Genomic DNA, 107,718 nt, shown 5'->3' with positions numbered 1-107,718 from the left:
TCTTCTGTCCTTAGGAACCCATGTCTTTGAGGCCTCTGAAGAGCTTCCTTCCTTCCCCTTTCCTTCTCCTCCTACTTTCAGAACTTGCAAGAAGTCTTAGGGTCATCTAATCCAACTGTTTTGTTTTCTAGAGGCTGACCAAGTTGTAAGCTGGAGACTTGGATGGGGTTCTTCAGGTCATCTGCTCTGACTCCCTCTTTTAACAAAAGAGGACAATCAAGTAAAGACATTTAAGCGATTATGAGTGTATTGTCATCGAAGACAGAAAGTTCTCCGATTCTTTACTCTTTACCCCAACTACCCCAGATGTTACACAGCAAGGAGGTCAAGTTGAGTTTCATATTCAAGTCCCCTCACTCTAAATCTGACATTCCACTCTGCTAAATCACTTCCTCCTATTATTCTTATTCACCCATGTCCTGGTGTTTTCACCCTGTCAATGTGGTTTTCAGTAATAAGTATTTATTAATCATCTAATACAGGCTAAGCATTCTCTCCAGATCTTTTGGGGAAATACAAAGAAAGGCAAAAATTGTCTGACCTCAAGGAGCTCATATTCTAATGGGGGAGGTATTGGGAGAGAATCATTTGCAAATAACTGGATAGACAATGTACATAAAAATTGGTGGAGATCTGATGAAATCCTGTAAAACTTCTCTGAGATTTTGGGTATATCTACATATATATATATATATATATATATGTGTGTGTGTGTGTGTGTGTGTGTGTGTGTGTGTGTGTGTATACATATATATATATTATATAGTCATTTCACACTGTCTGTCTGTTTCCCTCCTCTCTCTCTCTCTCTCCCTCTCTCTCTCTCTCCATACACACACACACACACACACACACACACATATATATATATATATATATATATATATATATACATATGAAGTTTCTTCCTTTCTCCTTATAAGAAAAGATAGAAAATAATATTCACATTCAACCAAAGTGGCAGCCCAAGACCTACTAGAAGGATTAATGTCAAGAAATTTGTGTATGAGCAGGGACAGTTTGTAACAAACTTGGAGGGAAAACTGAGCCAACACATGGTTGGTGACAGTGGAGCAGGAAAAAGAGTCGGCAGTCTTCAGAGATCTGGTATGCAGCACTGCATTGGCTCAAACACCAAGACTGGTTTGATGAAAATCCTGGGGAAATACAGAAATTGCTAAATGAAAAATGAGAATCCCATGGGGTTTATCAGCAGGATAGTTCATTCATTTCTAAGAAGGCAGCATTGAATGAACTCCATCAAAAGTAAAATCCAAGCAAGACTTAGAGAGATGAAGGACTCTTTGGTTCAGTAAGAAGGCAGACAAAATTCAGTTTTATGCAGATAGTAACAAATCAAAGTGCTTTTATGATGCCACGAAGGCTATTTATGGGTCAAAGATCTATGGCAGCTCAACTACTTAAGTGTTGATGGATCCACATTGATGAATGATCAGGACATTATCCTAGAGAGATGAGCTTAACACTTCCATAGTGTTCTTAACAGACCATCATCCATCAATGCAGAAACCATTGATCATTTAGCTCAAGTTAATCAATGCCTAGCTGAAGTTCCACCTGAAAAAGAGATTTTGAATGCCATTAGGCTACTTCCAAATGGCAAAGCACCTAGAGCTGATTCTATGCCAGCTGAGATAAACAAAGGATGTGTCCTTGCTGCCATGCTTTTTAGCATGATGTTTTCAGCCATGTTATCGAACACCTTCACTGAGGATGAAGACAACATCCAGGTTGGCTACTGTACTGATGGCAAATGCTTCAATTTCAAAAGGCTACAAGCCAAAACCAAAGTGGATGGAATGTTGGTGCATGGTCTTCTGTTGGAATATGGTTGTGCATCATTGCAGTCTCTGAAACTGAGATGCAACAAAGTATGTATCGATTCTCTGCTGCTTTTGCTAATTTTGGTCTAACAGCGAACACCAAGAAAACCCAGGTGCTCCATCAGCCAGCACCACACACCATCCATATGTGGAATCATCAATTACAACAAATGGAGAAGTTTTGAGTACTGTGGACAAGCTCACTTACCTTGGCAGTGACCCTTACAAGGAGGAACACATTGACAATCAGGTTGACACTCACATTGCCAGAGCTAGCTCAGTATTTGGGAAACTGTAAGAAAGTGTGGGAGAGAAGAGGTATTAGATTGACTACCAAACTGGAGGTCTACAGAGACATCGTGCTGACCTCATTGCTATATGCCTGTGAAACCTGCACAATCTACCAGTGCTATGTTAGGAAACAGAATGACTTCCATTTAAATTGTCTTAGGAAGATACTGGGGATCACCTGGCAGGAGACCTGAGGTCCTTTCTAAACTGCCTGGCATTTAAATGTTACTATACAAAGAGCAACTACAATGGGCTGGACACATTGTTAGTACACTTGTCAAAGTATGCTTGTCAAAAAGACTAGTTTATGGAGAATTCACACAGGGCAAGAACTCACCAGGAGTTCAGAAGAAACGATACTGTGATTCGCTATAGGTCTCTCTAAAGAACTTTAGAATTGATTGCATAGCATGGGAGACATTGGCACAAGACCATTCAGCTTGGCATGCCTTCATAAGTGAGGGGGCTGCACTCTATGAGAAGGGCAGAATGGAAGCAACTCAAAGAAAACTGATATTCATAAGTTTAGAGTCCCCTCCCAGGTGTTCATACGGACTATTAGTGCCCAACCTGTGGCAGAGCATTCCGAGCTCTTATTGGTCTAATCAGCCACAATCGGATACACTGTAATTGTCTCAAACATAGTGATGTCATTTTGGTCTTCTTCAATAAAGAAGGACAAAAACCATCGATTGTCCAGCATTCAGAAAAGATAAAACTTGGTAATAACCTGCACATACACAAGTCTGGATGAGAGGATTGTCGTGTTCAGGAAAGCAATAAGGAAGTTAGGAAGATGGGAGGATTGGGATATGTTGGATATGAGCTGACTATGGGGCATCCAGTTGGGGATGTCCAAAAGGCATCAAACTTTGAGTTGGAAGGAACCTTAGAGATCACCTAATCTAACTGGAGCAACATAGTGGAATTCAAATCCATCCTCATACACTTACCAGTTGTAAGCAAGTCACTTTGCCCTGTTTGTCTCAGTTTCCCTATCTGTAAAATGAGCCCAAGAAGGAAATGGCAAACCACTCTAGAATTCTACCCAGAATGCACCAAATGGCGTCATGAACAAGCAAACAAGCAAACAACCAAAACAACAACAGCAATTTTTTATAAACGAGGGTAAAAGAATCAGATGGTTCTTGCCCAGAGTCATACAGGCACCAAACTGCAAAGCCAAAATTCGATATCAGCTCTTAGAAATCCAGTACTCTTCCCACTACACCAAAATGCTCAATCTAGAGGTTAGCAGCCCCACATTCACCACCCCAGATGTTGTTCCCTGCTCTCTTGCTATCTGTCCTGAGACAAAGTTTCATAAATCTTTCCTATTTGTTAGATATTTTATAAATATGGAGATTCTTCTCCAAGCAGAGGTCAGATTAGATGGTTGCCAAGTCCTCTCAAGCTCTGAGATTCTTTACAAAACCTGATTTTGACTCAGATGGTCTTGGAGACCTTGCCCCAAGGGGACTGAGATCAGGAATCAGTGTATAACTTTATTTCAGCTGTCAGTCTCTGGTTAGGAGTAAGGAAACAGACTTCTTGAAAGAATTTGACCCCTAAGCAGTTTTGAGGCAAGAGGGGAGCAGGACCTGAAACAGAAACTGTTGGGAAATTTTCTTGAGAGTCCCCAAGTTAGATGACAAACCCAACGCAATGGTTGTTGATCACAATTCTGCTGAATCAAAAGAACTGAGGGCTTGGGGGAAAGTTGGAACATAGACAGGTCATCAGCTTATAAAGGCACCAGAGTTATGTTACCATTACTTTCTGTTATTATCTCTGGGCAAACATCTTTTGAAGAAACTAGCCAGAAATAAGGATTGGGTCTAGTTCATAGGCTGGAGATGGGGGACCAGCCCATGGTGGAGATGAAAGAGCCAGTCAACCCAAATGCTCACTTCAATGAAGTTCACCAACACATCATGCTGAAGCCTCAAGGTGAGTCTATTACATGCTCTCCCTTCACTTCTCCTTTGGGATTCTCTCCTGGGCTCAGCTCATCATGATTACCCTTAGTCCCTGGGCAGCCCAGGCAGGGATAGGGGCTAAGGCAGACAGATAGGGTCTAGCACCTAGTCATAGACTGGGTGTTAAGCCCTGAATATACAAATATGAGAAAAAACAGTGGACTCTACCTTCTAAAAGCTAACATTCTGATAGGAGAAGACAATGCTTAAAAGAGGAGGGAAGAAAAGATTTCCTTATTCAGGGACATGGAGGCAAAGTCCAAAAGAATTCTTCAAGGCCTGGAGATTTCCTCAAAAACAAAGGTTTCCAAAGAAGCTCACCAATGAAGGGAGGGGTCCTCACTTGAGGAGTGGGGGAAGCTGGGAAAATTGTCTTCCTGGTAGTGGAGGCATGGGGGCAAAAGTCTGAAGGACAAATATTTCTTCATTTTTCACCAGAGGTGATGTGATTTAGTATTTAAGGTGCTGTATGTGGAGTCCAGTAGACCAAAGCTCAGATGCCATCACCAACACTTGCCCCATTGCCAACACTTGCTAGCTATGGGTGAGTTATTTCACCTCACTGACAATGAGTCTTTCAGTTCTAAATCTATGCTCCTATGAATGGTCACTAAGGCCAACACTGGTCAACCCATCCCATCCCATCCCTCACTTCTGGAACATATCTTCTACGATGCCTTAAATGACTTCTCTCCCACAGAGCTTAGATGGGGAAGGGGGAAGAAGGAGGAACACTTAGCTTTTTTGGATCTCATGGACAGTCTGTTTTGACCCCTTTTCAGAAGCCAGGAAAAAAATTAATTCATAAAATACATAAGATTTAAAAGGAAAAGGGAACAAGCTTCATGTTGAGTGTTCTACAAATACCATTTCATTTACTCTTCATAAAAAGCACTGTGAGGTATAGGGGGACAAATCTAGTACTCATTATCCTCATTTTAGAGTTGGGGAAACTGAGGCAGGAAAAAGTTAAGTGACATATCCAAGATCACACAGCTATCCAGGATCACACAGCTAGTAAGTGACCTTAACCAAATTTGAATTCAGGACTTCTTGACTCCAGGGTCAATGCTTTGCCTACTAAATCATCCAGGTGCCTCTCTCAAGAAATTGATAGATACTAGAGAAAAGAAACTCCTGATTTAGAGAATAATCCTCCTAAGGATAAGGAGTTGGACCAAGTGATTTCCTGAAGACTCATCAGACACTAGGGCCTTGACACTGGCCCTGGGCCTGTTTTACACCCTGTCCCATAAACACCCCACCCCACCCCAGCCCGTTTCCCTTCTTAGTCAAAGTCAAGCATCAGTAATGGTCAATATAGTAAATGAATATTCTAGTCCCTGACCCACCCTCAGTTCTTCAGAAAGTTCCCCAGTGTATAAAGTTATTTCAGCTGTCAGTTTTTGGTTAGGAGTAAGGGGACAGACTTCTTAAAAGAATTTGAACCCTAAGCAGAGTTTTGAAGCAAAAGGGGAGCAGGACCTGAAACAGAAACTGTTGAGGAATTTTCTTGAGAGTCCCAAGTTAGATGGTGGACCCAACCCAATGGTTGTTGGTCACAGTTCTGCTAAGTCAAAAGAACGGAGGACCTAAGGGTAAGTTGGAACAGGGACCAGGTCATTAGCTTATAAAGGCACTAGAGTTATGTTACCATTACTTCCTGCATCACTGGGGAGTCTGTTTGGTGGAATCAGACTTAGAGCTAGAAGGGACCTGTAAATCCATGGTAACCAGTGTGCTGAGAACTGGTTTTCTTTTTTCCTTTTTTTTGTTCCAATAGTGTTTTTCCAATTACACATAAAGATAATTTTCAACATTCACTTTTGTGGTTCTGAATTCCAAAATTGTCTTCTTCCCTTCCTTCTCTCCTTCACCCCAAGACAGTAAACAATTGGAAACAGTGGGGATTGGTTTTCTAATCCTTGGATAATTATATTTCAACATTCAGTTATCTCTTCCATATCACAGGTGTTGGGGTGTGGTGTCCCCACAATCTTGGAAATCCATGTAAAAATCATTGTTTGTTTCTTTGTACCAGAAAAGAAGATTGAATTATTATGGTATTTAAAGATAAAATATAATATTAGACAATACTATATTTTATGTATAATATATATATGTGTGTGTGTGTTTGGGGGGTTTTTTAAGGGGTTTTTTGCAAGGCAAATGGGGTTAAGTGGCTTGCCCAAGGCCACACAGCTAGGTAATTATCAAGTGTTTGAGACCGGATTTGAACCCAGGTACTACTGACTCCAGGGCCAGTGCTTTATCCACTGTGCCACCGAGCCGCCTGTGTGTGTGTGTGTGTGTGTGTGTGTGTGTGTGTGTGTGTGTGTGTGTTTTAATATATGAAATGTATTTCTGAGTTTCTAAATGTTTCTGTGTTGTCTGTTGGTCTTCATGTGCCACCTGCAGTTTCCACAAAACTCCCCCCAAATTCTCATTTAATGTTTTATGCCAACTCACAAGATATCAAAACTGCATTGGGGCAAGTTGTGATGTAGAAAGGATCACTACAATCTATTTGACTTTCTGCATTTACATTCTCCTACTAAGGGATTCTTCCACTGGCTTCATCAGACTAGTAATGTCTATAGACTCCTCAGAAGAATGACTTTTTTTCTATATTTGTAATAGAAAGAAATGTTAAATTTGAGTTAGGGTTTGGTGAAAATAAAGAAGCATTTTTTCCCATTCAAATTCATGGATCCCCTGTGGATCCTAGGTTAAAAACCCCCGGACTAAGTGATTTCTGAGGTCTTTTACACCTATCCTCATACTAAGGATCTTCAACATACATAAAGATATCCCTGTAATCTCCCCATTCCCCATTTCCCATGACCTACTCCACTTTGCTGCTACAAACAGAGAGGATCAAAGGTAGTATGTAGTGGATGGACAGACCACTCACTTGGCGACAAAAAGACTGGAGTCCAAATCCAACCTCAGGCACCTACTAGCTGTGTGACCCTGGACAAATCACTGAAGTCTTTTCTGTCTCAGGTTTCTTATGTATAAAATGGGCACAATAATAGCACTTGTCTCCCAGGATTTTTATGAGGTCAGAATAAGATAATATTTTAAGCACTTTACAAACCTTAAAAGACTATTAAAATACCCAATACTTTTTTCATCATCACACTGTTAATCTTATACTACTCTATAGTGTACATGAAGCTGCTCTCTCTTGTCATTCTATTACCTATCTGACCAGTTCTCCATCTCCTTTGCTGGGTTTTCAATCCAATTCATGCTCACTATCAAGTATCCCAAAGGATTCTGCCTCTTCCCCCTAGATAAAACTACACTCGCCTCTCATCAGCTCCCATGAATTAAATGATCTTGATGATTCCCAGATCTATTTAGCTAGCCCTCACCTCCCTGCTGACCTCCAGTCTCGGATGTCCAACTGCCTTTCAGACATCTTGAACTAGATGTCCTTATACTCAACATGCCCCAAATTGAACTCAATCTCCCTCCACCCAACCCCCCCCCTTCCCAACTTCCCTATTTTTCTCAAGGGCATCTCATCCTCCCAGGTCCTCAAGGTTAACAGTCTAGGTATTATCATGAACTCATGTTTTCAAGTGTAAAATGGGGATTGTAAGAGCTGTCTCTTATTCTCTGCCTCCAGTTAGTTGCAAGTCTTGTTGAATCTATTCTTGTGACATCTCTTAAATATGCCTCCTCTCATTTGACACTGTCCTCACCCTGGTTCAGACCCTCATCACCTCATGCTGGATTACTTCATTAGCCTGCTAGTGGATCTGCCTGTTTCAAGTCTTTCTCTACTCTAATCCATCCTTCATTCATCCACCAAAATTATTTCTCTAAGGCTCAGGTCCAATCAAATTACCTCCCTCCCTTACTCAACAAACACCCTGGGCTCCCTATTTGCCTCCAAGATCAAATGCACTAGCATTCAAAGTCTTTTATAAGCCTCACCAATCCCTCCCACCCTTATAATGGTCTTACCTCCAACCTTCTTCTATGTACTCTGTGAACCAGTGACATTGTCCTCCTGACTATTCCTCAGAGAAGAAGCCCTGTCACCTGATTCTGAGCATATGTAGTGGGTGAATAGACCACTTACACTTGGATTCAAGAAAACCCAAGTTCAAATCCAACCTCAGGCACTTATTTGCTGCTCCCATGTCTTGAATCTCTCTCTGCTTATCTCTGCCTTCTGGTTTCTTTCTAATCTTAAAATTCTACTTTTTTTAATTTTTGCAAAATAATGGGGTTAAGTGACTTGCCTAAGGTCACACAGCTAATAAAGTTTCACTTTAAAAAAATTCTTTTCCAATTCTCATTGATATCATTATCCCTAACTTATCCTCTCCATAGCTTGTATATAATTGTTTGTATGTTGACTCTCCCATGAATTCTGAGTATCTTGAGAGCAAGTCCTGACTCTAGCCTCTTTCAAATTTCCAGCATTTAGACATTTCCTACCTCACAGTACAGACTCAAGGAATGTTTGTTGATTGATCTTTCCAACTCTAAAGATAAGAGTTTTTTAACTTTATAAATGAGTAGTAATGTGATATAGAAATGAATGTATTCACCCTGGACCCAAGGAAACTTTCTGCCTTCAATACAAACCTGTTCGACTGGGCAAATTATTTAAGACTCTCCAAATCTCATTTCCTTCCTCTGTAAAATCAGGAATAACATGTAGTGTTTCCTTCACAAAGCTATTATGAGTATCAAATTCCAGGGATTATCATCAGGGGCATACTTCACAGTTAAGACTTGTATCTTTTCAAAGAATGATTTACTTTCCTACAACCCCAATGGATAAGAAAACAAGGAAGAGTTCTGGGGAACTGTCCAAGGTCACAGAACAAATGTTTTGCTGAGATATTCTCTCTTTCTCCAGGGCTGCACTCCAAGACCAAGGAGTCCTCATCCCTCAGGATATCAAAGATGGTTTCAGTTATTCTCATCTGTCTGATCATTGCTCTGGTGGCTACTGTTGTCTGTAAGTTGTCTGTAAGTTTGGGCCCTGCTGATCCTTCCTTGGGCACTAGATGGCTCTGCTTAGAAAGTAGAGCGCCTGGCTTGAAGTCAGAAAGACTCATTTTCCTGAGTTCAGATCTGACCTCTGATAGTTACTAGTTGTGTGACCCTGAGCAAGTCACTTAATCCTCTTTGCCTCAGTTTCTTCGTCCATAAAATGAGCTGGAGAAGGAAATGGCAAATCACTCCATTATCCAAGAAAAGTTCAAGGGAATCATGAAGAGTTGGATATATCTGAAATGTCTGAACCACAGCAACAATGACCCTCCCTTTCCCTCTCTCCTGTAAACATCCCACCCACTCCCCAGATGTGGTCTTGCCTAGGCTTCTTCCAGTCTGGGAGAACCCTTCCTCTCTCACAATGGACCATATTGTCCAACACTGAAGGAACTCGCAAAGCAAGTACTTTCCTCATTTCTCATTAAGGTCTGGAGTCCCCGGAGCATTTTAAAGCATGATGCTTCAAAGTGGTTTCAAGAGTCAGGGTCTAGATTATCTAATTTCAAATCCTATCCCATTTACTTACTAGTTGTATGGCCCTACACAAGTTTCCTAACTTTTCTATGCCTCAGTTTCTCCCCATATGTAAAGTGGAGATAATAACAGTATCTACTCCACAAATTGTGGTAAAGTTCAAATGAAATAATATATGAAAGTGCTAAGTAAATGTTAGCTATCTCTATTGGAAGAAATTTCTCTCTCATTCCTCTGTCTAATCTTTGCTAGGATTGGAACAGCTCCTTGACCTTATAATTTTCTCCTTACAATTCTTAGTATAGGCAGAATGGTGTTTCAAATTTACAAAAATAATGGTCCTTGAAGAGTCCTATAACATAGAGGATTCATAGCAAATCAATGACCCAGTGACCCAGTGACCCAGTCTCTAAACCAATAAGGCTAGAACAGAGACAGTCATTAGCCCTCAATGTTCTGCCCCTCCATTTCCTTACATAAAAATGGTGGAATTCATAGTATCTCTGTGCCTCAGTTTCCTTCTCTAAAAATGAAGTTGATTTCATTCTACATCTATGATCCTATGAACCTTCAAAGATTGTCTGTCCTAACCCTCTGCCTTTACTAATACTAACACTGATGCAAATATCCAGAGCTGAAAGGGACCAGATAGGGGACCAAGGAAAAAAAAAATCTTCCTTTCCTTGTCCTCCTTCTCCACTACTGGAGACTATGGTATGTGACCATAATTATCAGTCTAATGACCTGGGGGAAAGAAGAGACTGCTATAAGATCCTGGAGGATGAACTATCTGCTAGGTGGCCCTCAGTCAACCCAAATCCCCAGGATCATTCAGTCACCTGGTCTAAAGCACTGGTTCATTATCCAGTATAATTACAACCTCATGATTTATGAAGTTCATGAAACTGAATATGCTGCCACCAGGTGGCAGTAGTGGCTCTTTAACAGGGCCAATGAACCTGAACTCTTGCCAGGTTGCGCAACACACACACACACACACACACACACACACACACACACACACACACAGACACACACACACACACACACACACACACACACACACACACACACACACACAAACTGTGGGGGTGGGGTGATATTCAGATCCCTCAAATAATCCTAATTCATTCCAACTATCCCCCTTAACTAACCATATTCTTGCCCTCTCCAGATCTCCAAATATTCAGAGGGGAGGCAGATGGCCATTCGCTCAAATATAGTTCTAAGCACATTAGCAACTGGAGTACTGAGTTCCAGATGTTTAAAAACATCCCAGAAAATGCAAGTGCCTTAAATGCCAAGAACCTGGTGCCAGAAGGCAATTTCGATGATGCCAGTATTGATAACCAGATGTTAAAAGAAGGTCTGAAAAATGCCAATATTGAGATACAAGTGACACAAGAAAGCCTGAAGGGCATCAGTACTCAGATCCAGAGATTAAGAAGAGAGATGGAGAAGGTCAGTGCCTTCAATTCACAGACTCAAAGGTTAGATGAGCGTTTGGAAAATGCTAGCACTGAGATCCAGATAATAAAAGAAAATCTAAAGAATGTTGATACCTTAGAATCCCAGACCCAGTTGCTAAGTCATAATCTGGAAAAGGCCAGTGGAGAGATAAACAATTTAAAGAGAGACCTAGAAAATGTAAGTGTTTTATATCCCATAACTCATAAGTTACAGAGTGCTCTAGAACTTTCCAATGCTGAGATCATAATGTTAAAAACTAATTTAGAAAGAAGCAGCACCTTAAGTTCGCAGGTCCAAATGGTACAAGGCAATTTGGAAAAAAACAATGTGGAGTTGCAAAGACTGAAGAAAGATTTGGGAAAGGCCAATACTTTTCAAGCCCAGGCTCAGATATTAGGAGACAGTTTGGAAAGCTCCAATGCTGAGATCCAGGTGTTAAATGAACATTTGGAAAAGACCAATGCTGAGATCCAGGTGTTAAAAATGGGTCTAGGAAATGCTAGTGTTCAAGCACAGGCCACAAATAGTGGTCTGAACAATGTCAGTACTCAGATCCAGATGTTAAAGGGAGATCTTGTGTCTATCGGTACCTTGAAGTCAGAGGTCCAACTACTGAAAAGTCATTTGGAAAGAGCTAACAAAGAGATTCAGACACTGAAAGAAGGTCTGAAGAAGGCCAGCACCTTAGCTTCCCAGACCCAGACTTTAACCAACCAATTAGCAAAAGCAAATGATGAGATCCAGAGGCTAAAGACAGCTGCACAAAGAACAAGTCAGATTCCCGGATTGAGAAGTGACTTGAATGGTATTAATGAAGAGATAGAGAAGTTAAAGGAAAGATTATCTGGTATCAGTACTCCAAATGACGAAATCCAAGAGTTAAAAAGTCAGCTAACGGCAGTCACTCAGCAACAGAAAATGGTGCAAGGTGAGCAATAACCCAGGGGAAACAATCCTTAGTCGAGGGAGAGGAGTCCAGAGGAGACTTGGTCCTACCAAATGAGGGAGGAGAGAGAAGAGAAGGTTCTTGGGAAATTGTCCTTTGCCTGCTCTACCTTTGTCCCAGGATGACCTCACCATTGGGAAAAAGGACAGGTTTTACAGAGGGATATTTCATATTGAGAAGGCAGTAGATGGCTAGATGATCCAAGGAGAGAAAGATTCAAATTCTGAGAGAGGTTCCAAGATGAAACAAGGGACAAGATTTTGAAGTCAAGAATCTGGGAAAGATAAGATCACCCGCTCAGCATCCATCCACAAAAACCCTTCATATGTCCTATTCTTTCCCTAGAGAACCTTCTGCAGCTAATTGTCCAAGGCTGGCGCTTCTTCAAGGGGAAAGCGTATTACTTTTCAATTGATAAAAAGTCTTGGGATGAGGCTGAGAAGTTCTGTGTGTCCCACAATTCTCACCTGACCTCAGTGACCTCAGAAGAAGAGCAGGTAAGTGCCTTAAAAAGGAATTGAGAGGGGGCAGCTAGGTGGCACAGTGGATAGAGAACCGGCCATAGAGTCAGGAGGACCTGAGTTCAAATCTAACCTCAGGCACTTAATAATTACCTAGCTGTGTGACCTTGGGCAAGTCACACTGCCTTGCAAAAACCAAACAAAAAAAATTTAAAAAGGAATTTAGGGATAGCTAGGTGGTGTCGAGGATAAAGCACCAGCCCTGGAATCAGGAGGACCTGAGTTAAAATTCGACCTCAGACACTTAATAATAATCGTCTAGTTGTGTGACTGACCTTGGGCAAGTTACTTAAAAGCTAAAAAAAAGAAAAAATGGCCATCTTAAAATAATGAATTGAAATTTTCTTAGTTATAAAAGGAATTATACTAGATCACTTCTTAGATACTTTTCAACTCTCACGTCTCTGCTTTAAGGTCCTTCTAGTTTTGTCATTCTGTGATGCCTTGAACAGATTTAGTTCTTAGTAGTGTCCCCATGACAAGGGAATCAATTCCTGAAATAAAAAATGCTCTGGACTCTGGCTCTGGACAAAGTCATACAAGGACTGTTGAGAGCGGGAGTTAAGTGTACAGTAGGTAAAGGAAACAGGACTCTCTGTTCCCAAGGTCTAGGGTTTCAAGAAGGGATGTCCCAGACATCTTTTCCCTCAGTTCCTACTACAGTCGGGAAATGGGAAATCACACACACACATACATACACACACACACACACACACACACACACACACACATACATACAGATACATAGCCATGCAGATGCAATCATAGATACACCTTCTCTCATTCCTCCACAATCTCATGTGCGTTGCTACTTCAATCTACCTTCCAAGTCCCTACACATACACACACACACACACACACACATTTTATTTCTATAACAAGCATTTATTATGTTCTAGAGATCATCTTATATGCTGGAGAAACAAAAATAAACCAATCTCAATTTATATTTTATGGGGGGAATCAATATGTACAAAGATATTTCTGTCTCTGTCTCTCTCTTATCTATTCTCTCTCTAAATATATATAGCATATTTATATATCCAAAATAAATGCAGAATAATTGTGTTGGACATAATTCTTTTCTATAGGAGTTTCTGAAAAAGTCAACAAATGGAATTTATCACTGGATAGGCCTGACTGACAAAGGAACGGAAGGTGTCTGGCGCTGGGTAGATGGGACTCCTTATAACAGTATTAGGAGCAAACGGTGAGTCCAAGGTGTCTGCACAGCTCCAAGTCCTTGTTCCAGATATAAAATGGCCAGATCACTCATGGAGGGGATCCATGACACATATGTGTGTGTATGTTTCTCCCAATAATAAAGGAAGTTAGGACAAAGTTTAATTTGGGGGGGTTCAGAGAAAGTCAAAGAATATTTCTGCTTGGTCTGATACCATCTGACTTTCACAGAGATTCCACTGGAACTATATGATTTAGACATGAATTCAGGATATCTGGGTTCAAATTGTTGAAGTGGTATGGCTTTGAACACATCAATTTATGGCTCTGAGTATGTTTATCCATCTTTGAAACAGTGGGAGGGAGGAGCAGTCATAACCTCTATGTGATGGGGGTCATCAGGAGAAACCCCCACCCAATATTACAGACTCAGATACTTTTTTTTAGGTTTTTGCAAGGCAAATGGGTTAAGTGGCTTCCCCAAGGTCACACAGCTAGGTAATTATTAAGTGTCTGAGACTGGATTTGAACCCAGGTACTCCTGACTCCAGGGTCAGTACTTTATCCACTGTGCCACCTAGCCGCCCCACTCAGATACTTTCAATGAAGCTAAGGCTGTATGCTGGTCAGCATTATGTTCAAGCCCCTTGTTTAAGAGCATGGCTCCAGATTGGTCTCCAAGGCCCAGTTGGTTATCTGGGGTTAAATTAGAGATGATTTATAAATCTGGGGTTAAATTAGAGATGATTTGTAATGGGACACAAAGACCTTGTCTATTCAATAAACAGTAAAAGGAGAAATCATTTTTTACTCTCACTGTCACTTCCTCCCTTTTGAGTCCCCTTTGGGACTCCTTAGAACTCTGGCATCTTTTCCTTGGACTTTCTCATAGGAGTAGGGAAGATTTTACTCTCCTAGATGGCAGCGATGGTAGCATTATGCCCATGATAGTGAGGACATAAGCTTGCCTAGATGTGTCTGAGATCAAATTTTCAGTCCTTGGTGAATGTTTTTTCCTTGAACAAAAAAGCAACCCTGAGATGGAGGTTTCTAACCCTGGTGGAAATCTCATGAGCTCTTGGTTACTGATGATCCTTAAGAGATATTTCCTTGAAGGAGATGAACACCCAATCTATCAAAGGAGTCATATCCTAAGGACTTGAGATCCAGTCTTGGACTCACATAGTCAAACAGATGTCCTCACTGTTACCATCGTTGCTACTAAGAAAGGGAAGAGGAAAAAATCTCCATCCTACTAGGAAACTCATGGAAGAGCTGTCATAGTCCCAAGTCATGAATTCAAAAGAGGGCATGGGAGGGTAAGAGCAGATCCTATTTCTCTTTTTAAAGTCTACCAAGTGAGCAGCTCTTCTGGTTTAATAATAAGCACCAATCATCCTTGCCTCAACTCTCATCTGCCTTTCCCCTCTATGTCTATGGGATGATCAGGAGGTTGGACATTTCATATAGTGAAAGGCCAATTCACCCATAGGACTTACCCCTTTGGAACTAGAGTATAACCTCTGCTCCATGGGAAGTGCCAGCGGATTGGAGAACTCCTCTAACTACCCCCTTACATCTCCACTCCCCACATCACTAGGCTGCTGAGAAAAAAATCACGGTAGAACTTCAAGTGTTATGGAAATGTGAGTCATGTTATCAGCCAGTTATAAACTTTTATGGACTACCTACTGTATGCCAACACTGTACTTTGTACTGGGGAGACAAAGAAAGGCGAAAGACTTTACTCTCAAAGTAGCCTAATAGGAGAAACAATGTGCAAGCAACTATGTTCAGAAAACTCTAGATATGGTGGGGGGACCACTAAAAGAGGCAAGAAAATGTGGGGGAGGGATTTATGAAGGTCTCTAAATTCCAAACAGTTGACTTTCTACTTGATCCTAGAGGTTATAGGATGTCACTGGAGCTTACCAAATGGGACGAAAATATGAGGAGTGGTATGGTCAGATCTACTTTTTAAGAAGAAGGATTAAGTAGCTGAGTGGAAGATGGAGTGGGGAGAGACTTGTGGCAGGAATATCAACCAGAATTAGCTCATAATGAGGCAATGCAAGACTGAACCAGGGTAGGCACAATGTAAGAGGAGAGGTGGAGGCTCTATTTGAAAGATATTGTGAAGGTAGGAGATGGTGTTGGGATCTGAGGGTTGGGAGTGAGGAGTATAGGATGATACCTTTATTGGGAGCCTAAGTCACTGAGAGGATGGTGATGCCCTCAGCAGTAATAGCGAAGGGAGGAAGAGAGGAGAATTTTGGTGGAAGATAAATATAGGGACAGCTAGGTGGCACAGTGGATAGAGCACTAGCCCTGCAGTCAACCTCAGACACTTAATAATTGCCTAGTTGTGTGACCTTAGGCAAGTCACTTAACCCCATTACCTTAAAAAGGAAAATTTAAAAAAAGTAAGATGAATATAATTTTGGATGGTGTCAAATTTAAGATGTCCATGGGACATCCGGTTCAGGATGTACAATAGGAATTGAACATGTAAACTGGAGGTCAGGAAATATATTTGGAGCAGGATAAGTTGACCTGAAGATCAACTGCATAGAGATAATTTAATCCAAAGAAGCTGATATGAAAACCAAGTGAAATAGTATGAGAGAAGAAAAAAGAGAGAAGAGAAGAGGAAACAGAAGAGGAGGAGAAAGGAGAGGAGGTCAAAAGAAAAGAGGAGAGAAGGGGAAGAAGGGAGGACAGAGGTTTCTTCCATCAGTCAATCAATAAACATTTTTAAGTGACTATTTTATAGCAGCCTCTGGTGGGGCTCCAAAAGTCCAAACAAATGTCCCTGCCCTAACAGCACTTGCATTGAAACATGGTAAATAATATGTTTATATGTAGGTATGTATAAAACAGATTCAAAATAGAAAAGAGGTTACCTTGTTGTGTAGAGAGGCGCTAAGAGTCAGAGAGACTAGAAAAGTTATTTCTTAAATATCTTCTATGTGTATCCCCAAAGAGTAACACCAACAGTTTCTCACAGAGGAGGTCTTCAGGACAGAGTCACCACCCTATACTCTCATCCACCTTTTCCCCACTTCACCATAATCCAGGACCTTCTATGCTCAGAAATATCAATCAGATGGATCAATTTCTTTTCAATGTAGTTATAAATAAACCCAATTCTTCAACCTCCTCCAAATCAAAGATTTTTCTTTCCAGATTTTGGAACACAAATCAACCAGACAATTGGTACCATGCCAGTGGGAAACATGAAGACTGTGTCCACTCCATGGAGAAGTGGAATGACATGTTATGTAATCATCCTTACCCCTGGATCTGCAAGAAGGAGCTGCAATCAAGAGTTCCAACTTCTTCCCCATCCCCAGCAACCTCCCCAAAACAGAAAGAATTGGGCTTTGGTTTTGACATGTTAGCAGACTATTTTTTTCAAATACAAAGACATACCTAAATGCTAGGGATGTTGAACTTGGAATCATTATGACCTGAGTTTAATGCTGCCTCAGATGTTTGCTGTAGCCCTGATCAAAAGATTTAACTACTTTGTGCCTCAGTTTCTCCATCTGTAAAATGATGACATCTTTCCAGTTCTATGGTCATGATCTTAGATCAAATCAAGCCAATCAAATCAATACCACCACTGCTCACACACTTGCTCTCCCTTTTCCAGGCTCCAGTTGGTGCATACTGGCTTTTAACTGTCTTTTGATACTCACTGTTACAATATTGTACTATTATTTTCTGTTTAAAACATGCCTGTCTCATCCTGCAAGTAAACTATGAGTCCTGGCAAGGCTGACCTCAAGCCTAAGACCATGTCTGAGACTCTAAATTCATATGGTGTCTTGTTTATTCTTCATTTTTCAAAAAGGCCACTACATCAGGGAAGTGATGCCATGACAAGCACACGAATTGGATTTAAGTGAAGGAGTGCTGGGCTAAGAGACCAGTCTCATTTTCTCTTCCAGAGTCATATGGGTCCAGTGGCCAAATATGAATCAGGATGGCTGGAGATGATTCTAGATGCTGGGCAATCAGAGTTAAGTAACTTGCCCAAAGTCATACAGTTAGTATCAGAGACTGGATTCAAACTCCCATCCTCCTGATTCCACCAGTGCTCTATCCCCTGGGCCATGTCTTGTATTCATAGATAGTTAATAAATATTTGCTAATCCATTGAGCAATTGAAAATATTCCCCCAAGGCCTTCCCTCAAACATATCTCTCTTGCCTCCATTTTGGCATACCCTCAACCCTTGGAATTCTCATTTTTCCACTAATTACTTTATCTATATTAATATTTGGTCTTGAGTATAAGAAGTCCCATGTCCTCTCTCCTGATTGGCCTAGAAAGCTTGATCAGTTTCACAAGATTATGTCACAGTCATAGGTACCACCATTCCCAGAAAATCATCTCAATGATTCTGATCTTGCCTCCTAGCATCCATAGTTTATGATTCAATCTCAGCTAATTTGATTGGCTCAGGCTATTCTTGTGGATTGGAGACAATCCCTTGGCCTAGAATAGATGGACTAGCCCAAAACAATCATCAAGTTCAGAGTCATCCCAGGGAATTACTGAAAGTAACCACAAGAGACAATGACCAAACCTCCCAATCACATGGTCCATGTGGTTTTGTGAAAGCATGAACTTCATCATCTTCCCCTCACCCAGATAGTCTTAACTTGGCTTGGCTTCTCTATTGACTGGCTCCAGCATGTAGGTCTTCCCAGCACAGAACTAAGTAAGACCACAAAGTAAATTAGACTCTAGCAGTCCACTCTATTTACACATTGGAGAGTGGCTGCCTTCTTTCTTCTCCAGGGTGAGGTTAATCACCCCCCTTCCTTCCCACCTGCACCTCCCTAAGACACACACACACACACACCACACACACACACACAAACACACACACCAAGCAGGTGAGATCACAAGTTTAAGGAGTGAAGAGGTTAATCAAGATACTGGACATAGAATTCAGAATGTGGCTTGAGCTAAGCATTAGATTTGAAGACCTGAGCCAATGTCACAGATTAACCACTTAGAAGCTTTGTGATCATAAGTCCCTTAACCTCTATCATCAAATGAAAGGATTGAACTAAGTGATCCCCAAAGTCCACCTCTGTTCTAATATTCTATAAAACCACCAAACATTCCTTCTTCATAACTCCCCTATTACTGTTGAGGTCACCAATACCCTCCCAGTCACTCAGGTTTACAGTCTGGGGAGCACCCTCTCATCACTTTTACCCGCTTCCCATTAACAGTCTATTGCTGAGGCCAATTGAGTCTATATTCACAGTGCATGTATATGCCCACTTCTCTCCTCTGACAGGACCACCACAAAGGTGCAGATCAACATCACATGAGGTGCGGACTACTGTCATAATCTTCTGAGTGATAGCTCTACCTCAAGTCAACAAATATTTACAACAAGCTCCTGTTATGTGCCAGACACTAAGCAAGGTGCAAATAAAGGCAAAAACAGTCCCTGCCCTCTGAGAGTTCACATTCTAGTGGGGAAAACAACTTGGAAATTCCTAAGTTCGTACAAGTTATAGGCAGGGTAAGCTGAAGATGCTCAGAAGAAAGGAACTAGAAGCAATGGACTGGGAAAAGACCATTGGGATTTGAGATGAGACATGAGAAACGGGAAGGGAGAGAATGACAAGAATGACAAAGTAAAGAGGGAAAATGTCCTCAGCAGGGAGATGGAGAATCTTGTATAAAGCATAGCAAGAAGGCCAATATTACTGTTATCAAGGAAGAGAATAAATGTAAGATTGGCCTGGTTATGAGAGCCCTCTAGCCTCTCCCTGCCTCAGCACATTCATCCTCAGCTGCCAAAGCTGAATCAACTCCAGTAGTTCCCTATTAGCTCTAGGATCCAATATAAAATTCTTTGGCTTTTAAGACCTTTCCTAATTTGACCCTTCTCTCCTTTTCTAATCTCCTCACTCTCCTGATTACTTGGTGACCTAGAGAGACTGACCTTCTTGCTGCTCTTCCCAGGAGACATTCCATGAGAAGTCTTGCCTCCTAGCATCCTTAGAGAGTGACTCAATCTCAGCTTATTTAAGCTCTGAGCATTTTCCCAGCTGACCCCAGACCTGGAATGTTCTCTCTCCTCATCTCTACCAAGTCTCAGGTCAAAATCTCTTCAAGAAGTCTTCCAGTTCTCTTCAATTTTATTGTTCTTCCTCTGAGGTTGCGTCCAATGTTACACACACACACACACACACACACACACACACACACACAGGTGTCATATATATGATGTGTGTGCATATATATTTATATGGGTTTTATCTATACATAGTTGTTTTTGAGTTGTCTCCCAATTTGTAAGTGAGCTCTTTGAGGGTAGATTTTGCGCTTAGCATATAAAAGATATGCTACTGACTTGACCTCAGAGAAAGAGTCAGCTAGTGGGGATTGGGAGCCCTCAGCTTGTGCTTGGCTTCTTGTCTTACTCTTTTGGCCAGAGGAGGAACTTGGCAGGCCCTAGAGGGTTCAAAGAACATAGACCTCTCATTTTTCCCATCACTATCCTAGCCACATATTCTGTTTAGCTGGCAGTAGCATCTACACTGGGAGTCAAGGGCAGGAAGATACCAGTCCCCCATGCTTAAGGAAAACTTTGTGAGGATCCCAAGAATAGGAGTTTAAAACTTCCAGAATTCTGGAACTGTAATTACTTCTTTACTCTCAGTCCTCTGAAAGTGTGAGTCCACTTTCTCCTGGACTCCGTGTGTTCTTGTGAAAGAGTATGTCATATAATGAATATTCCAGCTAACTCTCCAGTTTCCATCAGTAGCTTGGTTTGGATCCCATGAAACATGTTGCTCCCTTAGTCCACTGGTGGTCCATTTTTCCACCACCATTGAGAGGAAAGCCTTTTGTTTATCCCTAATGCTTAACATGGTGTCTGACACATGGTGCTTAATAGAGGTATATTGAATTGAATTTTGGGAGAGATGTTTTATATCAAACATTCTGACTCAATAGTCACTCAACATTTATTTACTATACACTTCCAAAATCCCAGGCATGGGTGATGATAGGTGTTGTCCTGCATAATCAAAGACAAAAAATGATATCATTATGTTGGAGTCAAGAGTGGCCCAGTAGATAGAGCACTGACCCTAGAATAAGAAGAACCTGAGTTCAAATCTGGTCTCAGATGCTCTGTTACTTTCTATCTGGTTCTTCCTCTGAGGTGAAGTCAATAAGTCAGCTAGTAATTTTTATGTGATTCAGCTACATCTGTGAGGTTAAGGATGCCATAGCCAGCAACCTTCCTTATTTCTGAGCAAGGATCCTTCCATAGATGATCAAAGTCCACTCCTTCTAGCTCTGTAACCATGGACAAGTCACTTAATCCTGATTGCTTCACATTCAGGGCCATCTTCAATAGATCTGATCCCTTATCTGACCCACTGGAAGAGATGGCTCTAGAGGAGAAAGTGAGACTGGTGACTTAGCACAGTACCCCCTCACGCCAATCTGATTCATGCATTTGCCATGGTATCATTTCCCTGATGTCATAGTCTTCTTTGATAATGAAGGACAATGGTACAGTGTGTTTGTCCCACTGTGGTTGCTAGAAACAATGAGTTCAGAAGGTTCTACCACAGCTTGGGCACAAATATTCCATATGAACATTTGCTAAAAATGGTCTGGGTCATATCTTTTGATTTGGGTATGAATTGAATTTAAGTGAGGCATAGTTGTACAAAGTGTTGATCCTCTCTCTCTCCCTGAGTCATGAGTCTAGTGGTAATGTCAATGATTTGGGATACAGTGGATGATCTCAGATTCTTTGTCTAACCAAGTTTTAAGCATTTTCCAGCACCAGTCTCAGCCACTGAAATGAAATGTTCTTCATCCAACCTTTCTGGAGAGAAATTTGGAACTATGCCCAATGGGCAACAAAAATGTGTATACCCTTTGACCCAGCAATACCACTACTGTGTCTATACCATGAAGAGATGATGAAAAAGAGTTAAAAACATCACTAGTACAAAAATATTCATAGCAGCCCTGTTTGTGGTGGCAAAGAATTGGAAATCAAGTAAATGTCCTTCAATTGGGGAATGGCTTAGAAAACTGTGGTATATGTATGTCATGGAACACTATTGTTCTATTAGAAACCAGGAGGCACAGGATTTCAGGGAAGCCTGGAGGGATTTGCATGAACTGATGCTGAGTGAGATGAGCAGGACCAGAAAAACACTGTATATCCTAACAGCAACATGGGGGTGATGCTCAACCTTGAAGGACTAGCTCATTACATCAGTGCAACAATCAAGAACAATTTTGGGCTGTATCCAGATAGAAAACCATGGAGTTTACCTAGCTTGAGCAAGCCACTTAACCCCATTTGCCTTGCAAAAAAAAAAAACTTTTAAAAAAAGCAAGAAAAAGAAATGAAAAAGAGAATCATATTTATGTGCCAAATGTACCCAGTGTGTTTTTCCTAGGACAGAAAATACTAAAGGGAATGGAGGATGCTAACTAAGTTCTTACTGAGCTGCCTCTAATGTGGGCATGACAAAAAAGGCCAGAATCAGCACCAGTAAAGTTGATAGTAGTTTAGCAATTAATTTCTTTCTAAGGAACCTTGTTGGAAATAATGGGATTATTCCATTTCTTGGAGCTCCATTTTGTTGTTACAGTGGTAGATATTTAATACATAATCGTAAATGGGAAATGGATCACAGAACAATAAGATTGGGGGTTTGAGTGATCTTCCTGGGACAAGCCCACCATGCAGGACTACACCACCATTGATGTTTGTCCTTCATTCTTGAAGACGACCCTGACATCAAGGAGGTGATGCCATGACAAGCACAAGAAGTGAATTTGAGCGAGGGGGGCTGTGCTAAGTTCTCAGCTTCACTTTCTCCTCCATCTGGATAATGGCCAGAAATGAATCAAGAAGACTGGAGATGGCCCTGGATGTGAGGCAATCAGGGTTAAGTGATTTGTCCAAGGTTACACAGCAAGTCAAATGTCTGAGACTGGGGTTCAAACTCCTGCCCTCCTAAATCCAAAGCCAGTGCTCTATCTACTGTGCCACCTGGCTGCCCTATAATTATAAGGATTACATCACTTTTGATCATTTAAGTAGGAATCCTGTGGGAACTGCTGGGTTGATTGAATAGCTTGTAGGGCTTATGGTTCAGTACAAATTATGCAGAAACATTTTATTTAGCACAGGCTAGCTCAGGTCAGGGCAGAACCTGTCCTCATTAACACAAATTACTACCTCATTTTATTATTTTCCATATCTATAACCTGCCTATGAAAAGGATCTCTAGAAACTAAATTGTTATAAAATTGATTATAGAATATTCAGCTTCATTGGGTTTACATTGTGCAAGATTGAAGTTATATTTTTCAAAATTTCAAAAATTAGACTAGAAGTACAGGTCTAGTGTGGACATACACTTAGATTTCAGGTGAATATTTAATTTTTTTTCTTTCTTTGTAAAGAAGGTTTAGAGATGTGGTCTTGCCATTAGAAAAAAGCAGTTAGCAGGCTGGGATCAGTTTAGATGGGAATCTATGATGATGCACCCTAGTAATCTATCATTGCCTCTCGACTATATAGCCTGGGATCAGTTGGTTTGGATGAAGGAACAGGTGCTATCCATATCAAATTTGTAGATGACAGAAAAATGAGATGAATAGCTTATGTGCTGGATGCCAGAATCAGGATCTAAGAAATCTTGACAGGTGGCTTCACATGTTTCCCAGGTTTAAAGAGTTTGCCTAACTTCAGTGTCTTCCCTCTGAGATTGTCTATATCCTTCATAGGTGTGTTGGAAGAAAATTACTGATCTGGAACAAGTTAAAGTTCTAGTTCCAAGGTTCAATGGCCAACTCCAGTTGTCTTGATATATGTCTTGCCACTCTGACGACTCTGGAAGAGAGTGAAGCTGTTAAGCCTGAATAGTCTGCCACACTTAAATCCAATTCACTTGCAAGGAAAGCTATTGCCCTCCTGATGTCATCGGTCTACTTTGAAAAGGAAGGACAAATAACAACAAAGGGACCACAACATGCCAACCTAGTTTTCATTATTATATATTCACTCTAAATGGGTCCTTAATTTACACTTTACCCTGAACTGAAGGTAAGACTTTTGCTTTGGGATTGCCCTGCCTCCTCAGCTTGCCATGTTTTGTTTTGCATATCTAACATGAGTATAGCCTCTTCCCCCTAAACATATTGCCTTGAAAATCAGGCAATAAACAGAGCTCCAACTATCTCCCCTATGACTTTGCCTTTGGAAGGAACTTCCATTTGACAAGGAGTCCCATAGGGACAGAGAGTCATCAACTTAACATCTGTCTGCCTCAGTTTCCTGAAATAATAAAATAAGAACAATAGTCACATCTTCCTCAGGATTGTTGTAAGAATAAAATGAAATAACAGGTGTAATCTATGACAATCTGGTCTTCACATTTGATTGGTTATTTGTAGAGGAGTCTTCAAAAAGGCTCTGAGTATTTTCAGGGACTATGGGAAAGAGCAAGGTCCATTCATTACATGAAATATGTCTTAGCTGCCCACTCTACAGAAGGCATTGCTTTCCCTAAGGACAAAGCTCTTGGGGTCTGCAGAGTCCAACATAGGCCCTTGTCTTGAGAATGCACTTGGGCAACAGTTAAATGAATGAAGATGTGGAGATTCTGTCCAACTGAGGGGCAGGAAGTCAAGTCATCATTTGTGGCTTAACCCTGAATTTTAAAAATAGAAGCTCAACTTGTTTGGCTTCTGGTTCAACTTGTACCCGATCAAAAACTTCTTGGCAACACATGGAATAATGATCTAGACCATCTCAGAGGGAAGACAGGCATATATTAAGCACCTACTGTATTTCAGGCAATGCCATAAGCAACAGGAATAGAAAGAAAAGAAATCTCTTGTCTTCAAGGGTTCACAAGAAACTGGGGGGGGAGACGTGCAAACAGTTAAGTAGAAACGAGATGAAAAGAGGGTGACATTGAGGCCATCTGCCCTTCACCTTTGAGGCTGTGGGACTCCATGCTATCTTCTCAGATCAAATCTGCTAAGCAGGGGGCGGAGCCAGAGGTCCTCAGAAAGAGGGAAAGTTGGGACCTTGGCCTTTTCAATCAGCAAGGGGTGGAGAGCCCCACATGGGCTGGGAGTCATAAAAGGGAGCCTGTTATATAAGAGGGCAGAGAACGATGCAGCAGAATTGGGACTGAGGAACCCAGAGAACTGGCAGCCAACACCTGGAGTCTGGAAAGGCAGCAGGTGAGGAGGGTACAGAGAGACACAGAGAGAGAGACAGAGGAACAGAGATGCACAGAGAGATAGAAACAGAGCCAGAGGAGAAAGGAGGAGGGGGGAGGAGAGAGAGATGGGGGAGAGAGAGGGAGAGACAGAGAAAACTGGAGAGACAACAAGAGAAAGAGACTGAGACATAAAGAGGTAGAGACTGAGAGACAAAGAGAAAGGAGTAAGGGAGAATAATTGGGAAGGAGGTAGGATGGAGAGATAGAGGAACAGAGAGGCAGTCATAAACAGAGGAAAGGGGGGTGGAAGTGGGTGAGGTGGGGAGAAGGGAAGGAGAGAAGTATAGAGAGAGAGGAGAAGGGAGGGATGAAAAGAGACACAGATAGTGAGACAGACAGAGACAGAGACAGAAACAGGGTGAGAAAGACAAAGAGAAACAGAGACAGAGACAGAGAGAGAGAGAGAGAGAGAGAGAGAGAGAGAGCAAGCCAGCCCAGAGCCAAGGCATAGCTTCCCTGCTCTACTAATTCCTGATTTGTTAAGCATCTGCATGGCGAGGAAAAGCATTTCATTCCCATTCTGTGGTAGTCTAAGGGGACTTCTGAGCTTCTTTAGCCCTGTCTTCTTCTGTCCCCCCATTTACTTTGGTGAAGTCACTTATTTTAGACTAGCAGAAGACTAGACAAGGAGAGCTCTGTTTAAATCTTTCTTCTGACACAAACGCCTTGGCCCTGGATTAACTACTCTGAACTGTTTCCTTATTTGTCAAATGGAGTTGGTCTAGATGGTCTCTCATTTTGCTGTCCTAAAAAATGAGTGGGCTAGGCAAAACAGTTTCAAAATCCCTTTGAGCACTCAAGCTTCTTCTTTGCTATGCTTTCCCTGCTTCGGTCTCCAGGTAGCTGTTCTCCAGAGTGGCTGGGGCAGATTGGGGTGGGGGGTAGCCTTCCTTGACTCAGGAATGAAGGGAGCCCCAAGGAGATCAGTGTTGCTCTGAGGTGGGAAGGAGGGAATTCTAAAGACTCATTCTGATCTCTTCTGTGGAATTTCCAGGAGACAGAGACAGAAACATCCATGGCTCCCTCCCACATCAGGAGATACCAGGACCAAGACTGGAAGGCCGTAAGGGATATTTTTTCTCAGGGATTGCTAGGAAATATGTCTTCTGAATTCTGGCCTTTTATGAAGAATACAAGATCTTCCCTGATTCTCTTGGGGGTGCCTATTTTGCTGGTCTTAGGCTCTGGCTCCCTCCTCTTGTCTCTCCTGTCTTTTTTTGTCATCTCCACTGGCCAGTGGCTGACTTTTAGGAAATCTGCATTCCAGTATGTAGATCGTGCCTTGCAAACTGACCTGTTGGATATCCAGAAATCCTACCTGAGTACAAGAGACTCCAATTTGTGGGTGGCAGAGTCTGAACACCAGTTAGTGGGCATTGTGGCTGCCCGTCCAGCAGAGAGGCCAAAGAGAGGAGGAAAATATCTGGAACTGCTCCGTTTATCTGTTAAGAGGGAGCATCGAGGCCAAGGGCTGGCCAGGACCTTGGTCCAGACTGTGCTCCAATTTGCCCGTGACCATGGGTATGATGGAGTGATCCTAGAGACGAGTGATTCCAATCATGCAGCTCAAAGACTTTATGAAAGTCTTGGCTTCCACAAATCTCATGAATCATGGCGTTACTTGACCTGGTGGACAAATGTATTAACAAATTGGCATTACCAATGTGATTTTTCCTCTCAGTCATGAATGTCCCTTGCCAACCGCTCTACTCCTCTTAAATCCTTTATGGGTCTGGTTTCAAGGTCCACATCAATGTGCTGTGCATATTAAAGGGTGTTGACTTTCCTGCCACCGTTGATTAGTTATTTCCTTGTTGCAAAAAAAAAAAAACCTACCAAAAATTCATTTTAGATTGAAGAAAAGCTGCAGAGAAAGTGAGTTCTGTATTAAAAAACCACTGTGAGATATCCTGTGCTTTAAATATGCCAAAGAAAATAAGGATTTCCCAGACCTAGATGGTGATTACATTTATGCCCTTTTATACTTTCTTCTATCTGATGTGGGCAGTGAGAGTTGAGAACATGACCATGATCTTTGTTTTGCTCCTGGGTGAATTTGAAGGAAACTTCTTTAGAAGGATTTTGATTTGATGTTTGTCCTTCATCCTCACAGAAGACTATGACATCAGGGAAGTGATGTCATGACAAACATGTGAATTGGATTGAGTAAGGGGATACTGGCTACCTTACCAGCCTCACTTTCTCCTCCAGAGCTACCTGGATCTAGTGGCCAGATATGAATCAGGAAGTTAAATTTCTTGCCCAAGGTCACAGAGCTAGAGGAAGTGGACTTTGACTGTCTATTGAAGGATCCTAACTCAGAAATGAAGAAGGTTGCTGGTTATGGCATCCCTACCATCACAGAAGTGGCTGAAGCTTCATCATTACCTGTTACCCATTCAGCACAATGAAGTGAACTTGAGATAGCAGGGATGTCTTGGGGTGACTCATGACTTTAGGATCAGAGCTTCCTTATCTCTTCAGGATGGCCCATTAAATTCAGAAACTGATTTCTCATCTGGTAAACTATTTACTGCTTCCTCAGACTGCAATGGTAATTGAGATTCCAGGGCATAGTTCAAGATATAGTATTCAAGTTAGTGGAACTCAACTTGGCTGACCAAGCAACTAAAACCACAAACCAAGACAGACTTCAAAAGCAGGGATGTAAACTTGAAAAGACTAAGGGGCCCAACTGGACTTACAGTACTTCCTAAGAATTTATCCCTCCTTATTATGGAACACCTTCATTCAGTCAGTCATTGGACACCTGACCAGCTGGTTGAATTTGTTTGAAAATATTGGTGGGGAAGTTTTCTTTTTTTTAATCTTATAAATATTTTATTTGTTTTCCAATTACATTCCGTGGGAATTGCTACCAATCATTTTTGAGTTTTACAGCTCCCCCCGCTTCCTTCCATCCCCTGCCCCCAACAGAATGCAATCTGATATAGTCTTTCCATTTGCTTCCATGAGAAGCACAGATTAGAATTGAACTTGTGAGAGAAGAATCAGATCCAAAGCAAATGAAGAAAACATTACAGACAGTAAAATGACATATTATAAAGACAACTTTTCAAAATTGAAGATATTAAGTATTGGACTTTGTTTAAACTTCACAGTTCCTTCTCTGAATACAGATGGTATTCTCCATTACAGATCCCATAAAATTTTCCCTGATTATTGCACTGATGGAATGAGCAAGTCCATCATGGTTGATCATCACCTCATATTGTTATTAATTTGTACAATGTTCTTCTGGTTCTGCATCACTCTGCAGCAATTCATGCAAGTCTTTCCAGGCTTTTCTGAAATCCCATCTTTCATGATTTCTTAGAGAACAATTGTGTTCCATCACATACATATAGGTGGGAAAGTTTTCACAGGTCAGCTGTCATTGCCTATGAGATGTGCCCCACCTGCCCCAAATACAAAGCATCCATGTCAGTAAGCCAGTTTGAGGACAGTTTCCTCTTTCAAATGTACCTTGAAACCCTGGAAGACCAACTTCATCCAACTACCATCTGCTCTTGGTAACAAATTTGTTTTGATTATGGTCTGCATGTTTTCCCCGTGGGTAAAGAGAAGCCTCTGAGGTAGAAAAATTCTCTTAGAAAAAAACTATTCCTGGGGGCATCTAAGTGGCACAATGGATAGAGCACCAGCCCTGGAATCAGGAAGACCTGAGTTCAAATACAACCTCAGACAGCTAATAATTACTTAGCTGTGTCACCTTGGGCAAGTCACTTAACCCCATTTCCTTGAAAAAACAAAAAAAATAGAAAAGAAAAAAACTATTCCATTATGGGGAAGGGGGAGGGTTTCCAAAGAAATTCACAGTGACAGCATTGCCCATTCAGAAGAGCTTAGCTAAACTGCAGCATCTATCATCATTGTGTTTATCACTCCCAATCCAAAACAATGATTGAAAGACTTAATGGAATACTTAAGACCTTCCTTGCTAAAATCTCTGAAGAACTAGATATCCCCTGGCCCCAAAGTCTTTCCTTTAGCTTTGTTAGGCCTTAGATTCCAACTCTTTGCTTCTTATAAGCTCAGTCTCTATAAGATAGTAACAGGACTCCCAGTGCTACTGTACCTATAGCTGAGAAGCATAGCAATTAAAGGTTCCCTCCTGCAATACTACATTGAGTTGGCACAGATGATATCAGATTCTTACCAACTTGTCTCATAGTTCCATTCTTTATAAATTCCATCTGAGACTCAGCCCCTGATCCAACTCAGTGACTGGAAAAGATATCTTTGAAAACACTCATTAGGACCATGACGAAAATGTCCGTTTCCAGATCTACTCATCTTCACTGCTGTTAAGCCAGGGAATAGAGTTCTGGATCCATCTGAAGCACCTTAAAAGGGCAATACCACCCATTTGTACTGTGGAACTCACAGGTGATCTGACCTTGAAAATCAAATGGTTCTGAAGCACCTGACATCTGAGATAGACTACGGTTCCCAGGACCCCCAAGCTGAGAAGCAGCCAATGTCTTATGAAGACCATAGACCCAAAAACACCAGACATGGACTGGGATTTATAGTTTCACCATCTATAAACTAAGACTTTTCTTTCTCATTGCTCTTATTCACCTGGTTTTAATGGATCATAGAAGTAGTAGTTTTTATTTCCCTAAATGCCCAAATATATTAAAGCTTTAAGCTGTAGTTAATGATGTTTTCCCTATTTAAGGATAAAATTCTTGGGACTTTAATTTCTTTTGATTATAAGGATGGTTGTCATAAAGCCAATAATAAAGATTGGCATGTGTGACAGTCTGAGAATTGCTAAGGTGAATGTCTGTACTTGGGAAAGGGTTATGAGGGTCATGACCTAGGTAGGATTGTCTTGACTCTATTTCCCTATTATGCTATTTACTTTCTGGAAAAGAAGAATTCCGCACCTGATGAATCTTGAGCCTTTAACATTCTGTGACAACATAATTGATTGTCTGGTAAGACATACCTGGAATCAAATAGAGCTAAGGGAGGTTTTCCCCTGTGATATGTTAGCTCTTTTCCCTCTTATAGCAAATTTGTATTATCTGGAAATTTTGTAAATCTGTGTCAAATGTCTAAAGCAAATGACAAATCAAAATCATCAGCCTAGGAGGGGCTATGCCCTTATTGACCAAAAAGGAGGGAATATTAGGAGTTATCATTTTTATAATGATTGATATAATACATATAATGAATTTGATAAAAGTAATTTAGTTTCTAGAGATCCTTTTCATAGGCAGGTTCTAGGCATGAGTTTCTTGGTTGGTTCTTGTCCTTTGTTATTGAAAAAAGACCAAAATGACATCCCTATGTTTGAGATAAATTGGTGCATCTCACTATGGCGGATCAGACCAATATGAGCTCAAAATGCTCTTCCACAGGTTAGGCACAAATAGTCCATGTGAACACCTAGGGTGGGTACTCTAAGCTTACATATGTGACATTTCTTTTGAGCTGCTTCAATTCTGCCTTCCTCATAGAGTGCAGCACCCTCACTGAGACAGTCCTGTGCCAGTATGTTCTAAGCTGTATAATCAATTTTAAAGTTGTTCAATGAGACCTTCAGGGTGTCTCCACATTGTTTCTTCTGACTCCCTTGTGAGTGCATGTGGGAGAGCTAGGCAAGAAAAAAGTTCAGTATCTAGCATCTTCTCCTGCCAGGTGATCATCAGAATCTTCCTAAGACAATTTAAATGGAAGAGATTCAGTTTCCTGAGATAGCACTGGTAGACTGTCCAGACTCACAGGCAAATAACAATGAGGTCAACACAATGGCTCTGTAGACCTTCAGTCTAATACCTCTTCTCTCCCACACATTCTTTCAGAGTGTCACAAATACTGAGCTAGGCTCTGGCAATTCGAGTGTCAATATCATTGTCAATGTGTACCTCTTCCAAGGACACTGCCAAGATAAGTGAACTTGCCCACAATACTCAAAACTTCTCCATTTGCTGCAATCGATGGTTCCATATATGGATGGCATGGTTCTGGCTGATGGAGCACCTGGGTGTTCTTGGTGTTAATTGTTAGACCAAAATGAGCATAAGCAGCAGAGAATTGATCCATGTTTTGTTGCATCTCAACTTCAAAGGCTTCATTGAGTGCAAAATCATCTGCAAACAGAAGATCATGCACCAACACTCCCTCCACTTTGGTCTTGGCTTGTAGCCTTTTCAAGTTAAAGAATTTGCTACCAGTGCAGTAGCTGACCTTGAGGCCATGTTAATCCTCATTGAAGACATTTGTTAACATGGCTGAAAACATCATATCAAAAAAGTATGAGAGCAAGGACACATCCTTTTTTGACTCCACTGGTGACTGGGAAATCTTGAAAGCATCATCCACTATTCAGAACCCTGGCATGTATGCCCTCATGAAATTGATAAACTTTTCCAGGCAACCAAATTTTGACAAAATTTTCCACAAACCTTCACAACTGATGGTATCAAAGGACTTAAGTCAAGATCTACAAATGTTGTGTACAGACCTCTGCTCTGTGCCTGGCATTTTTCCTGGAGTTGTCAGGCAGCAAACATCATATCCTCTACCCTTTCTGAAGCCACACTGGCTCTCAGGAGAGTGACCAACATCCAGGTGAAGGATCAGCATTGGGAAGGACTATGGCAAGAATCCTACCAGACACAATTAAAAGAGAAATACCCCTGTGATTGTTATAGGATGGTCTATTTCTTTGACCTTTATAGCAATGGATGATGGAGGCATCCTTGAATTCTTGGGGGGGAAACCTCTTCATGTCATATAAGCTTGAAAATTTCAGTTAGATTTTGGATGATCAATGGACTGCCCACCTTGCAGATCTCATCTAGAATAGAATCAACACCAAGTGCTTTGCCACTTGAAAAGAGCCCAATGTCCTTCAAAACCTCTTCTTCAGCTGGAACTTCAGTTAGAGACTGATTGACTTCAACTAGAGGTAAGTGGTAAATGACTTCTGCATTGATGGATGATGGTCTTTTAAGATCATTATGGATGTGTTCAGTCCATGACTCTAGGATCAAGTCCCTAACATCACTCAATGTGGATCCATCAGCAATGAGTAGTTGAGATGCACCATATGTCTTTGGCCCATAAATAGGTTTGTTACTGTCTGCATAAAATTAACTTTCATCTGCCTTCTTACTGAGCCAAGTCTCAGCTTTGCTTGGAATTCACTTTTAATGGAATTAAATGCTGCCTTCGTGGAAATGGATGAACTATCCTGCTGGTAAACCCTGTGGAGATCTCTATTTTCTTTTAGCAGCTTCTGTTTATATCCCCATCATTTTCATCTAACCAGTCTTGGTGTTTGTGAGTGTTCTGGCCCAGATGAACAGATGCAGTGCTGTACACCAGATATCTGAAAGTTGCCCACTCCTTTTCTGCTCCACCATCACTAACTGTGTGTTGGCTCAGTTTTCCCTCCAAATTAGCCACAAGCTGTTCTGGCTACAAGAGACATTCTAATCTCTTGACTTTAATTCTTCTGATATTCATTTTGCCTTGGGGCCCATGAGAGTGATAAAGGCAATATGTGGTGCAGAGTGCTGACTGATCACAGACTCATCCTCTCTAAGTTAAATATTCATATTCAACCAAAGCAGTGGCCAATGTTTGCTATGAGAGTGCATCCAGGAAGTTTTTAGGTAAACATTTAGGTAAACAGAAGACAGTGTTATTGATGAGAAGGTCATGAGGTGCACAAGTCTTTAGTAAAGAGCAATGATTGCTGTTACTATTTTCAACTCCATTCCTCCCAAGGACTCCCTGACATGTCTGGTAATCTGAGCCCACTCTAGCATTAAGTCACCCAGAATTATAAGTTTGTCCTCTTTTGATACATTGACGATAAGATAAAGAAAAAATTAGGAATGGAAAATAGTAAAACAAAGTAGTAATTTGTGTTAAAGATGACAGGTTCTGCCCTGAACCGAGCTAGCCTGTGCTAAATAGTGTACTGAACCATAAGCCCCACAAAGGTAAAATCAATGCAGCAGTTCCCACAGGATTCCTACATGGATGGTCAAAAGTGAAGTAATCATAATTATAGGGCAGCTAGGTGACACAGTAGATATAGCACTGGCCTTGGAGTCAGAAGTTCAGACCCCAGCCTCAGGCACTTGACTTGCTGTCTGACCTTGGGCAAGTCACTTAAGCCTGACTACCTCACATCCAGGACCATCTCCAGTCTTCCTGATTCATCTCTGGCCATTGAATCCAGATGACTCTGGAGGAGAAAGTGAGACTGGTGACTTAGAACAGGACTCCTTCACTCGAATCCAATTCATATGCTTGTCATGGCATCATGTCCCTGATGTCAAGATCCTTTTCAAGAATGAATGACAATGGGTGGCTAGGTGGCTCAGTGGATAAAGCACCAGCCCTGGAGTCAGGAGGACCTGGGTTAAAATCCGATCTCAAACACTTATTAATTACCTAGCTGTGTGCTTGGGCAAGCCACTTAACCCCATTGTCTTGCAAAAAAAAAAAAAAAAACTAAAAAAAAAACTTCCCTGAAAACAGGGAAGAACACCAGGGTGCCTGGCAGGAGAAACAGTTTCCTAACCTGTCACCCCAGGGAACACTAAGCACAATTTGGAAGATCAGCAGCTTCTGCCAGAGCAAACATGAAGCGCAGGCCAACATGGCCCTCCTCAACATGACTGTGACCATCAGTACAGTCTAGATCCCAGAAAATGGAACCAGGTCAGTGGAGTCGCCCAGCAGGAGCCTCCAGGCAGCTGCTCCCAGAGTGTTCAGCCAACAGAAGGTAAGGGAGTGGAGGGAGACTGTCGAGGTCTATCCTCTGTCCCTAGGACAGGACTCTGAACCACATTCAGACCCTGGTCACAGTCTGGTGCCCCAGACCAGGAGAGCAATCAGAGTCTTCCATACTGAGGTCCTTGCAGAGGTGTCCCAAAAGCTCAGAAAGCACTCGAAAATCAGGCACAGGCTGGAGAAATGAGTAAAAAAAAAAAAAAAAAAAAAAAGGAACCTGACCATAGAAACTACTCTGATCCCATGGAGGACCAAAATACACAATTTGAAGATGAGCAAGTCCAAGCTTCTACATATAAAGATTCCAAGAAATATAGAAGTTGGGCTCAGGTTATGATACAACTCAAAAAAAAAGATTTTGAAAATCAAGTATGGGAGGTAGAAGAAAAATTGTGAAAAGAAATGAGACATTTAGGAAAAACATGAAAATGAAGTCAGCAACTTAGTCAAGGAGATCCAAGAAAAATGCTGAAGAAAATAACATATTAAAAACCAGTTTAGGTCAAATGGATTAAAAAAAAAAGAGGAATGCTTTAAAAACCAAAATTGGCCAGATGAAAAAGGAGACAAAAAAGCTCTCTGAGGAAAACAAATCCTTTAGATGTAGAATGGAGCTAAAGGAGGCTGATGACTGCAAGAAATCAAGACACAATAATTCAACACCAAAAGAATGAAAAACTAGAAGAAAATGAGAAATATCTCATTGAAAAAACAACTGAGGGGAGGCTAGGTGGTACAGTGGATAGAGCACCGGCCCTGGAGTCAGGAGTACTTGAGTTCAAATCCTGCCTCAGACACTTAATAATTACCTAGCTATGTGACCTTGGGCAAGCCACTTAACCCTATTTGCCTTGCAAAAACCTGAAAGAGAGAAAGAGAGAGAGAGAGAGAGAGAGAGAGAGAGAGAAACAACTGATCTGGAAAACAACTCTTGGGAAATAAAATGAGTATCTACAGAGAATATATGAAGATATTCCTCAGGAAATTGGACAAATGAGAACAATTCATTCTAGTAGCCATGAAGGTGGCTGAGATAGGTGCTAGAAAGTTCTTAAAACTAGGTTGGACATAGAAACCAAGATCATCCACTGTATCCCAAGTCATTAACTTTTGCAACCAGACTCTTATGACTCAGAAAGAGTGAGGACTAACACTTCACAAAAACTATGCCTCACTTAAATCCAATTTATGTACAAGTCAAAAGACATGACCCAGACCATTTTTAGCAAATGTTCATATGGAACCTTTGTGCCTGAGCTGTCATAGAACCTTCTGAACTCATTGTTTCTGTCAACCACAGTGGGATGGACACACTGTCCCTTGTTCCTCTTTGTCCTTCATTCTAGAAAATCATGACATCAGGGAGGTGATGCCACGACCATCACAAGAATTAGATTGGAGTGAGGTGGGGTGCTGTGCTAAGTCACCAGTCTCACTTTCTCCTCTAGAGTCACATGGGGCCAGTGACCAAATATGGTATCAGAATGACTGGATATGGTCCTGGATGCGAGGTAATCCAGAATTAAGGGATTTGCCCATGGTCACACAGCTAAAAAGTGTCAAAGTGTGTGAGGCTGGATTTGAACTCAGGTCCTCCTGATTCCAGGGTCAGTGTTCTATCCATCATCCATTCTATCCACCCTTAACTTGAACATGATATCATTTTGGTCTTTGAGATGAATGACAACACTATCATCTCCCATGCCTTAGATTTGGGGAGTGTAAAATAAATGCTTGTTGAGTGACTGTCAAGTCAGAATGTTTGATATAAAAACCATCTCCCAAAATTCAGTCCAATTCAATTCAATAAGTCTCTATTAAGCACCCCACTAAGCATTAGGAATATAAAAATATTCCTGCTCTCAGTGGTGGTGGGAGATTGTACCACCAGTGGTCCATAGGAGCATCAGTTTCATGGGCTCCAAACCAAACCAAGCTACTGATGGAGAGTGGAGAGTTAGCTGGAAAATTCAATATATGACCTACTCTTTCACAAGAACACACAGAATGCAGGGGAAAGAGGAGAAAGTGGACTCACACTTTCAGAACACTGAGGATAAAGAAGTATCCACAGTTCCAGGATTCTGGAAGTTTTTAACTCCTATTCATGGAATCCTCAAGAAGTTTCTCTTAAGCATGGGGGACTGGTGTCTCCCTATCCTTGACTCCCAGTGTAGACATCACTGTCAGCTAATCAGAAGATGTGTCTAGGAAATCCTCTAAGGCTTGCCAAATGCCTCCACTCCCCTTCCTCCCTAACTGGCTCTTCCTCAGAGGTCAAATCAGGAAGTCAGCTAGCATTTTTTATGTGCTAAGCACAAAGAAAGGCAAAAATCTACCCTCAAAGAGCTCACTTACAAATAGGGAGACAGCTCAAATACAGCTATGTTTAGATAAAACCCATATGAACACAGATCATATATATGATACCTCTGTGTGTGTGTGTGTGTGTATGTATGTGTGTGTAAAACTGGAGGCAACCTTAGAGGAAAGGCATTAATATTGAAGGGAATTGGGAAAGCCTTCTTGCAGTAACTTTACCTGAGACTTGGCAGAGATGAGGAGGGAGAGCATTCTAAGCTTGGGGGGCAGCTAAGGAAATGCTGAGATCAGTGGATGGTGTGTCTTATGGGAAGGATAGCCGAGAAGACTAGTGGCTCTTTGTCACTAAGTAATCAGAGGAGTGAGGAGATTGGGAAAGGAGGAAGGGATCAAGCTATGAAATACCTTAAAAGTCAAGTAGAGACTTTTATATTGAATTCCAGTGCTAATAAGGAGTCAGTGGAGCTGATTCAACTTTAGAAAGGTCACTGGAACAGGGAGAGGTTGGAGGGTTCTCATAACCCAGTCTTCTTAGACCTTCTTCTCTTTCATGATAACAGTGACATTGGCCTCTTTACTATTCTTCATACAGACTCTTCACCTCCCTACTGTGGACATTTTACTTGATTTTCCACCATGATTGTCATTCTCTTCCTCTCTGTCTCTGCCTCTTGGCTTCCTTGGCTTCTTTCACAGCTCAGCTTAAAGCCCCAGTTGATGGACATTCTCTTAATTTCCAATTTTTAGCCATAACAAAAATATCTGCATTAAGTATTTTTGTATAAATAGGTCCTTTCCTCCTTTTTTATGGTCTCTAAGTTACTGACCTTAACAGTGGATCAAAGGGTGCACAAAGTTTTATTTTCCTTTACAAATTGGATGTTATATCATTGGTCCATATAAGTTACATACTGATATTATTTCATTGTTCATGGTACATTTTAATAAGATGTAGTTTCTTCGTCTATTTTTAATTAAATTAATTTTTGTTTTTGTTTTGTCTGAAATCATGATTCCTTCCTCTCCTCTTTTTTTTTTTTAAATTTCAGCTAAAGGGTAATAGATTCTGCTCCTTTCCCTTACCTTTACTCTGGGTGTATCTCTCTGATTCAAGTGTGTTTCTTGTAAACATCAGATAGTAGGATTTTGGTTTTTAATCCACTTTGCTGACCACTTCTTTTCTTATGGCTGAGTCCATCCCATTCAAACTTATAGTTATGATTACCTACTGTATTTCCCTCCATCTTATTTTTTGCCCTATCCTTCTCTCTCTCTCCCTTTTTGCCCTGTCTTTTCTTACTAGCATTTTTTTCCTGATCTCTGTTTTCTACCATCTCCCCTCCCTTTTATTCTGTTCCCTTCCCTTTCTCCTATTATCCTCCCCTCCTACTTCACTTTTGGGTAAAACATATTTCTATACACAGATCTTGTTTATGTTATTCCTTCTTTGAACTAATTTTGTTCAAGCCATGCCCACCTCACACTTTCCCTTCCCTGGTAATAGGTCTTTTATACCTCTACTTGTACCTCTAATTGTACCTCTGTTTGGACCTCTAATTCACCACATTTTATCTTTCGATTCTCTCTTTTCCCTTCTTCCAGTGCAAACCTCCTTTCACCAAGTAATTTTTTAAATCAGCCCATCAAATTCAACTTATACTTAAATTGTTTGTGTATTCACTTTCTAACTGCCCTAATAGTGGTAAAGTCCTTAAGTGTATCATCTTCCCATGTAGGGGTATAAACAGTTTAATGTTATTGAAACCCTTAAATTTGCTTTTTTCTTGTTTAAATTTTTTGTGCTTCTCTTGAATTTGTTTTTGAAAATCAAATTTTCCCATAGCTCGGACCTTTTCACAAGGAATACATAAAAGTCTTCGGTTTCACTGAAAAAGTCAGAAGGAGGTGATGGCCATCATTTCTAACTCTAACTAGGATTAGTATAGGCAGCACAAGAAATGATATCAGGGCAGTGAGATGTAGCTGAAGTCCCCAAACTGTGAGCCCTTGCCTTAGTTTATTTTCCATGTGAAGAAAAACCCAGATAATATGGAACCCCAAACAATTGTCAATATAGTCAGACTGACAATTGTTCAGAAAGAAAGCCCAGGATAATTAAACAGAAGAAAGAAGAATGGGAAACTAAGTCAGCTTAAAGAGATGGCAAAATTTAATTAAATGCTTGTGACTACTTAGAAAGAACAGTGATCAATAAATATTTTTAAATTATGAAAATTTTAGGGGATCTGTGATGAAGAATACCATCTGTACCCAGAGAAAGAATTGTGGAGTGTAAAACAAAGATCAAAGTTTATTATCTTCAATTTTTAAAAGTTGCCTTATATATTCTGTCATTTTGCTATCTCTTTCTCTTTTTTTTGTAAGGCAAACGGGGTTAAGTGGCTTGCCCAAGGCCACACAGCTAGGTAATTATTAAGTGTCTGAGACCAGATTTGAACCCAGGTACTCCTGACTCCAGGGTCGGTGCTTTATCCACTACGCCACCTAGCTGCCCCTATTTCTTTCTTCCTTTTGTTTCTGATTCTTCTTCCACAAGTTCAATTTTGATCGATGCTTATCATGGAAGCAAATGAAAAGACTATATCATATTGCCTTCCAATGGGGGAGGGGAGGAGAAAACTGTAAAACACAAAATCTCTCCCCAAAAAAATGATTGGTAGAAATTGCTATTGAATGCAACTGAAAAACAAATAAAATATTCATAAGATTAAAAAAAAGAGAAAACTTCCCCACCAATATTTTCAAACCAGCTCTACCAGTTTGTCAGGTGTCCAATAACTGAATGAATGAAGGTGTTCCATCATAAGAAGGGATAAGATCTTAGCTATAAGTCCATTTGGGCTAACCCACACTCGACTTTTGAAGTCATTCTTGGCTTGTAGTTTAAGTGGCTAGGTCAGCCAAGTAAATTCCACCAACATGAATGCTATTTTCTGGACTGTGCCCTGGAATTTCAATTACCATTACAGTCTGAGGAAGCAGTAAATAGTTTACTAGATGAAAAATCTGTTTCTGAATTTAATGGGCCATCCTGAAGCAATAAGGAAGCTCTGATCCCAAAGTCATGAGTCACCCCAATGCATACTTGCTATCTCAAGTTGAACATATTGTGTTGAATGGGAAACAGGTAATGATGAAGCTTCAGCCACATCTGTGATGTTAAGAATGCTATAACCAGCAACCTTCTTCATTTCTGAGGCAGGATCCTTCAATAGACAAAGTCCATTCCTTCTAACTGTGTGACCTTGGGCAAGTCACTTAATCTTGATTGCCTCACATCCAGGATCATCTCCAGTCATCTTGATTCCTATCTGGCCACTGGATCCAGATGACTCTGGAGGAGAAAGTGAGGCTGGAGACTAAGCACAGCTCCCCCTCAATCAAAATCAATTGATGTGCTTGTCATGGCATCACCTCCCTGATGTCATGGTCTTCTTTGAGGATGAAGGAGAAACATCAATTTCTAAAGAAGTTTCCTTTAAGTTCACTCAGGGGGGAAACAAAGATCATAGTCATGATCTAAAGTCTCACTTTCCACATCAGACAGAAGAAAGTATAAAGGGGCATAAATGTAATCACCATCTAGGTCTGGGAAATCCTTATTATTTTCCTTGGAATATTTAAGGCACAGGATATCTCACAGAGGTTTTTTAAACACAGAGCTCCCCTTTTCTGTAACTTTTCCATCAATCCAAAATGATTTTTTGGTAAGGTTTATTTTGCAACAAGGAAATAGCTAATCAAAGGTGGCAGGAAAGTAAACACCCTTTAATATGCACAGCACATTGATGTGGACCTTGAAACCAGACCCATAAAGGATTTAAAAGGAATAGAGGGGTTGGCAAGTGACAGTCATGACTGAGAGGAAAAATCACATTGGTAATGCCAAATTGCTAATGCGGCTGTCCACCAGTTCAAGTAATACCATGATTCATGAGATTTGTGGAAGCCAAGACTTTCATAAAGTCTTTGAGCTGGATGATTGGAGTTGCTTGTCTCTAGGATCACTCCATCATACCCATGGTCACTGGCAAATTGGAGCACAGTCTGGACCAAGGTCCTGGCCAGCCCTTGGCCTCGATGCTCCCTCTTAACAGATAAACGGAGCAGTTCCAGATATTTTCCTCCTCTCTTTGGCCTCTCTGCTGGACGGGCAGCCACGATGCCCACTACCTGGTGCTCAGACTCTGCCACCCACAAATTGGAGCCTCTTGCACTCAGGTAGGATTTCTGGATATCCAACAGGTCAGTTTGCAAGGCATGTTCTATATACTGTAATACAAATTTCCTAAAAGTCAGCAATTGGCCAGTGAAGATGACAAAAAAAGACAGGAGAGATAAGAGGAGAGAGCCAGAGCCTAGGACCAGCACAATAGGCACCCCCAAGAGAATCAGGGAAGATCTTGGCTTCTTCAGCAAAGGCCAGAAGTCAGAAGGCACATTTCCTAGCAATCCCTTAGAAAAAATATCCCTTACGGCCTTCCAATCTTGGTCCTGGTATCTCCTGATGTAGGAGGGAGCCATGGGTGTTTCTGTCTCTGTCTCCTGGAGAAAAAGATCAGAATGAGCCTTTAGAATTCCCCCTTCCCACCTCAGAGTAACACTGATCTCCCTGGGGCTCCCTTCATTCCTAAGTCAAGGAAGGCTACCCCCCCCAATCTGCCCCAGCCACTCTGGAGAACAGCTACCTGGAGACTGAAGGAGGGAAAAGCATAGCAAAGAAGAAGCTTGAATGCTCAAAAGGACTTTGAGACTGTTTTGCTCAATTCACTCATTTTTAGGACAGCAAAATGAAGCAAAGAAGCTCTATAGAGACAACCTAGTCCAACTCCACTTAACAAATGAGGAAACTGAGGTTCAAAGAGGTTAATTGGCTTTTCCAGGGTCTTTGAACCCAGTCCTTCACTCTTTGTCTTGCCTTCTGCTGATCTAGAGGAAATGATTTCACCAAGGTAAATGGGAGCAGAAGAAAACAGGGCTAAAGAAGTCCAGAAGCCTCTTAGACTACCACAGAATGGGAATGATGTGCTTTTCTTCTCCATGCAGATGCTTACAAGCCAGGAGTTAGTAGAGCAGGGAAGCCATGTCCTGGCTATGGGCTGGCTCTCTCTCTCTCTCTCTCTCTCTCTCTCTCTCTCTCTCTCTCTCTCTCTCTCCCTCCCTCCCTTCTCCCTGTCTCCCACCCTCTTTTTCCTTTTCCTTCCTCTGTTTATTTCTATCTCTCTGATCCTCTATCTCTCCCTCCCTTTCCTCCCCACTCTCCCATCTACTCCTTCCCCTCTCCTTCCCCCTTCCTCCCCTGTCCCTCTGTTTCAATCTGTCTGTCTCAGTCTCTCTGTTTCTGTCTGTTTTCTCTCTGTTTCTCTGTCTCTCCATATCTCTATCTCTCTCTATCTCTCTCCCTCCCTCTCTTCCCCATCTCTCTCTCCCACTTCCCCTTTCTCCTCTGTCTGTTTCTATCTTTCTGTCTCAGTCTCTCTGTCTCTGTCTCTGTCTCTCTGTCTCTGTGTGTGTGTGTGTGTGTGTGTGTGTGTGTGTGTGTGTGTGTGTGTGTCCTTCTTCTGCCCCCTCCTCACCTGCTGCCTTTCCAAACTCCAGGCTGCCAGTTCTCTGGGTTCCTCAGTCCCAGTTCTGCTGCATCATTCTCTGCCCTCTTATATAACAGGCTCCCTTTTATGACTCCCAGCCCACGTGAGGCTCTCCACCCCTTGCTGATTGAAAAGGCCAAGGTCCCAACTTTCCCTCTTTCTGAGGACCTCTGGCTCCTCCCCCTGCTTAGCAGATTTGATCTGGGAAGACAGCATGGAATCCCACAGCCTCAAAGGTGAAGGGCAGATGGCCTCAATGTCACCCTCTTTTCATCTCGTTTCTACTTAACTGTTTGCACGTCTCCCCCCCCCCCCCAGTTTCTTGTGAACCCTTGAAGACAAGAGATTTCTTCCCTTTCTGTTCCTGTTGCTTATGGCATTGCCTGAAATACAGTAGGTGCTTAATATATGCCTGTCTTCCCTCTGAGATGGTCTAGATCATTATTCCGTGTGTTGCCAAGAAGTTTTTGATCGGGTACAAGTTGAACCAGAAGCCAAACAAGTTGAGCTTCTCCTTCTAAAGTTCAGGGTTAAGCCACAAATGGTGACTTGACTTCTTGCCCCTCAGTTGGACAGAATCTCCACATCTTCATTCATTTAACTGTTGCCCAAGTGCATTCTCAAGACAGGGGCCTATGTTGGACTCTGCAGACCCTAAGAGCTTTGTCCTTAGGGAAAGCAATGCCTTCAGTAGAGTGGGCAACTAAGACATATTTCATGTAATGAATGGACCTTGCTCTTTCCCATAGTCCCTGAAAATACTCAGAGGTTGTTTGAAAACTCCTCTACAAATAACCAATCAAATGTGAAGACCAGATTGTCATAGATTACACCTGTTATTTCATTTTATTCTTACAACAATCCTGAGGAAGATGCTCTTATTATTCTTATTTTATTATTTGAGGAAACTGAGGCAGACAGGTGTTAAGTTGATGGTTTTTCCACTCTCTGAGTGGCTTCTCTTTCCCTCAGGAAGTTGGTTTGTCAAAATGTCAAATGGAAGTTCCTTCCAAAGGCAAAGTCATAGGGGAGATAGCTGGAACTCTGTTTATTGCCTGTCTGAAGATATTTTCAGTCCCACTAATTTTCAAGGCAACAAGTCTAGGGGGAAGAGGCTATGCTCATTTTAGATAAGCAAAGGAAACATGATAAAATAGAAGAATGGGAATAGGGCAATCCCAAAGCAAAAGACTTACCTTCAATTAAGGGTAAAGTTCAAGTTAAAGAAACATTCAGAATGAATATATGATAAAGAAAACTAGGTGGGCACACTGTGGTCACTATTATTATTTGGCCTTCATTTTCAAAGAGGACCAATGACCTCAGGAGGGCGATAGCTTTCCTGGCAAGTGAATTGGATTTAAGGGTTATTAGGAGTCATCAGTCTCACTCTCTCTTCCAGAGTCATCAGAGAGGCAAGGCACAGTCAAGATGACTGGAGTTGGCCCAGACACTGAATTTTAGAACTAGAAGTTCAAATTTCAACTCAAACCCTATCAGGAATTTTCTTCCAACACACCTATGAAGGATATAAACAATCTCAGAGGGAAGACACTAAAATTAGGCAAACTCTTTGAAACCTGGGAAACACTTGAAGCCACCTGTCAAGATTTCATAGATCCTGATTCTGTCATCCAGCATATAAGCTTTTCATCTCATGTTTTGTTATCCACAAATTTGATACGGATAGCACCTGTACCTTCATCCAAACCAACTGATCCAAGGCTATATAGTCGAGAGGCAATGATAGATTACTAGGGTGCCTCATCATAGATTCCCATAAAAACTGATCACAACCTGCTAACTACTTTTTTTTTAGGTTTGTTTTTTTTTTTTTTTGCAAGGCAAACGGGGTTAAGTGGCTTGCACAAGGCCACACAGCTAGGTAATTATTAAGCGTCTGAGACCAGATTTGAACCCAGGTACTCCTGACTCCAGGGCCGGTGCTTTATCCACTATGCCACCTAGCTGCCCCTGCTAAATACTTCTTTTGGGGTTTGATCAATTTAGCAATTATCATCTAATGGCAAGACCACATATCTATACTTTATCCAAAAAGACAGAAAAAACTTGAATATTTACCTGAAATCTAAGTACATGTCCATTGCATTACTTGCACTTCATCTAATTTTTGAAATTTTGAAAAATATAAGGTCAATCTTACATGATGTAAACCTTATGAAATTCAATATTTATTGGTTACTATTCTCTCTTAAATAGTCACAAACATTACTTTAAATTTTGCTAATTCTTTTAGATGAGTTTTTTTATCTATACTCTATATTTTTCTATTATCCTTCTTTCTTCTAGTTTAATCATCCTCATTTTTTTTGACAAATTGTTAATCTGACTGAATAAGAAAATGAAGTTTTCTTATAAGTAAGTTCTCTCGAGCCTGTATGAGGATGTGCCTTCCTCACAAATTTACCTTCTCCCCCCCCACTCCGGACATTCCATAGGTGATTTGGCCACATTCCAAAGACTCCAGGAGCCAGCCACTCCTTGGAATACACAGGTAGTACTGGGGAGAACTGGCTATTCTCACAGTATTGACCTTATTCAAAGTAAAATCTTCCGGCCCCCTATGGCATTTCCTTGAAGTTTTCAAACTGCTAGACTTATAGGCTTTTCCCATATTACTGTTAAAGGAACTCCCTCCCAACTAAATTAGCATCTAGCCCTCTCTGTTGTCCACTGATAAATACCCTGAGGCTCCAAGCATTGGCGGGAATCTCACCCATGGAGAATTGATTCTGCCTGAGACTTTTCTTTCTCTCTTTCTCTCTCTCTCTCTCTCTCTCTCCCTCTCCTTCTTTCTTTCTTCCTTTCTTTCCCAAACTGGGACTTAACAGAAAGGATGGACAAGAACTTGGGGTCCCCCCAGCCACGGACTGTTCAGAGTTGATGCTCCCCCGAATTGGTGATGTTATCTTTATCTTTTTCTTCTACTTTGATTATAGTATTACTAACCCATTGTCTTTAATGTATTAGTTGCTGTATTGGATGTTATTGTAATCAATCTACTCCTCGTGTTGTGTAATTAAAATACTTTCATTTTTTACGAGTGTCAGTGAGAGTGTCATTTGCAGGAATCCGAACCTCATTTAAAATCACAATACACTGACTATATAGACAATTGTTTCAAACTTCCTGAGCACCTGGATTTTTCTTGACTTAGAATACAAACTAAGGCAAAGGACTCCCAGTTTGGGTACTTCAACTACATGTCACTATCCAACTACAACTCACTATCATTTCTTCTTCTGCCTATACTAAATCCTAGTTAGAGTTCAAAATGATGACTATCAACTTCTCCTTCTGACTTTTCCTCCAATGAAGTCATCCATCAATTAATCACTCAGAAATCGTGTATGGGTAGGCCCATCTGGTAAGGAAGGACTGAACAAATTGTGGTATATGAATATGATAGAACACTATTTTTCTATAAGAAATCATGAGGGACAGGACTTCAGAAAAGTCTGGAAAAATTAGTAAGAACTGATGCTGAAGGAAATGAACATTATACACACACTAACAGCAATATTATGTGATGATCAGTTATGACAGACCTGTTCATTTCAGCAGTACAATAATTTAAAAAAAAATTAAAACCAATTCTAAAAGACTTATCATGGAAAACATCACCCCTATCCAGAGGAAGATCCAGAGTTTGGATTTAGATCAAAACTTACTATCTCCAATTTTTAAAACTTAACTTTTATATTTTTTCCTCTCTATTATTTTTTCTCATTTTGATTTGATTCTTCTCTCACAACCTAACCAACATGGATCTATATACAGTATGATTGTACATGTATGGTCTGTGCTAGATTGCTTTCTGTCAAGGGGGAAGGGAGAGGAAGGGAGAAAGAGAGAAAAATGTAAAACTCAAAACCTTGCAAAAAATAATGATTGTTGAAAACTACCCGCCAAAAAAGTCACATATTGAGGACTTTCTATCTGATTAGGCATTGTGGTATAAAACACTTCTTGGAGGGAGATATAAAGAAAGGCCAAAATATTCCATGCCCATTGAGCTTACATATTAATGAAAGACACAACAGCTTAATAAATACACATATTCCGAGTGGAAGGAAAGTCATCTCAGAAGAGAATGCACTAGGGGGCAGCTAGGTGGCGGCTAGGTGGCGTAGTGGATAAAGTACCCGCCCTGGAGTCAGGAGTGCCTGGGTTCAAATCCGGTCTCAGACACTTAATAATTACCCAGCTGTGTGGCCTTGGGCAAGCCACTTAACCCCGTTTGCCTTGCAAAAAAAAAAAAAGAAGAGAATGCACTAGCAGATGAGGGTCCAGGAAGGAAAGATTTGAACTGAGCCTTGAAGAACGGGAAAATAAAAGGCAAAGTAAGGACAGGATTCCATGTAAAAAAAGTGGGGTTGAAACAACTTTACCCCAACTTTTAAATCACAACTAAATTGTTTACTATTCTACTTACCACAGCAGCCCTTTCAAACTTTTGCATCCCTCTGTGGACCTCCCATGGCTCTTCATCCTGCTGCTTTCTAAACTGAGGATTTTGCCTCATAATTCACTGTGAAAGTGAATTTACAGAAAGTTTCCTCTTCTTTCCTCCTTGACTCATATCATTCAGGTGCCTTTGGATACTATCTCCTCCTTTATCCCTTTTCCTTTTCCTCATATAAGCAAATCCCTATGCATGGACATTTGATCCCATTCACCCCATCACCTCCAGCAGATTACCCTCTCTGTAATCTCCACTCTCTTGGTAATCTCTCCAGGATCACTGCATCTACTACAACCATGCCTTCCATATCCTTAAAATAATGGGTGGGTAGGGGAGCCAAGATGGTGGAATAAATACTGCAAAATACAGTCTGGAATGCTAGAACTAACAACAACAACCCCAAGATGAAGCAGTTTATCCACCCAAGACAACTTAGAAGGTGAGCAGGAAGGACGAACGAAATGCACAGGCCACACAAGTCATCAGTAGGCCAAGTCCCAGCAAGTCAGGGCAGAGGCAAGCAGCCCAGCAGGCTAGCAACTAAGTCTCAGGCCCCCAACACAAGAAGCTTTTATAACTGCAGATAAGTATATTAATAATAATAGAAGGGGCGGCTAGGTGGCGCAGTGGATACAGCACCGGCCCTGGTGTCAGAAGTACCTGACTTCAAATCTGACCTCAGACACTTCATAATGACCTAGCTATGTGACCTTGGGCAAGCCACTTAACCCCATTTGCCTTGCAAAAAACCCTAAAAAAATAGTAGAAAGGGGTGGGGACAGAGAGGTGGCACAGTAGATAGTGTACCAGTCCTATAGTTAGCAATTCAAATTCAGCCTCAGATACTTGACCCTTACTTGTTGTGTGACCTTGGACAATTTACTTAACCCCAATCACCTTGCCATAAAGCTCCCTAGGAGCAGAGCCCAACTTCAAAAATCACAAAATAAGCTGAAAGAAATAAGAAAAAAAAAAACCCAAAAACAAACAAAAAAGAACCTAATCACAGAATGTTACTAAAATAACATAAAGATTAAAACACAAACTCATATGAAGACAAAAATGTCAAAATGACTGCATTCAAAGCCTCAAAGAAATATGTGAATTGGTCTCATGACTAAAAATAACTCCTGGAAAAGTTTTAAAAGGCTTTTAAAAATCAAATTGAGATAGAAGACACATTGAGAAAAAAAAATGAGAGTAATATAAGAGAATCATGAACAAAAAGTCAGCCTGTTGGGAAAGTAAGCAAAATATTAAAAAGATGTACAAAAATTCACTGAAGAAAACGACTCCTTAAAAAGTAGAATTGACCAAAAGGGAAAAGAGTTATAAAATCTCATCAAGGAAAATAATTACTTAAAAATTAGAATTGGGCAGGTGGAAGCTAATGACTCCATGAGACATCAAGAAATAAAAAAACAAAATCAAAAGAATGAAAAAAAATAGAAGAAAATGTGAAACATTTCATTGGAAAAACAACTGGCCTGGAAAATAGATACAGAGACATAATTAGGAATTAATGTACTACTTGAAAACCATGATTTAAAAAAAAAGAGTGGTGACACCATCTTTCAAGAAATTATGAAAGAAAACTGCAAAATTTAGCTACTTCTATATTATAAACTTAAGGTCTTGGAATATGTATTTGAGAGGGGGAAGAGCATGAATTACAACCAAGAATCACCTATGTAGAACTGAACATAACTCTTTTTGGTGGGGGGGGGGGATGGACATTTAATAAAATAGAGAATTTTCAAGGATTCCTGTTGAAAAACTCAGAGCTGAACAAAAAATTTGATTTGAAAATCTAAGACTCAAGAGAAGTACAATAGGGTAAATAAGAAACAAACAAATATGTGTTTCAATAACATTATAACATTAAACTGTTTACACCCCTATATGGGAAAATGATGCTCTTAAGACTTTACCACCATTAGGGCAGTTAAAAGTAAAAATATACTTTTATGGTGGTTTAAGTATAAGTTGAGTTTGATGGGATGATATAAAAAATTACTTTGTAAAAGAGGTTTGCACTCGAAGAAGGGAAAAGAACAAAGGGAAAGATAAAACGGGGTGAATTATTACACGCATAGAGGTACAAAGGACCTATTTACCATGAAGGGAAAGATGGGAGTGTGAAGTGGGCATGGATTGAACAAAATTAGTTCAAAGAAGGAATAACAGAAGGGAGAATTGTGTATAGAAATACATCTTACCCAAAAGGGAAGTAGGAGGGGAGGGTAATAGGAGAAGGGAAAGGGAACAGAATAAAAGGGAGCAGAGATGGTAGAAAACAGAGATCAGGAAAAAAAAACCACTGGTGAGAAGCAACAGGGCAGAGAGAGAGAGAGAGAGAGAGAAGGATAAATAGGGCAAAAAATAAGATGGAGGGAAATACAGTTAGCAATCATAACTGTAAGTTTGAATGGGATGGACTCACCCATAAGAAAAGAAAATCCAAAGTGGATTAAAAATCATAATCCTACTATCTGCTGTTTACAAGAAATACACTTGAAGCAGAGAGATAAACCCAGAGCAAAGGTAAGGGAATGGAGCAGAATCTATTACCCTTTAGCTGAAATTTAAAAAAAAAGAGGAGGGGAAGGAATTATGATCTCAGACAAACCAGAAACTAAAATTGATTTAATTAAAAAACAATAAAGAAACTATATCTTACTAAAAGGTACCATGGAAAATGAAATAATATCAGTATGAAACTTATATGGACTAAATGATATCACATCCAATTTGTAAAGGAAAATGAAACCCTGTGTACCCTTTGATCCACTATTAGAACAGTAATTTAAGGAGATCATAAAAAAAGGAGGAAAGGACCTATTTACACAAAAACATTTATAGCTAATGCTTTTGTTGTGGCTAGAATTGGAAATTGAGAGAATGTCCATCAACTGGGGCTTTGAGCTGAGATGTGAAGGAAGCCAAGGGAGCCAGGAGACAGACAGAGAGGAAGAGAATGACAATCATGGTGGAAAATCAAGGTAAATGTCTACAGTAGGGAAATGAAGAGTCTTGCATGAGGAACAGTAAGAAGGCCAATGTCACTGTTATCATGAAGGAGAACAAGGTCTAAGAAGATTGGGTTGAGAACCCTCCAGCCTCTCCCTGTTCCAGTGCATCTTCCCTCAGCTGCCAAAATGACCTTTCTAAAGCTGAATCAATTCCACTGACTCCCTATTAGCTCCAGAATTCAATATAAAATTCTCTACTTGACTTCAAAGGCATTTCATAGCTTGATCCCTTCCTCCTTTTCCAATCTCCTCACTCCTCTAATTATTTAGAGACAAAGAGCCACCAGCCTTTTTTGCTGCCCACAAGACATACCATCCTCTGCTCTCAGCATTTCCCTAGCTGTCCCCCAGGTCTAGAATGTTCCCCCTCCTCATCTCTTCCAAGTCTCAGGTCAAAGTTACTGTAAGAAATCTTTCCCAATTCACTTTGATATTATTGCCTGCAATTGTACACATATACCTACCAGCCCACATCCGCACACACACATATGCACAAACATATGGGTATCGTATATGTGTTATATGTGTACATATGTGTGTTATATGTGTACATATATATTTAAGTAGGTTTTCTTAATACATAATTGTTTGTTCGAAGTCTCCCCTATTAGTAAGTGAGCTCTTTCAGGGCAGTTTTTGCCTTTTTGTGTGTGCTTAGCACATAATAAATGCTAGTTCACTTGTTGACAACCCCGGGGAACAGTCAAGTAAGGGTGAATAAGAACCCTCAGTTTATGCTTTGGCTTCCTGTCCCTCTCTTTTTTTTATATTTTTAAAATTTTAATCATTTTATTTTTAGTTTATGAAATAAAACAAGAATTTCCATAATATAGTAGAATTTTAAAAAGATAGTTGCACATAAAATTGAAAATAAATTGTTTACAACTTGCTAATTCTTTAAAATATATCATGTAACTCTTCTTACCTTTTTCTTCCCTCCCCCTTTGCCCTAGAGATGGTTGCCATTAGACGCATACATATGATCAGACTCACTTGAGAGCAGCTTAAAATAATCTATTAAATCTTGGCACCGCACCCACCATCACAACACTCCTATGCCTCTGTGCATTAAATGAAGCAAATCAAGAATTGAAGAACCTGTTCCCATCACAGAACTCTGATCCTGCTCTCCACAAGCTCCATGAATTAAATAACCAAATTAAGAACTCTTTCCACTGAACCTAAGAGTATGTGTATTATCTTGCACTTGTGAACTTGCCATGAAAAACCACTCAAACCCTAGGAAAGATTGTAATTCACCTTCCCTCTTCCCACTTGTAATTTTTTTATATAATCTCTGCCTTTACTGACTGGGGGAGCTTTCCTTCTCAGGAGAATTCCAGTTCGCAAACTGCCTTTTTCATTCTGAAACTAATGAAGTTAAACCATTACTTGATTGCTGACATCCCTGTTTTTTTGGTTCCACTCTGTTTCACCTTCAGTCATTTCCAGATCAAAGACCAGTCCATTAAATTCTGTTGACAATAGTATCTCTTTCTTCCTAGGTTCTTTATAGTTAATTTGGATATTTATAATAGTCAAAATGATCTAGTCTCTCAAAGTTGTTCCTAAAACAATATCACTGTTACTGTAGGCAATGTTCTCTTGGTTCCGCTCATTTCACTCATTACTTCATGCAAGATTTTCAATGTTTTTCTAAAATCAGCAGGCTCATCAGTACAACAATATGCCATGATTTGTTTAGTCATTCCCCAATCGACCAATATCTCTACAATTTCTAGTTCCTTGTTCACTTCTTTTTGCCAGAGGAAGCACTTGCAAACCTTGAAGAGTTCTTGATATAGACCTTCCATCTTCCCATATGTGTGCTAATCATATTTTCTGATTAGCTTCCAGAAGTGTCTACACTGGGAGCCAAGGTAAGGCAGACACCAGTCTCCAAACTTAAGGGAAACTTCTTGAGGACTCCATGAATTGGAGGAGAAGTCTTCCAGCCCCCTGGAGCTATGAATTACCCCTTTCACCCTAACTGCTCTGTAAACCTGAGCCCACTTTCTCCTGGATTCTGTGTGTTCTTGTGAGAGAGTATGTCTTACATTTAACTTCCCAGCTAACTCTCCACTCTCCATCTTTGCTTTGCTATTGGTCATCATGATGTCCCAGTAATGGGTAACTTCTAGTGGTTTTCTCTACCCTTGAGAGTGGGGACTTTTTTCCCCCCAGCTCTATCATTTAGTACAATGTCTGGCACATAGTGGATGGTTAATCTATGTTTATTGAATTGGATTGTACTGAATTTTGGAAGACATACTTTAATATCAAATGTTCTGACTGCAAGTCAATAAATAGTCGATAATTATTTTTGTTTATGAATTGAACTGAATTGAATTGAATTTGGGAACAGATGTTTTTATATTAAATGTTCTTACTCAACATTAGGCAATAAGTATTTATCAAACACCTTCTGTGGCGACAATGCTAAGGGCCTATCCTAAGCTTGCACCACTCTTTCCAAAAACAACTTAAGGACAGCTAAATGACTCAACTAAGTATCTTGGAGACGGATGAAGGAGAAGCAGGCTTGGAGAACTGATGATAATGCTGTTTGTCCTTTGTGCTCATAGAAGACCATGACATCAGGGAGATGATGCCATGACAAGCACATGAATTGGATTTGAGTGAGGCAGTGCTGTGCTAAGTCATCAGCCTCACTTTCTCCTCCAAAGCTAGCTAGATCCAATGATTAAACATGAATCAGGATGACTGGAGCTAGCTGATGACATTAGAAAAATCACCCTAAACTCCTCAGACTACCCTAATACCCTAAGAGGGAGATTGAACCAAATTCTAAGTCCCCAACTTGTCAGTAGGAATGGAAGTCAGGATAAAGATCTCCAGAATGTCCAAAGACCATGAACACATGGAGAACAATCAGCACAAAGGCAGAGAGAAGTGTAGATAATCACAAAGAAGTGAATGCTCCTGAGTCATAAATGTGTGGAGAAGTATAAAGAATAAGAAATCTGGAAAGGTAGGAAAGCACTAGGTTATAAGAGCTTTAAAAGTCAAAAAGAGGACTTTTTTATCTCATATACCCATCTCCCCAATCAAACCCTCTCACATTCGGAAGACAACTCTAATCTCCATGCTCTTTGCACAGCCAATGCTCTGCTTCAAAGTTTAATGAGGTTAGACATTGAGAGTCTACATAGATAGGAGTCATTTCCATTCATATTTACAAATTTTTAGAATCTTAGTATCATGAAGCAGAAGGAGGGTCATATACCTGGACAGGAACCCCAGAGTGACAGAAATCCCAGAGTAAGAAAGGATCTCAGAAACCAACTTGTTCTTTGGGTACTCTCTACAATATGCTTGACAAACATAACAGCCTTCCCTTGTAGACCCCCTCTGAGGGAGAACCCATTCCCTCCCAAAATAATTCATCCAACTTTGGGACATTTCTCATCACTAGCTAGTTCTTCCTTTCATGGCTCTTTAAAACTTGATGAGAGGATATGATCTAGGCCTTGGTGTGAAGGTAACCTCTTATGAAGGTAGGCATGAGCTCTGACAACTTACCAAAAGAACACAAAGCATTCCTCTGATTGATGCCAGTGACTGGGCTACTTCCTAGATGAATGATGCCTAAGTCAGGAGGTTCTTTTCTTTTATTGAAATGTTATTTTATTGTTCCAAATGCATGCAAAAGTAGTTTTCAACATTCATCCATTTGCAAATTTATGAGTTCCATATTTTTCTGCCACTTTCTTTTCCCTTCCCCCTTCCCATGGCAGTGAATAGTTTGTTAAAAGTTGTATGGGTACAATTGTTCTTAACATATTATCATATTATTCATATGAAAGACAAATTAGAACTAAGGGGAAAGAAAAAAACATGAGAAAGAAAGGAAAATTATAAAAGAAGTTTTTAAAAAGTAAGCATAGTATGCTTTGCTTTGCATTCATACTTCATAATTTTTTCTCTGGATGTGGATGGCATTGTCAATAGCAGGGCTCCCAGGATTGTCTTTGATCTCCGAGCAGCAGTTCAGAGAGGAGTTGTATCCCTCAGAGTTAATTATCTCAGAATATTCCTGTTAATGTATACAATGCTCTCTTGGTTCTGTTCACTTGGCTCAGCATCAGTTCATATAAGTCTTTTCATGCTTTCTTAAGTCCAAACACTCATGATTTCTTATGGAACAATAGTACCACATAACATTCATATATCATATCTTGTTGAGCCATTCCCAAATTGATGAGCAGCCCCTCCATTTCCAATTCTTTGCCACAACAAAAAGAGGTACCATAACTATTTTTGAACACGTGAGATTTTCCCCAACTTTTATGATTTCTTTGGGATATAGAACTAGGATTGGTATTGCTGAATCAAAGGTTATGAACAGTTTGATTGCCCTATGGACATATTTCCAGAATGCCTGAGTCAGGAGGTTCTTGTCAGAAGTCAAGCCTCAAGATAGATATATGTTTCCCCACCCCCTGTCACCATGGAACCCTTTCTTAAAGATTTCTAATGAAAGAAATGGCTCTGTTAGGAGGGTTTTTTACTTATTATATTTTTCATTTATGGAATAATATTTCTATAACAAAGCACAATAAAAAGATGGTTGTACGTGAAACTGAAAACTTTCTATGCACAAATTCTTTTCAAATATACAATAAAATTATCACATGAATTTACTTTTTCCCTTTTTTCTTCTCTCCCCCCTACACATGGTTATATGAGAAAAAAATATATAAAATGAAAAACATATATAAATGTAAAATTATTATATATATACATATATATACTTCTATTTATCAGTTCTTTCTTTGGATGTTGATAGTATCTTTCTTCATATGTCCTTTAGAATTAATTTGGTTATGTATAATAGTCAAAATAACATTCACTCAAAGTCTTGCTTAAAACAATGTTGCTATTACTATATGCAATATTATCCTGATTCAGCTCATTTCAGCCTTCATTATTTCATAAATCTTTCCATGTTTTTCTAAAATCATTGAACTTATCATTTATTAGAGCATGGTAGTAATCCATCACAATCATATACCACAGATTGTTCAGCTATTACAAATTTCTCTCCAAAATGGATGGATCAGTTCACAATTCCTCCAATAATGAATTAGGGTGACAATTTTTCATATCAACTCCAGTATTTGTCATTTTTCCCCTTTCTATCATTGTTACCAGTCTGGTCAGTGTAAAATGATATTTTGAGGTTGGTTTAATTTGCATTTTTCTAATCAATAAAGATTTAGAGCATTTTTCATATGACTATAAATTATTTTTATTTTTTCACTAGAAAGTTGCCCATTCATATCCTTTAACCATTTATCAACTGATAATATACATTTCCCCTTTAACCTCAATGGACTGAACCTGAAGAGTTGATTGGAATATACTCAGGAATGCAATGAGGATATTTCCTTTCTTTTTGAACTGTTTGTACTTCTAGCAAGTATATTTGGTCCTCCATTTGATATTGGCTTCCATTTTAGACCTACACAACTAGGGAGTCTATTAAGGAAATATAAAGGATTGATTCTCATGCTAAAGATTTCCATGGCGGAATTTCTATCCAGGACCAATCAGTTTTTCTCATACCAGAGTGAGGGGGCAATTTCCAGTGTATTCCAGGTTCCAAATTGCCTACTGAGAGCACTTAATAAGGTCTAAAAACTCCTCTAAAGCTAGCATTTTCTCTGAGAGTAGAAGATGAAATTTTATCCTTTTCCTCTGAATTACATTTTTTACTTTTGTGAGTTGTTTATTTAATTTTAAGTATTTTGTTTTCTTTATTGTTTCTATTTGAATTCAAAAGTTATGAATACTACTAGGCAAGTAACTTGGAATAAAACCTTGAACAATGTCTTTTGTTTTTTGAATTTACATAACTTTACATTTGTGGGGTGGAATGAATAAATAAATAGAAAGAGAGAGAGAGAAAGAGAGAGAGAGAGAGAGAGAGAGAGAGAGAGAGAGAGAGAGAGAGAGAGAAAGGAGGAAGGGAAAGAGGAGAGAATTTGCAAGATTTTAAAATAATAAATTCAATTACTTTTTATCTTTTCCCATTTTTTTTGTTTTTTTAATGAGGCACACAAGCTATGAAACTATTGGCATGATTCCCAGAATGGGGTGGGCCTTAGATTATACCAAAGTTGAACTTCATTTTGAAAGGAAAAAAAACTGTAAGAAGTTAAAATAAGGGTGAAGGAAAATCTCCAGCACTGAATTCAAGCAAGGACTAAGAGGATAAACCTTCTCCCTTTCAAACTGGCAGTTTCCAGGGTAAATTCTACCTGTTGGCACTGAGCCACTTTGTTGGGGGATTGGAGGAGCTAAGTGAGGGGTAAGGAGTAAGTCTCCTAACTGTAGAACAGTGGAAAGAAGACAGTGAGAATAAAGATGGGAGCAGGGATATGGCCATCCACAATACAGAGAAATGTATCATAGACACACGCACCTACAAAGACATTTTATCAGTGCTGAAAAAAATGTTATGTTAGTTTAGATTTGGGATTTTGCCTATACATGTTTAACTACATGTTTGGTAATCTCTTATCATCCTGTAAATGGTAACAAGACTAGGCAAAAAGAATTCAAAAGTTGGACTAAGTGTTTGGGATCTCAAAACCAATAAGAATGCATCCCAAGAATAACAAGCTCCCTCAGTAGGGGAAGGTAGGTGTGTTTCAGTGTGGGGCCTTTATTGGGATGGTAGGTGATCTTTCTAAGCTTTTCAGAGTCCCCTCAGAGATCTGCTGGGGGATAGTAATGGGCCCTGGGGAGCATCTATGCACTGACTCAACCAAAGTATCTGCAAACTTTTGGGCTAGAGTCCAAAATACAGCAAGTAAAGATAAGAATAATTATATTTCCCTAAGAGATCAAATTATAAAGTTTTTGATAAACCAAAATTTGGGGACTGGGGTATTTTAAAACTAGGCTGGGTTTTGGAACCCCCTACTTCTGCCTAGCAACAACCCAGCTCTCCAGTGAAAAGGGGAGGGGTCTGCAGGGCAGGGAGGTTACAAACTTCTCAAGAAGGCTTGCTCCATTGAGAGGCAAAAAAAAAAAGTCAAATTATCAAATTGCATTATAATTTAAAACCCCATTCTATTTGACCATTTTAGGGTATTTTGAGGTCAGGTGATGTTCTAAGGGGAGAATAAGGTATCTTTGCTTGAGTTTTCCAGGTCCAAATTTTCCCAGTGATACAAAAAAGGCCAAAAGAGAAATCATTGGGGGTTGAAGATCCTAGACCCATGCTCTTTGGTCTTTCCCTATTTCCCAGGGGGTTCCAAAATCTGGCCTGGAAAAGGGAAAGTGATAAGGAGAAAAATGATGTGACTTCTGCAGAAGGTGTCCCTTCTGACCAAGTCCCAATTGGTTTGGTCAAGTCCTCCTTGCTACTCATTTCCCTGAAACTGAAAGAACCATCTATGAAAGGTCGGGACTTTCTAGGGGCCCACCACAGAGCAGAGAAATGGGGAACAGGGATGGGAAGGGAAAAATCAGAAGAAAACACTTATCATCTCCCTTTGGTTGAAAAGGATTCGAAGGATTCGCAAAGGGAATTCTATTTAGTTCCTGAGTTTGGGCAGTAAGAAATATTGGGGGAAGAGACCCAGAAAAGTTCTAGGGACCCCACCCTGGTTCATGTATGATTGTGAGAGACTTCATATAGACAGGAACCTGTTTCAGTCAGTCTTTTATTTCATGTAAGCATAAACTTACAGAGTTAAAAGAAAGAGGGGGTATAAGATAATTGGCTCACTCTAGGGAGAAAGGGGAATACTTAAAAAGAAAGATTTGGGATCTTAGCTAGGTACTTCACAGGCTAGGGAATTTTCCATTTGCAAAATTTTTAAGGATGGAGTTTGAGAGGAAGGGAGGGAGCTTGGGGCAGCTAGGTGATGCAGTGGATAGTGCACCAGCTCAGGAGTCAGGAGGACCTGAGTTCAAATCTGACTTCAGACACTTAATAATTACCTAGTTTTCTGTGAACTTGAGCAAGTCACTTATCCCCATTGCCTTGCAAAAACAGAAAGAAAGAAAGAAAGAAAGAAAGAAAGAAAGAAAGAAAGAAAGAAAGAAAGAAAGAAGAAAGAAAGAAAGAAAGAAAGAAAGAAGAAAGAAGAAAGAAAGAAAGAAAGAAAGAAGAAAGAAGAAAGAAAGAAAGAAAGAAAGAAAGAAAGAAGAAAGAAAGAAGAAAGAAAGAAAGAAAGAAAGAAAGAAAGAAAGAAGAAGAAGAAAGAAAGAAAGAAAGAAAGAAAGAAAGAAAGAAAGAAAGAAAGAAAGAAAGAAAAGAGAGGAAGGGAGAGTAAGCAAAGGGACCTTAGAGATAATGATGGAAGATTTTGTTTTGTCTGAGAAGACGGTCATACTGAGGTTTACAAAAATATGCATATGTTAGTACTATCTTTCTATACAAAGCTAGGTGCTTTAATATCACAGCTAATCCTTTCACTTCAAAGAACGAGTTAAGGATTTCAATTAACCCCATCAGTACTAGCCCATCTAATCAAAAAAGGCATTGCTACAATGAGACTGAACAATTAAACCCAAGAATTCTATTCTTTACATAAATAAGGTGGAGGCCTTACTATGGCATTCAGATACCATTATTGAAAATTAAGCTGACATAATGACTCATAGTTCTCAGTTCTGCTTGTTAGGGTTAGTTAGGGTATCATCCAGTTTGCAGCTTTTTGTCACACACCTATGATGTTTGCACCCTTACTTTTTAATCGCCCTGAATCTGATACCTTGGACAGGAGGCGGGCTCCAATAATCCATCCCCTCTTACTGACAAGAACCTATTGGAACTGTCTTTATCTCATTACAAAACTTGTCAATAAAACTGTCACCATCTTGAAGCCTTTGTTTATCTCTATTCACCAGCTTGCTATGGTGACATATTTCTAATAAATTCCTTTTAATTAATTTTTTAACACATAAAAATCTGTCTCTCCTATATTCAGGTTCTAATACCAATGCTGATGAAGGTCCCAGTTTGTTAAACAACTGGCTTACATTGCTTAATAAATCAAAATGCTTTAAAATTCAAACCTTTGCTTCCTCAGTCTTTTTACCTTTCACCCTACACAGTTTTTGGTAAAACCAGGTAGAGTGAGTCTGGACTCTGACCTTGGGGTGGATAGTCTTCCAGAAAACCTCCCTGGAGTACTCTATCTTTCCCCAAGTGATTTTTCAGAGAAGACTGCCAACAAAACTGGACTCTTCTCAATCCCTATTGCTTCTGATCTGCAGGAAGGTTTGAGTTTGAGTTTGGGGTTAAGGTTAAATTTCAGGATTAAGTTTAAATTGGATTTAAATTAGGTTTTTCTAGAAGACGGTTCTCCAGGAGAAGGGAATTTAGAGTTTAGTTTAGGATTTAGTTAAAGTTATATTCAAAATAAGGACTGAGTTCTCTGGGGAATGATTATGGGTTCCAATGCATTTAGCAGATCTCATGGGTAGATTACTGCTTAAGATGATGAATTTATTCAGTCCTGAATTCTCACTATAAACAAACCAGAAATACAGAGAAAGTTATTAATAGCTAATATTGACATAGCACTGACTAAAGTGCCAGACTTTATGTTAAGCTCTTTATAATTACTGTCAGGGGAAGCTAGGTGGCGCAGTGGATAGAGCACCAGCCCTTGGAGTCAGGAGTACCTGAGTTCAAATCCAGCCTCAGATACTTAATAATTACCTAGCTGTGTGGCCTTGGGCAAGCCACTTAACCCCACTGCCTTGCATAAAAAAAAAACACCACATAATTACTGTCTCATTTAATCCTCACAACCTGGGGGAGGAGGGGTGCTATTATTATTACAAGCATTTTGCAGATGAGAAAATCAAGGCAAACCAAGGTTAAGTTACTTTGGCCAAATCATATGACAAGTAAGTAATTGAGGCTGAATTTAAATTCAAGACTCATTCAGGACCAGCCCTCTATCCACTGTACCACCTGGTTTTCCCAAAGTTCTTGTCAAACAGAAGCATGGCTGAAAATAGTCATTGAAGAGTCAAAGAAAGGAATTGGCCAAGTTAGTTTTAGTATACTACAAAGCAATAAAGAATATTAATTATTTTATGGTATATTTGGGCATCTCATATAGTAATGGTAAGCATTAGGGGAAGGGGGAGGGAAAGATGACTATAAATGTAATTATAGTCTATGTAGCAAGAGTGGTTGAAGAGGATGAAGAAGTAGAGAAACTCAATGAAGAATTCAACCAGACCCTTATAATCAAATTAATATTGTAAACTTTATTAATTTTGAACTAAAATAAAACAATAGAAATTTAGGTTATACACAAAGTTTATTCCCTAAAATTTACCAAGAAAACTATGGGTGGCAGCCATTAGGGAAATGTCTCCTCAGAGTGACAGGAGAAAAGAATATTTATAGAAAACACACAAAGAGTCATAAACATTTGGTGGCCAATCAATCAGGTTACACCTTAATGCATAAAGGTGTTATTGATTAATTTATGCTCCTCTTCCCAATCCATGAAATCTAGTCTATGTCAAAACTGACAAAGATCCAATTAGTGCCACCTTTTTGACTTGATATTTTATGATTTATCAATGTTATAGACATTTAAAACATGGGATTTCTCCCTTTTCAAAATGCCATAAGTACAGGAAAATATTTGGGGTTCTTGTTGAGATAACCAGCAGTTAGGTAGTACAGTAGATAGAAGACTAGTCCTGAAGTCAGGAGGACCTGATCTCAAAACTGGCCTCAGATACTTATTAGCTATGTGACCTTGGGCAAATCATTTAAACCTGATTGCCTTCCATCCAGGGCTATCTCCAGTCATCCTGATTCAAATCTGATCACCCAGATGTCTCTGGAGGAGAAAATGAATTTGGTGAGTTTGCACAGCACCCCCTCACTCAAATCCAACTCATGTGTATGTCATGGCATCACCTCCCTAATGTCATGGTCTTCTTCAAAAAAAAAAAAAAGGACAAATATCAAAGATAGCCAGACAAATTTCCTGCCTTTTTAAGATGGGGTCTCTAAAAGTGTTCTCACAACTGGGAAAGACAATTTATAGAAAGAAGGCCTAATTTTATACAGACAGAGTCAACATTCAGATTTATAGCTGACAAGAAGCAGACCTGTAGAAGGACAGAGGTCATTCAGATTTATAAACCTGAATTAGAAGGTTTTGATCAGAAATATGTTTTAAAAACTTAGTAACTTTCAGAATGTGTACTCTGCTATGTAGTGATTTCACTGAAAAGATAAATTAGGTGAGGATGGTCGGAATAAGAGAGTCTAAATATAGTCTAAAGACTCACACCTTTATATAAGGAGCACTTTTTTAAGGTAAGAATTGGTAGGCCTAGGACATGGTGAGAACCAAATAAATCATTAAAAATGAAACTGGTTGTATTTCAACAAATAGGAAAAGACTCAGTATTGGAGTGGAAGTCAATGGCACTGGTTCATTGACAGTCATTTTGGCTTTTATTTAATAGCATTTTATTTTTTCTCCCACTTACATATCAAGAACATTTTTATCAGTTATGTTTATAAGATTTTGAATTCCAACTTTTTTCTCCCTCCCTTCTTCTGAAAATGAAAAGCAATTTGGTATAGTTTATATAGATGCTACCATGTATAGCATCTTTCCATATTAGTCTCAATTGTGGAAGAAGAAACAGATTAAGAGGAGGAAAATCATAAGTAAGAATAAAATGAAAAAAACATTCATCAGTATGCATTCAGAATCTATCAGTTCTTTATTTGGATATGGACAATATTTTCCTTCCTGATTTCTTTGTATTTGTTTTGGTTCATTGTGTTGCTGGAAAAAGCTGGATCATTCATAGTTGATCATCACACAATATTGTTGATACTGTGTACATTGTTTTCCTGGTACTACTTATTTCACTTTGTATCAGTTCATAACAATAATTCATTTTATAGAGGACTCTGCAACAATTTATTTCATTAATTTTCAAAAAATCCTTGCAACAGATGGAGAGAACAAAAAAGTGAAAAATTAGGTCTACCCTGTCAGTGAAACAGAAGTAGGGGAAATTTGGGGGGGAAAGAATTATTCTAATCTTTTTCCTTTATTAAGAGACAAATGCAATCCTTTCCTTTCTCTATATTGTTCCTTACAAGCAAACCCCCTATAAACCAGGAATATACCTAGAAAACAGTTAAAATAATTACCATATAACCATATAGTTACCATATAACCAGGCTTTCCTAGTTATACACCAAAAATTCCTTAAGACTGCCTTGTATTAACAAAGGCCCTAGCTCCCAATCAAGCTGATGCCTTCAGCTAAATTATTATAAAATTTTAGCCTCAATTTAAAATTACTCTATAATTTTATTTCCTCCAGATATCATTCATTAAGCCATTCCTTAATCCTCCCTGATACCTCCCAGTCATTCCCCAATTCCTCCAAATCCTGCCCCTAAGTCCACCTGATTCCTCTTGCAAGGGCTCTTTGACAAAGCTCACCTTTCCCTCTCTATGATGCTGATCTTAGATGACTTTAACTAATCAGCCAGGCTGTTGACATACAGTTGTATTTCTCTCTTCTCTCCTCCCCCTTTCCCATACTCAGCTGGAACTATGTGATCCCATCCCAGCTACCTGTCTCATGACTGTTTCCTTTCACTGTCTCTTTTCCCTTTCTTAATTGTCTTTAATGTTCTTGACGGCCCAGCTTGTAGCTGTTTCTTCTTTGTTTAAACTATCTCCTTAAACCCCACTTTCTTTAGCTTGCCTAAAGAACTCTGTGAATTAACCAGTGAACTTTTTGCAATAATCTGTGAATTAAAATTTATGCCTTTTCTTACCCTCTCTGAATCAGTTTTGTGAATTCCTCACTTAAAAGAACCATAGTTGATTCTAGGATCTCCCCACCCACCTCAGCCAAATCTCAGCTGCATCACCATTATGGAAAGTCACTAAATTATGTATACTCTTTGATCCAGAGATATATACTCCCCAAAGTCACTGAATTATGTATACCCTTTGACCCAGAGATATACTCCACCCTAGGCATATACTCCAAAGAGAGCAAAGAAAAAAAAATGAAAGAATTGTGGAAGTATAAATCAATAAAGTAATCACATGTGGGTAAATGTTTAAGAACCAGCTCCCTAAAGAGAGAAAACAAAAGCATGCATGGCACACATTTAAATTTAATCAGCATATTAACATTTTTGCCACAAATTTATTAAGCTCAGAAAAGCATTTGATGATTTCTTAGATGTAAATGTTCCATTTAAAATTTAACAACTTTCCCTCATGCTGGCTCCCACACATTCCTAAAATAAGGTCTCTTTCTCTTTATGGACATCTTAAGAAACAATATCATTTCATTGTCCTAGTTGCCATATTTAAAAAACTTGAGACAATTAGCTTCTGGGTATTATTACTAATAAAATGAATCAGTGTCACTCTTGAAAGCCAAAAACCCTTTATGTTGTGGTAATCAACTCCAATTGGTTAACAATTAATGAGAGGTGAGGTCTGAACAATATTGAGGAGAAAGTTAATCCTATCTGATGTCATTAGTCTTGTCATTCAGAGGCTGAACCTTGAAAATGAGGACTTTAAAGAGGTAGAACTCTGGATCTCTCCAAATCATTGGTTAGGAAGAATAATTTCTCTCATTGTTTAAAGTATTTGATCCTAGAGAATAAGAAAAACCTTTTCAGTACTTGACCAAATTCCAAGGAAACAATGGGTCATGGAGTCTTTGATTTCATTCTATCGACTCTTATAGTAGAAGAATCATTGAGGATCTGAAAAGAATTATAACTCTCTGTAATTGGTTAGCAAGGTGGTCAGATGAAGAGCAGGAACAGCTATTTGATTATACCAATTAGAAGCATTCACTCTTTCTCTACACTAGAAGGGATTGAATGGTTTCCAGAAAATTACTCTCCAGGATTTAAATACACTGACATCTAAATGTATTGTTCTGCTTGAGCAAATCAAAATTGCTAAAACCAAACTTTCTATTCTTTCTAAAAATACAGAATTTTATCTTTCTTCTTCTTAGGGACTGTTGTGTATGGGAGTGCTGTGAACCTTCATCACCTGGTGTCCTTGAGTACCAGAGGCTTGTTTTACTAAGTGCCATGGGAGTGGGAGTGGACCAGGGACTGGGGAGGATATTTAAGCACTTGTATTTTGGTAAATAAATGGAGATCTTGATGGAGATTTTGGTGTACAGGGAGAACTTGTCTCTCTTGTCTCTCTTGTCTCTCTTGTCTCCTACCCCATCAAGCTCCCCAGGGGAAAGGATAAACAAGTTCGGAAAAGGACTCAACATCTTCTGATCACTCTAAGCATATAAACCACATGGTCTGGTTTAGAGAGAAATCTAGCAAGGAAGATGAATTTCTGACTTTGGTTCATTTGGTTCTCTCTCAGAGCAGCAATGCTCAGATAACAAATCACTTCTGATAGACTTTTTCTAAAAAGAGCAGAATAATCAGTTTTTCTTCCTCATTTAAAAAGTGTCAAAAAGATTGGTATTATATTTTTAAAAAACTTATTCAAAGCCACAGAGGCTATTCCTCTGTGAAAAACATCATTGTAAATGAAATAGAGCTCAAAGCATTTTTAAAAAGCTGAAGGATTTTTTTTCTTCAGAATTTAGCTGACTAATATTGGTAGTTTGTCACATAGATTCAAGGGGCAATTTGGAGGCACAGTGCATAGAGCAACATGTTTGAACTCAGGAAGATGAGTTCAAAACCAGTCTCAGACACTTATTGTGTGACCTGAGCAAGTTATTTAACCCATTTGTCTCAATTTCCTCATTCTATAAAATGAGCTGGAGAAGGAAATGGCAAATCATCTCAGCAATGAAAACTCTAAATTAGATCATAAAGATTCAGATACAATTAAAAAATAATTCAACAACACAAACAACAACATTTAGGCTAATGGCATCTAACAGTGAAGGGAAAGATCAGACCCACTCAGAGATGATTGTGTTCCTTTCTCTTATTATGTCAGTAGCTGCCTTATATACTTGATTTTACAAAGTCCTAAGTTCTATCAGTAAAAGTCACATGGTAAAGTGGTGGATAGAGAGCTGGTCTTGGAATCAGGAGAATGGAAGTTCAAATTCAGCCTCAGACACTTGACTATTACTAGCTGTGTGACCTTGGGCAAGTCACTTAACCCTGATTACCTCAAATCCAGGGCTATCACCAGTCATTCTGATCCATATCTGCCCACTGAACCCAGATGACTCTGAAGGAGAAAGTGAGGCTGGTGACTTAGCACTGCACCCCCTCACTCAAATCCACTTAATGTGCTTGTCATGGCATGCCCTCCTTGATATCATGGTTTTCTTTCATAATAAAGGACAACCATCACATCTATGATGTATTAACTAAACCATCTCTAACCTGAGTATGACAAAGCAGGTTGCAGTACCAGTAAAGCAGATAATGGTTTAGTAATTACTTTATTTTCAAAGAACCCATTTGTAATATCATGTGATACCCATTTGCATATCATGAGATTATTCCATTCCTTGGAGCTCCTTGCTATTGTGGAGCCAGGTATTTTATACATGATCATAAATGGAAAGGTAGATCATAATGAAGCAGGAGAACTCTTTTATAGAAAGAAATATTGTAATCTTTCCCCTTTTACTGAATTGTGACAAATAGTGTAAGAGAGACCTCTATGAGGAGAGACTGTTAAAATAGTTAATCTTGTACTAGTCTTCTGTGTACTCCTAGCTAAACTAATGCCTCCAAGTTATCTCACCAGACTCTCTTAGTTACACATCATAAATCATTTGTGGTTGCCTTTTGTAACCTCAGTCATACTGATGTTTTTCGTTAAGGTTTAATCTTGAGAATTTAAAGTTAATCTAAAACTCTGCATCTTGCAGACATGCACAGAAACACAACCTTATGTCATACATTATAAGCCACTCCTTGGTTCCCTCCTTGGCACCTCTCAGTTTGGCCTCCATCTCTGCCCAGTCCTGCCCGAACTCCTTCCCTAACTCCTCCCCACACAAGAGGTGGGCTACACTTGATATAAGAATTCTACTCACCTTCTCCAAACTGTTGATCTTAACTGACTTTAGCCAATAAGTCTGACTGTTGACTTCCATGAGTATTTCTCTCTTTCTCCCTTCCCTCTTTCCCCATACTTAGCTGTTCTTTATGTTCTCACCACCACAACTTCATTGTTTAAACTTATAAGCTTCTTTGGAAAACTCATTTTCTTTACTTTGCTAAAGAATTCTGAGAAGTCATCCCTGGACTTTCTTGGGATTGGGGGATTAGGCCAGAGTTCCTAGAATCTTGCATCACAAAATGCCAGTGCACGATCTTTGTTCTGTTAAAAACTGTCTCACTAAACAGTGCTAGTTTGGTAAGTTTTCATGAAATAATCTTGTCTTTGTTTTAGAATACGGAATGGAAGCTGAAAATTTTATTCTGATATTAACTGTTTTTCGGTGAGAAACTGCAGAAAGAATAGTTTTTGCTTTGTTTTGTAGAAAAATCAGTCCAGATTTGGTTTCATTAAGAAATGTAATATGATCACCTTTTTAATTAGATAACCAAATATGGGCTGATTTTCTGAGCATTACTAAAATATATTGTATTACTTAGAAGAGGTTTGTTTTTTTTTTACTTTTAAAGTGCATAATTGCGATTATGGTATTTTGAGTGTCCTAAATAATATAAAGAAATACTAGTAAGGGGCAGCTAGGTGGCGCAGTGGATAGAGCACTGACCCTGGAGTCAGGAGTTCCATGAATTCAAATTCAACCTCAGACACTTAATAATTACCTAGCTGTGTGGCCTTAGGCAAGTCCCTTAACCCTATTGCCTTGTAAAAAAAAATCTGAAAGAAGAAAAAAAAAGAAAAGAAAAGAAATACTGGTAAATGTAACAACCAGGATTATTAAAAATAGATTTTTTCATAAACCAAAATTGTTGATTGCAAATAGTTTATCTAGGCCTATTAGTTATCATCCTTGTTGGGCTTTCTCTGACCAGTTTTAATTAACTTGATCTTAAAGGAATTTAAAAACAGTCTAGTATCCTCAGGGTGACCAGAGACCACTACTTGTGAGTAACCTCAGCCACTGTCTTTTGTATTTATTGCAAATGGGGGGAATGAGTGCCCAACTTTGATGAATGAAATCAGGGAGAGGGTTTTTTTTGTGCTGTGACTTTTTTGATCTAAATTTGTTGCCATTCCATGGTATAAGAAAAGTTATATTAATATTTTGAAATTATCATGTTTAAGATAAAATTCCTGAATAATCTCACTTTAATTAATTTTTATCAAAGATATTGTTTTACAATTTCCCCCCCTATCTTGCTTCCCTCCCCCACCCCCACCCCCACACAGACAGATAGCACTCTGTCAGTCTTTACTTTGTTTCCATGTTGTACCTTGATCCAAATTGGGTGTGATGAGAGAGAAATCATATCCTTAAAGAAGAGAAGTCTAAGAGGTGACAAGATCAAATAATAAGATATGTTTTTTTTCTAAATTAAAGGGAATAGTCCTTGAACTTTGTTCAAACTCCATAGCTCCTTATCTGGATACAGATGGCACTCTCCTTTGCAGACCGCCCAAAATTTTTCCTGATGGAATGAGCAAGTCCTTCAAGGTTGAATATCACTCCCATGTTGCTGTTAGGGTGTACAGTGTTTTTCTGGTTCTGCTCATCTCACTCAGCATCAGTTCATGCAAATCCCTCCAGGCTTCCCTGAAATCCAGTCCCTCCTGGTTTCTACTAGAACAATAATGTTCCATGACATACATATATCACAGTTTGCTAAGCCATTCCCCAAATGAAGGACATTTACTTGATTTCCAATTGTTTGCCACCACAAACAGGGCTGCTATAAATATTTTTGTACAAGTAATGTTTTTACCCTTTTTCATCATCTCTTCAGGGTATAGACCCAGTAGTGGTATTGCTGGGTCAAAGGGTATGGACATTTTTGTTGCCTTTTGGGCATAGTTCCAAATAGCTCTCCAGAAAGGTTGGATGAGTACACAGCTCCACCAACAATGTATTAGTGTCCCAGATTTCCCACAACCCTTCCAACAATGATCATTATCCTTCCTGGTCATATTGGCCAATCTGAGAGGTGTGAGGTGGTACCTCAGAGAAGCTTTAACTTGCATTTCTCTAATAATTAATGATTTCTCACTTTCTTTTGAGAGGGATAAACATATTTGAATGAAATAAATTTATAAAACAAAACATGTAAAGTCAAAAGGTTAAAATTAAGAAAACCTCTATGCTGTTTTGACTTCTAAGAAATAAGAATTCAGTATGAAAATATGTTCTGTGAAATACAATAATTCATATTACCCTACTTGGAAATCTGAATGTTTTTATAGCTGTTTTGTTTGACATTATAACACTTGTTGAAATTTTTGAAAATCACCTAAGATGTTCTAATTGTTTAAAAGGATTTTAAAAGCAATGATTTGTATTTGTCTATTTTTAAACATGGCTAATAACTAAACATTCTACTATAAAAAAAACTTTTTTTTTTAATAAAGCCTGTTTCAAGCTTGGGATTATTGTTTTATATCAAGTTTATTTCATTTTTTTAACCACAGTCCTTTGGTGCAACAATAAAATTGAATTGTGAGGTTCTTCTGTAATAATATATTCGATTTTTTTTAAGATTTTTGCAAGGCAATGGGGTTAAGTGGCTTGGCCAAGGCCACACAGCTAGGTAATTATTAAGTGTCTGAGGCCAGATTTGACTCTAGGGCTGGTGCTCTATCCACTGTGCCACCTAGCTGCCCCTGTAATAATATATTATTGTTGCCACTGAAAGATTAAAGTCACCCTGTAGCATATTCTGATCCTTTAGACTATAAAATTTAGATCTAAATCTCTAATTATAAGAAATTGCTATTAAATGAGACTGAAAATTGGCCTTCTGAGTCTGAAATTCAGGTTTAAAGGAAATTTAGGTTAGACCAATGACTGAGGTCAGAATCCTAATGGGGTTCGTGGATATTTGTGACAGGCTCATTGAGAAAGGTTGGGGAGGTGTATTTCAACAAGTTCTGAGATTAGACTTGCCTAACTCATTTCTCAAATATTATATTTGGAAATGTCTCACTTGAGAGATTTAGAATCTGGCTCAAGGCATGTGGTCATCCACTAGTCTTAACTGGAAACATCTAAATGATAAAGAATAGTTGTCCTTTCTAATTTCTTTGGTCCCTGCAGTGAATTCCTATAATCATGTCAGATGATCAGTATAAAGGAGAAAAAAAATGTATATATATGTATAAAAATATGTTATCAGTGGCTTATAATTATACTTAGTCCTGAATGATTATTATGCCTTTTATTAACTTCTTTGCATAGAAGGACCTAGGGAAAGAAGACCCTGAATTACAATAATGTCCAGTCTTATTTGAAGTTGGAAAGGTTTGTTCCTCCCCTTCCTGCCAATCATTGGTCAGGTCTCAATATAATTGATACATTCACCCCTATATGGTTTCCCTGCCCTGGACATTATACTAATGATACAGGGGACTGAACAGTAATATGCACGAAGCTCCTTAAGCAGGCAGTAAGGGCAAGGACACAGGCCCTAGCTCAAAGCCTGACTAGTTGAAGCTAGTTTTTGACCTCCCCCTGGGTAAGGAGCCTTTAAGGATTGGTCAGGTTCATTTCTTTTGTCTTACACTCACATACCTGCATGTAGGCACCAACAGTCACAGGTAGGCCCCAGTCTTTGTAATGTACATTAATAATCCCCCTTATATTCTGTGGGAGCCAAGCACCCTATATTCCTCACATATGTAAAAATATATTATATGTACATACACACACACACACACAGAAAGACACAGACACACACACATATTATACTTATAACTATCTAATTCTAATAACCAGATAGGCTGGCCTTGGCATTTGTTGTCAGTTACATGATGCTATGAGAATTAAAATCCTTTAGTTTTTTCAAAATGTTAAGGGGATATTTAAGTAAGTCAACTAAATACACACAAAGAAGGATGATCTGCGAACTATCTAAAAAATTTTTTTTCCAATTTTGTTATTCTTTTTCTGATTCTTTTCAACATGAATAAAAGATTAAAACTGATTTATAAACCACCTACTTGATACACACTCTTTAAAAACTCTGTTTTAAGGTTCTTATTATTTGAAGTTTAACATCAGCTTGCCCTGCTGAAAGAGAAGAGACCATTCAAAGGAACTTTTAACCTACTCCATTTCTGACCTGGATTCATTTACCCCTCTGTAGCCATCCTGATGGTTCCCCCATTCCATTCCCCATGGCCAGGATAGGAAACACTCATTTTTGTCCTTTATGTGTATCTATAATGAAATTTATTCTGTCAAAACATGTTCAGACTTGAGAAATGAAAACGGTTAATTTTTTCTCATTTATTCCAAAACCAATTTTTCTTAATTACTCTAGAGAAGTTTCCAGCTTAAGAAACCTATTCCGCCAGATAATATTTGTAAAGCACTTAGGCCGACTCTATTATCCTGGACAAGAAAAACAACAGCACTCATCTCCATAGTAGCTGTGAAGATCAAACACGATAATATTTGTAGTGCTTTGCAAATCTTAAAACATTCTGCAAATGGTAGGCATTATTTTTATCATCATTATTATTTTAGAATGAGTGAGACAGAACTTAGAAGGTTGATTATTTCTCCCTTCATTCTCCTACTTCAATTTCTTTTCCTTAAATTTCCAATATTCACAATGTAAGGTTTTCTCTATTAATATGTTGTTGGTGATCAATTCTCAATTTTTCATTGAAGTATTGAGTTTGTGTGAGATAAGAATCCACTTTAAAAAAAAAAGACTCCTCTGAGCAAAAAGGAAAGTTTATTTTGCCTTTTCTCCAGACAAGGGCCCACTCCAAGTCTCACAAAGGTAGTGAAGACCAAGGAGCTACCCCCCGAGGTGACAGTGAAGCAAGATTATATGGCCTAGTGCCATTTCCCCCTCCCTAACCTCTCTCTTCCAACCTGATTGGTTAAGGTTTTCAGAATTACAATCTTTAAGGGAAAAATCTACCCAACAACAAAGAGAATAATAAAAGGTTTTCATAAAATGTTACCTCACCATCCAGATGGTGAGGGGATCAGAAGAAGAGTTCTAATGACCTTCTGTTAAATGAACGTCTGAGTATGCAAGGTGTTCTTAGTTTAGCACTTATCAAACAAAAGAAGGCAGATTACTGTTCTCACAGTCTATTATCAAATAGGCTGCTAACTAAGACTGCAAGGTCCTGGAAATATTCCAGTATTTCCCTAACAGAATCAATGCAAGGTCTTTCTGGATACAGTTCATTGTTTCACTCTCTAGCAGAATCAGGAGGGTGTCTGACTGGGAATGCAAGGCCTCTCTCCCTCTTCTAAGAATAGTCTGTCTTTGTTTTAATGATTTTTAACCCTGAGAGGACTTCACTAAGAATATTAACTCTTAAGAGGGAATATTCCACATCAAAATGACTTTGATAAAAAGCCCTCTTTGCCTAGGACCCAGATTCTTTTAGGACAAGTTGGTTGCTTATTTTTTTTGCTCAAAGAAATCTTGAAATGCTTCTTGTGACTGATCCTCTAATTCACTAGTACTCACAAGGAGCCAAATTCCAAGCACAGTTGCCTTTTATTTTTAAATAGAAAACTGCTTTCTGCTTAATGTCACAGTTGGAAACAAAAATGTTCCTAATAGACTAAATACATCATTACAGATGTCTCTTTACCAAAAATGGTTTGAATTTCCTGTCTATTCTCAAATCACCTGCTGTTTTTCTCAGCACCTTTGATCTTTCATTGAATACTTGAGACCTTCCAATATGACCTTTAGGTTCCTACATTCCTAGAAGCATGCCGAGACAATTTCTCCCTTAATTGGATAATTCAGTTTCTTGCTTTCCTATAGACTTCATGGAGACTGCCATGTCATCATAATGACCAACTCAGTCAAATTGGCCTCAGCACCAGTTCATTTCTATTCATGACAGAGAGTCTTTGTCTTTATCTTGGTTCCTCAGTGTTTGGGACACTCGCTCCCTCTGGCAAAGACAGAAATTCAGCAACATCTGGGGTCTGTCAAACTATACCTTCCTCCTTCCTTCTCCTTTCCCCACATTTCTTCCAACTCCAACCCTTCTCTCACCCTGCCCTTTGCTCTAGGCAAATCCAGCTCTTTCTACTTAAAAAAAAGAAGCATCCTATTTTTCTTTAAAATATTTTGCTGGAACCAGAAAGACATTGTACACCCAACAGCAATATGGGAGTGATGACCAACTCTGATGGATTTGCTCATTCCATCAGTGCAACAATCAGGGACAATTTGGGGGTACCTGCGACAGAGAATACCATCTATATCCAGGGAAAGAATTGTGGAGTTCAAACAAAGACCAAAGACTATTACCTTCAACTTAGGAAAAAACCCACAAAACCAGTTATCTTATGATATTCTGCTATCTCTTAGACTATATTTTTCCTCCTTAAGGATATGATTTCTCTCTCATCACATTCAACTTAGATCAATATACACCATGGAAACATTGTAAATACTAACAGACTGCCTTCTGGAGGGGGAAGGAAGATTGGGGGGAAAGTTGTAAAACTCAAAATCTTAAAAAAAAATAACTCTACTCTTCTCACTGGTAGATCTAAATTATTCTTAAAAATTACTCAATTATTGCCATTATAGTTTGAATATTATCAGCAAAAATTTTTGTTTTCCCTCTTGCTATTTTGCTTCTTGGCATACAACATCTAAAAATATTTACTATCTGTAACTTTAAACAAAAAATTTGCATATCCCTGCTCTATCATATGTCCATTTGGAGTTTATCTTAGAATACAGTGTGAGATGTTTTACTATAATATCTAGCTTTTTCCCAGTTTCCTCAACAGTATTTGTCAAAACATGAGTTCTTCCAGGAGAACATTGTTCATACTAACAGCAACCATGATGCATGCAACCCCTTTCAGCAGTCCAGTAACTGAACACAATCCCAAGAGACTTGTTAAGGAAAATACCATCCACATCCAGAGAAAAAGACATGGATTCTACATGCTTAGTGAAGTATAGTGTGCTCACTTTTTAAATAAACAAACAAATAAATGAATGAAGTCATTCTATGCAAAAAAAAAAATATTTTTCTTGATTTTTCTTCTTAATTTCTTTGAGACAACTCCTTTCCTCCAAGCTATTTCTTAAGGCTTAAACAGATAAGACTATTTCTCTAAGATGAAGAGAAGGCAGGAAGAAGTTGAGATAAAAGAGGAAGAAATGGGAGTGCTATGGCAGGAAACTGAAATCGCTTCTGTTTAAATTATCTTAGGAAGATCTATAAGATTACCGGGCAGGATAAGAAACCAGACTGAGGTCCTTTCTCAAGTTAAACTGCCAAGCTTTCAAATGTTACTACAGAGAGCACAACTACAAAGGTCTAGCCATATTGTTCTAATACCAAAAAGTCTATTATATGGAAAACTGTCAAACTTAATTATTTGAGGCTAAAAATGAAACAACAAAAAGTTAGGTTAAGGGGACAGCTAGGTGGCATAGTGGATAAAGCACCGGCCTTGGAGTCAGGAGTACCTGGGTTCAAATCTGGTCTCACACATTTAATTACCTAGCTGTGTGACCTTGAGCAAGCCACTTAACCCCATTTGCCTTGCAAAAACCTAAAAAAAAAAAAAAGTTAGGTTAAACATTTAGTTTTATTCTCTAAGATTTACCTAGATGCCTATACATGGAAGATATCATTAAAGCTTAACTACCAAGAGTTCAAATAAAAGAAAAATATTTATAGAAATCACATAAAAAGTTATAAAATTTTGGGGCAGCTAGGTGGCACAGTGGATAAGAGCACTGGGCCTGGAGTCTGGAGTACCTGGGTTCAAATCCAACCTCAGACATTTAATAATTACCTAGCTGTGTGGCCTTGGGCAAGCCACTTAACCCCATTTGCCTTGTAAAAACTTTTTTAAAAAAAGTTATGAAATTTTAACAGATTACATGTTAGTACATAAAAGTGTCTGATTATTTTATGATTCTCCTACACCTCCATAAGGTCTGTTCTATGTCAAAACTGACAAAGACCCAAATATTACAGGACTAGTGTCTCCTTTCTGACTTGATATTTTGTTAACAGATATGTTGACATATAAAACATTGGAATTTCTCCCTTTCCAAAATATAAGCCTAACAATTTATTTAGCTCTCTTAGAGAAATAACCATACCAGTTTTCTTCTTTCTCATGATGGTCTTTATCTAATTGTTGCCACAACTGTGAAAGCTAAATTTGTAGATGCAATTAGAAGAGACCTAGGTCAGTTCACACACACAGAACCTGTCTTTAGATTAATAGCTAGAGAGATCTTGAGAAGGGCAGAGGCTAACATTCAGACTTATAAACCTTAATTATCAGCTGAAGAACTAACTTTTGATCAGAAATATAAGATTTTAGAAATTTCACTGTCACAGAACTCACACGGGGCAAGCAAGGGGTTCAGAACAAATGAGACAGGGATACTCTGAAAGTCTTAAGAATTCTGGAACTGATTGTTCAGCATGGGAGACATTGGCACAGCACCACCCAGTCAGAGAGGTGTGCTGTGCTGTATGCGCAAGGCAGAAATGCAGCTCAAAGGAAAGATGAGATGCTCAAGTTTGGAGAATCCACTGCAGAATGTTCAAATAGACTATTTGTGCCCTATCTGTGCTAGAGTATTAGTCTGATAAGCCACAGGGGGCACTGTCTAACATAGCAATGTATTTTGGTGCTCTTGGATCGGGAAGAATAAGAATCAACTTTACTCCGTGTTTCCTATCTGATAAGGAGATAACTTCTTTTTCCTTTTCCTCAAGATGAGGGGGGTCTTGTCTAGATCTACTTTGGGTCCTTTGTTTCCCCTCCTTTACTGATTACAGGCAGAGACAGTTTTCAACATTCATCTTTGCAGACTTTGGAATTCTGCTTTTTTCCATCACCGGCCCTTCCACCCCGCCTCCCGGACTACAACTATGGGTTAAACGCCACGAGAAAGAAAGAAAAAAGACAAAAGGCATTCTTTAAAGTAATCATGGCCCGCTTTGTCGTTCACTGGGGGCCCACGGTTGCTCCTCCTTAGCAGGTCCTCGGGGTTGCCCTTATCACGGCCGCCGAGCCGCGGGGACACCTCGCGGGCTGCTTGGCCCAGGATGGAGTCATTCAGGGCTTCCAGGCTTCTCTGCCCACTCGTGGTTTCTTCCACAGCAGCGGCTCTCCATCCCGCTCACATACTGCGCCTCGTTCGGCCGTTCCCCGGAGGCCGCCCCTCGACTCTGCCTCGAGGACAGGGGACGCGCAGCGCGGCACTTGGCCGGCCCTTGAGGATCGCTTCCGGCTCCAGCCCTCGCGGCGGCGCCGCGGGGTCAGAGGGCACGCGCCGCGGGATTGCCCTTTGGTCGTAGCCCCCGGGAGCCGCCCGCGCGCCGCGGAGGCGTCTGGGAAACGGAGGCCTCTGCGAACGGAGGATTCTGGGCATTGTAGTTCGCGAGCCGGTCTGCGCACGCGCGCTTCCTTGGAGAGATGGCGCGCCGGGTGCCTTGGCTGGCTCAAAGCCGGCCGCCCTCGCCGGGAAGGTGAGTCCGGCCCCGCGGCGGGCGGGGAGCCTTGGGGCAGATGTGCTCGGGCCTGGGTGCGGGGGCTGCGAGCCGCGCGTCTCTCCGGGTGTGAGCGCGCTTCTTCTGGGGGCGTGCCGGGAGCTAGGCGCGCGCACGGACGGGGGGCCGGAGCGGGGCCGCGCCCGGGGAGGCGGGGCCGAGGGCCGAGGGGGCGCATGCGCAGCTCCGGCGGGCGTGTGCCGCCGTCCTCTCTTCCCCCGCGCAGCCAGAGCCCGTCGCCCCGGGGTTCCGCGCGCGGAGCGGCCTGTGAGACCGGAACCAGCGGGCTGACCTCATCGCCTGCTTCCTCCGCAGGGGGCGGGGCTCGGCTACAATGTCTCCTCGGATACAATGTGTCCACCTTGTTCCAGCCTGTTGCGCCCCCAGCTAGCTCCCGGCCTGCTCGGGATACTTTTACAGAAATTCTTAATAAAACTCCCACCCTGCCACGACTTTAACCTTCTTCGGCATTTCGCCCCTGCCCTCTGCTATGCGCTTGTAGCCTTGCTTCTCCTGACTTTGTTTAACCTCGGGGCCCCGGGGTCCTGCCCTCGCCCCATTCCCCAGGCCCTTGTGGACCCCGAGTCAGCAGTGAAGGCCACCAGGAGCCGCTGCTGGCAGGCTGCTAGGGCCTGTGCGCGCCCCCCGGAGCCCCGGGAAGGCAGGTGTGGGAAGAAGAGAGATTTATTCAAGAAGAGAATGGCAGGAAAGTCCAGTGGAGATCCAGCCGGGTCCCGAATCTCCTTCAATCCTCCCCCAGGGTCCATGGGAGGGGGGTGACCCGGGAGTGACCCAAGTCCCACAGGGGAGACTTGGCCTTTGGGGGAGGGGTCTCTTATGGGTGCTCTTGGACGTGTTTCCAGCGGAATGGACTCCAGATCCGACAGAAGGCCAGACAATAAAGGAAGAAGGAAGATTCCCCTCACCAGGCAAACAAAAGACTTACAAACCCTCTCTGTGCCCTTGATTCCTTGCATCACCGGGTCTTTTCAAGACCCAGTTCCTGAGCCAGGTGACTTGAGGTGCTGCTGAGAGCATCATCAAGGGGACCTAAGAACTCTTGTTTTAGGCATGGCACAGTGGGTAGAGTGCCAGCCCTGGAGTCAGGGGGACCTGAGTTCAAATCCAGCCTCGGACACTTAATAATGACCTAGCTGTGTGACCTTGGGCAAGCCATTTAACCCCACTGCCTTGCAGGAAAAAAAAGAACTCTTGTTTTGGGGATCAGCTCCAGCAGTCATTTTTTGTTCAGTCATTAACAATGTAAAGATCATTGCAATTCATAAAGAAAATAAGATAGAAAATAAGAAAGGATCAGCCCTGCCTACTCTCTCTTGTCAGTCATCATTGTTCCTTTCACCACAGACACAGGTTCTAGCCCTCTTTAAAGCCTGCTTTTTTTTAACCTTGGGGACCTTTTTAGAAACCCATTTTGTTGTCCTTGACACCATTTCCCCCGGAGACAGTGCCTTTCTTCCTTTGATTATCTCTACTCTGTCCTGTATGTATCTTTTTGGCACATTGTTGTTTGTATTTTTTCATCTTCACTAAATTGAAAGCTCCTTGAGAGCAAACTAATTTTGTCTTTGTTTTGTATCCCCAGAGCCTGGTACATGGAGATGCCAATTGACTCACTCAGTCACCAGCATTGGCTCAGAGTGAGTCTTAGAATTCTTTTTTAAATTTTTTTTTTTAATTTAAGGCAGTGGGGATTAAGTGACTTAAATGGTGACACAGCTAGGTAATTATTAAATGTCTGTGGTTGTATTTGAACTCAGGTCTTCCTGACTTCAAGACCTGTGCGCTATCTACTGCACAATCCCCAGTTTTAGCATTCTTTGCACTATTTCTGTGCCTTAATCAGTTATTTTTCATTATTTAGTATGCCCTGCATGTACAACTCATGTCTTTGCCCTGAGCTCATCTCACTTACCTAACTTCCTCTTGATGCCCTAAAAGGATCTCAAACTCAATTTAATCAAAATAAAATTTATCTTTTCTCTTCCCAGTTTTTCTATTATTGTTGAGAATTCTACTATCCTCACAATTATACATTCAACCTAGTGTCATCCCAGATTTCTCACCCGTGTTTACCTTATGTAACCAATCTGTTGCCAAAGATTTCACCTTAACAACATCTCATATATACCCCATTCCTGCCACTCACACAGCCATCAGTCTCATTTGGGTCCACTTTACCTCTCAAATGAACTACTAAACTCTTGTTCCAATTGGATTCTCTTCCACCAATCTCCTATCACACCATGTCACCACACACACACACACACACACACACACACAAGCTCCCTCCTTTAGGATCAAATATACTCTTTTGACTGGTGTTTAGTTCTTCATATGTTGGTCCTTTTTCACCTTTCCAGTCTTCTCACATTTTCCTTTCCTATACAAAGAACATTCTTTTTTTTACACCACCTTAGATTTCATTTCCCATATCTATACCTTTTCATTCCATCTCTCCATGGATGGCTTTTTGCCTCTTAGCTTCCCAGCCTTCCTTCACAGTACTGATTAAATCCCACTAACTTCTGGAGGACTTTCCAAGTTTCACCAATTGATCTCCCCTCTCAGATATCTTCCATATATAGATGTTATATATCTAATTTTTAATATATTGTCTCCATCTACACTGTATATAGATGTATCTACCTAGTTTTTAATATGTTGTCTCCCCAATTACAGTGTAAACTCTGAGAGCAGGGATTATGTTTTTGTTTTTTCTTTATATCCCCAGGGCTGAGCATAGTATTTGGTATAAAGAAAGTGCTTAATAAATACTTCTTGATTTGACTTAACTTGTCCATTTCTTTTGAAAATTTAATTTGTTTGATGGTTTTGCATGATTCCACATTCCTTTCTTCAAACAAATCCCATTTTTTTTGTCCTCAAAGAAATTGTTTTCCTTTGTGTCTTTAGAATTTCATTCTGAATATCTCCCTTCTCCCTTGGGCCGACCATATGGTTCTGTACTACCAAAAGAGCAACATAGGGTGAAGCCTGGCCTTATCACAAAACCCCAATTGGGAACCAAAACTGAAGATAGGAGTAAGCCAGAGAAAAATATTGAGCAGGATAAAAAAAATTGCAAATATAGAAAGAATTGCAAGCAGAGACTCAAAGAAAGAAATTATTTTCCCTAAGAACTTCATGAATACCTAGAAGAAATGAAGTAAGAGATAAAAAAAATTAACAAGCTCTGGAGGAAAGGATTGGAAAAAGAATGAGTAGCTTAAAAGACAGACCTAGTCCCTCAGGCTCCTAAACTAGGAGTCATCCTAGACTCCTCACTCTCTCTCATCCCTATATCCAAGTTGTTTCCAAGGCCTGTAAGTTATCCTTCTGCAACATACCTTGTAAGCTTCCCCTCTGTAGCATCTCTCTTAGATTTCCCCTCCACAACATCTCTTGTAGACTTCTCCTCTGTAGCATCTAGCTTAGATTTCATCTTTGCAACCTCTCTAATAGAACATCTCTCCAATATGTCCCACCCCCTTCTCTCCTCTGACACTGCCCTCTCCCTGGTGTAGGTACACCTTATGCCTGCACTATTGCAATAACTATTGGATGGTCTTCCTTTTTCAAGCCTTTTCCCACTCCAGCCTAAACTCCATTCAGTCATTAAAGTGATTTTTCCAAAGCACATGTCTGATTATGTCAACCCCCTCTGCCTGACTCAGTATGCTCCAGTGGTTCTTTATTGCCAGCAGGAGCAAATCTGAAAACGTTCTGTTTAGCTTTCAAAGGCCCCCTTTTGCCTTTCTACTCTTCTTACACCTTTCTTCCCTACAGGTACTCTTTGATTGAATAACATTGGCCTCCTGGCTAATTTATCAAGAAGACATACTATCTCTTAGCTTAGAGCATTCTCTCTGACTGACCTTGCCTGGAATGCTTTACCCTATCCACTCTGAATACTCATGTCCATGGCTTCCTTTAAGTTGCAGCTAAAATTCAGGCTTCTACAGGAAGCCTTTCTCAACCCTTCTTAATTCCAGTGCCTTCCCTCAAGTAATTATTTCCTATTTATCCAGAATATAGCTTGCTTTGTATACATTTGTTTGTATGTTGTCTATTTCATTGAGAGAGGGGGATCCTCTTTTGCCCTTTTATTTTTGTATTTCCAGCACATAACACAATGCTTGACCCCAAAATAAGCACTTAATAAATGTTTATAAATTGATTGATTTCCTAAGACATAGACTCTGAAAACATGCCAAAAAGATGTCAGGGCCTTTAGGAGACAGCAAAATATCTTGGGGAAATAAATCAAATGACTAGATGGCAATCCAAGCTATCTCATATCAAAAACAACTGTCAAGGAGAGAGAATTTAATAGTCAGTTACTGAAGTCCCTGAAAACGATAATTAAAAAAAAAGGCTTAGACACTATATGCTAAGAAATAATTGAAAACTTCTTAGATCCGAAGGGCAACTTAAAGAATCCTCCAATCACACAAAAAAGGGAACTGTAGGAAAAAATTATAGGAAAAAAAAGCACAACTATCCAGAAAAAGCAGTTCAAGTACCAAAGAATTATATGTAGGATGACATAGGATCTGTAAGGAGAAGGGACCTTGGAATACAATATTGGAGGAAAAAATAAAAAACAAAACTAAAGGAAATATTTAAATGTGAAAAACCAATAGGAATATGAGGGAAACACAGGACTTTCAACCAAGAATACTTTACTCTGAAAAGTTGAATATAATCTTATAGGGTAAAAGTAGATATTTAGTGGAATAAAGGATTTTCAAACATTTCTGATGAAAACACTACAGCTAAATAAGAACTTTGAAATGCAAATAGAGGAGTCCAGAGAAATCTAGAAAAGTTAAATATTTTTGCAATTGGATGACATTATATTAATATTCTGTTGGGATGAGAAGAAACAAATATACCTTTAGAACTTTGTCTTCAAGGGTATTAAGAAAATTGAAAAAGAATTCTTTAATGAATTGGTTCTTTCTGTGGGTTTGAGGAAGGGAAGGAGAAAGGAAATATACTAATGTATTTCTAATAATTGATAGCCATGAGAAGAACATAGAAATGTAGAAGAAAGGCTACAGGAGGTGAATATCAGATGAACCTCACTCTTCTCCAAAATAGATAAGGAAGCTTTGAATAAACAAATATTCACAAATAGTTTGATTATATAAATTCCTCCAACTCCATAGGGCAACAAGTGAGGAGGTTGGTTAAGACAGAAGAATAATTCCAGCCAGGAAACAAACATTTAGAAAGCATTTACTAAGTGTCAAAACTGTGCTAAGTACTGGGGAAATTGTTGTTTTGATGTCATGACTTGCAAGTGAACTGAATTTCAATGGGGGTAAAGTCACCTGCCTTACTTTCTCTTCTGGAACCAACTGGGTCCAATGCCCAGATATTTATCAGGATGACTGGGAATGGCCCTTTTAAGCTAAGTTCTTTTGCAGGTCACAGTCTATCTGAGACAATGATCTCAGTGAAAGAAAGATGGCATGATTTTCATGGGCAATGATGAAGCAACAGACCTAGATAAAGTAGGGTGGTGAAGATAAGGTTAATAGTTTTAAATGACATCAAAAAGTTGGAATTTCATCATGGAGACATTAAAGAAATATTAAAAGTATTGTGTTATAAGAAGAAATGACCTGGCCTTCTGTGGGGTGGGGGGAGGGAAGTAAGATTAGGGAAAAAATTGTAAAACTCAAAATAAATAAAATCTTTAAAAAAAAGAAATGACTGGTTTTAGCAGAATTAAATGGTATTAAATGACTAATCAAGAAAGATCAAGCAATGGATGAGATAAATGGATGAAACTGGAACCTATGGTAAATTTGAAAGTTATTAAAATAATTCAAAAGTGAGGTAATAAAGGCCTTAATTGGGATAATTGCAGAAAAGACTTCCTAAAATATTATCCCCCCCCCATAAGCCCCAATATCCTTACCTGGCAGAGGTAAGTGGGATAGTGGATAGAACAAAGAACCTAGAGTCAGAAAGAGAACTGAAATCTTGCTTAGAGAATTACTAGCTATGTGAAGACAGAAAATTCATTTGCCTTCTCTAATTTATTAAATATGAATATGTAAATGTGCATATGTATATACTTCCAATGTATGTCTATACTATATGTATATATATGGATATGCTTATCTATACATGCACATACATACACATGTACCCACATGTACCCAGCACATACAAATTGCATCTATAAATCAGCACTCACCTCTCAGAGTTGTCACAAGGGTTCAGTGAGTTAATGTACATAAAAGGTTATACAAATATTATCTATTGGGATACTATCATTCTTCTCTCACTCTCCTTAATCTCTCTTTTTTTGGTCACTCTTACTACCACTTAAGCTCCTCATTTTCTTTAGTCTTCTTAATTTTGGTAGGGATGCCCCTCTCTTTCCCCACGTTTCTTCTCATATTGCCATCCTTGGTCTGTGAAAGATGCCAAGTTTATATACTCCCTTTAATTTTTCTATTCATTTTCATTATACCTTCTCAGTTAGTTAAAGAAGATGTGATATGTGTACTTTTTTAAAAAAAATTCCTAACATGTTTAAGGTGCTATTTCTGAAATCAGAAATCATCTCAGTGTGATAATGGAGTGATTTACACAGGATATTCCCTGATTCTCCAAAAGTTTAGGGCAGTTTGATAAACAAAACAAGGAAAACAGGAGAGACATGCAATAGTTATTCTAAGAATATCCTCATTAAAGAAAGTATAGTCATTTTGGGAAAATAAAACTTAGTTTGAGGCCAATGCTTACTATGCAACAGAAAATTCTTTTGGAAAAGAGACTTTATAAATTTCTATACACAGAAAAAAAAATTCAGTTAGAATTCACATACTAGGGAAAGATAAGGGAGGAAACATAAATATAATAAGTATGGGATGTCTTTACTGACTGCTCAGTCCTTCCCCAACATTATATTATTTATCCTGAAAAAGAAACTCTATAGATGTAATAACGGAGGAAAAACCTTCAGCCAGAACTCATCCTCTGATATTCATCAGAAAATTCATGCTGGAGATAAATTCTATGTGTGTAATGAATGTGTGAAAGCCTATATATTCAGTGACTCCTCACTGAACATCTGTGCATTTTTTCTGAAGCAAAACCTAAAAATGTATCAAATGTTGGAAATGTTCATTTGGAAGTCATCTGACTTCCATTGGAAGTCATCTTATCTTCAATTCATTCACACTGGAGAGAACCCCTATAAACCTAATGAAAGTGAGAAAAACTTGAGCCAGAAGTTATTTCTGTCCAAGCATCACCAAAAAGCTCTATGAATTTAATGATTGTGTTTCATTCACATTAAATATCTTACACTGTAGGATGTCACTGGAAATGTTATTATGGGAAAAGTTTGGCAAATAACTGAGTCAAGGGAGCACATACTGCCAGCAATTGTGATGTTGTTTAGAGGATGAAAAAGGTAAAGACTTTACATCCTCTCTCTCTTTCTTGCACCCCCCCCCCAATATCCTGCTTTCCTACAAACCCTGACATCCAAAGTATTGACAGGCCATGGAAACAGTGGAGTGAGCTTGATTGATGAGTGCTGATGAGCATGGATGGCATGCTAGCTGATTTGGAAGGCATTCTTCTAGGAACCTTATTTCATCACCTCTCTCACAAGGCATAGGTAGAAATATTAGGTTTCTGAAGCCTACAGTCCAACTGAGAAGATAAAGTTTCATATGCATATGAAGCACCTAGGCTTTTCCTAGAATTGGCATCTGTTCAAGGAGCCTTAGAAACCACAAACAGAAAATTAGCTGCATGAAGGAATCTAAAGTTTTCAGTTGCACAAGCCCACTCATTACTGAATCAATGAGAATGTCAGGGAGAATCTAAGCTAGGAGGATATCTTATTTACTTGCTGCCACAACTGACTTCTTTCAAAAAGAAACTTCATTTCTAGAGTGAAAATTGGAAAGCGATCTTAAGTAAGCAAAAAGTAAGCCCAGAGCTGAAAGGGCCCCTGCTGTAGGAACAAATAGAGATCACAGATCTATAAACTTCATCAACCCAAATACAAAAGACTAACTTCAAACAGAAAGGATGAGGGGGAATAGGTATGAAGGAAACTTAAGAAAACTTAAGAAGAAGACCTCTAGTCCAGGTGATCTCCATCTTTAGTACAGAGCTATCATCAGACATCTCCAGAAATATAATGGCAACAACAAAGGACTGTGGGTTAATAATACCTCAGGAGGTATTATTTGAAAAAATAATAACTTTGTCATGGTAGTGGAGTCATTCAAATCTCAGAATGTTTTGCTTCAATGAAATACAAAACAGCTACTAAATGCTAGAAGTGTTACAGAGCTGAAAAAAAAGCTGAATTATGATATATTTTTCATCTCTCATTATTCTTTTTGATCATCTTTCACTTTGCATCAACATCATTCCTTTTTATCACCTTTATTCCTGCCAGATTGTAAAATCAGTTATATGATATAACAAATTTATATGCTCCTTGTAGACATTTTTTGAGTTAAATTATCTTCTCATTTAGCTTTTTTCCCAGCATTGGAAAAACCTGCCAACTGATTTTTTTGGTTTGTTTTTCAGACTGGGACACCAGATCTGAAGCTAATAAATCAACTCCAAAGAGTAATTTCTGAAGAAGGATCATTTCAGATGGTAGTAATGGAATCACAGGAGAGTACCTCTGACTCCAAATTAAGTGAAACCCAAGACTGTGATTCTTGGTTAAAGAAGCAATTGGTAAATGAGGAGAGACTTCTGAGGCAAGCCACAATCACCTACGATGAAAATCCCAGAGAAAGAGATCATGACTATAGTCAGTTTGGGAGAAACTATACTCTAAAGTCAATCCCTATTGCAATACAAAAAGTTCCTATAGAAGACACACTACATAAATGTGATATACATGGAAAGGACTTCAAACAGAATTCAGATATAATTAAACATCAGGGAAATACAGAGAAAAAAACATATAAATGTAATGAATGTGACAAAGTTTATAGTGATCATTCCACCCTTACTCAACATTATATAATTCATACTGGAGAGAAACCCTACAAATGCAATGATTGTGGAAAAGCCTTCAGTCGGAGCTCATCCCTTAATAAGCATCAGAGGATACATACTGGTGAAAAACCCTATGAGTGTAATGAGTGCGGAAAAGCCTTTCTTCAGAGCACACATTTTATTCAGCATCAGAGAATTCATACAGGAGAGAAACCTTATGGATGTAATGAATGTGGGAAATCCTTCAGTCAAAGCTCCTATCTCAATCAACACCAGAGAATTCATACTGGAGAAAAACCCTATGAATGTAATGATTGTGGGAAAACATTCAGCCGGAGCGCACACCTCACTCAACATCAGAGAATTCATACTGGAGAGAAACCATTCAAATGTGATGAATGTGGGAGAGCTTTCAGTCGCAACTCTTCCCTTTTTGAACATCAGAAAATTCATACTGGAGAGAAACCCTATGAGTGTAATGAATGTGGCAAGGCCTTCAGCCAGAGCACACTCCTTACTCAACATCAGAGAATTCATACTAATGATAAAGCATATAAATGTAGTGAATGTGGGAAAGCCTTCAGCCGGAGTTCATGCCTTTCTAAACATCAGAGAATCCACACTGGAGAGAAACCTTATAATTGTAATGAATGTGGGAAAGCTTTTAGCCAAAGCTCATGCCTTTCTAAACATCAGAGAATTCATACTGGAGAGAAACCCTATAGATGTGATCTATGTGGGAAAGCCTTTAGTCAGAGCACACACCTTACCGAACATCAGCTTATTCATACTGGAGAGAAACCTTATGAATGTATTAAATGTGGGAAAATGTTTAGTCGTAAGTCATCTCTTCTTGAACATCAGTTTATTCACACTGGAGAAAAACCTTATGAATGCCTTAAATGTGGAAAAACATTTAGCCGAAAATCATCCCTTATTGAGCATCAGTTTATTCACACTGGAGAGAAACCCTATCAATGTAATGAATGTGGCAAAACCTTTAGCCAGAGATCATGCCTTTCTAAACATCAGAGAAGTCATACTGAAGGAAAGCACTGTGAAATTACTGATTCATGAAATCATTGTTGTGCAGTTAGAATCTCATAAAATGTCATGTAATTCAAGCAGCACTATTTGTTACTACCTGTGATTTATGTAGGGGTTTGAAAAAAAAAGATAAAAGTGCTTGTATAAAACAGCTGTCATTTCATGTTATTCATTCAAATCTGATTGAACAGACTGATATTCCAATATATAAAATATACCAAGCTTTCTAACAACAAAAATTTTTAACATTTAATTTTAAACAAACTAATGAAACATAAAGAAAACACTTTGTAGTAAAAGAAATATTAAACACATTCAGGGTTGTGTCCCAAATGCTGCTTTGGAGATAACCATAAATTATCCTAGCTTTAGAACTCTACAAGAAGCTCAGTAGAAAGCTATACCACTCTTACAAAGGAACCTCATGAGACCACACAAAGGAGAGAAAAGTACTTCCAGGAAAATGTCTCCAGCCCTATGAGATATTCCCTTTCCTGTGTCATGTGTTCTTGGTTGTCTGACCAATTGATATTAATTGCTAACCAATGGGAAGCTACTGGTGTGGTTTGATTTCTAATACCAAAGAAACACACCACCAGCACCTCACAGCTAATTCAGTATTTCTTAAATTTCTTAGTGAAGTAGCTACCCTGTGGAGATCAGCCCCAGTTGAGTTGGAGTTTGCAATAGTAAACTATGAACATGTGCAATAATTTCCATTTTATACAAAAATGTAACAAGCTCTGTGGAATTGAGACTTACCTAAGAGCACATAGATAATGTCAATGAGAAAATCTTTTAAGTTTCAGAATTGAAAATAAGAAGAAAAAAGACTTTTGTCCACAAAGAGGTGATTTATAAAATTATTGAGATGTTTGAAATATTTAGAAACTCCAGGAAGTTCAGAAGATTCTGGAAAATAGGTGTATTAAAAGGACAAAGAACAGCCCATTATCTGGGGCTACTTTCTATTAAAGAGCTGGATTATAAATGGACCTTTCCTTTAGTATGGAGTTAAAACATTTTGACCAAGCGACACAAATCTCAGTCTGAATCCTTTGGTTTTTCCAAAACTTCCCCTAATCTCCTTAAAAGGGCTTCCAAATGACTGAAGCTGCTCCATGATAAAAGAGTTTTCATACCTTCCAATACCTCATATATATTATTCAAGGACCTCAATCCTTGGTTGACAAAAGCCCATCTCGAATAGTGAATTTTCCAGAGGTGCTGTTCATAAATCTTGTAAACTGTGCCAGGATTTTGCATTTACTTTCTTCTTTTATTCTCCCTTTCCATTTAAAAATAGAACATTTTGAGGACTGGTCCCTTCATTCAGATATCTACTATTTCAGGTTTTCATATAACAATGTTTTCTCTGGTTGTGCCCTTAAAGGCTGAAAGCACATCACCACTTTCATCTTGCCTGTTTTTCTTCAGATTTTCATGCTTAGAAACTGTGATTTGAGTACATGTTTCAGGTAAATCTATGTGTATAACTTGTTTAAGAAAACCTCAGTAAAATGTTGAAACTCATTATGATCATTTTAGACTTAAGTTATTTAATGTTGTTATTTAGTTCTTTAGTTGGATCCAACTCTTCATGACCCTGTGGACAATAATGTCCATGAGGTTTAAAACTTGGCAAACATACTGCAGTGGTTTGCATTTCCTTCTCCAGTGGATAAAGACAAAAAGAGGTTAAGTGAATTGCCTAAGGTCACCCAGCTACTAATATTTGAGACTGGATTTGAGCTTCCTGACTCCAGGCCCAGAGCTCTATCCACTGAGCCATCTAGCTACCCCCCATTTATTTAATGCAGATGGGATTTTACTATCTTACATCTCAAAGTCTGCTAAATTGTATAGCTTAAAATGCATTTTGTTTTACCAATCCATTGTTGATTTTAAAAAAGATATCAGTTTGGCTTTAGTGTAATGAACTACATTGTTTACAAAATTTGCCCAATTTTTCAAATTACCTATAATGGAAAGGCTGAATGGCCTTTGCAATTTTGGGAAAACTACTATTAGACCCCAGTTCTGGTATAAGTAAGAACTTGGGAGGATAGGTTGTTCTCTCTGTATATCCCAACTATTAATCCCCCCCCCAACTCTAAAGGAAAATTCTAATAATATATACATATCACTGAAGTTGTCTGCTGTGAAATACAGTTTTCAAAAACCTACCTGTTCTTTCACCCTCATTAAGGATGTTCTTGATAATTATGTAAATCATTTTCACATAAGATATTAGAAAATATTCCTTTTGATAAAACAGATATGGGAGGGGTACTGTCTCAGTCTTGGAGGTTTTCAGGTTGGTGGATGCTTTCCTAGATTTTTTTTTGTACAGGAAAAAGTCCAATCTATGATGACTATTAGAAATGTTCCTTTTCAATAGTTCTGGGTGATTGGTAGAGAGCAAGATGTTACTTCTTTGCTAAACTTGCAGAGCTACATTTTGGAATCCTAGAGTACAGTAATTGCTAGAAAGAGATGGAAATGCAAGATTTTACTATTTTCCAGTCTATACAAAACTATGTAACTAAGGAGCAATAGAGAATATAAAGTATCATTTCAGGTGCTGTGGGACAATTTAGTTCCAGATGGACATATTAATTAAGTTATAACTGGGAAAATGAGAATATTTTAGACTGGTTTTATAGATGAAACAAAAAAAGTGAAGAGAAACTAAAACGACATAGGTGCAGGAGGGAATAGTGGTCAATCAATATAATCAGTTATCTTCCTAGGGACTTTTTGCTCTAAATTCCTTAGTCAATGCCAGAAGAATAACCTTGGATTGTTTTCTCAAGTGGAAGCCAAAGACTTTCTTCTTAAGATATAGAAGTATAGAGCTTTCCCCCCTTTAGATTCTATATTTTAAGATGGTAATGTAGATTCTATAAAGAAGGGAAAAATAAACCTCCAAGATGCAAAAATTCTAACATGGGGGAAGAGATGAGTGGGTAGTGATAAAAGAAAAAAGCAGCAAAGAGAAGAGCAGCAATGAAACTTTTTTTGATGCATAGAGAGCAAAATGAAATTCATGAACTGGTCAGTGTTGGAAATATTGAATTAAATGTAGAAAGAAAAATTCAACACATTTGAAACATCAAAAGAGTCAAAAAAAGGGGGATAGCAATCGTGTTAGACAAGGAAATAGCAAAGAAGATGATTACAAGAGATGAGCAAAGAAACTATGTTATATGAAAGAAAATAGATAATGACTTTAAAGACATGGACAGTGAATAAAGGTCAGTATTTAGCATCCTTCCTTCTTTTAATGGTCATTTTATAAATTTTGAAATCCAAATTCTCCCCCTCTTTCCAGCTCCTCCACCCACTGAAAAGGCAAGCTTCTTAAAACATGTGTTCACAAATGTCTGACTCTTCATAACCCCGTGGACCCAAGCACACAAGTCCCTTCTGTCTTCTACTATGTCTAGATGTCTGTCCAAGTTCATGTTCATTGTTTCCATGACACTTTCTATCCATCTTATCCTCTGCCTTTTCCTTTTGTCTTCAATCTTTCTCAAAATCAGGGTCTTTTCCAGTGAGTCATATCTTCTCATTATATGGTCAAAATATTTAAGCTTCAGTATTTAACTTTGCAGTAAAAAACCTGAATTCATTTCTTTAAGTATTTATTGACTTGTGCGTGGGAAGTCATGTTAAATATATTTCCATATTGGCCACGTTGCCAAAAATAAAATGGAAAAATGCTTCAACGCGCATGCAGAGCTTTTCAGTTCTCTCTCTGTCCACATTGGTTATTGTTGGAATTATTGTGGATCACTGTATTGGTCAGGATAGTGAAGTCTTTCACATTTGAACATCATGATAATTTTGCTGCATAATATTTTTCCAATGAATGGCATATTATTTAAATATTTCAAAGAAAAGTTAAATGAATTTGAAATAGTAAACCTTGCATAACGGAGGATGACTTCGATATAACCCCTTCAAACATAAATCTAAACAAAAATTTTAAAAATTAGCAAAGAGACTACAGAAGCATACCACAAAGATTATATGCTATGCCTGTTAGATTGATGCCAAGAATATGTAATTGTTTCCACATAAAACTATCAACATGATCAACTATATAAATAATAAGAACAAAATATCATGTGAATATATCAGGAGATTTAAACAAAACTTTAGACAAGCTTCAACATATTCCCACTCATTTTTAATTAGAACTTCCAATATTTTACTGGACAACAAAAGACTAAATGTACTTTCCTTAATATAAGTAGTATCCATCAAAAACAAAGAACCAGCATTATCTGTAATAGGATAACATACAACAATTTCCAATAAGATTAGAGTAAAAGAAAGGGTGTCCATTGTCACATTATTATTTAATATAGTGCTTTGAAATGCTACTTATAGCAATAAGAAAACAAGGAAATTGACAGAATGAGGTTAAACAAAGAGTAAACATTTTGACTTTTTTGTGAATGATATGATGGTTTACCAGAGAATCCAATAAAAATGAATTGAAATATTAACTTTAACAAAGCTACAGGATATAATTGTCAAAATTTCTATATATTTACAACTCCAGTGGGAAAAAAGAAAGAAAAGAAAGTTTCTATTTAAAATAACTACAAAAAAAGGGGCGGCTAGGTGGCACAGTGGATAGAGCACCGGCCCTGGAGTCAGGAGGACCTGAGTTCAAATCCAGCCTCAGACACTTAATAATTACCTAGCAGTGTGGCCTTGGGCAAGCCACTTAACCCCGTTTGCCTTGCAGAAATCTAAAAAATTAAAAAATAAATAAAATAAAACAACTACAAAATATATAAGTTTACTTGTCAAGAGACACATAGGAAATATGTGGATAAAACTACAAATCACTTTTTACACAAATACAGATAAATAATGAGAGAATAATTTGAGGGGAAATGAAACAATAATTGGTGAAATATTATTTGCCCATAGGTAGCATAAGCTACTATAGTCAAGATGACAGTACTTCCTAAATTACTTTACTTATTGTTATACCAATTAGACGTCCAAAGTATTACCTTTAAAAAAGGGAAATTTTTCTAGGAAAAAATAATAATTCATCTAGAGGAACAAAATGTCAAGAATCTCAAAGGAGATTGGGAGAGGGAATACCAAATCCCAATGCCAGAACCCAAACTATACGGCATAACAGAGATCATCAGTGTGATTTTATCTCGATCAAAGGGGCAGTTTAAACTGTAAACCTTAAAATTTTAGGGTTAAAATAAAATGATAGAAAATATAAGCTAGATATGAAGTTTTATTCTCTAAGATTTAGCATGAAATCTATAGGTGGAGACCAGTATGGTAATGATCACATCTGAACAGAGAGAGAGAGAGAGAGACAGGGACAGGGAGAGAGAGAGAGAGGGAGAGAATTTATTCAAAAACAAAAGTGAAAGGAAATTATTAAATCTCCTTGGAGGCATGTCTATGAGGTTGACTATGATCCTTATACAATATTATTTGATCTAAATGAGAATGAATTATAATCTCTTCCTGGACTTTGGTGTATGATGAGAGTAGGACAAGTTTTCTGGTTTTTCTAATCATTTCTAATCTAATAATTTCTAATATTCTAATTCAATCTTTCTGAGTTTGTAATTAACATATAGGGAGATAATATTCTATTTCTTTTAACCTGGAATCTAATTTTAAATACTTGTTCAACTTTCTCAATAAATACAATATATACAATATTCAGGAACAAATTAAACACAATGGCCTTGTGTATGATAAGCCCAAAAACCTTGGCTACTGGCATAAGAACAAACTGTATGGGGGAAAAAACTGCTAGAAAAATGGAAAACAGCCTGGCAGAAACTCAAGATAGAAAATCCATATATAAGCATAAGTTCCAAATGGTTATATGATTTGAACATAGAGTATAACATCATAAACAAATTAGAAGAGCAACAGGGAAATTATCTTTCAAATCTATGAATAAGGGAAGAGTTCATGAACAAACAAGGGAGAAATAGTATTTCAAAAGACAAAGTGGACAATTTTAATTACATAAAATTACTGGTTTTTTGCACAAACAAAAACAATATTGCTAAAATTGAAAGGGAAATGTAGTCAGAGGGGAACATCTTTGCATCAAGTCTCTCTGTAAAGACCCTATTCCCACAAAATTTAAGGAATCAATAGAAATTTAAAGGTTAGAGCACTGGATCTGGAGTCATAAAGACATGAATTCAGATCCCACCATAGCTATTTTTAGCTGCGTGACACTTCACTTAACTCTCTTGGCTGCAGTATTATCTATAAAATGAGCATCTCCCTCTCAGGGTTGTTGTGAAGAATAAATGTCATATTTGTAACTCTTTATAAACTTCAAAGAGTTAAATAAATACTGTCATCATTATCCTTATCATCAACCTCATCAGCATCACCATAACTAAAGAATTTGAACATGAAGTTCTTTTTTTTTTGTCTTTTTTTTGAAAGGCAGTGGGATTAAGTGACTTGCTCAAGGTCACACAGCTAGGTGTCTGAGGTTGCATTTGAACTCAGGTCCTCCTTACTTTAAGGCCGGTACTCTATCCACTGCACCACTGAGCTGCCCCTCATGCAGTTCTTAAAAAGAAAAATTATACGAATCTATAATCCATATCGCTATTGAAAAAATTCCAAATCACTAATAATTAGAGATTTGTACATTCAAACAACTCTGAGCTTCCCCCGATACCCATCACATTAGCAAAGTTTAAAATAAAAGAAAAAAGGTATGGGAAAATAGGTACAATGGTATCCTGCTGATGGAGCATGAGTTGGTTCAGCCAATTCTGCAAAGGAGCTTGGTATTGTGATCCAAAAAAATGACTAAATTGTGCATCCCCTTTGACTCAGCAATATGACCACAAGACTTAAAACCACAGGAGATCAAGGAATGAAGAAAATGACTCATATATATATACAAAAATATTTATGGAAGCTCCTTTTATGTGAGTAGAGCCTGGAAAGTAAGGAGATATTTATCAGCTGGGGAATGATTTAACACATAATAGGAGAAGAATTCAATGGAATGTTATTTTGCTGTTAAAAAAAATTATGAAGGGGTCAGTTTCAGATAATTCATCAATAACCATTAAGCATCTACTATGTCAGGTTGTTGTTCTAAGCATTGAAGATATAAAGACAAATAATAGATCCTGCTCTCAAGATGCTCAGTCAGATGGGAGACAACCTACAAACAACAATGTCCAGACAATAAAAAAGAGAGTTGCTTAGACATAGAAGGAAAAGGATATCCAACAAGGATTTGCATCAAGGACACCCCCCAATTGATTCAGCTTCCCTAGTTCACCCAGAGCACATATGGGAGCATGACTGTTGTCTACTCGGGGAAACCACAAGTGATGTCACCATCCTGAGCCCTTGGTCCCCAATCCAATCAAGTCTTGAGCATGATTTCAATATTTTTTAAAGAAATACTAGCTGAAATTCATGGAAGGAGAGATCAATCTATTTTCTGGTTCCTTCACATGAAACTCAAGCAACCAGTAGAATGTCATCCACAGAGAGTAGCATGTGAAGAACCTCGGATCCATCCCAAGAGTCCTTAACCTTTTTTGTGTGAAGAGAGGTTTGTCTTTGACATTTGAATGAAGCCTTAGGATCCCTTCTTAGAATATATATCAGGTTACAAAGAAACCAATTATAATGTAATAGTTAATCAAAATATTTTTAGTTCATGGACTTCAGGTTAAGTATCCCTGATCTCCAGGGAATCCCTCTTCAGGTTGGACATCGTGTGAATTTCATCATGACACCTCTCCCCCATTAAGTTTTGCCTGCTATGAATTATATGGTTCTTGAAAGGTTTTTTTTTTAATTCTGTTATAATTTCAATGAGTTTTATGACATGTGTGTGGGAGAAACTTTGTCAGAGGCAGAATTTAGCTCAGTAGAATCAATGCTATCTCATAGTCAAATATCAATAGACAAAGTAAAATGTGTTCTCTGCATCTTAAAGTTACTGAGGTGATGGTAAAATGGGATCTGCATTGGAAACAGGCACTTTAGAGTAAGTGCTGAGTAAAATTGCTCCTCTTGGTGTCACAAAGAGTTGGATTTGAATCCTGCCTCAGACTCGTAACTAGCTATGGGGCCCTTGGCACACAACTTCACTTTTCAGTGCCTTCTATAAATCTCCTATGAAATTAGGGAATTGGAATTAACAGCCTCTAAATGTACCTTCCAGCTCTTGAACTATGATCCTATTATCTAGGAATATCTCATGTAAAAGTGTTTGTCCCTTAGGAGATTCTTATCAAGGATGAACCCAGCAACCTGGCAACTTGGTGACTGATTCCCTGGCTGCAACTACTCATAAAACCAAGAAATGACTCTTGGTCCAGCTCAATCTCCAGCCTTTTTTGCCATTGTAAAAAGGAGAGGTAGAGTATGCTAATCATAGAGTCTTCAAATGACATAGACTTTAAAGCTTTTAAGTTTCAAAGATGGGGGCAGCTAGAGGTGGTGCAGTGGATAGAGCACCAGCCCTGGAGTCAGGAGACCTGAGTTCAAATCCGGCCTCAGACACTTAATAATGACTAGCTGTGTGATCTTTGGCAAATCATTTAATCCCACTGCCTTGCAAAAACTAAAACTAAAACTAAAAAATAGAGTTTCAGAGATGCTTGTCCCATCACCAAAAAAATGGACACATCACTAAGCTGGTGAATTTTATAAGTGTGGTGTTCCTCCTTATAAATGAAACCAGAAGACAATATGAGTTTTCAGTATAAAGATAAAATGGCTTTAGGCTTTCCTTGGGAGAAGAAAATACAGGACTTGTCAGAGTTAGTTTTATCATGCATTCTGAGACAACATGAAATATTTCATGGGACATTTGGTCATCTCATATTGTAGTGGTCATTGCAAATATTTGCAAATAGACCTCAATGAAAATTACTTTCTTATGTGCTAATATTTGTTGAAAAGGATAAAAAATAGAGGAATTTTATAAAGTCCTGTCCTAGAATTGAAAGTTCAAAGGGACCTCCACCACCATCTAGCCCTAACCATACTGAAAAGGGATCTGTAGCATAACAAGTCCAAGAAAATTTACTAATTCCATAGCACTCCAGTAAAATAAACAAATTTATTAATACTTGATGACCTCTATGCACATTTTTGAATAGCTAAGACTGGTGAAAAATGTTGGAAACCATGCATCAGGAATGAGGAATAAGTCAAAAACTTGTAAACTATAATGAAGCCCAACACAAATATATTATGAATACTTTCTATGAGAAAACAGTCAGAAGCCACGGATATGGCAAACATCAAATAAAAGACAATGTAAAATACTGATCATCCATGAATCAGCTTATTAGAATCAGATCACTGATTTGTCAGAGGAAAAATAAAAATTAATATTAAGCAAAACTAAAGAATAAATATAAGAAAAAGAGTGAATAATCAAAACAACTAAAACTTGGTCTATTTGTATGTTATTGATATCAAAAGTGGGACATAGATGGCAGAAAATACAATTTGATTACAATAAGTTCAAATCTAAATTTAGCCAAAGTGAGTCAACTACTGTAATAGATACCAAGAGAGCTTAAAAATCTTCTCAATCAGCAAATATTTGATTTACTAACCAAATAGAATGATATGGTGGCCAAGGGCTATACTACTTTAGAATATAAACTCTTTTGTAAAATGTTGTGGAGGATGATAGCTTTAAAGTATAAAAAGTATCACCTATTAAGCAGAGCAAAACAGTAGAAGGTTTAATCAGTTTAAAGAAATCTTGAAGGGACACCCATCTAAGCAAAGTATCCAAAGAACATTTTAGGATGAAACTGGACAAATACAGAAAGGCTAGAAAAGATCTGTAAGGATTTTTATAACCATCTCTTTTCCCCTTCAAGGACAGTAGAATCAACATACTTGGGCTTCAGTGTCTTGCCTTGTATGTGCTGATAGAAGGGTAGAAATGATCTGAGATAAGGGCAACTCTACTAACCTAAGTATAAAAAGGAAATGTCTATGATGGAAAGAACACAGAAGGACATTGAGCAATTGATTAGCAAGATGCCTTACCTGAAGGTGAAGGAAGGGAAGACTCCAAAGATCTGGAGTAAAAGTATCAGATTTGACTAAAATATTTTAAGTGAATGAAAGATTATCAATAACTAATGAAATTGCTTATTTTCTCTTCTATAAAAAATTTTATGAGAAAAATCTAAACTTGCATCAAGGAAATACTTGGTAAGAATGGACAAAAAAAACTTAATAATACTTTCCTGAATATAGTAATCATCCAAAGCCAGTCCATTATCTGTTTTGGTATGAACCACAAGTGAATAATATTTTTTAACATTTTGAAAACAAGATTTAAAATATTTAACTAAATTATAATTTAATAACTTAAAAACTTTTGATATTTTAAAATGAAGTGATTTTACAATATAAAAACCATTCTTAGCTCATGAACTATATACATATAAAAATGAAGAATAGATTTGGTTTACAAACTAGTTTATTTACCCCTGATTTAAATAATCTAATAAAAACGGAATAATTCAAGAATGCAGTACATTACAAGAAACACAGTTTAATTAACCCCTACTGATTTAACTGTCAATTTATTGCACTCCAAACAAGAAAAAAATGCCATGCTAATTACTAAAAAAAAAAATCCATGTGTTTCCTAAGGGCTTGAAACAGATATTAATATTAGTTTATATTTTGAAAGCACTTTAAATGTTACTAGGCTTTTTCATCCCAATTGCCTTACAAGAATTGTTTGTTGTTCAGTCATTTTTCAGTGTGCCTGATTCTTTATACCCTCATTTGGAGATTTTGGTCTTCTCTAGCTTATTTTGCAGATAAGGAAACTGAGGTAAACAAGGATAAGTTATTTACCCAGGTCGCACAGCTAGAAAGGGTATGAGACCAGATTTGAACTTCTTGGTCCTCCTGATTCCAGGGCTGGATTAGTATCCTCAGTTCACAGATGAAGAACCTCAGACTCAGTGATAGGAAGTGGCTTATCTTGCATCACAGAGATAGTAGAGTTGACCTGGACTCAGATGTTCTTACTCCCAAATCTGTGCTTGCTTCTGGACTCTGCTCTTTTTGTCCCTGAAGACAGTTTACAATTCATCTGTAATCCAAAAAGCCTTTTAAAATCATTTACATAAAAATGACTCCCTTCAAGCTGGGGTGTGGGAATTGGGCAACCTTTTCAGACCACCCTCAAGGCAATTGGGGAACAAGAACCAGTAGCCATGCAAGGGCATCCAGATCCAGCCAAGGATTGACAGAAGTTGTATTGTCTCTGTACTAGAAGGATAAAATCCCTCCCCCCATCCAATCCCTTTAGGTTGCACTGAAAGGAAACTGAGTCCTGAAGAGATTTCCAACCAGCAGAATTTAGATATGGTTCAAAAAGCTATAGGGCCTAAAACAGTTCATCACAATTATCTTCAAGGTAGGACATGAAGCCCATGGCTTTATTTAATATCCCTAACTAAAACTTAATTGTTGGGTTAATGCTTAACTATACTGATGGGTTCTGGAGCTATAACATTACTCTCCTGCCCCCCCAGTCCCCACAGGGTCCCCTGTAACCCTAGGGGAGGTGTAGTAGCTGAGTTTGGGGGACTAGATCTTGCCAAGGTGAGGGAAAGCTAGAAGAGTAGCTGCAGAACAGGAACAGGGGCATCAAGGACAGTCTTTTGTAATACCACGTAGGTGGGAGATATAGTGACATTTACTAGAAATAGCAAGCAGACCAGATTGGCTGGAATGGTGAGGCATGTGAAAGAGAAAATGTAAAATCACTTTGTAAAAATAGGTCGGTGCCAGATTGCCAAGGGCTTTAACTGCCAAACAAAGGAATTTATATTTTATTTCGATCAGTAGGGAACCATCAAAACTTCTTGAATAGAAAAGTGATATGGTCAGTCCTATACTCTACGGATAAAATAATAGTAATTATGAATACTTATACAAAGCCTGGCAAAGTTCTTTACAAAGATGATCTCATTTCATCCTCACAACCACCCCAGGAAAAAGGGGGACATGATTACTACCCCCATTTTACAGATGGAGAAACTGAAACCCATGTTCTGTGACTCACCCAAGGTCATAATACTAGCAAGGGGCAGTTGGGTAGTGCAGAGGGTAAAGCACCAGCCCTGGAATCAGGAAGACCTGAATTCAAATCCAGATTCAGATGCTTGGCACTTACTGGCTATATGACCTTGGGCAACTGCCTAAACCCAACTGTCTCTCTTTGTCTGTTTGTATATTCAATCATTTTTGGTCATGTCCAACTCTTTGTGACACCATTGGAGATTTTCTTGGTAAAGATACTGGAGTGGTTTACCATTTTCCCTCTCCAGCTTATTCTATAGATGAGGAAACTAAGGAAAACAAGGGTCAAATGACTTGCCCATGGTCAGGCAGCTAGTAAATGTCTGAGGTTGGATATGAACTCCAGGTCTTCCTGATTCTATTCACTGACTCTCTTTCATTTTCAATCTATCTCTCTGTCTCTCTGTCTCTGTCTCTGTCTCTGTCTCTCCTCTCCTCTCCTCTCCTCTCCTCTCCTCTCCCCTCTCTCTCTCTCTCATTTTTGCCTAGTTGCTACAAGCATGCCCAAGTCTTCCTTATCCTTAAAAGATACTCACTCAAAGTTACCATGTCTACTAGCTATGATCTCTAAACTTGGCTTCCCAACTTCTCCTCCCTTCTAAACCCTCTGAGTCTGACTCCAACTTCATCATTCAACTGAAAATGTTCTCTCAAGTTATTTCTTAGCCAAATCTAAGAAAGAAATGGCAAACCACTATAACAACAAAAGTGGCCTGTTTTCAAATTTTTATCTTTCCTGACCACTATGTAGCCTTTACCACTGACAATCACTTTCTCCTGGATTATTTCTCCCCTCTCAGTTTTCCTGATGTTGCTCTATCCTGGTTCTCCTTTGTTTATTTTTTATTTTTTAGTTTTTTTGCAAGGCAATGGTGTTAAGTGGCTTGCCCAAGGCCACACAGCTAAGTAATTATTAAGTGTCTGAGGCTGGATTTGAACTCAGATACTCCTGACTCCAGGGCCAGTGCTCTATCCACTGTGCCACCTAGCTGCCCCTCTGGTTCTCCTTTATGCATGTCTACTTTTGCTCAGATTCCCTTGCTGGATTTTGGTCTAGGTCAGGCCCACTAATAGTTCATTGCCCCCCAACACTGTCCTGGGACCTCTTCTTTTCTCCCTCTAAGCAATCACTTTGTAAGATAGCATAGCCTCTATTCTGAAGACTCAAGAGAGAGAAAGAGAGACAGAGAGACAGATAGTAAGAGACAGATCACCTCTTACCCTAGTTTCTCCTCATTTCTCTTTCATCTGCAACAGCCTTTTGAACATAATAATTGTGGTTATTCAGTCATTTTTCAGTCGTGTCTGACTCTTCATGAGCCTATTTGGCGTTTTCTTAGCAAAGACCCCCAAGCTCCTTTTACAGATGAAGAAGCTAAGGCAGTCAAAGTTAAATGAGTTGCCCAGGGTCCAACAGTTAGGAGGCCAGATTTGATCTCAGGGAGATGACTCCTCTTGACAGTGTGTGGGGTTCCTCCCATTGAGCCACCTAGTAGGTAACATTTATATAGTGCTTAAAGCTTTGTAAAAGGCTTTACATATGTTGTCTCATTTAATCCACATAAATATCCTGTGCAGTATCTGCTGTTTTTATTCCCATTTTACAAGTGAGAAAATTGAGGCTGAGAAAGGTAAACTGACTTCCTAATGTCTCTGAGGCAGGATTCATATTCCAGTCTTCCTCTCCTCCAGGCCCACAACTTCATCCACTCCACATGTTGTAAGCATCTTTAACTCATTGTATCTTTCCCACAAAACTCTTCCATCTTCTGAATGAAATTCTCTGTTGCTATTAGGGGCCCCACAACCCATCTGGTCCCTTAGGCTCACAAACTCATTGCATCCTTATCACTTCACTCTAACCCACTCTATAAATCTAATTTGTTATTAATGCCTATGCAGAATCCTTTCTATACACCTCCTTTCTTTTGACATTGCCCTCATCACTTCACCCTTGGATTTTTGCACTGGACTTAGTTTGGCATTCCTGCCTCCAGTTTCTCCCTACTTCAACCTATTCTCCACTCAGCTTGCAAAAAGATTTCCCTAAAGCAAAGGGCCTATACTTCAGTGGTTTCTGATTAGCTGTTCCTAGAGACAGCTGGGTACTTCAGCAGATTAGAGTATGAAACTGGAGACTTGAATGGTAAAAACAAGTAAGTGACAATCAATTCCACATTGGAAGGCCCTAGCACCCATCATGGCATTCTCTCATCAGAAAAGGGGCTGTGCTTTATGAACAAAGCAGAACTGAAGTAGCTCAAAGGAAATGAGACATATGCAAGCAAGGAAAATCCACCCGAAATGTTCACATGGACTATTTGTGCCCAAGGTGTGGTAGAACATTCTGGACTTGTATTGGTCTATCAGCCCAGTTGGAGACATTGTAACTTGACTCTAATATAGAGATGTTATTTTGGTTCTCTTTGAGAACAAAGAACAACCAACCAACCAACCAACCAACCAGCAGAGTACCAAGAACATGGTTAAGAAGGCTTGTTGACTGTCTGGCAGAGAATTGTAGGCAAATTTCAACACTGCCAATGAACAAATTGCCCACCTTAACACTAGATTGACCCTAGGAATCTTCTAGCTAATCCAAAAGGGTTTGAAAACAGAAATAAAGCAAGCTGAGGAAAATTTCCCTGGGGTAATTAAGGCTTTAGATTAGGAACTTCAAATACATCCCCAAATAAGTATTCAGAAATCCTTTCATCTTGCAATGAAGCCATAAATGGAATATGATCAATCCCTCCTTTTTAGTTTTTCATCCAAAATTAAGCAAAATTCAAATTTGGCAGCAACACATTTTTCTAATGTTCTGGAAAACAGTTGGGAAAACCAGATAACTATACTAAAAAAAAATTTCTGCTATATAATGTGGGGAGAAAGGGGAAGGCATGAAGTAAGGATGGGGGAGTGGGGGAATTTTAATCCTGCCTTAGTCGCTGTGTAACCTTTAAGAAATCACTTGCATTGGTCAATTTGGGAATAAAAGATGTAGAATGACAAGACAGGAAATAAAATATTTTCTTTAAAATCTATCAGTTGCTATAATGTAGAAAATACATTGAGAAAGGTGGATCAATACCTTAAGGATTGTTATTATGTGTTTTTATGGTTTGGAAGAAGGGTCATTGGGTCATTCATGGGGAGTTCCTTAAAATGTTGATTCAACATTTGAGAATTTGGAGACAAGTTGGTCACTTTATAACCCCTACTGGAAAAAAAAGTTTCCCTAGAATTGAAAGGGTCATCAGAGCACCCCAACCTCAGCACTTTAAAATAAAGTTGGTAGATGAGATGGTGATCATTAGACAGTGACTACAAATGGTAGTGTGAATTGTATTCCTTCAATCCTTTGGAAAATCCCCCCACCCACGCTGCTAGTGCCACCTCAATGGCATATATGTATGCATATGTATAGATATGTGTGTATGTGTATGTATAGATATGTGTGTATGTGTATATATATACACATATATTTTTGATATGTACCTTTATATAGGTTCCTCTCAGTAGAATATAAACTGAGTCAGAATAAGAAACTGTTTCACTTGTTTTTTTATCCCCAAAAGTTTGGCACAAAGTAGATATTTGATTGATTGACCTTATTGTGTTCATTCTCTATCCTACTTAGCCCCATATGAGGGGATCTTGGAGAGACTATTAAGAATATGTTGCCTTCAGTGTCCAATTTACATTTTTTTTAGGTTTTTGCAAGGCAATGGGGTTGGCACAAGGCCACACAGCTACGTAATTATCAAGCGTCTGAGGTCAGATTTGAACTCTGGTCCTGACTCCAGGGCTGGTGCTGTATTCACTGTGCCACCTACCCCCCCCCCCATTTACTCTTAATTATAAAAAGAAACTTTATCGATTTTAAAAAGATATCAAACATCATAATGTCAATAGCAAAAATTCAGATTACTAATAATAATGTAAGTGTTTATGTTGACCTTTTCAAACTACACTAATGGAACTACCAAAATTCACCTAATCTGTTAAAAAAATATAATTCTATTTTAGAGTAGTAAATGGCCTACACTATCAGCAGAGAATGAGATGACTCTCAGAGAATGTAAAGGGGGAAACCCAGATTTTAGATCTATGATATACTCTATTAAATGTATGGGGTATATCTGACAACTATTTGGTGTCAGAGGTAAAATTTAAACTGGGTTCTGACTATAAGTTCACCCTCTCTGTGGTCTCCCCTCTGCTCTCACAGATCTGTCATCTCCTTGATGTGAAAATTCCCTCCTTCCATGGAAGGACACAGACAAGACTTGTACAAGATGCCACGGCCTGTGGATCACAGTCCACACTGAGTGAGGAAGCAAATGTGAAGGCAGAGGAGAGAATCCTAACTGGCCAGCATACAGAAACTATCTCTTCTCCTTCAAGATCTTTAACTTTTGCTGCATCCTCCTCCTTAGGAAAATGTTTTTAAGTACATAAAATACACTGAATTCAACCATATTTAAATTTGTTATGGATTTTTTTTTGTCCCAGACTTCCATTAAGTACTCTTTCATACCCTGGAGGATTCAAAATGAAGATAACTAAAGGAAGGGCTTGTGTGTGGAAAGATGGAACCTATATGAATATCTAGAGAGCCAGCCTCTAGGCCAGGACACCTTGGGTTTAAGTCCTGGGGATGTCCCTTTTCTTCTCAGCATCCCATATGTGGCTCCTAAGACTCTTAAGTCATCAAGGAGATGCAGCCTGGCACTGATTCTTCATCCAGAGTTCCTGACCTGGGAAATCAGAGTCTAACCCCAGCTATATGTATCAAATCATTTCCTCAACCTTGTATTACAAGTATGGGTCAGACTGAGAAACAAATTAATGTCAAAAGGCTCATCCCAAGCCAAAAACTACAAGCTTCAAGAATCTAGAGGGTGAATTCACATCACCTCATCAACGTTAGAATGGTGCAATAGTAAGAAAGGAGAAAAACAAAACAAGGAATGTTCTGGTACCATGGTTTGAAGACCTACAAATTAGGCACTTTATTGTTGTGTTTATTCAGGCAACAAACATTTTGTGACATCAGGATTCCCTACTAAGCCAGTCAGCGCTCAAAAATGCATTTGGAATGACAAATATTGATGGCTGGATGGGCCCCAAAGGTATAGTTTCTAAGTTATACAGACAGCGCAATGATGAAGCCAGCCCAGACGGAGAGAGATGTTGCTCATAGATCAGATGGAGCCATTTGTCCGGGCTTACAGGTGGGATGACTCCGCATGAATTCTTTAATTTCAGCAAATAAATGGGGGGAAAGGTATATACAAAAAGGGGCATTTCACCACATATGGCAAAGAAGTTTGGCAAGGAACGTTTCCCCCCACAGCCCACTCCCCGATCGCCTGGCTCCTGGATGTTCCGCCAAGGCCTGGGTGGGCCGCGAGGAGGGTGCGGTGCTACTTTGTATCAATGGCTGAAGTCCAGGCCCGGCTCGGGCCGGCTCCGGAAGCCAAGATCACGGCTCGGGGGGGGGGGGGGGGGGGGGGTCTCCTCTGCCGGGGGGAAAGGTAGCTGAAGCGCCTGCTGGCAGCAGTGGTGGCCTAGGAGGCCCACGCGGTCAGGGGCGGGGCGCGGGCGGGGCGGAGCACGCGTGGGCAGGGGCGGGGGCGGGCCTTGGGGGAGGCCCGGTCAGCACAGGCTGTTGAGGGAGGCGGCGGCGGCGGTGGCCGCGGGCAGGCAGCAGGCCAGGTGGGCGGCGCGGGCGCAGCTGCGCATGTGCACAGTCAGGCTGCCGCGCTGCGTGAAGCTCTTGTCGCACTGGCCGCACTTGTAGGGCCTGTCGCCCGTGTGCACGCGCAGGTGCTTGACCAGGTTGCCGCGCGTGCTGAAGCTCTTGGTGCAGTGCGCACACTCGTAGGGCTTCTGGCCGGTGTGGATGCGCAGGTGCACCACCAGGCTGCCCTTCTGGCTGAAGCCCGTGCCGCAGGCGTCGCAGCGGTAGGGCTGCTCGCCCGTGTGCACGCGCCGGTGCACCGTCAGGTTGCCGCCGTTGCGGAAGCACTTGCCGCAGTCCAGGCACACGTAGGGCTTCTCGCCCGTGTGCATGCGCTCGTGCACCGTCAGGCTGCCCTTCTGCCGGAAGGTCTTCTGGCACTCGGGGCACTCGTAGAGCTTGGGCGCGTAGCGCTCCTTGAAGTGCACGCTGAGGCTCATCTGGGCCTGGAAGGCGCCCAGGCACATGGGGCACTGGCACAGCGTCTGCATGGCGGCCTCGGCCAACGCGCCCGCCTCGATCACGGCGCCCGCCTCGGCCGCCACGGCCGCCCGGGCCGCCGGGCCCGCCTCGCTGGCCGCACCCGCCTCAGCCGCCGCCCGCTCCTCCGGGGGGGCCGGGGCCCGCGCCGGGCACCGCTCGGGCTCCGTGTCCTCGGCTGGTGGGGCAGGACAGAGGGGTCAGCGCTGGGGGCCGCCGGCCGGCCTCCCCATGACCTCCTCCGCACGCGGGGGCCCTGAAAGAACAAAGAGGGACTCGGGTGAGACCTGACTGGGGACGGGGAGGGGGACAAGACCCTGCCCGGGCTCGCCCAGTGCGTCCACAGAGCCTCAGACCGCGTGGCCGTGAAAGGCAACCAAGTGGGAAGCGCCAAGTTCAGACTGGGTGGACCTGGACACGTCACCTTACCTCTGCCGGCCTCGGTTTCCTCATCTGTAAAGTGGGGATAATAATGGCCCCTCCCTCCCAGTGTGGTTGAGGGGATCAGCTGAGGTCACAGTTGTAAAATGCTGTGTAAATCTTAATGCACTCTATCTAAGCACGCTAACTCTGCTCTATCCAAGCCAACATGTTCATTTTTAATTTCACAGTCACCCTAAAAACTTCTCCTTGCTTTGTCACAAGCCAGCCAGAGAAGACTCTAATCCACCAAATCCTCAGCAAACTGGGTCCCACTCAGATTCACTTTTATGTTCCTATTGGAAGACTTAGGTGCCTCAGCAATCAAAGTGCATTTAACCCCTCAACCAATTCATAGCTGAGCAACACTAGACAACTCCAGATGTGTGTTTCTCCCCGGGTAAAATGACAAACTTGACACCCAAACAAGCTTCCTGTAAACATACCTCGTGCAGGTATTAACATGGGAGAGAGTTAACTTTAAAGAGCCAAGTCCCCAGTCCTCCTGATCCATATCTGGCCCCCTACCCAGATGACTCCAGAGGAGAAAGTGAGACTGGTGACTTTGCCCCCCCTCACTCAAATCCAATTAGTGTGCTTGTCATGGCAACACCTCCCTGATGTCACTGTCTTCTTAGAGAATGAAGGACAAACATCATCATCATCATCATCATCACCATCATCTTCTTCACCCTCATCAATAAACATTTATTAAGTGCTTTCTTGGCCCAAAAGAGGCTATACTAAGGGCTGGGTAAATAAAAGAACAAAGACATGGAGCAGTTACATATCCTAAGATGCCACAGTCATAGATGTTGCTACTCATTCATTTCTCTAGGCTCCTATTTTTGTTCTCTAAGTGTGGCTGCAGTGCAGACTGCCTGTGAAAAGTAAACGCAGAATCTGTCACAGAGAGGGCAATTTCCCAAATGAGATTCCTCTCCTTCACTCATTCTGGCAGATACCACCCTTGTCCTTCTGGGTCTGTGGAGCCCAAGGGGCCCATGCAGGCTCGCCCCTAGTCCTAAAGAGCAGAGGTGCTCAAGGGGGTGGGTGTCCTCCAGTCCTCCCTGTGACATTATGAGGAGGAAGGGGGGTGGGGGCAGGAGACCCTTCAGACACCAGGATGTCTCTCCAGGGTATTTGCCTCTTGTATACCCCCTCCTGGGCTGGCTTCCCCTGATGAGAATGCCCACTGGCAGCTGGTGACCCATGCAGGCAGGCATGAATTCTCAAGTATAGTCTGCTAAAGGCATGGCAGGCGGCACCAGCCAGGAGTGGCAACTCTCCCTGCAGCACCACCAGCCATGGGGCACCCAGAGGCAGAGAAGAGCATAGACCTGGTCTTTGGGCCTCAGTTCCTGTATCTGCAAAAACGGAGGGGCCGGGACAGATATGGATCTCCTCCGGCTCTAAGTCTGTCCACCAATAAGCACGGATGAAGTGCCTCCTGGGGGCTAAAAGGGAAGCAGTGGCCCCAGCCTTCCCGAAGCTTATTAAAGGTAACGGGCAGACGTGGGGTCCAGGAGCCCCAAGTTCGAATCCCACCTCAAACACTGAACAGCTGTGAGATAACTGGCCAAGTCTTCGCCTCTCTGTACCTCAGTTTCCCCATCTGGAAAGTGAGGCAACCTGCCACGTATCCCAACCCAGCGCCGCGGTATGACGTCAGAGGGTTCCCGTGGGCGGGCGGTTACCATGGCGACACCCCTCCCGCCTGGGGGATGACGTCACCCAGGGGTCAGGGACTCGGGTGACCGCGGGCAAACCTCCTCCCCACCCCCACTTCGGAACCTCCCGCTCGGGCCCGAGCCGAGTTCGGACGGGGGGCGAAGGGTGCCCCGGCCTCACCTCCAGCGCCGAGCCACCTCCGGTCCGGGGACAGGCACTCTTCTGGTCGCGGGGAAGGGGCTGCGCGCGCATCTTCCTTCCGCCTTCCTCCCCAGCCAAAACTACATTTCCCAGGCTCCTCCGGCCGGCGCCGGCCCGGAGCCGCCGCATCACGAGGCGCTCCGTCCCCAATTCTTCCGACCGGCTCCTGGGGGTGCGGCCTGTGGCCCGGGGCGCCGGCAGCCCAGCCGCGTGCCGAGCGGACTACACTACCCAGAGTGCCCCGGGGCCGCCGCGGAGGCCTCTGGGAAAGCCGGCCCCGTGGCCCGGCCCGCTCCGCGTCCCCTAGGAGGGAGTCGCCGGCTCCTCCTCGCCCAGCCCGGGGGGCGCCCGCCCCTCCCCCTCTCCCCGCCGCCCGGCCTTTGCCCCGCGCGAGCCCGGAGGCCGCCGGAGCCGAGCCCGCAACGGGAGGAAGGCGGCTCGCGCTCGTGTGTCACCGGGTCTCCACGGCAACCGTCCCAGCTGCCTGACGTCACTCCGCCGTGGGGGAGAATGCGCATGCGTGGTGCTGGAGCTGGGGGGGGAGGGGGGGCGTGAGGAGGCCTGGCGCCCCCCGGGCTCTCTTAGGGCCCGGGAGCGTTGAGGGAGCGCTTCCCGCGCCGGGCCCAGGCGCCCCTGTGCCAGACGAGGGAGCCGAGGCTTGCCCGGCAGCGGGGCGCCCCGCGGGAGCCTGCGAACACCGCCCCTCCCGTGACAGATGGGTAAACTGAGGCCTCGGGCAGGGGCCCCGGACACCCACCCCGGAGCGGCGGGAGAGCGGCGGGTGCAGCCGAGACAGAAGAGGCTGGCACCCGGGCATGACCAGGGGCGGCCCTGGCAGCGGGGCCGCAGGGGAAGGGCCGGGACCGGCCAGGGCAGGACGGGCCAGGGCCGGGACCAGCCAGGGCAGGACGGGCCAGGGCCGGGACCGGCGGGCCAGGGCCTCTATGGAGGCTTCAGCCCGGGGCATCAGAGGGTCAGAGGAGGGCAGCCAGAGTCAGGAAGGGCCTGTGACCAAGGAGGATCTGATACTCCCAGAGTAACCAGGGTGTGGAGGCCCTTCTCCTGTTCTGCTTGGCCCACCTCCTGGAGGATGACATAGAGAAAAGCCCCCCCCACCCCTCCCGGGGAGGCAGCTGTGGGAAGAGGAAGAGCTTTCCAAGCATGAGAGCAGCTCCCCACAGTGGAGGCTGTTCTGCCGCCAAATGGGTCCCTTGGACACTGTCCTTGGCCAGGAAAGGTCAGGAGGCTTTGGATGCTGGTCCCAGCGACCCCTGTGCACAGTCAGACTTGAAGGCAGCCAGGCCTGGGGAGGAAGCTGGAGGGGCCAACAGATTCCTGCACCCCTGTGTCCAGCTTACCCTTCCACCGGCTCCTCTTTGCTCACATTCAGCTCTCCCCTTCCTCCCACTGGTTCCACTTTGGGTACTCATCCCCTCCTAGGGTCTCCTTTCTGCCTTAAAGTAGCCAAAGGGATTGACCTCAAGATATGGTGGGAACATGTCAGCAGGGTCAGTAAACCCCAAGAACTCCCAGTTTTCTCCAGGTTTAGGGCTTTATCACCTGCAGTGAGGAATTTGCTTTTTAATTTTTTGGATACTATCTCAGAATAATTGGTTTCCTTTGTCATCTAATTGTGGCAAAGTGAGATCTTATTCTTGAAGTTAAGAGGATCTGAATCCAAAGGCAGCCTCATTTGCTATGTGATCCTAAACGAGTCATTTCCCCTCTTTTGTCTTCAGTTTCCTCTTCCCTAACAATGAGGATAATCACAGCCTTTGCCTCTCAGGGTTGTGATGTGGATGGAATGAGATCCTATTTGTAAAACATTTTCTCAGTCATAGAACACTTTACAAACACTAATTACTATGATTATAGGATACATATAAAAAACATTCTGAGGAAGGCTTCACAAGTTTCAGCAGACCTCATTGGGTCTGCCATCTACCATCCTAAACATACTAAGAACCCCTTTTCCAGAATAAAAGATAAATTCCTCTGCTTGGTTTTTTCCCAAGTCCTTTATGCCCCAGCC

The 107,718-nt window shown here is 40.1% G+C and overlaps 4 protein-coding genes across 5 annotated transcripts; 3 read left to right on the top strand and 1 right to left on the bottom strand.

Moving 5' to 3' along the window:
• Nucleotides 1-3,788: 3,788 nt before the first annotated feature.
• Nucleotides 3,789-17,553, top strand: LOC141512788 (uncharacterized). Its single transcript, XM_074222014.1, has 6 exons — nucleotides 3,789-4,085; nucleotides 9,000-9,101; nucleotides 10,788-12,011; nucleotides 12,375-12,526; nucleotides 13,642-13,760; nucleotides 16,919-17,553. Exons 1-6 carry the CDS (start codon nucleotides 3,992-3,994, stop codon nucleotides 17,166-17,168), a joined length of 1,941 nt encoding a protein of 646 aa, XP_074078115.1. The 5' UTR covers nucleotides 3,789-3,991; the 3' UTR covers nucleotides 17,169-17,553.
• A 7,264-nt stretch (nucleotides 17,554-24,817) lies between these two features.
• LOC141512784 (N-acetyltransferase 8-like) lies at nucleotides 24,818-29,782 on the top strand. The gene is made up of 2 exons (XM_074221999.1): nucleotides 24,818-25,006; nucleotides 26,042-29,782. The coding sequence occupies exon 2, from the start codon at nucleotides 26,063-26,065 to the stop codon at nucleotides 26,732-26,734; it is 672 nt and encodes a 223-aa protein (XP_074078100.1). The 5' UTR covers nucleotides 24,818-25,006; nucleotides 26,042-26,062; the 3' UTR covers nucleotides 26,735-29,782.
• An 8,521-nt stretch (nucleotides 29,783-38,303) lies between these two features.
• On the bottom strand, nucleotides 38,304-41,848 carry LOC141494337 (N-acetyltransferase 8F1-like). Its single transcript, XM_074195422.1, has 2 exons — nucleotides 41,754-41,848; nucleotides 38,304-40,722 (listed from the first exon to the last, which is right to left on the bottom strand). The coding sequence occupies exon 2, from the start codon at nucleotides 40,699-40,701 to the stop codon at nucleotides 40,030-40,032; it is 672 nt and encodes a 223-aa protein (XP_074051523.1). The 5' UTR covers nucleotides 40,702-40,722; nucleotides 41,754-41,848; the 3' UTR covers nucleotides 38,304-40,029.
• A 32,999-nt stretch (nucleotides 41,849-74,847) lies between these two features.
• Nucleotides 74,848-101,755, top strand: LOC141494320 (uncharacterized). Of its 2 annotated transcripts, XR_012470404.1 has the most exons (3): nucleotides 74,848-74,938; nucleotides 75,823-76,617; nucleotides 101,400-101,755. XR_012470404.1 is itself a non-coding variant. In XM_074195397.1 (2 exons), the coding sequence occupies exon 2, from the start codon at nucleotides 83,630-83,632 to the stop codon at nucleotides 85,058-85,060; it is 1,431 nt and encodes a 476-aa protein (XP_074051498.1). In that variant the 5' UTR covers nucleotides 74,848-74,938; nucleotides 83,561-83,629; the 3' UTR covers nucleotides 85,061-85,571. The 2 variants fall into 2 exon arrangements, 1 of the variants encoding a protein (XP_074051498.1); XM_074195397.1 differs by lacking the exons at nucleotides 75,823-76,617; nucleotides 101,400-101,755 and adding an exon at nucleotides 83,561-85,571.
• The last annotated feature ends 5,963 nt before the right edge of the window (nucleotides 101,756-107,718 follow it).

Source organism: Macrotis lagotis, chromosome 1 (assembly GCF_037893015.1).
Source record: "Macrotis lagotis isolate mMagLag1 chromosome 1, bilby.v1.9.chrom.fasta, whole genome shotgun sequence".
Classification (NCBI taxonomy): domain Eukaryota; kingdom Metazoa; phylum Chordata; class Mammalia; order Peramelemorphia; family Peramelidae; genus Macrotis; species Macrotis lagotis.
This window is presented reverse-complemented; position numbering and strand designations above follow the sequence as displayed.

Coding starts and splice junctions, on each gene's coding strand:
- LOC141494320 (XM_074195397.1), top strand. CDS start 83,630: ATGGTAGTAATGGAATCACAGGAGAGTACCTCTGACTCCAAATTAAGT.
- LOC141494337 (XM_074195422.1), bottom strand. CDS start 40,701: ATGGCTCCCTCCTACATCAGGAGATACCAGGACCAAGATTGGAAGGCC.
- LOC141512788 (XM_074222014.1), top strand. CDS start 3,992: ATGGGGGACCAGCCCATGGTGGAGATGAAAGAGCCAGTCAACCCAAAT. Junction 4,086..8,999: donor CATCATGCTGAAGCCTCAAG/GTGAGTCTATTA, acceptor CTCTTTCTCCAG/GGCTGCACTCCAAGACCAAG. Junction 9,102..10,787: donor TCTGGTGGCTACTGTTGTCT/GTAAGTTGTCTG, acceptor TGCCCTCTCCAG/ATCTCCAAATATTCAGAGGG.
- LOC141512784 (XM_074221999.1), top strand. CDS start 26,063: ATGGCTCCCTCCCACATCAGGAGATACCAGGACCAAGACTGGAAGGCC.